Here is a 123,017-nt window from a genome sequence, read left to right as displayed (position 1 = left end):
TTAAAACAGTATTAAACTCCTCAAATTAAGATGTTGATTGACATTGAAGGAAGTCTTTATAAAACTGGGGATGGTATACTAGAGATTCAGCATTGGATTGAGCATACATTTTCTGATCTCTCACGGAACTTGCACACTGGAGATATAATTAATGTATCACATTATAGTGCTACTTAGTTGATGATGTGGGTACCAATATATTGAGTATTTTATACACTTGTGATGCCTTCATTTTATGATGATGTAGATACTGTAACAACACCTTACAACCAATATTAATTAGAGAGCTCTCATGTCTTGGACCTCTCCATTCATTGGATGCTAGGCTATTGGCCATTATTTGAACAATTCTGCTCATCATTTTGATCCCAGTGATTTCATCTCATCAAATCCTTGTAATGTATAAATCAAACCAAGTTTACTTAAACAGCAAAGATTAAGTGGACATGGGAACATCACAGTTTGTTTGGTTTTTGTATCAGTCATGAGGATTTTAAAATTGTTTTGAATCTGCAGCGTTTGAATTTCCAGGCTGCCCAGATGTGTTGTCCAGTGTTTAGATTCTCAAATGGAACAGCAGGTTAGATAACCTACCGTAATGAAATGGTAATTATCTCTCTCCGGGATGCTTCTCTTCCACGAGCAATTACACAAGCAAAATGTGTCAGAAGTGGTGCATCAATTACACGCTTTTCATGACTGATTGGAACTTCTATTATTATCCATTATATTTGTCATTTTGTTGATGTCTCCATGCACTATCCTTGTAAGCTTGAAAAGGGCATAGGAAAAAAATCTTTGCTTTCACAGAACTTTCAGTATGTGATATCCATGAATATTGAGATGGAAGTACGTTCTCACTTATTCCATAATCTAATTTTGTACCTGTTAGACAACTCAACTCCATTTACTAAACAAACTCCATTTACTGAAGGGTCGCAACCCAAAATGTTAACTATCCATGTTCACTAGAGATGCTGCATGTCATGCTGAGTTACTCCAGTACTATTGTTCTTTTGCCCATTTACTCATTTTCATTTAATACTTTCATCTAACAAAATTCTATTAGATTCATCTTGAAAATTTCAGGTGATCCAGTATCAGGCTAGTGCGCCATTACAAGATTCTGAAATGTTAATAATTTGTCGGGGTATAAACCCAATGTTGGGGTTGGTGGCTTGAATGAATTGGTGGTGTTATGAAGTTGTAGGAGAGATAAATTTGGGATTGAGAGAGGAATGCTAGGTTTTATGCCTCATTACTGCTCCATTGGTGGTGGAATTGGGCAGCAAAAACACTTACCCCAGCTATCTTGTGAATGAGGGGATTAAGGCAATAAAATTCTAAATTCTATTCTTATGATTATATCACTATTAAACAAAGGTGCTTAGAACAGCAGACAAGGAAGCCTGTTGCTGGGATCTTGGCAGTGAATCGCTTTCAGTTAAATGAAAACCAAATCTCATGTTGTCAAAGTTTGCTATTTGTTTTGTGGGCTTTTAATATCATATGGGAGTACCCTTTCAAAATAATATCTTGTTTGAGTAATTTCCTCAAAGGTGGGATAAGACTGCATATATTTTTCTGCATGATGAATCCCATCCTTATGCAGAAGAAAGTTGGAGAAAGAAGAATGGCGGAAACATGCGAATCCAGGTTGATGAGGGAACACTATAGAACAGTTGGATACTATTTTGGATACCAAATCACCAAATTGCAAGGGTAAAGGTTAATTGCTCATGCCATTGTGCTTCTACAGTACAAAATACACAGATGTCACTGGAGCCCTTCTAACTCCAGGACAACCTACAAAATAAAGAGGCTTTCTGATAATGTTCATGTGATAGGAGCAGAATTAGGTAATTTAGACCATCAAGTCTACTCCGCCATTCAATCACGGCTGATCTATTTTCCCCTCTTTTTAGGACTCCAAAAATATGTTATTATTTTTGACCTTGTGTACATGGTTTTTTTTTTAATTGATTTGCATAACAAGAAATTTTCTGAACAATTCACCTGAAGGCAAGAGGAAAGGAAACAGCAAAGATAACCCATTTTAAGTAGGAAAATAGTAAATAATATATTTAGTTTCCGATTAGTTGTTCAAGTAACCTCGAGCAAAGATTGAAATATTACCTAAGCTGCACAGAAGCTAGTTCTTAAATAAGATTCCATTGCGATCGGTTATGCAACAGCAGACAGGTAAATGGCTTTGCAGCTTTCTTGTCCTGCTCCATTCTGCCCTCTGCTGACTCCAATCGTAAGCTACAGGCGTTTACAGATGTCCCACTGTTCTATTTCCGTTGCTGGAGAGAATAAGTAAGTAAAGCCAGTTGCACTGATAGTTTTGCTGCTTTCTCAGAAACTATATGCTGTTTTTTGTCACTGATTTACCCAGCTACCATCTTAAGGGTGAATATCTGTGGAATTGAGTCCGTCAGGCAGCCTGTGGCCAAGAATATCAGACTTATGTCTAATGCCTTTGGACGTAGGCTGAACTATTTTTGAGGCCCACTTAGGTCGTGTTAATAATTGATCACAGAACATTACAACACAGAAGACCATTCAACCCATTGTATTAACCTTGCTCTTTTGAAGGCAAATACAATTTGTATTAGACAGGAACTCGCTCAAGTTGATTGGAGAGTCAAGAGTCAAAAGTATTTTATTGTCTGTCCCAAAACGGAACTATGGAATTCTTAATTGCAGCAGCACAAGAGATATGTAAACCTATTACCCTGAAAAACCCATAATAAACAAATAAATGCAATATAAATTAAAAGAAACACAAATAAACAATAGTAGTGCAAAGTCAAAAATATGTTCCCAAGTCTATATAGTTCAGAGCCTATTTGGAGGTTGTAGTGTTAAATAGCATGATGGTTGCAGGGAAGCAGCTGCTCCTGAACCTGGATGTTACAGTTTTCAGGCTCCTATACCTTCTTCCCGATGGCAGGAGTGAAATGAGAGTGTGGCCAGGGTGGGTGTGGGTCTCTGATGATGCTGGCTGCCCTTTGAGGCAGCAATTCGTGGTGGCGCATGATTACTCAAAGTGGAGATGGACAACATGTTTCAAAGTGGAGATGGATAACATGTCTCAACAACATGTTACAAAGCTCTTGATCTCCATCCCTTGTGCCCTCTCGCCGCAGCTCCAGGAACCAAATGGCCTTTTGTTGCTCCAATTGTTTCAGTTGTCTTCAGGTTGTGAAGACGACTAATTATAACAAGTTGGCTGTCGGTGGGTGCCGCCGAGAGAACAAAGAGGGACCCAGCCTGTAGGGGGCCGAGAACAAATGGTGACCATTGGAATTACATTGAACACTTGTAACCTTGTCGCACCCTTTACATGGCAACCTTTTGCATACTTTGTGCATGGCATGTGACATGTCACATGTGATAATAAAGTATCATTCAATCATTTAGTCATTTTAACAATTCCAACAACTTAGTTCATAATAGGTAATACTTACAATAGGTAATTACAATACTGTCCGAGATATATTTTCTCAGGCTGCTAGCTGATGCTGAAAAATTGTTCCGACTTGCGTTCTTGGAAGTTTTTTAAAAAAATCGCGGGACAATTTAATCGCTGGAGTAAAATAAAAAAGCGACTTCTAACGCCATCAACGCCGATAACGGGACGGATCTCACGTAGGGGACAAAAGATAAGGTGAGTCGTTTATTTTACATATAAAACTTGCTTCTTAGGATGACTTTAATCAAAATTTTAATTGTCGATTATGTAAATATACGAAGCGGCAGTGTTTTCCCTGCTGATATGGGGTTCAAATTCACTGCAAACCGCAACATTCCAATCGATCGCATTCCACAAAAACCCACTCGCAAGATGATTAAAATGCCCATTAATTTACTGGAATTAAACATTAAATTCCTTCCATTTGGCCTATAAATTCATGACAAAGATTTAAAAATCATGTTATATTGTGAATTATTGGATGAATGTTATTTGGACACTTAGGCTATTTAAAAATGTTAATCTTTTCTTAAGAAATGGATAGATGTTTAGATCACGTAATTGAATTCTGTAATTAGCTACAATTAGGTAACTAACTAATTATATGCTTTAACTTCAAGTCATTTAAGTAAGATTGTTTCATATTTGTTTCAGAATGCTCCAATCTATAATAACTGAACATTTCTTTCAGTTCTCTTAAATTTTAAGAAAGTTATCGGCTTTTAAATGTTCTCGATCACAGCTTTTGTGTTAAGCCAATGAAAAAGCAATAGGGAACAAGATGCCAATTTCCGAGTATGAAAATGGCCATAACTTTTTTAATACTGAAGATATGAAAGTGAATTAGGTGTCAAATTAAACCTTTTTATGCTTTATCTGATGGGATAAATTAAAGACTTGATTTTTTAAATCTCAAAATTTTGTAACATTGCTACCTTGCCCGAGTCATTTTTCTAGTATTTTCTCTCGCGGGCATGAGGCATTCTACATTTTATTTACCCCTTGACTCCGTTTTTCCATCTCCTTTTAATCCATGACCGGTTCCAATCCGTTGAACCTCTTGTCATTAAATTTCCTTCAACGAGCGCGAGTCCCCCACGCGCCTTGCGTGCGCGCCCCCACCACATGCCGTGCGCGCCCCCACCACACGCCGTGCGCCCCCCCCCCCCCATCGCACGTCTTGCGCGCGCGCGCCCCCACCACACGCCGTGCGCGCCCCCCCCCCCCCCGCCGGCCCACACACACGTCGTGCGTGCGTCCCCGCCCCCAAGTTGCGGGTCGTCCTCCGGAAGCGGAAATGCAAATTTCCGCAAGAGTTCGCGGGCTCGGGAAAAAAATGGCGCTGCCGGAGCGCGAGAACCGTTAGGCGGGGGAGTGATGTCGAGCGTGGATCACAAGTCGCCGAACCTGCTGCTGCAGAGCCTGTGTTGCCGGATCCTTGGCCGCAACGAGGGTGAGTAGTATCGAGGCGTGGAACCGGTTGCTGCGGACACCCACAGACCAGACCGAAACTCTGGCGAAGGGAGGGAGTGGAGGAGACTGAATGAATTGGTGTTGTTTCTGACTCAACATGTTTTGCTTTTAGTTGCATCCAGCACTGGTGATGAAGGGATTGTTTTGCCATGTTATGGTGAAAAAAGCAACAATTGTAGCATATTGTAGGTTCAAATCCATTGAAGAGATTTGTGCTGATGCAAATTATTATCCCTTGAACGCACTACAGGGAGTAAACAGTACTGTCAACGATCTTTCAAGTGAGATGTCAAACTTGCCTGATCTACTTGCTGAGGCCCTAAAGATCCCCATGCTGCTTTGGTAACAACAGAGCAGTTATTCCTGGTGCTTTGAGAAATATCGTACCAGAGGCAACATCATTAAATCATCTGCACTAGTTAATTTACATGTGTTTCTTTTGTAACACACTTTTTTGAACTTTTAATGGCCTAGGTTAACAATCCAGAGATGTGACAATTCCTGTTATGTTAACAGTAGATTTAAAATTAATATAGAAGAAAAGAAAACTCAGTGATGGTTTTCCTGACAGTTCTCAATTATGAAATCTAATTTTGGTCATGATTTGGTCTAATATGTTTCCAGGCTTAATGTGTTGGAGTTTTAACTACCCTTTGAAATGGCCTCTTAGGGTTATCTAAGTACATCAGGATCTATAGCAATAAAGACATTGGAGATTATGAAGAAGGCGATGTGCATTTTTCTTTTCATTTTGTTGGTTACAGGAGTTGAGACATGATATTCCAACAATTCACAACGTTGTGATGCTGTTGTTGTTCTGGCCACCTAGCTATAGGAAGGATGTCATTAAGCTGGAAATGGTGCGGTGACTAGTGGCGTGCCTTAGGGTTCCGGGCTGGGTCCATTATTGTTTGTCATCTTGTCATCATGTTTCACACAGAGAGTGGTGAATCTCTGGAACTCCCTGCCACAGAGGGTAGTCGAGGCCAGTTCATTGGCTATATTTAAGAGGGAGTTAGATGTGGCTAAGGGGATCAGAGGGTATGGAGAGAAGGCAGGTACGGGATACTGAGTTGGATGATCAGCCATGATCATATTGAATGGCGGTGCAGGCTCGAAGGGCCGAATGGCCTACTCCTGCACCTAATTTCTATGTTTCTATGTTTCTATCTTACTACTCAGGAGACACTTGATAGGCTGAGACTTTTCTCCCCCTGGTTGAGAGGTGACCTTATAGATGTTTATAAATTTAAGAGATGCATAAATAAGATAAATAGTCAGTCTTTTTTTCAGGTAGTAGAGTCTAAAACCAGAGGGCTTGGTTTAAGGTGAGAGAGGAAAGTTTTAAAAGGGATCTGATAGGCAACTTTTTAACTCGGGGTGGTGGGTACATAATGAGTTGCTAGAGGAAGCTGTACAGGTGGATATTATTACAGTGTGTAAAATACATTTAGACAAGTATATGGATAGAAAAGGTGTAGAGAGATGCAGGCAAATAAGATGAGCTCAAATAGTGCTCAAGCGATCAGCCTGGACGAATTGGGCTAAAGGCTTATTTCCGTGCTGTATAATTAGTCATGGAGTCATGCAGCATGAAACAGGCCTTTTGGCCCAACTCATCCATGCTGACCAAGATGCCCATCTATGCTAGTCCCATTTGACCATGTTTGACCTATATTTCTCTATACCTTTCCTATTCAAGTACCTGTCCAAGTGCCTTTTAAATATTGTTATTGAGCTTAGCTCGATTACTTCCTCTTGCAGCTCATTCCCCAACCCTGGGGAAAAAGATTGTGTGCATTCTCACAAAGTCCCTCATAACTTTAGACACCCATAAGATCACCCCTCAGTTTCCATGGAATAAAGTCCTCGCATGCCTAATCTCTCCATTTAATCAAGTCCTGATAACAAATTCTATGACTAATTATCATTGAATTGTATCATAACATTTATGTCAAAACAAAATAAAAAAAGACTATAGACAAAATAAATAAGGATGTAAAACAACCTGGACGTCAATTTGGATATGGCAAAGTGCCCTTTGAAGTAATTGTTTCCAGTCTCCTCAGAACATTTGGGGATTAGTGTCAAAGTTAGGAGATCAGTCTCACAGAATAGTAAAAAAAAACTGGCAGTCATCCTTATTGCTATACCATACACACACTGTCAGATCCCTCCATTGTTGTCCTAAGTAAAACTTGGCCCACTGTCTAAGCATACGTTGTACAATACAATACAATACAATACCGTTTATTGTCATTTGAACCTCAAATGAAGTTCAAACAACATTTGATTTCTGCAGTCATACAACAAGAAAAAAAAAACCAAGACACACAATTAACACAATTTACACGAACAGTGAATCTCCTCCTCACTGTGATGGAAGGCATAGTTTGATGGAAGTAGAGATTGCAGTACAATAATATGTAGGTGAGAAGGGTTACACTCAACATTAGTTGTGCTGAGGTTTTATGGTGTTGGGTGTTACATGGGGCATGCAAAAGAATTCTCTTGATGTCAAGCATCAAGAGTGTTTAATTATCATATGTACTGAAACAGAACAATAAAATTCTTACTTGCAACAGCACAATAGACAATAGGTGCAGGAGTAGGCCATTTGGCCCTTCGAGCCAGCACCACCATTCAATGTGATCATGGCTGATCATCCCCAATAAGTACACCATTCCTGCCTTCTCTCCATATCCCCCGGCTGCTATTTTTAAGAGCCCTATCCAGCTCTCTCTTGAAAGCATCCAGAGAACCTGCCTCCACCGCCCTCTGAGGCAGAGAATTCCACCGATTCACCACTCTCTGTGAGAAAAAATGTTTCCTCGTCTCCGTTCTAAATGGCTTACTCCTTATTCTTAAACTGTGGCCCCTGGTTCTGGACTCCCCCAACATCGGGAACATGTTTCCTGCCTCTAGTGTGTCCAAGCCCTTAACAATCTTATATGTTTCAATGAGATGGCCTCTCATCCTTCTAAACTCCAGCGTGTACAAGCCCAGCTGCTCCATTCTCTCAGCATATGACAGTCCCGCCATCCCGGGAATTAACCTACGCTGCACTCCCTCAATAGCAAGAATGTCTTTCCTCAAATTAGGGGACCAAAACTGCACACAATACTCCAGGTGTGGTCTCACTAGGGCTCTGTACAACTGCAGAAGGACCACTGCTCCGATATTCGATTCCTCTTGTTATAAAGACCAACATGCCATTTACTTTCTTCACTGCCTGCTGTACCTGCATGGTTACTTTCATAGACTGATGTACAAGGACCCCCAGATCCTGTTGTACTTCCCCTTTTCCCAACTTGACGCCATTTAGATAGTAATCTGCCTTCCTGTCTTTGCTACCAAAGTGGATAACCTTACATTTATCCGCATTAAACTTCATCTGCCATGCATCTGCCCACTCCCCCAACCTGTCCAAGTCACCCTGCACTCTCATAGCATCCTCCTCACAGTTCACACTGCCACCCAGCTTTGTGTCATCTGCAAATTTGCTAACAGGATTGTAAACACAGTATTCATTTACTGTCAGCTGATAGTTCTATATTCCTCCCTATTGAATAACATTTGGAAGGAAAATTGAGTGCAGGATAAAACTAAAACAGAAAATACTGGATATACTTAACAGGTCAGGCTGCAATTTTGGGAAGAAAAACAATAGTCGACTTTTCAGGTTTGAAATCCATTGCCAGAATTGGAAAGGAGGTAAAATAAGCTTGTGAAGCTGCAGTAAGGATGACGATGCATCCTTGGTAAATGGTAGGGAATTAGGAGAAGAATGTAGGTGAACAGAGGGATCTGGGAATAACTGTGCACAGTTCCCTGAAAGTGGAATCTCATGTAGATAGGGTGGTAAAGAAAGCTTTTGGTGTGCTGGCCTTTATAAATCAGAGCATTGAGTATAGAAGTTGGGATGTAATGTTAAAATTGTACTAGGCATTGGTGAGGCCAATTCTGGAGTATGGTGTACAATTTTGACGCCTAATTATAGGAAGGATGTCAACAAAATAGAGAGAGTACAGAGGAGATTTACTAGAATGTTGCCTGGGTTTCAGCAACTAAGTTACAGAGAAAGGTTGAACAAGTTAGGGCTTTATTCTTTGGAGCGCAGAAGGTTAAGGGGGGACTTGATAGAGGTTTTTAAAATGATGAGAGGGATAGACAGAGTTGACGTGGAAAAGCTTTTCCCACAGAGTAGGGAAGATTCAAACAAGGGGACATGACTTGAGAATTAAGGGACTGAAGTTTAGGGGTAACATGAGGGGGAACTTCTTTACTCAGAGAGTGGTAGCTGTGTGGAATGAGCTTCCAGTGAAGATGGTGGAGGCAGGTTCGTTTTTATCATTTAAAAATAAATTGGATAGTTATATGGATGGGAAAGGAATGGAGGGTTATGGTCTGAGCGCAGGTATATGGGACTAGGGGAGATTATGTGTTCGGCACGGACTAGAAGGGTCGAGATGGCCTGTTTCCGTGCTGTAATTGTTATATGGTTATATGATGGTGGGATGTCCCTGAGAGGGTAATGGGAAAATCAGTAAACAGCAAACCTATCTGGTTAATGAGTGAGAGGGTCAAATAGACGAAAGAACCTAGACTAATGTGGCAGTTGCAAAATTCACAGCAGGAGCACAAGCCTGGCTGATCAGCCTGAACATATCTTCCACCCTGAGAGAGAAATAAAACCTGAGCTGATATTATATGTGGATGACCTAGAATTCAAGTTATTTGAAATCACCATTGAGGCGAAAAGGTGACCTGCCCAGTTGTAAAATGAGGTGCATTTCCTCAAGTTGATTTGGGCATCACTGTGACAGTACGAGAGGCCACAGACTGAGTTAAAATGTATTGCAATTAAGAAAACAAAAGCCTGCTAATATTATAAAAGCCTGTAACAAAATTAAGGTATTTAATTGCAAAAGTATGGGGATAGTATTGAATGGGAGTTATTCCAGTGCCCATGAAAACAATTCATACTTCATTTAAAATCCATAGTTGTTAGCATTGTTCTGTAAATAACTAAGTGGATTAAAAATGAGACATAATCTAATTTTGCAATGATGTAGTTAAGAGCATATATGCAACTCAAAGTAGATCCTAATTGAGCTAGATTATGCAGTGCCCTCCATAATGTTTGGGCCAAAGATCCATCGTTTATTTATTTGCCTCTGTACTCCATAATTTGAGATTTGTAATATAAAAAATCATAAGTGCACATTAAAGTGCACATTGTCAGATTTTAATAAACGCCATTTTTATACAGTTTAGTTTCACCATGTAGAAATTACAACAATGTTTGTACATAGTCCCCCCATTTCAGGGCGCCATAATGTTTGGCACACAGCAATGTCATGTAAATGAAAGTAGTCATGTTTAGTATTTTGTTGCATATCCTTTGTATGCAATTACTGCTTGAAGTCTGCGATTCATGAACATCACCAGTTGCTGGGTGTCTTCTCTGGTGATGCTCTGCCAGGCCTGTATTGCAATCATCTTTAGCTTATGCTTGTTTTGAGGGCTAGTCCCCTTCAGTTTTCTCTTCAGCATATAAAAGGCATGCTCAATTGGGTTCAGATTGACTTGGCCACTCAAGAAGACCACATTTTTGCTTTGAAAAACTCCTTTGTTGCTTAAGCAGTATGTTTGGGATCATTGTCTTGCTGTAGAATGAACCGCCTGCCAATGAGTTTTGAGGTGTTTGTTTGAACTTGAGCAGACACTTTTTCACACAGAGAGTTGTGAGTCTGTGGAATTCTCTGCCTCAGAGGGACGGTGGAGGCAGGTTCTCTGGATACTTTCAAGAGATAGCTAGATAAGGCTCTTAAAGATAGCGGTCAGGAGATACTGGGAGAAGGCAGGAACAGGGTGCTGATTGTGAATGATCAGCCATGATCACATTGAATGGCGGTGCTGGCTCGAAGGGCCGAATGGCCTACTCCTGCACCTATTGCCTATTGTCAGATAGCATGTGTCTAAACACCTCAGAATTCATTATGCTACTACCATCAGCAGTTGTATCATCAATGAAGATAAGTGAGCCAGTACCTTCAGCAATAGAAAATAAACAATAGATTTCAAGCACCGCCATTCAATGTGAACATGGCTGATCATCCACAATCAGTACCCCGTTCCTGCCTTCTCCCAGTATCCCCTGGCCACTATCTTTAAGAGCCCTATCTAACTCTCTTGAAAGTATCCAGAGAACCTGCTTCCATCGTCCCTCTGTGTAGATTAGTGGCTCAGGCTATGAGTCATGCATTTGTAGTTACGCCCACTATCTTGTTAGCGTCGCGGTCTGCTGCATTCTGTTAGTCTTAAAGTGAACTCTCAAGTGAGAAGTTGTATTGCTGGTTCCTAATAAACTCTATATAACCTGACCTGGTGTGAGGCTACTGTTATTATAAGAGCCACAAATCAACATGGTGTCAGAGTTCATCGACACCCTTCAATTGATTATATTGTTTTTATCTTGGTTTTTAAAATTTTTTAATTGCGGTTATGGCTGCTGCTCTCAGGAAGCCGGAGGTCTTTGTGTTTGATGCAGATCTTGCAGAGCGATGGTGTGTATTTGAGGAGGATTTCTCAATCTGCATTGATGCAGCGTATCCAGCTGCTACTCCTGCTCTCGGTGTATCACTCCTCCTTAACTTGGCAGGCACTGAAGCTGCCCGACGTGCCAGAAGATTTCACTATGCATCGGCTGGAGTTGATGCTAATGGTGTACAGACTCCAGCAGAGTCTGACAGTGAGCCTGAATGCCTCCTACGTAAATTCCGACAACTATGTGAGTTACAAATTAATGTGAGCATTGAACGACATAAATTTTTCTCAATGTCAAAAACAAGGAGAACCTGTCAAGCTATATGTCAGTGCACTGAAGCATGTCGCTAGTCGATGCGATTTCAGAACTTAATAAAAGACCGCTTAATACATGGCATATTGAATGATAAACTATGCGATGAATTGTTATGAGAAGTTGGCCTGACCTTAGAAGCTGTCAAAAACTGCTGTCGTATAGCTGAATTAACCAATGCCCACATTAAAACGCTAACATGTTCTGCTGCTCGTGAAGTCAATGCAGCCAGTGTGTCTAATCAAATTACTGCTTGCCTGTTCCAGGGGCCAGATAACAGCCCAAGATGGATTGCTAATTGCTTTAATTGTGGAGGTTCACACACTGCAGTTCGCGACCGGTGCCCTGCATATGGAAAGCTCTGTAGATTTTGCAATAAAATAAATCATTTTGCGAAATGCTGCAGGTCACGAAACAACAGATTTCAATTGAGACAGTCCCAGCTCCGAGTTCACACAAACAGATGGTGACAGCACAGAGATTAATGTGCATGCTTTGTCTGGCTCAGCCTCCAAACTGGATCCCAAGGTTGGATTGCTCATTAACGGCAAAACACTTTATTTTAAGGTAGAAAGCGGCGCTCGTTGCAATGCAATTTTGATGGCTGTCTTCCAACAGCTGCAAAACACAGAAACTCTAACTCAGACGACTGTATCACTTATCTCGTTTAATGGTGCACCACTATTCTCATAGCATCCTCCTCACAGTTCACACTGCCACCCAGCTTTGTGTCATCTGCAAATTTGCTATTGCATATAATGTTATTTTGAATCCCTTCATCCAAATAATTGATGTATATTGTAAATAGCTGCGGTCCCAGCACCAAGCCTTGCGGTACCCCACTCGTCACTGCCTAACATTCTGACTGACAATGGCAGTCAGTTCACCAGCCAACAATTCAGAGAGTTTGCCAGACGCTGGAACTTTCACCACATCACCAGCAGCCCTGAATATCCACAATCTAACGGGCTGGCTGAACGGGCAGTCAGAAGTGCAAAACAACTCATGGAGCGCTCACAGGGCTAAATCTGACATATTCCTGGATTTGCTCAACTTACGCAACATTTCCCGTGATCTTGCCATGGGTTCACCTGCTCAACAATTATTGTCAAGGCAGACCCGTACCTCACTGCCCGTAGCAGAGCAAACGTTAATTCCGCATGTCTTTCCACCTGAGGAAGTTCAATCCAGGTTGCAACAGAAGCTTGACGTTCAGAAGAAATGGTTCGACAAGACGAGTAGGCCTCTGCCGCCATTGACCAAAGGACTGGTGGTTCGCGTACAGACTGACAAAGGCCATGACCGTATTGGGGCGGTTTCTGGTCCCGCCCCGGAGCCAAGCTCGTACATTGTTAGAGCCGATGGCGGCGCCTACCGACGCAACAGGCAACATCTTCTTCCTGTGAAGGAGCCAATCCCTCCTTATTATCCGGATCGTACAAATTCATTTCAATCTGCATCTAGTGACTCTTGCATGCTCTTGCCAGCACAACAATCCATGCCTGCGACAGCTCCTCTGTCTGTTCCACATTCGCCTGCGCCACAGTCTCCTGCTTGGACTCCAGAGGCGTTGGTCCACTCCCCCACGGCGGTGAAGTCGCCTGCTCTTTCCCCGGAGAAAAAGAATGGAGATGGCCTCTATCGTACGCGTGCCGGTCGTGTTTGTAGGCCGGTCGTGAAGTATCCGGACCATGTTTGACTTTCCACCAGTCTGTCATCGGTTGTGATACATTGTTATTGATTCTTTAAGAGGGGGGATATAGATTAGTGGCTCATGCTACGAGTCATGCATTTGTAGTTACTCCTACTAGCTTGTTAGAGTCGCGGTCTGCTGCATTCGATTATTCTTAGAAGTGAACTCTCAAGTGAGAGGTTGTATTGCTGGTTCCTAATAAACTCTATATAACCTGACCTGGTGTGAGGCCACTGTTATTATAAGGGCCACAATTCAACACTCTGAGGCAGAGAATTCCACAGACTCCAGCAGCTCTCAGTGAAAAAGTGTCTGCTCAGGTTCAAACAAATGCCTCAAAAGTCATCTCCCTTGATTCCGCTGTTTCATGTGCAGAAATATTAATGGTTTTGAGATGAAAGCGAGGATGTAAACTGCTTTATTTGAGTGGTTAAACATTGGGAATCTACATCCAAAGTTTTTTTTTCTGTTTTCCCTTTCTAAAATGTTTTTATTATTTGAGAACATTTGCTACATGATAGCATTTTAAAAAAATCCCTCAACTTTGTATTATGATGCTAAAATGTAAAACATAAAGGACAAAGAAATGCATTACAATCTGTGTCATTTGTATCAGGATCTTTCTTTCTTGGATTCATTTGGCCAGGATTTTTCTTATCAGACCTGTGTATCTGAAATTGTCTCTAATTGTGTTTACAGCTGATGTGGCTCAACAGTTTCAGTATGCTGTGCGAGTTATTGGAAGCAATTTTGCTCCCACTGTGGAGCGGGATGAATTTCTTGTGGCTGAAAAAATCAAGAAAGAAAGTAAGTTTGTTCTCTTACCAACTCTGTAACGTAGAAAATATCTGTGTTAAATATAGTAGAAAGAAGAGAAAAAAATGTTCACTTCAACTGAAATCACAATGCTTGTTACTTTCCACCAAATTTCTTCACAAATCTTAGTTTTTGAGTCAGTGAAATGTGGATAACTTCTTGAAAATCCACATCTCTTCACAGAATTGAAGTGGGATACATGGCTTTACTGGTGTACAAACTTGAATGTGAAACTCTTATTGTGTTCATGCTATCTTTTATAATGCTCTCTTTTGCAGTGGTGAGGCAGAGAAGGGAGACAGATGCAGCTTTATTTTCAGAACTTCACCGTAAGCTGCAATCGCAGGTAAGAAAAAATAAAGTTTAATGGAATAAAATTAAAAGTCATAGCTCCTTTTTCTGTGCATGTAAATCTAACTTCCAATGTTGCAACTCTTTTTGAATTTTGAGATTAGGTATGTGGGGAATTATACCTGTAAATATGTACTCTGCCATTTCTACTCATGTTTGACATTAATCAGCAGTAAGGCTAATGGCTAAGAGGGACTCTGGCAAGGGACCCAGATGAGTCAAGGTGCCAGGGAATATGTAAAAGGTGATCCTTTCCTGTCCCACTGTTTCTAATTGATAGGAAAACAAAAAGGAAAAGGATGTCTGTTGGAATATTAAACGGTCTATAATTCCAAGGTTTTTCTTTGAAACCAATCCTTAATGGGCCTGTCCCACTTAAGCGATTTTTCAGCGGACTGCCGGCGACTGTCAAGTTTTCTGTTTTCCCTTTCTAAAATGTTTTTATTATTTGAGAACATTTGCTACATGATAGCATTTAAAAAAAACTCAACTTTGTTTCGCGTGCGCACACACACACAAACCCCCACACACCGCTATTAACAGGAATGTTAAGACGGCTAGCACAGTGTACGGTAAGTACTTTAAAGGAGGGGGAGAAGGAGTGGAGACAACTTTTAATTAGCCAGAGATACACAGCTGTGGAGTTCGGTGGGCTTTTAACATTACCGGTCGGTTATCCTTGGTTCCGAAAACTCGTGCTTACGTTTTTTCCCCCCAATGAGCCAATGAAAATGACCGGTCAGCAAAGGCGATTAACTAAAACTACCTACGTCTACCTATAGCCACATGGCGACCCTACTACAACTGCACCTACTACTACAGGATTATCGATTTTCTCCATGTTGAAAATTTTGCGGCGACCATACTGAGGCCGCGACTAGTTCCCAGAATGCAGGAACGCCTCGCGACCATGAAGGAGACTCACCAGAGACCACCAGCGAACATGTGGTGATCATGTTGCGAGCGCAGAATCTCCTGCCCTCACCTAAAAAGTCACCTAAGTGGGACGGGCCCATAAATAAAAGCATAACATTCGCCAACCTCACCCGTTGCTTGCGATTATGCATATATATCTGACAGGGCTCCTGCAATTTCTTCCCGAGCTCCCAATGGTGTTCTTGGGTATACCTAGTCAACCTTCAGAAGGTAGACAAAAATGCTGGAGAAACTCAATGGGTGAGGCAGCATCTATGGAGCGAAATAATAGGTGATGTTTTCGGGTCGAGACCCTTCTTCAGACTGATGTGGAGGAGGGGGGGGCGGGAAGAAGAAAGGAAGAGGCAGAGACAGTAGGCTGTGGGAGAGCTGGGAAGGGGAGGGGATGGAGGGAGAAAGCAAGGACTACCTGAAATTGGAGGTCAATGTTCAAATCTACCTTCATGTGTTTTTGGACATCAAGCACATTCTTGACTCTATCCTCAGGCCATCCTCGTTAACTTGCCTGAGTTCCCTAGTCTTAATGTCTGTCTTTATTGTCAAAACATAGGAGTGATATTCATTGAAGCCTTCGCCATTTCTTGCAGCTCCAACACAGATGAGGGGTCTTATTCTCTCTGTGGTTATTTTTCCCTTAATGTACATAAAAACTCCTTGGATTTTCCTTAATCATCACTGCTAAGCATGTTCCCTTTTGGCCCTCCCGATTTCCTGAAGTATACTGTGTGCCTTATAATCATGCAGGTATGCACTTGATCCCACCTGCTTGTACCTATACCATATCTCCCTTGTTCTGAGCAGAGTTGTAATATCTTTTGTTATCCCGGGTTTCTTCTACCAGCCCTGACCTTCACTTTAACTGGAACATGCGGACCTAGAACTTTGGCTATTTCACTTTTAAAGGCCTCCCACTGCTGGAGGTCCCTTTGCCCGCATCATTGGATGATCCCTCACTTAATGTCATCTCGGACTACTGAAATTATTTCTTATTTAATCAAAATATGTTAATCTCTCTTTCCTTCACCATTGATCCCTGTAACATCTGTACCCTAAGGCCAGTCCTGTCCCTCCCTTGGCCATGTTTCTGGAAAAGCTATGATACCCCAGTCCCCTTCTCCCATCCATGCCCCGAGTTAATTTGTCTTGCCTGTCGATCATGGATTGGTTCCACAATTTTTCTTCTACTATTAACTGGGTAAGTTAATTCAAAGACCAGATATCAGGTTTCTGTTCCACAAAAGAGTAATGTAATTCTTGCCTATCCTTGTCTTCAATCAATACTGTTTACCCTTGTGTTTATGAATCTTGCAGAGCTACATATTTCCCTCCTCCCTACCATGCTCCACATCCTTAGCTAATTTATCAAACGCAAGCTGCTGGTGTTTTTTTTTTATTCCACTGATCACCCCCATATCCCTTGAATGCGTAAAGAGCAATTGGTACCTTGGGAGAATTAATTGTCATAATGATGCACTTTCAGCATGTAGAAAATCGCCTTTAACTATCTGTGCTTGTCTAAATAATTCTGCTTTTACGATGACATGCTTTGTGTTGTATTATAGTTGTGGAAATATGATTTGAGATCATAACTATGTACTTCTCACATATAGGGTATAATCAAAAACAGATGGGCTGTACTCTATCTCCTGCTCAGCCTCAGTGAGGATCCACGTAAACCCCTGAGCAAGGTATCAAGGAAAGAATTATTGATTGTTTAATTATTCCTGATTGGTTCTGATTATATTGTTTTATGCTCCTCCTACGATACTGGTTTAGCCTAACTGTAATTTAGAAACTGAAACTATTCATCATAATACAGGCTTGATCCAATCTTTTTTTGCATGTTTAAAGAAACACTTTCTTTCTATTTGGTCGTAATTACTAAAAATCAAAGCTGTGATGTGTTTTGTGGCCTTATTGGTTTGCAACGGCATTTTCAATGATTTCTGTCTGTACTCTCTTCATCAACCCAAAGTAGAACACCTGTTTTGTAGGCAGTGGGTACGTCTTTTAAAAAAAAAATGAACTAACATTTGTCAAACATATGCTCTGTGTGTAGTTTTGTTTTGCTGCTCTTGGGTAGGACTTGAAAGCTGTTCCTAAGCCACCTTAATAGAGGATATTGCTAGCTAGTTAATATTGCAGTAAACCCTTATTATAACAGACCATAGTAGGGAGGGAATGGTGTCCGTTAATGCCGGTTGTCCACTATTACAGAGTAAGGTATTATCATTGTATGTAGTTGAAACAAAGAACTGCGGATGATGGTTAATACACAAAAGGGCACAAAGTGCTGGAGTAACCCATTCTCAGGCAACATCTCTAGAGAACATGGATATCTGATATTGGGATCCTTTTTCAGATTGAATCAGCCTGTTGAGTTGCTCCAGCAGTTTGTGTCGTTTCACCTTATAAATTGACACCAATGGTGCTGGTCTGCACCAGTGCCCTTCTTCACCAGTTACCACATGGTCCCATGATGTTGCAGCTCACGATATAGTCCTTGACGGTCAGCCTTTTCATCTGGCCGCCAATATGTGGGGTTCCCTCCCCCTTACCTGCTGCCGCTTCTTCCTGTTGGCCATCTCTTTGTCTGCTCCACTGCCGACATCTTCCAGTGTGGAGTACGTTGGTATCTCTGGGGGTGGGGGGGAGGGGGGCTGGGGGTACGGTGAGTTGGGGGGAGGGGGGCGGGGGAGAGGGGATGGGTTGAGGGGGGGATGGGGTTAGGAATCCGAGTGGACGGTGCGACCAGCGAAGTAGGAGGAGAGCCGACAAAGCAATGATCAAAGTGAAGAAGTGGCAACTGGTGCGAGCGAGGGAGGCCCACTGTGACCAAGTGCGTCCTGGCGGTGGCCTGAAGAAAGCGATGTACCCAGGGGCTACAACATGAGCCACGACAACAGCTGTGTCAAACAGATCATGCACTGAGTGAAGAAGGGCTTGCTGGTGCTCCTTGCGATCTGTGGTCAGCGTCAGAGGCCGGTGCGAGCCGGGGGTAGCGTTGGCAAATTTTGTTGTTATTTTTTTTGTTTTAGAGATACAGCGCGGAAACGGGCCCTTCGGCCCACCGAGTCCGCACCGTTTAATGGTCCCCGCACAATAATACACACTAGGGACAATTTGCACTTATACCAAGCCAATTAACCTACAAACCTGTACGTTTTTGGAATGTGGGAGGAAACCGAACCCGAGCCTCTGGCGCTGCAAGCACTGTAAGGCAGTAACTTTACTGCTATGCTACCGTGCCGCCCTGTCCACTAAAACCAAAATCCCTTATAAAGGGGTCCGTTAAAATGTGGGTTCTACAGCACACAAATATTTATTGTAAGCTTCAAGCACTGGGATGTGTCGTAGCTCTTGTCGTTGGATTTAAATTGGCTTTTTAAAAAATGTTTTATATTCATTATCTAAGCTTCGTTGTTGTGCTTTTCTAGGTTGCTAATTATGCAGCATTATTTGCTCAAGCATTGCCAAGGGATGCACATTCTACTCCTTACTACTACTCCAGACCACAGTCTCTCCCTTTAACTTGTTCTGACAGGGCTCCTTCGTCTCAAAGTGCTGGGAGCATGGGAAGTAGTGGAGTTGGTAGCATTAGTATATATGGGGTAAATGGACCAACTCCAACCCCTCAGTCCTTATTACCAGGGTAAGTAGTCTTCTGTTCTCTAACTTACAGGTAAAATGAATGTAAAATTATTGCATTACTTTGGGATAGTTTCTGATGCGGTGAAGGCAGCTACGTATGACTCGAGTTCTATTTTCTTTGTACAGACGAAACTCTCCAATTTGTTGCTCTTTCAGACTTCACTCTAGTGTTTCTGTAGAGTGAAGGGCATTCCCTGCTGACTCAGAATTCAAAGTTTAAAATTCTTTGTTGGCTGTCCATATGAATACACTAGATGACACTGAAGTGGTTGGTATTGTAGATAGTGAAAAATTACAGCAGGAACTTGATTAGTTTGGGCAAGTGGGCTGAGGAATGGTTAATGGCCTTTGATGTAGATAAGTGCGAGGTGTTGAATTTTGGGAAGTCAACCTAGGGCAGGACCACAGGGAATGGTATGGACCTAGGGGGTGTTATAGTGCAGAGGGACCTAGGAGTGCAGATACATAGTTCCTTGAAAGTGACGACCACATAGGTCGAGAAGGCTTTCGGTACATTGGCCTTCATGGTATTATATTTGAGTTGAGTTGTTATGCTATAGTTGCACAACATGTTGGTGAGGCTGCATTTGGAGCATTGTGTTCATTTTTAGTCACCTTTTTCTCAGAAGGATATCCTAAAGCTGAAAAGAGTGCAGTGAAGACTTCTGAGGATATTGCCAGGACTAGAGAGCCTGAGATATAGGGCTAGGTTGGGCAGGCTAGGACATTATTTATTGGAGCACAGGAGGCAGAGGGGTGATTTTATACATGTGTATAACAGCACGAGGGGAATAGACGGGATGAATGCACAGTCTTTTACCCAGAGTAGAGGAATGAGGAACCAGAGGACATATGTTTAAGGTGAGGGGAAAGATTTAAAAGGGACACCTTTTATGGTGCGTATATGGAACGAGCTGCCAGCAGAGATAGTTGAGGCAGGAACTATAACAACATTCAAAAGACATTTGGACAGGTACATGAATAGGGAAAGTTTAGAGAATAATGGGACAAACACAGGCAGGTGGGATGAGTGTAGATTGGGCATTTGGTCAGTTGGGCTGAAGGGCTTGATTCCGTGCTGCATGACTATGATTCCCTGAATACATTTGTCACGAAAAGACAATTTTTATGAATTTAGAGGTCCTGTTTGGTTCAACTTGTACCCAAAATGTACAGTCAGCTATGGTAACAATTTACTAAGCAGAATAAGGCCATTTTGGTTATTGTGTTTATGGCGGTCAAAAACTCAGGTCTCTGGACGAATTACACTACCAGCTCGTAGTCTATAGTTCTCTTTTGCCATTACAAGTGCTCAGTTAGATATGTTTTAATACGTTGAGGATTTTTGCCACCACTATCTTTTGAGCAGGAAGTTTTAGGCAACACCACTCTGGGTAATTTTTCTTTTCTCTCATAATTCTGTTGAAATCCAGATAATTACCTTACATTTATTTACCTTATGTTTGACCTCCCTGCTGTGGGAATATGTTCTTACTGTTCACTCTGATCAAACTTAACAATTTAATGCTGTTCGACTAAATCTTAACTTAGAGTCGTTTGTTCAAACATCATCGGGTGTAACATCATCCCTGACAGCATCCTTATAAACAAAATGGTAAAAAAAAAACTCAATTTGTAAATCTGAAATACAAACGCAAAATGATGGAAACGCTAAGTGGGTCAGGCAGAATCTGTGAAAAAAGAAAAAGAGTTAAAGTTTCAGATCCAAGATCCTTCTCAGACCTGAAATGTTAACTCTGTTTCTCTTTCCACAGGAGCTGCCTGAATGGCTGAGTTTTTCCAGCATTTTCTAGCCTCAAAGAATTAAAGCAAGCTGCAGACGGCATGATGATCCTAGGTGACACTTTTATTTACTTTTTCATTGTATTTTGGGGAAAATGTCTGGGTGGGAACAGCAGTTTTTGAAAAAGTATTAATTGTTTGTATTGGGCTTTACTGACAAGGCCAGCATTTAATTATTCCCATTACCTTTGAGAAGGTGATGGTAAACTACTGCCTTGAACTGCTGTAGTCCTTCTAGTGAAAGTACTCCAAAATTGCTATTGGGCAAGGAGTTGCAGGATTTAGAACCAGATGCAATGGAAGTTAAGACCATCTGTGATGTAGAGGAGTACCTGCAGGTGGTGTTGTTTCCATGCTTCTCCTTGTCTTGGAGGTGGTCGTAGGACAGAGATGCTGTCAGTTTTGCCTGGATAAATAGCTGGAGTTCATCTTGATAGACATTGCAGCACAGGATACCCACTCAACTCCCAGTTTTTGAAATAGTGTCTGTATAATTCTTGTAATGTGGTCATCCAGTTGTTTTGACCAAGTTTTCTGTGTTGACTTCAGTGCATTCCAATCTACCTATAAATTACTAGAAAATAAATGACATGCTTTAAACAAGTCAAATTATTACAAAATGTAATTTGTCATTTGCTTTCATTGCCAGACAAACATACCAATCTACAGCAACAGCAGATACAATGAGGCAGCAGTTAGGATCACGGCTTGCCTGGGCATTGTCTGCTGCTCAACCTTCATCGTTACCTACCTCAAAAGGCCTTCCTAGCTCTATCTCTCGCAATATGTCGAGACTGAGACGAGAAGGTGATCTTGCCTGTAAGTACTCATTAGGTTCTAACTTTTGTGGTCAGCAAGTTATCATGAGAGAAAGTTTTCCAAAACCCTTTTATAGATTAACTGATCAGCGATTTTGCGGGAAGGCCTTTTGTGCACATTGGATTTAATGTTTTCTCCATACAGCAGTTTAAACAATCCTTCATTGTCTGTAAACTTCTAATAGGGGTACTTGCAAGTGTGGTTTGTCTTTTATGCAGCGATGGACTGTTTGGATGTAACAGGACTGCTGCTATGGGCGAACATAGACTTGGCGGCCTCTTGTGTAAAATGGAAGAACATTTTCCCTTTGACAATAATTCATATATCGTGATTGCTGTTTGATGGCCTAATTTTTATTTGCAGTGTGCTCATAATGTAATACCACTGACTTTTGATTAATTAGATCAGCAGTTGATGATTTATGCAATGTATCAGGAAGGTCCACCCTGTTAAGCTTTGGTTTTATTAAATATTTTGTTTGCAACATTGATAAATTGATTGGCCTGAGCACAAGTCTCTCGATTTAATGATGGACAAGAAATTATTTTCTCACTTAAAGCTCCAATCTCTGAAAACAAAACACATGATTGCCTGGCTTAGTGTGCTATTACTTGTACAGTCTAAAGGCACAATATTACTCACAACTGAGGGAATGCTTCCAATGCCTCAAGGAATCCAAGCAGTGAAAGAGTTTAAGACGTAGCATTGGGAAGGGATAAGAAAGTGCATAAAATTGTCAACAGATTGAATAGCAGAGAGTAAGAGTGATAATTTCGGGTTGATGAACTGCTTTCATCATGCAGGTTATCAACCTGAAATAGAACTCTGTTTCTATCTTTATACAGTGCTCTCCATAATGTTTGGGACAAAGACCCATCATTTAATTATTTGCCTCTGTACTCCACAATTTGAGATTTGTAATAGAAAAAAATCACATGTGGTTAAAGTGCACATTGTCAGATTTTATTAAAGGATCTTTTTATACATTTTGGTTTCACCATGCAGAAATTACAGCTATGTTTATACATAGTACCCCCCATTTCAGGGTGTAGTGGCCATTTGGCCTGTTTTGCATGTCATTGAGGATGACGTGCCTTTAAATTTTAGACTGCCCGTTATTTTAGACCATACCCTTAAGATATCCCTGAAGACAAAAGCAGCACATAATAGACAAATATTTACCTCACTCAGAAATAAAGTCACTAAAGAAATCAGGAATGCTAAGGCAAACTTTTTTATTAATGTAATAAGCAACGCAAGAGGTAATGCTAAGGAGATTTGGACAAACATAAGGAAACTAACTGGAAATAATATCATCAACAAGAACATTAGGGAGTTGCAACTAAATGAAAATCTGACTAATGATCCAAATGAGATTGCAACAGCCCTTAACACGTATTTTATAGATTCAGTGAAGAACTTGATTCGAAGTTCCTGTTCCGCAGTCCTACATGCTATGCCGCTGAACACTGCTTCTCCGGTTCTTATTTTGAATGAAGTGTCTCAGCCATGGGTTAACAGGATTATTTGTGGTCTTAAAAATTCAAAAGCCGAAGATGCTTTTGGTATGGATACAATGTTTCTTAAAGCTCATAAGCAGCCCCTCATTGCTCCAATTACCAGCATCATCAACAAGTCCATAAACGAATGTGTATTCCCAAATTCTTGGAAATCTGCAGTAATAACTCCAATTTTAAAATCAGGAGACCCCACTATAATTAGTAATTATAGACCAATAAGCATTCTTCCGGCAATTTCCAAGATAGCTGAAAAATGGGTTGCAGGACAGATAATTAAACATTTAAACAATAGTCCATATACCCTAAACCCAATGCAGTTTGGCTTCAGAAAATATCATTCCACCGAGACGGCACTTTGCTTCCTTTTGGAAAATATGAAGTCCAAAATTGATGCAGGTGGTGTTATAGGAGCTGTTTTTCTTGATTTACGTAAAGCCTTTGATACTGTGAACCACCAGATCTTGATGACCAAATTGTCCTATTTTAACCTCTCTTTGAGCACGATGAAATGGATTGAGTCATATATGGTACAGAGAAAACAATGTGTTAGAGTGCACAACAGTAAATCTGCAACTTCTAAAAACCCTCTTGGTGTACCTCAAGGTTCAATCTTGGGACCGTTATTATTCAGTCTGTACATTAATGATTTACCAAGTAGCTGTCCATCAAATGTAACTTGCCAGATGTATGCTGACGATGCAGTTGTGTATGTACATGCCAAAAACAAACATCAAGCTGCACAAGACCTATCAGCTGCTATGATTAATGTGTCAAACTGGTTGCAGTTTTCTGATCGACATCTTAATGTGTCAAAGACTGTATGTTTTTCTCCAAAAAGGCAAGCACTGATGGAGATCCTGATGTGTTTGTACATGGAACAAAACTTAAAATTGTACATGAGTTTAAATATTTAGGAATCGTGATCGATTCACAGCTCTGCTTCAAACAACAGGTGAAAAGAACAGTAAATTTAATAAAATTTAATTTGTCCAACTTTAGATATATTAGAAATAATTTAACTATTGATTCAGCCAAACTATACTTTAATGCAATGATTGTGCCATACATGACCTACTGTATAACAACTTGGTCACTGGCATGTAAGTCCACACTAAAGCCTGTTGAAATTGCTTATAAACAAGCCCTAATAACTCTTGACAAAAAGCCCAGAATGTACCATCACTGTAACATCCTGAAGAAATTTGATCTGCTGAGCTGGGAAAACGTAATAAAATATTCTGACTCTATTTTGGTTTACAAAATCTTCCGTGGACTAGCCCCACCTCCGTTAAAGGACTCATAAAGAAAAACACAAATAGGTCGACAAGAGCAGCCTCCAGGGGTGATTGTATAGTCCCGTTTAGGAAAAGTGTCTTTGGGCAGTCAGTATTTTCATATCGAGCGTCGCAGACCTGGAACGCGATACCATGCGTCATACAGGATCTGCCAACCCTTACCTCATTTACCAAACATCTAAAAATATGGTTACTGCAAAATCAAAATTGCAATCATAATCTACATTAAAAATAACCTATGGTACTCTTTAATTGCTATTTTTTTTACTTTATTGTTTGTTTTGTTTTTATTTTTGTCTTTTGTTTTTACCTTGTTTGGAATGTGTTTACCTTGTGTTGGGACAAAAGATGGAAATTAGCTACTGGCTACAATCTTGCATATTACATGCAAATGTTTATTAATATGCACTGTCCCTAATAAAAAATCAATTCAATTCAATTCAATATATTGTGGGTGGGATTTATGACGTGTTTTTGGGCGTGTTTGGAGCTTAGAGGCTTGCGCAGAAGTTTAGTTTTTATATTCGTTTGGAGAGCCATGGGGAAGGTTAACCCTTCTACCATGTAAGATCATGTAAGATCATGTGAGATCATGTGGATCTTGCCAGTGTTACGGAGACACGAGGAGTTTACTAATGTCTAGAGTAATAAGCTGGAGTTCGAAGAAGATTGTAGTAACGAGTCGGAAGAAACTTGGATGTATTTCACTGTTTTCTATCAACAATAAAGCATTTATTCATCAAAAGACTGTTTCGAAGCTGTATCTGAGAATAAGCTCTGAAGGTCTCTGTGAGTGAGCTTGAATGCGTTTAGAAGACACCCCCTTCAACCATGCTCATCCAAATAACGGCTAGGGTGCTAATTACGTGAAAGATATGATAATCTGCCGCTACATAGGGCACAATAATGTTTGGGACATATGGCTTCACAGGTTTTTGTAATTGCTCTAAAATGCCTCCTTAATGCAGGTATAAGAGAGTTCTCAGCACCTAGTCTTTCCATCACCTTTGGAAACTTTTATTGCTATTTATCAACATGAGGACCAAAGTTGTGCCAATGAAAGTCAAATAAGCTATTATGAGACTGAGAAAGACGCATAAAACTGTTAACATCAGCCAAACCTTAGGCTTGCCAAAATCAACTGTTTGGAACATCATTCAGAAGAAAGAGAGCACTGGTGAGCTTACTAATCGCAAAGGGACTGGCAGGCCATGGAAGATGCCCACAGTTGATGACAGAAGAATTCTCTCTATAATAAAGAAAAATCCCCAAATACCTGTCCGACAGTTCAGAAACACTCTTCAGGAGTCGGGTGTGGATTTGTCAATGCCCACTGTCCACAGAAGACTTCATGAACAGAAATACAGAGGCTACATTGCAAGATGCAAACCACTGGTTAGCCGGAAAAATAGGATGGCCAGAATACAGATTGCCAAGAAGTATTTAAAAGAGCAACCAGAGTTCTGGAAAAAGATCTTGTGGACAGATGAGATGAAGATTAACTTATATCAGAGTGAAGGCAAAAGCAAAGTATGGAGGAGAGAAGGAACTGCCCAAGATCCAAAGCATACCACCTCATCTGTGAAACACGGTGGTGGGGGTGTTATGGCCTGGGAATGTCTGGCTGCTGAAGGTACTGGCTCACTTACCTTCATTGACGATACAACTGCTGATGGTAGTAGCATAATGAATTCTGAAGTGTATAGATACATCCTATCTGCTCAAGTTCAAACAAATGCCTCAAAAGTCTTTGGCTGGCGGTTCATTCTACGGTACGACAATGATCCAAACCTGCTAAAGCAACAAAGCTAAAAAATTGTCAATTTTTGAATGGCCAAGTCAATCACCCGATCTGAACCCAATTGAGCATGCCTTATATATGCTGAAGAGAAAGCTGAAGGGGACTATCCTCCAAAACAAGCATAAGCTAAAGTGGCTGCAATACAGGCCTGGCAGAGAAGATACCCAGCAACTGGTAATGTCCATGAATCGCAGACTAAAAGCAGTCATTGCATGCAAAGGAAATGCAACAAAATACTAAACATGACTACTTTCATTTACATGACATTGCTGTGTCCCAAACATTATGGTGCCCTGAAATGGGGGGACTATGTATAAACACTGCTTTAATTTCTACATGGTGAAACCAAAATGTATAAAAATGGCCTTTATTAAAATCTGACAATGTGCATTTTAACCACATCTGATTGTGGAGTACAGAAGCAAATAAATAAATGATGGGTCTTTGTCCCAAACATTATGGAGGGCACTGTAGATGTTGTCTTGGCTGGTGAGTCTTTCCAGCATGTTCTGATCTTATTTCAGATTTAGCGTTTTTCTTTTGCTTTTGGTGCATCGGAAAGAAATCGATTACATCAATATTCTCGAGCAACTACTGGAGTATTTTTGCGGACTATTTATGGCAACATACAAAATCGTGTAAAATGCTGACTGCTGCCTACCATGTCTCCTGGTGTAATAAAGTATTTTTGATAGAATCCACTCTTTTCCAAAGTTAGTGAATTAAGATATGTATGGCAGAAACTTCAAATTGTTGCCTATGATTGTGTGCTGATACTGTGCTCTGTGGTTTTACTGTTAAAAGGCTTGTCCCACTTTCACAACCTAATTCATGACCTTTTTTACTCGTGGACATTTTTCATCATGCTAGAAAAAACGCCCCGACCTACCTGTTGCCACGAGTACCTACGACTAGCGTCACAACCTCCTACGACCTCGTGACGACAATGCTGCGAGTATGAGTCAAGGGCAAACTCGGCAGAGGTCGTGAATTAGGTCGTGAAAGTGGGACAGGCCCTTAAACACAATCTGCTGAAGGAGAAACAGTGAAAGGCAAGGTACTGATCTATTGTTTCATTTTTCAGCATCTGCAGAAGTTACAGAGGTCGCACTGGTCAGAGATATTCTTTATGTCTTCCAGGGAATTGACGGCAAATGTATCAAAATGTGTAATTCTGAAAACTGCTATAAAATTGATTCCAAGGTATTTCGCCTTCAATGACAGTTTGGAATTAAAAATAAATTATTGTGTGAGATTTACGATTTATATATTAGCATAGATGCTTTTATTTTGCTTAAACCACTATTTTAATGAACGGAACCTAGTAAGTAATCAAATACAATGAAAACTTTCACTTAAAAACCATGTGTTTTTACTCTGAGGTTGTTGCCATTATTTCTGTGTGTGATTGTCTATAGGGTGATTTCACGAAAGGTCACTGGAGCGTAGATCCGCACCCACGTGACCGAAAATTTTAACTGGAGTACATGCGTCACTTCCGGTACATGTTAGTGGATGGGAAAACACGCACTTTCACACCCGTTAAAAACATCGAAAACGGCCCGTTTTTGAGCTGTAATTAACTGTACCAGTCGGGGTGACCGTGAGGAACAGCTACCTAAATTTACAGTTCAAAAGAAAGATAGAAACTAAGGTAAATTCAAGAGGGAGCTGAAGGTGTCAAAACGGCGGAAGTTGTTATCGGACATTTGCCGTGGAGATTTAAAGATCCAAAATATCGGGAATTATCGCGTTTGCTCGCTGCATTTCATCAAAAGTAAGGCATTATTGGCTTTTTATCTTTATTCATTTGTTAGATGAAAAGTATTAAAAGTTAAAAATCAGTCAGTAAAATTGAAAAAATTCCCCATGGTTCTCAGGTGGGTTTTAACATGCAAAATGAAAACGCTTCTGAAGCTCCATTTAACATTTAAATAATCGTAAACTATCAATGCATTTTGAAATAAATTGATAAATGGGATAATTGTCAGCTGTTAGTTGGACAAAAGCAGGACATTTTATTATTTGCCAAAATATATTTCTCAATGTTTCTTGTTTAAAGCCTGCACAATCACCCAAACTACTTATTTATTTATTTATCATCTAATAACAGACAAGCCTGCAGCATGGAATGATGTAAACAATCCTGCTTGAGCACCCACTGTGAACAGGATAAACAATGTGCACAAGAACGCCATCAACTTGCAGAGCTATAGATGCTTGAGCTGCAACCAAATCTGCTTTAATACTCTCTTCTTGTTGCACGTGCATGGCGTTCCCATTCCTTAGCTTGCATCTCAGTAAAATTTATTTCAAAACGCATTGATAGTTTACGATTATTTAAATGGTAAATGGAGCTTCAGAAGCATTTTCATTTTGCATGTTAAAACCCACCTGAGAACCATGGGCGATTTTGCAATTTTACTGACGGATTTTTAACTTTTAATACTTTTCATCTAACAAATGAATAAAGATAAAAAGCCAATAATGCCTTACTTTTGATGAAATGCAGCGAGCAAACGCGATAATTCCCGATATTTTGGATCTTTAAATCTCCACGGCAAATGTCCGATAACAACTTCCGCCGTTTTGACACCTTCAGCTTCCTCTTGAATTTACCTTAGTTTCTATCTTTTTTTTGGACTGTAAATTTAGGTAGCTGTTCCTCACGGTCACCCCGACTGGCACAGTAAATTGCAGCTCAAAGACGGGCCGTTTTCAATGTTTTTAATGGGTGTGAAAGTGCGTGTTTTCCCATCCACTAACATGTACCGGAAGTGATGCATGCACTCCAGTTAAAATTTTCGGTCACGTGGGTGCGGATCTACGCTCCAGTGACCTTTCGTGAAATCACCCTATATCCTGAAAATGTTGTGGGCAATTAGATTGCTTGCTCGTGCTACCATGAAACAAATCGCTCAGCTATCCAGAGTAAATTATTGTAGCAAAATACTTTCAAACCAAGACCACAGGAAAATAAGAGCAGGAATAGGCCACAAGATACCTTAAGGCTGACCTGCCAATTAGTATGATAATCGCTGATTTTATGTGCACCAGTCCCTCAAAGCTTGCAATTTCTCGATATTTCAAATATTTATCTATCTCCAATTTAAATATTTCTAATTTGGTCTCCACCATCTATGTGGGCAGAAAATTCCAGAGATTCAATAACCTTTGAGTGAAGAAATCTCTGCATTAGTTTTAAATGAACAACCCCCTTTCCTTGTAACTGTGTTGCTTTGTCGTAACTCTCCCTCTAGTGAAAACATTTCAACATTTATCTTAAATATTCTTCAAAACTCGAAGGAATAAACCCACTGTCAGCTTCTTTTGATAGGACAAACAAGAACATGAGTGGGTTTATTTCACATTTAGTTATTTCAGAATGAGATCTCTTTTAAAATGTATAATTTATGTGCCTATTTTTGATCCATTGCCCAAACCGTCCATTGCAGCTTCCCCCTGACCTGCCTGTAATTGCTGCAAGAGTCTTCTCTGGCAGCTAAATCTTTTTTTTCCAAATGGACACAGACTAAACTTTGCAACAAATGGGTCTCCGTTTGTAAGAAGCCTGGTAAGAAGTATTGAAAGAGTGGTCTAAAAGTGTGCAAGCAATTCATAACTCAATTCAGTCTGATGCTTCCCACCCAGAAAACTGGTGCTTCAAGATTTGGATGATTCAGCATTAAAATTAATTTATTGGAAGATCTGAGTGGATTCTTGGAAGAAATTTGTCAGACCATAGAATTATTTTCATTTTATGTTCCTTTCAGTTGGGAATATCAAAATCTCTGAGAGATATATTGAGTAGATTATCAGAACTTGGATGGCTTCATAATAAAATAAGAAAATATACAGATCAAAGATGCTTAGATCGTGCCTTTGGCCTTGTGGGGCAGGTAAGTTTAATTCATTTTATTGCATCTATATCAGAACTGAAACTTGCCACAAGATGCCCTGTATGAGTAAGATAGCCTGAATAAGATCAAGAAGCGAGTAACCTGTTTTTATTAGTTATCTAACTCTCCTTGCCTATTTTCTATGTTTTTCACTTTCTGGTATCTTGTTCTGTTCTCCTTACCCCAAATTTGACCTGAGCTATTAGATACTCAATGACTGCCTGATAAATTAGTTATCCTTAAAGTAAATCCTGAGATTAGCGTTAAATGTTCCATTTGTTTAATTTCTGTGCCCTGCTTGCTTGATCATGTGTTTTAAATACTTATTTGCTTGCATTGCGAAATTCGGTTGGCATCATTTATTGCTCTTGTGCGAAGCAAATTCGAAAGAAATTAACTTTCTTAGTGAAACATCCTGATTCAAGTTGTGTTTAAGATCATTGAGGGTCATCCTTGTGTACCTAAATGTCCTCTACTGTTAACTTCATTAGAAAAACATATTATGCATTTAAGAAATTGTGAAATCATGGGTTATCTATTTCAGCCTCTTCAAATTTTCTTCCTGCAGAGTTTTTGTGCTTCCTTGCATCAGGAACTAAAAGAATATTACAGGTTACTTTCTGTTTTACATTCCCAGGTAAGACACTTTGCAGTTCTCACATTTACCCAGTTACTGGTTGTTCAAAGCCACTTCTTGTCGCCTCTAAAACTGCACACTTGTGTGTGGATACTATGCGTGGTTACAATTGTAAATTAAATTCTTATTTGCTAATGTGTCTGTAAAAGCTGCAGCAAATAAGAATTTCATTTTTCTATTCCCAGTACATATGACATTTAAGCACAATTGGCTCATGACGTTGAGTCAATTTCAATATTCCTGTCCATTATTCAAATTTCAAGCTGTTTTATTGTTTTCTGTTAGCCTATTAGTTTCTTAGCTTGGTTTTGTAAAATCCATGATTTGACTTGTTTTTTCGGACCATACATTTTATTTCTACTTTGCTTTGATGCTAGTGATAAAGAATTATAACTTGCTGGTGATGAGAGCTTGCTGATGATACAGACTATTTTTAAAGATCTTCAATACTAGGGATGAGGTTTAGGTCAGGTAGAAACATAGTTCTTTGTGGAGGAATACACGTGCACGTGGGTAGATAAGCCTCTTTTGAGCCAGATTAAGCTTTAAACGTACATTCATTGTAACTAGGGCCAGTGATATTAGTGTATAAAGGCGCAACAGGCAGTATGGACATGAAGGGGTCTCATTAATGTACTGTAATGTTGCATCAATTTTTCTCCAATTGTATGCAACCAAAATGCAAAACAGAACGCCACAGGAGATCCTTTTTCCCTGTGGCTATCAAACTGTACAACTCCTGTCGTGGGGTAGACTGACTCCTCTCCACCACCCCCCCCAATCTTTGCACATCCCCAATCCTTTCTATTCGTCACTTTAATTTAATGTATCTTGTGTTTTATGACTGTTGGCAGATCAATTTCCCTCCTGGGATAAATAATGTTCTATCGTATTGTCTCCATCACCCTCTGTGGCAGAGAATTCGTAGACTTCACTACCCTCACAAGAAGTTCCTACACGCAGTTTTAAATAACCAATGCCAAATCTTATAATTGTGTCCCTTTGTTTATGTCCCTGCCACTAGTGAAAATATTTAAAACATGTTAAGTGCCCTAAGTATTTGAAGGTTCAATGTCACCCCACATTCTTCTAAGCTGCAAGGAGAACTGCATGATAGGAAAATCCCATCATCTCATCCCAGTAATTAGCTTGATGAATCTGCTCTGGACTCCGTCCAATGCTACTATATCATTTCATTCATTAAGTGATCAAATCTACACCGACTATTGCAGGTGTGGCTTCACTATCACCTGTATAACTATGTTTAAACTCCAGCCCCTTTGTATTAAAGGATAAAAATTCCCGTGTCGTACTGTTCTGTGTACTTGATCCACTTTTCTTATTCCAAAGTTATTTACTGCTTTTTCATTATCGGATTAAATGCCACCGAAAATCTGGCACTCTCCTTTCGGGAAACTTGGACTAGCTGTTATTGATGCTCAAATGTTCCTTGCAAAATGATCTATTATTCTTTGCTGTTCAGAAGGCCAGCATTTAGACAAGGAATTCAATTTGTAGAATGGAGAATGCGGGATAATGAACCCCACATAACATGATAGCTCTTATCAATATTTAATGCCATACTTGAAGAGAGGGAATGGATTACAATTATAGTCAGTTGCAAATATACTTTAAAGGTTTTGGGCCACGTGCCATGCTTGTTAGAAGGAAATTGTCAGTTTGTGGTTGATAGCTGAGTATTGAACTAGCTAAATTATTATTCCATTATCAGTGTTTAAATAATATCCAAATGAAAATGTATGTGATTAATTCGGCTTGACCTATATTTAACACTGCATACCATCCAAATTAACGTCTTAAATATTGTAATGCAGTCTATCCATGCCCCAAATCTGTTGCCGCAGGAAAAAGATAAAAGTGAAAAATGCATGGATCCAACCTTGTTGGAGTTTTGAGCTCATGTTGTTGAGTTTTCAATCTTTTATTGGTCTGGCTAATCCTACATTATGTCATGATTAAATAGCATACACCCATAGGCCCTTAATCATGCTAAGAGGTTATAGAATTTAGAACATTGGAACATAGGACAGCCCTTATTGACTTGATATTGGCCCCAATATTGACCTGAAGGAAAGCATGCTCACATTTTTGTTTTCGCATAATTGAGAATGAAAGGTGAATGGCTAAGGTCTCATTACATATAACTACCAGGTGTCAAAACATAAGATATATAAAGTTAATGAAATAATAGCACAATTGATAAACGAGTATGACATGGTCATTACACAAATTTGTTGGAAAATGATTAAAAAAAGGTCGGGATATTTAACATTCATAATTTATGGGGAAAATGAAAAAGTGAGTATGAAGAGTACTGATAATGGCTAATGTGGTAAATGTAATAGAGAATGGCTCATGCTCAGAAAATATAAAAAATGATCAGTTTGGTTGGACCCAGGAAACGGTGAGAAGTAAACAATACTGGTTGGAGTTTTGTATAGACCCTGAAACATTAATGGTATTGTAAAGCACAATGTAAATCTCAAAATTAGAGGCAATCTCTGAAGAATGATATAATAATCATGGGGAACATCAATCTACAGATAAGCTGGCCAAACCAAATCAGCAATAGTAACACACATAATAATAGTGTGGAAGGCAAATACACGGATTGTGCAGAATTTTTTTTATTTGAATGAGTGTGCTGAGAAGCAAAGCTATTTAAGATCTAGTGCCGTGCAATGAGAAAAGGTTAATGTTCTGATAATTAGGAAGCCAATGGAAAATTAGACTTTCCCGAAACCAGGGTTTTAGGCCTAAACAAAGTGAGATACAAAGTCATGAGAGATGAGCTGGAAATGGTAGATATGGAATCTACTTTAAAATAATGACAATTGGGTGATAGGTTAGGTGTAATTGAAAGAAAGAAATGTATAATACTAGACTAAGTGGGACCCGTTGGGTCCCATGTTCACACGGGAGGGCTGGTCCCCTAATGCAATGTTCCACCTCTCCACCAATTCCAATATTGGTGGCCAGTGGGTGTGGGGGGGGGGGGGGGGGGGCTTTCTGGAGTATGGGTGTTGTGGGCTGAAGGGACTGGTTTCCAGAGGGCTAGTATGGACATTGTGGGCCAAATGGATTCTTGGGGTGGCAGCTCAGTCACTCAAGCCTGATGTGCTGGCAGCTCACTCACGGCTGGTGGGCTGGCAGTTGACTCACGGCTATTCCTTGAAATTCCATTTCAAGCAGGGTGCAAGGCCACCAAATTCAAATGCAGATTCCTACGATTTCACGCAGGGTGCAAGGCCACCAAATTCAAGTGCAGTTTCATACCACTTCAAGCAGGGTGCAAGGCCACCAAATTCAAGTGCAGTTTCATACCATTTTTAAGCAGGGTGCAAGGCCACCAAATTTAAATGCAGTTTCATACCATTTCATGCAGGGTGCAAGGCCACCACATTCAAATGCAGTTTCATACCATTTCAAGCAGGGTGAAACCACCATAAAACAACACAAAACACCACATAAACACCACACCCACAGTTCAGTAGACATTCAGTGTGTTCAGTTGATTCACAGCTCAAACAGAGCTCCCTCCTCCATCTTGCAGAGACACACCCACACGTCTGGGTTTTATAATCTCTCCCCACTCCCACCGGAAGGGGTGTGGCCTTCATGGCGTGATTGACAGGAGAGAGATTCTCAACATTTTTTAAACACTAATAACACTTTTATTTTTCATTGATGGGAAGAATCCTCTGCACCTGATTAGCAGAGGGGGACTGAGTAAGATGGCCAAAAATCACAGCCGTAAGTGGTAGCGTTGTATCTAAAATTAATATATAGTGCAAACAGGAAGTTGTCAAGTTTAGATTTTTAATCATTTGCCATTTCAAACTAACCACCATAAACCATTTGCTGTGCTTTTATTTCAAACCAACCATATTTTCATTTTCAAACCACATTAAGGGCACTCAAGGTCAGTAAAACCACACTCACAGTTTAGGGGAGGCCATTTAGGACTGAGATGAGGAAAAACCTTTTCACCCAGTGAGTTGTGAATCTGGAATTATCTGCCACAGAAGGCAGTGGAGGCCAATTCGCTGGATGTTTTCAAGAGAGAGTTAGATTTAGCTCTTAGGGCTAAAGGGATCATGGGATATGGGGGATAAAGCAGGAACAGGGTACTGATTTTGCATGATCAGCCATGATCATATTGAATGGCGGTGTTGGCTCGAAGGGCCGAAGGGCCGAATGGCCTACTCCTGCACCTATTTCGTATGTTTCTATAACACAGTATTTATTTCTTTAATTTACAACAAATATATACCCCTTTAAAGGCACAAATTCCAAACAGAAACATGGCAACACAAGAGACGGCAGATGCTGGAATCTTGAGTAAATCCAAAGAAAGACCCTGACTTAAATTGTCACGCGTCCATTTCCCTCCATAGTTGTTGCCCAGCCTGCCGAGTTCCTTCAGCAGTTTTTTTAAGAAAATACTACGCTCTATTATCAACAAAGAATAATGCTAGTGATGTGACAGGGACTGGGATTATGAAACAGCACTTGGAAATAATTACCTGATATTAGTACTTTGTTCTCAGGATGCTTTAGGAAAATGCTATTGGATTTATTAATGTTTGTCAGATAGTGTCAGCTTAAGAATTTGTGATTGTATTGAATTTCCCCCTGGTTAATGCCTCTAGCTACTGCTTTCAATGTGTTGTGCCTCCCTTGTTCTGTGCTTTGTATATTTGTCAATGAAATTAATCTGCATTTGCCTTCAAATTTATACTCACAGATACAAGTGGAAGATGATCCAGGTGTGAATGTTGGACAGGAAAGCAGCCTAACATTGCGACGCCTACTTATCTGGACTTATGATCCCAAGATTAGACTCAAGACACTTGCGGCACTTGTTGATCACTGCCAAGGTAATTGGGATGCTTTCAACATTTTTCATTATTTGAAATTAAAGTAAAATGCTCAAGTTTTTTAATTATTGGAAATGAAAAAACATAGATAAAGGGAGTTTATGACAACGTCTGCCTCATTATACAAGAATTAGATTTTGAAGTTAGGAACAATTGCTAATGTTATTGAAAAGATTTCTCCTCTTGTGAACTTGTGCATTAACAAACATTTTGGACCTTAGTAAGACATTTTTTTTAAAGAGATTGCCAATGATTGTTCGACAAGAAGGGAAGTATTTAAATAGATTTGGGTGGTTTTATTCTTAACTGTCCATTGAGTTCTGTGATGCAGTTATGGTCGAGCTGAATAAAATTGGCAAAGGCAGCATAGGGGCACAGCGGTAGAGTTGCTGCCTTACAGCACCAGAGACCCAGGTTCTATCCTACTATTGGTGCTCTCTATGGAGTTTGTACGTTTTTACTGTGACCAAGTGGGTTTTATCCTGGTGCTTCGGTTTCCTCCCATACCCCAACCACGTACAGGTTTGTAGGTTAATTTGCTGCGGTAAAGATTAATAATAATAATAATGGATGGGATTTATATAGCGCCTTTCTAATGTACGTTGTCCCGAGTGTGTAGGATCGTGCTACTGTACGGCGATCATTGGTCGACACAGACTCGGTGGGCTGAAGGGCCTGTTTCCGCACTGTATCTCTGAACTAAACCTAACCGGAAAATAACATAGATTATTAGCAGATAATTAAGAGCATAAAACGTTCTCTGTCTCAGAGGGTAATGACTGCAATTCTCTCCTGCTGAAGAAGGTGAAGATGGCAACATTCAAAGTATTTAGGGTGGAGGTAGAAAAATATTTTAAAGATCAAAGAACTGAGCATTATGAGAAACTGGTTCAGGAAAGGAGCTGACCACAGTGTAGATTAGCCATGATCCTATTCAATGGTAAGGCAGGTTTGAGGGACCGAGTGGCTTAAGCTTGCTCCTATCTTTTTATATAGTTGTGTTCTTATGTTAGAGTTATTATCTGGCCATGTATCTGTCCAAATGTCTTTCAAACATCATAATTACACCTGTCTCTACCACCTCCTCTGGCAGTTTATTCTATATATCCACCACCTTCTACATTGCTAAACTTGCTCCACAGGTCTCTAAATCTTTCCAATCTTACCTTAAACATATGGTCTTAACTTTGAGATTCTCCTACCCTGGAGAAAAATACAGATCTATCACCTTATCTGTGGTCCTCACGTTTCTATATACAGTAAACCCTTATTATTACGGACCACTTTATAACGGATTTTGGTTATAGCTGGCTGTCTCTAAGAACAGTTACAGTCTCTAGTTACGCTACAGAGCCTATTGAAATTGATAAGCAATTGTTGAGATGGACACTTTATTAAATAATGTAACAAACAGCCTTAAGTATTTTTAGCTTGCAGTAATAAAAATACATTTTAAACTGTTAAGAACTTTGTACACTCAGCAGGCTATGCAGGTCATTGTCTTTGGAATGAGAAATTCAGTTAATGTTTAAGGTCGATGTCCTATCCTGAACTAGGTCGTGGTCACTTGGAACAGGATAGGATTTTCTCACACCATAGTCCCAAACCTCCCATTTCGCTCTCAATTTCTGAATGCGGGAATCAGTAGCAGGGACAGGTAATTATTGCTGTTCACCAGCTGCGCTGGACAAGATGGGGCCAGACGGCCTTCTTGGGCCACTACACCCCATCTGATGGGGGAGGTCCTACTGGGGTCTCGGTGACGGGGCTCCACTATTTTGTTGTCAAACAGTGATGTCAATGGCGGAAAAATCCGTACTCTGTTTTAGCGGACACCTTTCCCCACCCTCCCCATGGTCCGTTATAACAAATGTCTTCTGAACTTTGATAAGGTCACCCAAGGGCACCTCCGCTCCAATCCCTGCCCATCCGGTCTCCTTGTAACGCAAGCCACAGGTCCCAGCAACCTGAAGCACTGGTTACATTTCTGTGTAGTATTTCGAGGACGATTTTCAGACTGGAAGCAGCATATTAAAAAAGCATGCAACTATGTCTGAACTTGAGGCATGTGAGCTGCCCTAGGATTGGTTACTTTAGCAAACAGGGTTAGAAAATAAATTGTCACAGTGCATTTTACATTTCTGAGAGTCAGTGACTAGAACCTGATAATATATTTGAGGTTGTAAATAAGATTTAAAATTACAATTCCAGGTTTGAATGAGCTGGAGGGAGTGAGTTGTGGGTGGTGGGGAATGTGCAACAGAGTGGAGGGAAGCTGGAGAGGCTAAATTGGCCTAATTTAATGGGAAAGTGGATTGTGTGCATAATTGAGTTGGAGCAGAAAATATAGATAACTAGACCAAGTGCAGACCCGTTGGGTCTGTTCCCCCAACGTGCGGTTGTGGGGGGGGAGGCGGCATGCAGCGTCACACACACTAACTATCCCCCCCCGGCACTCACGCTAATTACCCTCCTTGATATGTGTGTGGAGGGGAGGGGGATTTAGGGGAGGGACGGTGGTGGAGGGGATGGAGGGGAGGAGTGGGAGAAAAAGAGGGGAGAAAGAGAGAGGGGGTTGAGGATGGGGGGGGGGAGAGGGAGAGGGGAGAGGGGGGTGTGTGAGAGGGGGGGGACGTTGAGGGGGAGTGAGGGGAGGTGGCGGAGAGGGGGAGCAGGGAGGGGTACGGGGTGTGTGGAGGGAAGGGGGTATGGGGTGTGTGGAGGGGAGGGGTGTTTAGGGAGGGACACGTGGGGGAGGGGAGGAGGGGGAGAAAAAGAGGGGTTGAGGATGGGGGTAGAGGAGAGGGGGGGAAGAGGAGAGGAGAGGGAGAGGAGAGGGGGGGAGAGAGGGGAGTGAGGGGGTGTGCTGAGAGGGGGGTGAGGTGAGGAGAGGTGGGGAGCAGGGGGGGGGGAGAGGAGGGGGGGGGGGAGGAGGAGGGGGGGGGGGGAGGGAGAGGAGACGGGGGGAGAGAGAGTGCCTTTTTATTTCAACCCAAACCCCCCAAACAACCATTTGCAGGCAGTGCTTTTTTACTTTAACCATATTTTCATTTTCAAACCACATTAAGGGCACTTACTCACAGTTGTGTGGACATGTGTTCAGTGTTATTCACAGCTCAGAGAAACGTGACCCTCTGCCTTCCTCCAGCTTGCAGACTAATTGAGGCACACCACTTCCTGGTTTTATAGTCCATTCCCCCTGTCCCCAGTGGGGGCAGCAGAGAGAATGGGGAATTTTGTAAAATCATTAATATCTGTCATTTTTCATCGACTGGAAAAATCCTCGGCACACATGCGGCGGAGGGGGGCTCTGAGCGAGGTGGCCAAAAATGACGGCCGTAGGTGGCGGCGTTCTCTCGGAAATCGCAGCACAGATGGCCAAAACCGGTCAAGAACAGACTTTTAGTAATATAGATTAGAAAGTTGTTGAATGTGGTAAAAGATTGATGATGGTATCAGAACAAAATAAATATAACCATTCAAACTATCTCTACCCTTAAGATCGTGTTGATCTGACCTTGACGTTGCATACACTTTCTTGTCTGTTCCTATAATCCTGATTTCTCTTAATTTAAAAATCCATTTCAGTAGATTAGATTCACTGAGTCAGCCTTCATTGCTCTCTGGAGCAAACAATGTCAAAGATTAATAACCTTCAGATTTTCCAGGTGAGGCAAAGATTCATGTGCACCATCTGCAATCGTGTTTACTACACTTGTTGCTCCTTGTGCCTACTCTGCATCGATGAGACCAAACATAGACGAGGTGACCGTTTTGCCAAACATCTGCACTCCCTTTGCTATGGCCATGTGGAGCTCGTGGTTGCTAACCATTTTAATTTGCCTATCTCACCCATCTTATGGAACTTCATCATGGCTTCCTTGCTCTTGCATTCTGTCCCACCATATTAAACTTAAGTACCCGTTTGGTTTTTTACTTAAATACTGTACATACAATAGGGTCAAATATTACTGTAAAATGTAATTTCCCTTTCATTAAAATAATGTTGACTGTTTAATATTACAATTTTCTACAATGCTTGACTATTTTTTAAATCATCTTCTACTAGAAACATAGAAAATAGGTGCAGGAGGAGGCCATTCGGTTCTTCGAGCCAGCACCGCCATTCATTGTGATCATGGCTGATTGTCCCCTATCAATAACCCGTGCCTGCCTTCTCCCCATATCCCTTCACTCCACTAGCCCCTAGAGCTCTATCTAACTCTCTTAAATCCATCCAGTGATTTGGCCTCCACTGCCCTCTGTGGCAGGGAATTCCATAAATTCCCAACTCTCTGGGTGAAAAAGTTTTTTCTCACCTCAGTCTTAAATGACCTCCCCTTTATTCTAAGACTGTGGCCTTACTACTTCCTTTACAACGAATTTCAGTATTTTCTCCATTAAATATATTATGCTAACTTGGTCCATGATATAGGTTCACCACTGATTTTCCAGCACCCTTGATTCCAGAGCCTTGCCAGATTATTCATTTTTCCGGACCAGCAGTGGCCACGGCCTCCGAGAGGAGTCGAGCGGTCCACCTAGGCCGCCAGGAGGGTCTGAGATAGTGGCCCGCAAAGTTGTCTTTGGAAGTCGACTATAATAATAATAATAATAAATTTTATTTATGGGCGCCTTTCAAGAGTCTCAAGGACACCTTATAAAAATTTAGCAAGTAGAGGAAAAACATGTAAAGGGAATGAAATAAATAGTAGAGACATGACTAGTACACAAATTAAAGACAGAATTCAATTCAAAACACAATATGAGGCAATTCAAGCACAGATGAAAAGGGAGGGGGACGTGGGGCTAAGGATAGGTAGAGGTGAAGAGATGGGTCTTGAGGCAGGACTGGAAGATGGTGAGGGACACGGAATTGCGGATCAGTTGGGGGAGGGAGTTCCAGAGCCTGGGAGCTGCCCTGGAGAAGGCTCTGTCCCCAAAACTGCGGAGGTTGGACTTGTGGATGGAGAGGAGACCGGCTGAAGTGGATCTGAGGGACCGTGAGGGTTGGTAGGGGGAGAGGAGGTCAGTGAGATAGGGGGGGGGCAGATGGTGGAGGGCTTTGTAGGTGAGGACTATGGGAACGGATTCGTTGGGCCGGAGTTCTAAAGGGCAATTTTGACCCCCCGATTGGAAGTCTGGCTGCAATAGTCGGTTCTGGGAACGGATCCTCCGGCTCCAGCCAGGCCTGAGTTCCAGACCCCAGCCACAGGGGGCAAATTCGAATTGCTGATCATAAGTCCAGCTGCAGAAGTCCCAATGAGGTTGAGAGTGGCCGCCTCACCTGGCTTAGATGCCACATTTTCAGATTGGACTTCCAGGGGGGGGAATTTCAACTGCGCTCTCCTAATTTTGTCCGGATTAAAGGAGGTGCCAGACCATCAGTTGCCAGAAAATCAGTGGTGGCCCTGTACTTTCTGTAAGAATATTACGTATTATGTGGTTTTCCAGTCCAAATTTCAACAATGTTGCAAAGTCCAGCAGCACAGAAACAGGTGCTTTGATCCTCCATGCCAACCATTTATTACTCACTTGCACATATATTTCCATCAACTTCCCCAGATTCTGCCACTCAGCTTAACACCAAGACAATTTATACTGGTCAATTAACCTCGCAACCCATATATCTTGAGGATGTCGGAGGAAACTGAGAATCCAGATGGATCTATGCAGTCACAAAGAGAATGTGTAAACTCCATGCAGACAACATTGGAAGCTAGGATTGGACCCAGGTCACTGGACTGTGATGCAGTAGCTCTACAAGTTGCATCACTGCATAGCCTCATCAACAAAAATATGGAAGATTACACCCAATTGATGTAGTACATAGTTCTGCTACCTCATCATGCAAGTGACGTAGCTTTGTTCCTGAACTCCGGTACAGCTTAGTTTTAGTTTAGTGTAGTTTATTGTCACGTGTCCCAAGGTACAGTGAAAAGCTTTCAGGTTTCCTTTAGATGCTCTGGATTCCCTTTGTGATTGGTAGGAAGTCAATGTGAAAATGATGGGCATGTGAGAAACAATATTCTGCAAGGAAATAAATGGGAGAATAGGATTGCTTTGAAAGCTGGCACTGACGATGGGCTGAATAGCCTCTGCATTGCCAGAGTAAATATGGAAGCCTCCCTGTTAGATGTAAGCTGTCATATTTAAGGAACTGTCAGCCTTTAGTGCCATTAGTTTGACTGGTATCTTTCCTTTAGTGAATGTTTTCCCTTCTATTGCTTGCTTTTCTCTTTTCAGTTCTTTTGCTGCCTTCTACCATGAACTGAGGTCCCAAATATTTGTCCAAAGCAACTCTCAGTTTCCATATTTCCCATTATTAATTTAGGACCTATTGTAGTGGTAGATTTTTATATTGTTCAAGAGATTACTCCCTCTAGCCACTAAGTGGACTACATGATTAAGGAGAATGTCGTAATATGCATGTGAGCTCTCCGCCAGAGACCTTCAGAGCTTCTTCACAGATAAATCTTCATAACACAGTCTTTTGATTAATAGATTCTTTATTGTTGATGAAAAACAATAAGGTATATCCAACCTTACACTCCGACTCATACACTTTAATCTTCATCAAACTCCAGCATATCGCTTTAAAGGTTAGAAAACTACTTCTGTCTCCATTACACTTCGCATGGTCAAAGGGTATACCTTCCTCATGCAAGTCCAAAACGAAACTACAAACTAAGCTTCTGCGCAAGAAACCTAGCTCCAAAGACGCCCTAGAATACGTCATAAATCCCACCCACATAATAACGGGCAGTCTAAAATTTAAAGACACATGCCATAATTAATGACACACAAAATAAGCCAAATGGCCACTACACCTATGTTTGGCTACTTATTTCACAAAGCTGGTACAGTATCTTTTGTTTCTGAATCAAGGTAATCTCTACAAATTAATTTACTTGACCTGTATTGACGTATTTACAGTGCCATCAAACCATTTTTTGGTTGCCTTTTTGAAGGTATATCCCTGTGAATATTCATTTTCCAGACTGGGTAATCTCGCAAACTATTAAATGATGATTAATTGGGTCATATCCATTTATTTGTGGTCACAAATTTGTTCATTTTGTTATTAATGCAATTATCACACAGATAAAGACTGTTTGGTTCTATTTCTTTGTCAATTTTTGTCCTTTTTTTAATCTAATTTACAGGTGCGGTGTCATAGCTCAATATTCTGTTCATTCTGGTCACATTCTGGTTATCGTTACCTAGATTACAATTCTACATTGCCACCTTTTCCTTCATCTTAAACTTAATAAATTTGTGCATCCCTAATTCCTGTTCCCATCTCCACAGAACTAGAGATTCAGCATGAAAACACATCCTTCGGCACACCAAATCCACGTCGACCATGGATCACCTGTTCACACTAATTCTATATATCCCACTTTCTCATGCACACTAGGGACAATTTACAGAGGCCAAGTAGTCTACAACCCAGCACAGGCACGACTTTGGGATGTGGGAGGAAACCGGAGCACCTGGAGAAACCCACATGATCTCAGGGTGAACGCGTACCTCCACACAGACAGCACCAGACGTCAGGGTCTACACTGGATCTCTGGCGCTGTGAGGCCACAGCTCCACCAGCTGCGCCCTATTTAGTTTAAAGTCCCAACTGCAATCCAAGTTATTTGATTTGCAAGGCCATTCATTGCAGCTTGACATATGTGAAAGCTATTCTATTGAATGGTTCAGCCTTTCCCCAGTACTGGTGGCACCTACAGTGCCCTCCATAATGTTCGGGACAAAGACCCATAATTTATTTATTTGCCTCTGTACTCCACAATTTGAGATTTGTAATAGAACAAATCACATGTGTTTTAAAGTTCACATTGTCAGATTTTAATAAAGGCCATTTTTATACATTTTTGGTTTCACCATGTAGAAATTACTGATCATCATCCATTTCTTCCATACACATCATTGAGCCACAAGTTCAATTCTCTGATCTCTACATCAATTTTCATATGCTTAGAGTAGTAATCCTATGGTTCTAGATTCTAATTTAAACCCAGACTGTCCATACTCCCTCTGAATCATTTTCCTACTTCAACCTCTGACTTTGGTACCTTCATGGACCATGACAACTGGATCATTCCCTTTGGGAATTATGTTGTTGGCTGTACATTGTCTCCTTTTGCTACTGCATTGTTTCGAACTCTTTCTACCACTTCACCCCCAAAACCCAAATATGAATGGGTCCCTGCATCATGTGCTATGGTCAGTTTCGTTATCTGTCTTGCAGTCCTTCACCACATGTTAGTTTTTGGATCTGGTGAAATGGAGTACAACCTTTCAATTCTGAGTTCTGATGTGGAATAATATGATCAGAATTAATGTACATCCTCAAAACATTTTTCCAATCTTAATATAGTGAAGGGATTTAGAATAAATATTTACTCTTTTGAAAATGGTTTAGAAAGAATGTGGAAACGTAGTGCTTTAACAATTTTCAATGTGATTTGTTCAGGGAGGAAAGGTGGAGAATTGGCATCTGCTGTCCATGCTTATACTAAAACTGGAGACCCATACATGAGATCATTGGTGCAGCATATTTTAAGTTTGGTTTCACATCCTATACTTAATTTCCTCTACCGCTGGATTTATGACGGCGAGCTTGAAGACACGTACCATGAGGTAAAAAAATATTTTTGTTTCTGTCCTGGTGTTGATCTGAATGGAAGGATTTGGTTTATGGCCTATAAAAGTCATACTATATTAGCAATTAGACCCTGCTCGTAGATCCCAGAAGGCCATCAATTCAAAATATTGTTTGTTCCACTTCCAGTATGGATGAAAGGTCATCAACTTGAAGTGTAAATCATTTTTTTTGTGACCTGCTGAGTTTCTCCAACATTATCTGTTGCAAGGCTGATTTTAGAATGAAATTAAGGTAAAGCACAGACCTGTCAGAACATAACGAGTAGAAGTAGGCCACGCATTATTTTGGACATACTTCATTATTCAATAAAATCATGACTGTTCTGATTGTACCCTTGGGTTCATTTTCTGCCTGATTTCTTCATAATCATTAATTTCCCTGGAGCCCAAAAAATCTATCTCTGCTTGGATAGACCTGTGGATGACAGCATCTAGAGCTCATTCTGTGGAGAATTGGAAATATTCTGTTATTCCATTATTTATAGTCCATGGTATAAACCAGCATCTGCAGTTCCTATTTATTACATAAATTGAGGTGAGGATATCCAGTGGACTGGATTCTTCCTCTATTCTCTGTGACTGTGTCTAAAGACTCTAATATTGTTCTTAATTATCTTGGAAATTGTTTCATGGGTGTCTCTCATCTTTGGCTTCATGCCACCAAACCATTGTATTATTTTTTGATTTAATTGAGTTCTGTTCCTGTGCTTTCTGAAAGTCACTAATGTAAAATTGAAGATTTGTTTCATTCAAATGTCATTTGATGTGGAAGAGTAATGTTGAAAGGAAATAATTGTACTTTATAAATAATGTATAGATATTTTCCAGCTCAGTTATAATGATAATGAATAAAAAGTAAGAGTAAATTCTATTTATATACTGCTTTTATACCATATTTTATAGCAAATCTTTACCAGATTCTTCACGAGGGTGTTATCGATCAAGTCATAAGATGAGATGGTGCCAAGCCATAAGATGAGATGGTGCCTAGCCATAAGATGAGATGGGTACAGATGTTGATATTGAGTTGGTTTTAAAAAGTGTCAATAAGTTGGAAACGAGTTGAGAGTTTTGGGGAGAAAGTTGTAGAACATGCACTGGGATCTGAACATGGGGAATGCCAAAGATCACAGGGAAAATCAGAATAATCATCGCAGGAAGGGAGGCTGTGGAATTTTCATCGGATTTATTTAAGAACAATCCAACTGGTCCCACTTTCTACCCCTCTTTTGGCCCTGCATTGTTTTTTTATCTTTTCAGAGACTTGTCTAGCTCATTTTAAAGGCTCATTTGAATCTGCTGTCTCTGTGACCCTCTGGTGGTTCATTCTGGACCATAGCCGTTTGCTATGTCAAATCGAATTAAAAATGTTCATGTCACTTCCTATGATATATAATTCTTGACCTTCACGCTCCAGCTAATGGGAATGTTTCTTCTCAATCAACCTTTCAGAAATTCTTCAGGATTTTCAATGACTCCATCAGCTTCTCTTGCAGTCTCCATTTCCATTTGTATAGCAGATATTGTTCCTGCCTCATGGTTCCAGCAGCTTAGATTAAATCCGAACTTTTGATGCTGTTTGTGTGGAGTTCGCACATTCGGGTTGCTCCTGTTGCCTTCCACGTCCCAAAGACATGCAAGTTAAATGGCTATGGTAAATTATCTTGTGATCTCCTGTAGGTAATAGGAAAGTCACTATACATTGATGAAGAATGAGAGTGAATAGGTTATGGGGAAATAACAGGAAGAATAGATTTGATGGGATTGGTCTGAGGGCCAGTATGTCATAATGTTCAGAATGGCTTTGGCCTATGATGTTAAATTGGGGAACAACCCTTGCTTCTCCAGTGAACACACAAAGCTACAGTTCCTTTGACCCTGCGTCATTCTGGTACATTTCTTTTCCACACTTCCAATGTCTTCATATATTTCCCAAAGAAATGGACATGGTATATCAGTTGAGGCCAACCAACCCTGTGTTTTATAAATATCCATCATAACCTCCTTGCTTTTGTATTCTATGCAACTGTTTATGAAGCCAGAGCCACGTGCCTTTTCAGCTATTTTTCTTGGCTTGTTCTGCCACTTTTGATGAATTTTGTATGTATTCTTCCAGAACTCTATAGAATTATGCTCTTAGCCCTTCTGATCTAGAGATTAGATTTAGAAAAGGTCATGAAGCCATTGGACTGGGGTAAATGTGCATTAGGCCACCATGTGTAAAGTTTTGGATGATCTCAAGTTTATGGAGAATAGAATGACGGATGGCCATTAAACAAGTGCAGAGACAGAGAAAGCAACAGAGATCTGAGGCAAGGTAAAGAAGTAAAGATAAAAAATCCACCACTTGATAGCCATAAGTTTGTGCTGCTTCCATCACAGTCGATATGGTTTCTCTAACAGGCTAAGCAATTTAGTGGCTTTAAAAGCTCCTTTTGTTGATGGAAAACATTGCCAACCATCTTGATCAAGATGAAGTTAACAGAAATGCTTAAATTTTAATCTTGGTAAATTGCTGACCTGTGAAATTTTATAAGGTTAATCGAATATAAAACAAATGCATGCTGAGCTTAAGTATCAGGAATAAAAGTTGCATTGCTCTACATATGTGGAAATACTTTCATTGCTAATTTGGCAGACATTTTCTTTCTTTTGTTTGAAGTTTTTTGTAGCTTCTGATCCAACAGTGAAGGCTGACAGATTATGGCATGACAAGTACACTCTGAGAAAGTCGATGATCCCATCCTTCATCACAATGGATAAGGCCAGAAAGGTGATTATTTGGGAGCTGTTCTAAAATGTGAAAGTGATAAGAAAATCACTATGCGTTGATCGGGTGTGAGGGTGAACAGGTTATAGGGAAATAACTGGGAGAATGCATTTGATGGGATTGTTCTTAGAGCCAGAATGGCTTTGTCTTATGTTGTTAAATAGGAGACAACCCTAGCTTTTCCAGTGAACCCACATGCTCATTTATCTATACATGCTCATTTAAACATTCTTGCAATTTCTGTATTTTGAAAAGATTCCTTCAAAGCAGAACGTTTGGATCAGACTGGAGACAGCGCAGGCACTTCAAATGCTATTGCCCTTCCACTGTAGACAATATTCATTACTATCCTAAATTATCTGTTCAAATAGATGTAAATAATTCAACTATACCATATTAACAAAAAGCAAGATGTTTCATGTGTACCAATTATTTTATTTATCTAACTCTCCACCACCACCCTACCTTCAGCCAATTGTGTGCACATTTAGTTAGCCCGCCCTGGATCCTGTGTGATCTAGCCTTCTGGGACTGCCTATCATATGGTACCTTGTCAAAGGCCTTTCTAAAGTCCATGCAGACACTGCTCCCAACTTTTTTACTTGTGCTTTTTCTTTTTGACTAAATTTGCAACATTTCTTGGCATTCTTGGTTCTTGAACTTTGCCATACTTATTTTTTGGGGATCTTATGGACATGCTGGATTGTAAAACACTCTCACATTCCACAAATGACCTGAACAAAATATTCTATTCAATTTGGAGCACATTTTAGCTTTGGTCTGTTAATGCCTTGCTCCAGTACACCCAGTCTGTTGGTACTGAGAATATTGTATTGTCAGTGCTATTGTCTTCTGCGTGAGGGCAGATTATACGTGGAACTGGCATTTCCAGTTATAAGTAACTAATGTACTAACTAGTACTGTTTCTATCATTAATTCTGCAGTGTTTTTTTAAAGCAGTTGGTGACTTTGTACTTTTTATCTATTTAAGAATTTTATTTTCTGTCTCAGGTGCTTTTGATTGGGAAATCCATAAATTTCTTGCATCAAGTATGTCATGATCAAACTCCAACTGCAAAGATGATGGCTGTGGCAAAATCGTCCGTTTCACCAAAAGATGGTACTGTGAATTTGTTACTTGTCCCCTAAATCTGGAGATGTTCAAGTATTTTGCCATTTTGTAGGCTATATTACAGTGAACTTAAAAATATTTTTTCATCGTTCATTTTTTAGCCCTCACAATACAATTAATTAGATTAGGGATGGAATGGGAGAATGGTATTAGCAAGGGATTGATGTGGAGAAATATACTTGTGTGCAGTCAATGTTTTGCAGTGGAAGATTTTCTGATCTAGTCTTGGAGTTGGAAGATTTTCTATCTCTAGTCTCAATTTAGAACATTCTAACGTTAACTGATGTGCAAGCTGCTATAAATAATCTTGTCACTGACCATTTAAAAAATGAGATGAAGTTATTCAATGATTTCAAGTTATATCAGGTCATTTCTTTATAACACTGGATTATGTGTTTAATGTATGAGATAATTTGTTGGAGAGCCTTCAACCCAATCTTGATTTGGCTTGCAGGCTGCTTGTAGATTGTTATGTTAGGAATATTTGTATTGTTAATGAAGTGTAACATTTGAGTAAATGATGGCAAAGTATCAGAAACACAATTTTATTTTAAATTCTATTTTAGCTGCTGAGCTGTTCACTGACTTGGAAGGTGCTTTTCAAGAAAAAATCGATGCTGCGTATCATGAGACCAGCAAATACTTGCTTGATGTTCTCAACCAGAATTATAATTTACTGGAGCACATTAAGGCTGTGCGGCGTTACTTGCTCCTGGGTCAAGGGGATTTTGTTCGTCATCTCATGGACTTGTTGAAGTGAGTACTACTTGAAAGTATTAAGAGAATTGCGAATGAAAATGTGACAAGGCATTAGATGCCAACATATCAAGGTTGTCTGTTAATTTGCTAATTGTAGTCATTCTATCAGCACTTAGCAAATCCACTAAGCAGGTTACAGGCATGCTATTGATAAATCCACTGTGTGGATGGGTTTCGAAGACATCTGCCACTGTATTCACTAGAGTAGAAGGGAGCTTCTGCTGAGGGTACAGGAGGTAGAGAAAACTTTGGTGGGACGTGTGTATCAGATTTCTGCTGGTATTGGAAGGGGAGATGTTTTGGTTTCAGTGGTAGGTGGGTGTAGTGTTGGTTGTGGTGGGAAGGGTCAAGGTTAAGGGCAATGTATTACTTCAACATCCCAAAACAAGGAGCCACTACTGGTCAATTCTTGCCTTCCCTCCCCGGACACTTTCCCCAGCAACCGCAAGAGATGCTACACTTGTCGCTTTACCTCCCCTCTCGACTCCATTCAAGGACCCAAGCAGTCGTTCCAGGTGCGACAGAGGTTCACCTGCATCTCCTCTAACCTCATCTATTGCATCCGCTGCTCTAGATGTCAGCTGATCTACATCGATAAGACCAAGCGTAGGCTTGGCGATTGTTTCGCCGAACACCTCCGCTCAGTCTGCATTAACCAACCTGATCTTCCTGTGGCTCAGCACTTCAACTCCCCCTCCCATTCCATAGAAACATAGAAAATAGGTGCAGGAGGAGGCCATTCGGCCCTTCGAGCCCGCACTGCCATTCATTGTGATCATGGTTGATCGCCCCCTGCCAATAACCCGTGCCTGCCTTCTCCCCATATCCCTTGACTCCACTAGCCCCTGGCGCTCTATCTAACTCTCTCTTAAATCCATCCAGTGACTTGGCCTCCACTGCCCTCTGTGGCAGGGAATTCCATAAATTCACAACTCTCTGGGTGAAAAGGTTTTTTCTCACCTCAGTCTTAAATAACCTCCCCTTTATTCTAAGACTGTGGCCCCTGGTTCTGGACTCGCCCAACATTCCGCATCCGACCTTTCTGTCCTGGGCCTTCTCCATGGCCAGAGTGAGCACCACCGGAAATTGGAGGAGCAGCACCTCATACTCAGCTTGGGCAGTTTGCACCCTAGCGGCATAAACATTGACTTCTCCAATTTCCGGTAACCCTTGCTGTCTCCTCCCCTTTTCAGCTCTCCCTCAGCCCTCCGGCTCCTCCTCTTCCTTTCTCCTTTCTTCTCCCCCCCATCAGTCTGAAGAAGGGTTTCGGCCCGAAATGCTGCCTATTTCCTTCGCTCCATAGATGCTGCTGCACCCGCTGAGTTTCTCCAGCACTTTTGTCTACCCAGGAGCCACTACTGAATGCGTGGTAGAATCCCTGCTACACCCAATTGCAGAAACATCCTTTGATGAATCCATGATTCAACCCCTCTCCAACAACCTGGAAAGTGTTTGACATGATACCACATAAAGGTTATTTCACAAGAAAGGTGATCTGGAGTTCACAAATCTGCTTAATGCAAAAGTGGCCTCAAAATTGCAATCAAATTACTTTAGCCTGAAACCAGGAGAGTGGAAAAATATTCGACAATGGAGCAGAATCTGTTATAGTTCCCTGCTTCAATCCATCTAATGATAGCTGGACCTGCCTGAGGTGACATTATCTTATCTGAGTCGTATGTATATCAATCATATTTGAGTTGTGAGTAGGGTAATGTCTTTTGATTTAAGTCATGCATATTATGATGGTGTGAGTTGACACAAGTCGTGTGTATGGTTATATGTGAAACTTTTAGAAACATAGAAAGTAGGTGCAGGAGTAGTCCATTTGGCCCTTCGAGCCAGCAAAACCGTTCAATATGATCATGGCTGATCATCCAGAATCAGTTCCTGCTTTTTCCTCATATCCCTTAATTTCTTTACATGGGATTTAATCTTGGGAATACAATATGCTGTCACTGAGCACTTGCTTTCGCTAACTTGATGAAACACAAGAATAAGTGCATGAATTAAAATGTTAGCATCATAGCTTTAACACGAATTATTTATAATTGTTACGTAATAGGCCCGAATTGGCGAGATCAGCCTCAACGTTGTATCAACATAATCTGACTGGAATCCTTGAAACAGCAGTCAGAGCCACTAATGCACAGTTCGATAATCCTGAGATCCTCAAACGTTTGGATGTTAGACTCTTGGAGGTAATTAATAATACAGATTTACATGATGGTTTTGTGTACATGCCAGGCGATGAGTGACTTCTCATTCTTGCAGGTTTTTCTATCCCACTTCTCAGTCATCATCATCATGGTCCTCCCTTAATATTCTTTCCCAGTAACCACAACCTCGCTTATGGATACCTCATGACTACTCGGTTCACCTCAAACATTGATAGTGTCATTTTTTTATCACTTCCTCGGATTATGCTCCCCTTTAATCCGCCCTACCTCTTTGTTTCCACCCATGTCGAAAAGTCTCTCCTAATTCACTTACATTGTCACTTTCTATGTTTCAACTAATTAATCTTTGACCCCCTGTTTGCCACACTTTTTCTGTAATTGCAAACTTACTCAGTCCAAATGGTCACATCCATTATTGATGCTCTAGTCCCCATTAAGCTACTACCTTCTCTTGGACCTCCCATGGAAAAGACTTAAGCACTTAACTTTCATCTTATTTTCTCCTGTGTAAATTGTCTTAAATCCCACATCTTGCTACACTTACCATTGCCTCCATCAGCAAATGCCTAGTCACAAAGATGGAGATCATCTGATCATTTGCCTTTACCATCCCCCAAAATAGCCCAAAATACCAAATTCTCTTTCTGTTTTAGCCCTGACCTATTATCTTTTTCATATTGTATTTTGTCTTTCATATCTGCTTGTTCACCATGTTGATGAGATGCGTTTCTTCCTGCATTAAACCTCTGTTCTTCTAAATCTTTGACACACCATAATCTGTCCTAGCCCTCATTTGAATTGATATTACACAATTGATATTACTGATTAGCTGGAATAAGAACTACAACAATGAAATTCCTACGTTGCTGAAAATACAATAGCTCCTTTTGGCTTGGATACCTATCCCTGATAGCAGAGCCCTTTTTAGTTAATTTTGTATTTCCATCTTTTCTAGATATCGGCTGGAGATACAGGCTGGGATGTCTTTAGTTTGGATTATCATGTTGATGGCCCAATTGCAACAGTAAGTACAGTTATAAGCAGTCATGCAAGTCCGTGAAATGGATCTAAACTGGACTTGAACAACCTGTTTTAAAGCTTTGTTTATATTCTTTGACAAGTGTCTTGACTGGTCGGCAGTCAGCCTCAAGTTAAATTAAGTTATTAAATTATGCCAGTTAAAATGTCATTTAAAAAAAACAATAAAAGCACAGCTCTAGTTTTCTGCAATGATTTTACAATAGCTGTTTTAAATCTGTAGCTAAACTTATTATGACTTTTCAGCAATATATCAGGAAAGTCAAATAAATACTAAGTTCTGTGTTAAGGTATGTTGATCTGTTAAAGACCCAAATAACAAAAGTTGTAATTGCATATAATGAGCTCCCTGTGAGTTGAAAAGTATTCGCAAGTTGCAAAATGAAATCCTACATCCCTTACTCCATGTTGTGACTTATCATTATGTCTCTGAGGAAAAAAACATGGATCAGTATGTCGGGAACCACCAGGCTTCAGCACTGATTACTGTTTTAATTGATGCCATTGTGTTTTAGGTGTTCACTCGCGAATGTATGAATCATTATTTAAGGGTATTCAACTTTCTCTGGAGAGCTAAACGAATGGAGTATGTTCTCACCGATATCTGGAAAGGACAAATGTGTAATGCCAAATTGCTTAAAAAAATACCAGGTAGGCAATCAACCACAACCTTTCTTCTCCATTTGGACACCCTGTACCCCGATTCATATGCTGTTTCGGGTGATCTTCACATACAAAATATTTTTTCTTCAAATTCCATCAGCTAGACCTCTTTCTGTGTCATTAATCTTCAAAGCAATATTCATTTGATGGATGTTGCTGAGATTTTAAAAGCAGTTATAATAGTAAAATTAAACGAGAACTTACCAGCTTGAAGTTTGATCTTTATTTTATGAGGAGTTACGATGAGGGATTACGTGAAGACCCACGCCAGCGCGAAATTCTTCAAAGCAGCGGTGTGGAATCACAGAAATAGTAATTGAAGTAAACATAGTAAAGACAAGGAGAACTAAGATACCAGTTGACCTTTATAATTGAGGGCGGGAGCGGAGGGCACGTAATCCCTCATCGTAACTCCTCATAAAATAAAGATCAAACTTAAAACTGGTAAGTTCTCGTTTAATCTTACTTCGGAGTCACGTGAGTGACTACGTGAAGATTTTAAAGCTCTGTGATTTCAAGCCGTGGAACAGTCCTTGCTTCACTCACTGCCAAAGTCATTCAAGGGAGGATATTTATGATATTTATTTTGACAAAATAATCCTCCCTAGGGCTAAATATATTGCAGAATTCAAACTTGATTCTGCAATACCGCACGTTTGGTTATTGGCTTATTATAAAGAATTGGAAGGTCTTTCTCTAGACCATCGTGCTGTTGCCAGGATATGGTCCATAGGCACTTCCTTGTCTCTAGCTGCCGGTGTTGCTGTTGCCCTTGTGGATTGAAACTTAAGATGTCAGTATCCACCCCAGCAGCTCCCAAGCCTGTCTGAGTCATCTAGCGATGGTTAGTGCTGATACCCAGCCATTAGGCTGTTTGTGGCTGCCCATAGTGCTAATTTGCTTCCTCTTAAGTTTTAGTAGTTTTAAGGTATAATAGAAGGTGTGTCATTACACATGGTCGGGTGTCAGTTGGGTATATCTGGAATTCCAAATTTTGTCCTGATGTTCATGGTCTATCTTGTTTAACAAGCTCTAATATGCAAAGTTATCTTTTCTGGAGATGCCATCATTTATCCCAGTCTCAGTTTATGTAGAAACTGGACCCCTAGAGCTGAGACCAGTACTATCAGCATACTGTTTTTAAAATGTCAGTCCCCCCCCCCCCCCCCCCCCCCCCCCCAGGGACAGGGATATTGCTGGTGCCCCTAGCAATGTTAGTACAACACTGACGTCCCAGATCTGGGAGTACTTCCCTCTAGGCGGGTTGGTGTTAAGAATAATCCTCATACGTTTGACAACTAGAGGGTGAGATCCCATGGAGAGTTGTCGTGGCACCTGCCACCAGCAAGCTGACAGGGCACTCCTGCATTATTATAGTACTGCAGCTCAGTCCTTCATCTATATGAAGGCTGGATAGGAATACTCAGGACGTTGGTGGTTGTAGCTGTATTATATGCTACACCAGTCCTTGTTGATTTTTGATAGGCTGCCGTGATCATGCTCATGGTCCTGTCCGCCAGCCCGGATCTAGCATGGTGGACTATGGTTCAGAGACTATGTCCGAGACCACAGGGATCCATGGCTGTGTAGGCCATTCAGGAACTTTCAAGACACTTGATGTTGAGTCCATATGTTTTCGCTTGGGATCCGACTGATGAGGCAGGAGGGAAAAACATTGTTTTTATTATTCCCCATTCAGTGAGTAACGTCCATTGCTGCTGCCCCAAGTGTGGTTCACAAGCGGCATATGTTGGTAACTGGTGATTGGGTCTAGATGCAAATGGATCGATATCTGGTGTCCCTCTTTTGGTAATATCAGCAACTTTTTTGTGGTCCACCAGTCATTCGGTGCTGTCATTGAATTTTAATGACCTGGTGTGTGCCTCAGTATTGATCTTACCTGGTAGGTAAGTTTGCTGATAGTCAAATATGTATGTACATACCATAGCCAAATATATTGGCCAGATTGACACATGATATCGATCTTTTCTCCCATATGATTAATATATGCCACCACTGTGATATTATCAATTCGTAGGCGGACATGCAGATGGTGCATTGTTAGCAGTAGGCTTTTAGCCCTAAAACGCACCCAACACCAGTGTTTTTAGTAATTAATTTTGTTGTAGGCTTCCACCAAGTCTGCTTTACTCTTTGGCAATGTTACAGACATATGGATAACGTTAATTGTAAATCCCAGAAAGTCCAGTTGTGGATGTCGTCAACTTAGATTTATCTGGATGGAGATGACCCCTGAGTTTCACCCAATGTTTGGTAGCTAAAACTGCTGATTTAGCTAGATCCAGGGTATTTTTCCTCCACAATTGATATATCATCAAGATATGCCATGACAATATGTTTTTGTTTCTAATATTGCCAAGGCCCCTTTTAATATCTAGGTGAAAGTCTTGGGGCTGAAGTTAGACCATTAGGCAACGCTATACCCTGCCATAGTTGCCCCATCCAGTGAAGTTTTTGGTATCGACAATGATCCCTCCATGTTTCCCAAAAACAAGTGTAATATTCCCCGTTAGTACAGGTCGTACAACGTTGTGTTCTGGAAGGAACCAGATCCACCTACTTACCTGGTTTCCGGTGGTATGTCCCTTTCTTCAATTTCTGCCCCTTCTGCGGAAGAGGCGCCGGAGTGCGGGGTTGGCACGTTTTCCATGAGGTTCGCTCTGGGCCTTGGCCTAAAAAGGACCTTCGTGGTGCTGCGCGACCCTCGAGCTTTCACCAGCGTCCTGATGTTGATACCTGCTGGTGGATGCATAGGGGTGCTGTCGACACTTGTCATCTCTGTACCATCGTCTGGGCGAGCAACCAATGATATGCCCGCTGTCAGAAGTTTTGAAATCTTCTGTAGTTTGACCTCCTGGGTTTTTGTGCCAGTCCCATTGTACCCCCAGATCGCATTGTTTGCTGCAGGCATTTTTAATGAAGTAAAGTTCACAGGAGGCCTATACTTCTGCGTAATTTTGTTGCCTGTTCCTGCAGAAGATGGAAGTACAGGTAGTCGATGCTGGCCGCCAGCCTGGTCTGTAATGGTACTTTTCGTTGATCCGTAATTTTGGTGATCACTCCCAGTAGCTCCTTAGGATTCTGCACCCCCTGCACCTGCCGTTTTCTTCAGCCACGTCCCCTTCTTCCGGACCAGCCCAGCTCTGGTCCACAACGCATTCCTCTATCGAGGGAGATGCATTGTTTTACAGCCCTCGATAAGGTGCTGTTGTGGGAGTGCGAAGACTCCCATAGTGAGCTTGCTCCATCTCCCGGAGCAAGTCACGGGCGGACCTCTGCTGCACTCGGGGAACGCGCCCCTTCGGCCGGACTCAGATGAGTATGATCAGCTGGGCTGAATCTACCTGGGCTTTGCCTCTAGCCTGCTGCGCTGCTTTGAGCATGGCGCTGGTTCAGCTTGGAGTCGGTAAGTGGACCTTAGTAACCACGCCAACGGTCACTTTCACTGCCCTTGGGCAGTGCGTCCTCCTGGCCGGACTCCCTTAGTCTATCGGCCGTTCCGACTCCTGCCTGCCTGCAGCCCGCTGTGTTGTTTCCAGGTATACAGCTCGCGCTGCTGGGCTCAGCCTGCGCCGGTCGTACCCGGCTGTCGGCTGCCGGAACCTTCCTAGTTCCTCACAGCCTGCGGTCCTGGAACCGCTGGTTGCCCATGGCTTGTTGGCTGCCGGAACCTTCCTGGTTCCCCCCAGCCTGCGGTCCTGGAGCCGCGGGACGTCCGTGGTGTCGGCTGTCGGGACCTACCTTGTTCCCCGCAGCCTTCGGTCCTGGAGCCGCTGGACGTCCGTGTTTGTTGGCTGCCGGGACCTAGCTGGTTCCCCGCAGCCTGCGGTCCAGGACCCGCCAGTAGCCCGTGGCTGCCGGCTGCCGGGAACTACCTGGTTCCCCGTGGCAGCCTGCGGTCCTGGAGCCGCTGGTAGCTCGTGGCTGACGGCTGCCGGGAACTTCCTGGTTCCCCGTGGCAGCCTGCAGTCCTAGTGCCGCTGGTAGCTCGTTGCTGTTGGCTGCCGGGAACTTCCTGGTTCCCCGTGGCAGCCTGCGATCCAGGTCTGTTTTTTCTTCCCCTTGTCCAACGTGCTGTAACATAAAGCACAGCAAGGGGAAGAAATACAACTTCAATTTTTCCTTACCTGTGTAAGTCCATTTGAATTTTTCCCGCGGGAGCACTCCACCCCCGCCCGTCGCTGTTGCACTGCGTGAGACGCAATGTCGCGCACGCGTGCTGGCGGGGTCTTCACGTAGTCACTCACGTGACTCCGAAGTAAAATAGCCTGTCTGTAGCCTGCACTGAAATTCCCAGGTTGACCGAAGGCATGGTGTTCTTTACCAATATCTTCTGTATTCTTGCTCATTGTCTGGATAAATACAGACAGAACTTCTGTGCCTCTATCTCCTTTCTTGGCAACATCCAGGCTCAAATGTGCATCGACATGCATATCATGGATGATTTGAGCGAATTGATGAATTAATGTTACTTGAATTGTTAACCATCGTTAATGTGGTGCAATGTTCAGTCCATCTTTTCTACGTGTTTATTCTTATTGATGTGATTGAGAAATGGCCAGATTCCATGCTGTATGATTTATGTTACTTGAAAGCAAATTAAAGTTCTTTGTTCTTGCACTGCTTTAAAGCTTCTTCCTTTTTGCATCTCCCTCAGAGTTATCAGGAGTGCTTCACCAGTGTCACATTCTGGCATCAGAAATGGTGCACTTTGTACATCAAATGCAGTACTACATCACTTTTGAGGTAGGTCCAGTGAGCAGCAATACTTGTAGATTCGTTATTTTGTCAATTTATATTCAAAATATATTATTTCTACTAGACTAAGTGGGACCCGTTGGGACCCATGTTCACACAGGAGGGCTGGTCCCCCAACGCAATATTCCACCTCTCCACCAATTCCAATATTGGTGGCCAGTGGGGGGGGCTTTCTGGAGTGCTGGTATGGGTTCTTGAGGTGGCAGCTCAGTCCCTCAAGCCTGATCTGCTGGCAGCTCACTCACGGCTGGTGGGCTGGCAGTTGACTCATGACTATTCCTTGAAATTCCATTTCAAGCAGGGTGCAAGGCCATCAAATTCAAATCCATGTTCCTACCATTTCAAGCAGGGTGCAAGACCACCGAATTCAAGTGCAGTTTCCAACCACTTCAAGCAGGGTGCAAGGCCACCGAATTCAAGTGCAGTTTCATACCACTTCAAGCCGGATCCAAGGCCACCAAATTCAAGTGCAGTTTCATACCACTTTCAGCAGGGTGCAAGGCCACCAAATTCAGTGCAGTTTCATACCACTTCAAGCAGGATGCAAGGCCGCCAAATTCAAGTGCAGTTTCATTCCATTTCAAGCAGGGTCCAAGGCCACCAAATTCAAATGCAGCTTCATACCATTTCATGCAGGGTGAAACCACCATAAAACCACACAAAACACCAAACTCACAGTTCAGTAGACATTCAGTGTGTTCAGTTGATTCACAGCTCAGACAGAGTCATGACCTCTCCCTCCCCCATCATGCAGAGACTGAGCCACACCCACACTTCCGGGTTTCATAACCCCTCCCCCTCCCACCGGAAAAGGTGTGGCTTTCAGGGCGTGATTGACAGGAGAGAGATTCTCAATATTTTTTAAACACTAATAACACTTTTATTTTTCATTGATGGGAAGAATTCTCTGCACCTGCTCAGCGGAGTGGGGACTGAGTAAGATGGCCATAAATCACAGCCGTAAGTGGTAGCATTTTATCTAAAATCAATATACAGTGTAAACAGGAAGTAAGTGCATTTGCAGTAGTGCCTTTTAACTTCAAGCCAAATCACCAAGCCGCCATTTGCAGTAAGTAGTGCCTTTCAACTTCATGCCACCATTTGCAGTAAGTAGTGCCTTTCAACTTCAAGCCAATGCACCCACGCCACCATTTGCAGTAAGTAGTGCTTTTCAACTTCAAGCCAAAGCACCCAAGCCACCATTTGCAGTAAGTAGTGCCATTCAAGCCAAAGCACCCAAGCCACCATTTGCAGTAAGTAGTGCCTTTCAACTTCAAGCCAAAGCACCCAAGCCACCATTTGCAGTAAGTAGTGCCTTTCAATTTCAAGCCAAAGCACCCAAACAACCATTTGCAGGCAGTGCCTTTTTACTTCAAACAAACCATATTTTCATTTTCAAACCACATTAAGGTTACTCGCAGTTGTGTAGACATTTGTTCAGTGTTATTCGGAGCTCAGAGTAACGTGACCCTTGGCTTCATCCACCTTGCAGAGACTGTGAGGCACACCACTTCCTGGTTTTATAGTCCCTCCCCCTCCTTCCAGCAGGTGCAGCAGAGAGAATGGTGGGTTTTTTTAAACTTCAAGCCAAAGCTCCCAAGCCACCATTTGCAGTAAGTAGTGCCTTTCAACTTTAAACAAAAGCTCCCAAGCCACCATTTGCAGTAAGAAGTGCCTTTCAACTTCCAGCCAAATCACCCAAGCCATCATTTGCAGCAAGTAGTGCAATTCCACTTCAAGGCAAAGCACCCAAGCCACCATTTGCAGTAAGAAGTGCCTTTCAACTTCAAGCCAAAGCACCCAAACAACCATTTGCAGGCTGTGCCTTTTTACTTCAAACAAACCATATTTTCATTTTCAAACCACATTAAGGGTACTCACAGTTGTGTAGACATTTGTTCAGTGTTATTCAGAGCTCATAGAGACGTGACCCTTGGCTTCATCCACCTTGCAGAGCTCAGAGACGTGACCCTTGGCTTCATCCACCTTGCACACCACTTCCTGTTTTATAGTCCCTCCCCCTCCAGCAGGTGCAGCAGAGAGAATGGTGATTTTTCTAAACTTCAAGCCAAAGCTCCCAAGCCACCATTTGCAGTAAATAGTGCCTTTCAACTTCAAGCCAAAGCACCCAAGCCATCAATTGCAGTAAGTAGTGCCTTTCAACTTCAAGCAAAGCACCCAAGCCACCATTTGCAGTAAGTAGTGCCTTTCAACTTCATGCCACCATTTGCAGTAAGTAGTGCCTTTCAACTTCAAGCCAAAGCACCCAAGCCACCATGTGCAGTAATTAGCGCTTTTCAACTTCAAGCAAATCACCTGCCACCATTTGCAGTAAGTAGTGCCTTTCAACTTCAAGCCAAAGCTCCCAAGCCACCATTTGCAGTATGTAGTGCCTTTCAACTTCAAGCCAAAACACCCAAACCACCATTTGCAGTAAGAAGTGCCTTTCAACTTCAAACCAAAGCACCCAAACAACCATTTGCAGGCTGTGCCTTTTTACTTCAAACAACCCATATGTTCATGTTCAAACCACATTAAGGATACTCACAGTTGTGTAGACATTTGTTCAGCGTTATTCAGAGCTCATAGAGACGTGACCCTTGGCTTCATTCACCTTGCAGAGACTGTGAGGCACACCACTTCCTGGTTTTATAGTCCCTCCCCCTCCCTCCAGCAGGTGCAGCAGAGAGAATGGTGATTTTTTTAAAACTTCAAGCCAAATCACCCAAGCCATCATTTGCAGTAAGTAGTGCCTTTCAACTTCAAGCCAAAGCACCCAAGCCACCATGTGCAGTAATTAGTGCCTTTCAACTTCAAGCAAATCACCTGCCACCATTTGCAGTAAGTAGTGCCTTTCAACTTCATGCCACCATTTGCAGTAAGTAGTGCCTTTCAACTTCAAGCCAAAGCTCCCAAGCCACCATTTGCAGTAAGTAGTGCCTTTCAACTTCAAGCCAAAGCTCCCAAGCCACCATTTGCAGTAAGAAGTGCCGTTCCACTTCAAGCCAAAACACCCAAGCCACCATTTGCAGTAAGTAGTGCCTTTCAACTTCAAGCCAAAGCTCCCAAGCCACCATTTGCTGTAAGTAGTGCCTTTCAACTTCAAGCCAAAGCACCCAAACAACCATTTGCAGGCTGTGCCTTATTACTTCAAACAAACCATATTTTAATTTTCAAACCACATTAAAGGTACTCACAGTTGTGTAGAGGGGCAGCAGAGAGAATGGTGAATTAAAAAAAACCATTAATATCTCTCCGATTTGTCATCAATGGGAAAAATCCTCCGCACCCGTAAGGCGGAGGGGGGCTCTGAGCGAGGTGGCCAAAAATGACAGCCGTAGGTGGCGGCGTTCTGTCGGAAATCGCAGCACAGTGGGCCAAAAGCGGCCAAGATCAGAGATTTAGTAATATAGATTCTCTATAATTCTTGCTAATTGCATCTAGCAATTTTACAGGTCAAATTGTTGGTTTAAATTTAAGTCAAAGGTGTATGTTAAGACATGGGCTTTTGACCGTTAACAAAATAAGTGTGTATTAATTAGTAAATTTGAGTCATAACCATCCAGTTCTTGCAGACAGTAATGAAGAATGAAGTTGAATTGCTGGAACCTTAGATTGGAGATTGTTCATGGCAAACTTGATGCTAAGAGGATACATTTACTTTCCCTCAATAATTCCAACAGAAATGAGGGTCACTGACAAACAGTCCAAGCTGGCTCTCAGAGCAATTAGATCAAACCTATTCTCCAACTTATTTCCCCATAACTTATAGGTGGACAAAAATGCTGGAGAAACTCAGCGGGTGAGGCAGCATATATGAAGCGAAGGAATAGGTGACGTTTCGGGTCGAGTCTCTTCTTCAGAACCCTTGCGTAACAGGCTATTATAACTGCTTTTAAAATCTCAGCAACATCCACCCAAAGTAATGACCCTTTTCCCCATAACTTAAAGGCTTTTGTGGATCCCAAAATCCTGGGGCGCCCCGCGCAGCATTGCTCACGCCTCCACGCCTCACCACACGCCATGCGTGCATCACGTGAGCGTCACGACACATGCGTCGTGTGTCGTGACGCATAAATGATGATGCGCAAATGAAGCCCAGGTGGGACAGGCCCTTTATTCTCTCTTGCATGCTCAAAACTTCCCTGCTTATTCTTCTACAGCCCACCTATAATAGAAGTAATTTAACCTATCAACTTGCACATCATTAGGATGTGGGAGAAAAGTGGAGTTAAATGAATATTTCTCATCTTAATTTGCCATTAAATTACAGGATCCCTGGCAGAGATACACATAACATCGAGAATTAAGTATTCAAAAGACTGGAGGGTGGCTAATATTGTGCCACTGTTTATAAAAGACTATAAGAATGAGACTGAGAATGTTAAACCAGTAAGCTGGGAAAGTTATTGGAGGGGATTCTTAGAGGTGTGCATTTGGAAAGGCAAGGACTGACATGGTACAGTCAACATGACTTCATGAATGAGAAATTGTGTCTTCCCAATTTGATGAGTTTTCTGAAGAGATAACCAAGAAGATTGATGTGTGGCTTCCCTAAACTAATCTTTACCAGTCCTCTCTCTTTGAAGATTGTCTGTAAAATCTACTTCTGATTATCCAGTTTTATATCTTTTGTGGCTCAGACATTTTGTTATATATTCATATGCATGAACAACTGCATTGAATGAGCTAAATCAATTAAGTATTTTGTTATGAATAGAAGATAGACACAAAATTCTGCAGTAACTCAGCATCTGAGGCGGCATCTCTGGAGAGACGGAATGGGAGATGTTTCGGGTCGAGACCATTCTTCAGACTGATGTCCTTGGAGTGTGCAGTACAGAGATAAAATGCAGTCGGAGACAATAAGACTGGTCGGAGAACTGGGAAAGGGGATGGGATGGAGAGAGAGAGAGAGAGAGAAAGCATGGGGTGACTTGAAGTTAGAGAAGTCAATGTTTATACTGCTGGGGTGTAAGCTACCCAAGTGAAATATGTGCTGTTCCTCCAATTTGAGCTGACTCTGACATTGGAAGAGACCCAGGACAGAAAGGTCAGTGTGGGAATGGGAGGGGGAGTTAAAGTGTTGAGCAACCAAGATATCTGGTAGGGTTAGACCAACTGAGCGGAGGTGTTCAGCAAAACGGTCGTCAATGCTGCATTTGATCTCGCCGATATACAGGAATCCACACCTGGAACAGCGGATACAGTAGGTGAGGATGGAGGAGGTGCAAGTGGACTTCTGCCTCACCTGGCAGGGTCCTTGAACTGAGTCAAGGGGGGAGGTCTAGGACATGTGTTGCATCTTCTGCAGTTGCAGGGGAAAGTACCTGGGGAGGGAGTGGTTTGGGTGGTATGGGATAAGTTGACCAGGGAGTTGCGTAGTATTTTATTGCACCTAAGGTTAAATGTATCCTGCAGGTGTTAGAATGTTCCTGGGATGAGCTGTGGAATAAGATGCAGCAAGCACAGGATCTTGATCACATCACTGCTGCTCATGAAGCTTTCCTTGACACGATAGTATCCCAATGTCTGTTGGACAGCAAATCTGAAGTAAGTGATGTCTGCTTAATATGCTTTGATTCTAACTTTTTTTTACTGCTTCGGATTTGCAAAGAGGAAACCATGTCAATTTTGGGAAGGGTCTAATCCTATCTTTATTTTTCAAATGTATTTATAGGATGCACAGTTCACTGGCAAAACTAACTGATTGCTCACCTCTTATTACCCTTGAGAAGCTGTAAGGAGATATTGCCATGAACCACTGCATATGTTCTGATGAGGAACTTCATTCGGTAATGTTGGGAAACTAGTTCCAAGATTTAGGCCCATTGCAATGATGGAAAGACAACATCTTATTGTCCGAATAGAATGTAACTTTTAGGAAATATTACAAGAGAAGGTGTTCTTGTGGCCTTTGTCTACTACATATAGAGTTTGTTAGTTACAAGAAACTACAGATGCGGATGCGGAGCAAAAGAAGAACTACGGGGCACAGAGGAGACGTGGATGAGTTATTCATCTATGACAGCAGGAAGGGGCGGGGAGGGCACCATTTTAACTAAAGAAAGAGATCATCTTGGATATCCTAAGAATGGAAAGCCTCATTTTGGGTGCAGATGCAGCAAAGACAGAGAAATTGAGACTAGGGAGGTGGAGTCTGCAAAAGGCAGGGTGGGAGGTCCTGATAACTGGGAGTCAGTGGGTTCATAATAAAGTTTATCGTAGGGTTTACCGTTGTTGCCGAGATTGGAATGTGCTGCTGAAAAAGTCTTGGTGAGGTGCCGTGGAACATTCTGTAGATGGCGAGTGCAGTATGTGCAGTGCTGGGGAGAGAAAATAGTCAGTTCAGTTTAATTTATTGTCACACGTATCGAGGTACAGTGAAAAGCATTTTGTTGCGTGCTAACCAGGCAGCAGAAAAGCAATACATGATTATAATTAATCCATTTACAGTGTATAGACACATGATAAGGGAATAACTTTTAGTGCAAGGTAACGCCAGCAAAGTCCGGTCAAGGATAGTCCGAGGAACATCAAAGAGGTAGATAGTAGTTCAGCACTGCTCTCTGGTTGTGGTTGGATGATTTAGTTGCCTGATAACAGCCGGAAAGAAACTGTCCCTGAATCTGATGGTGTGCGTCACACTTCTAAACCTTTTGCCTGATGGGAGAGGGGAGAAGAGGGAGAAGCCAGGGTACAACTTGTCTTTGATTATGCTGCTGGTCTTGCCGAGGCAGCGTGAGGTATAAATGGAATCGATAGGTTGGTTTGTGTGATGGCCTGGGCCTCATTAACTGGGCTAATGGAAAATACTTCTTCACACTATTGACATATGGTGTCATAGAGTCATGCAACACGGAAACAGGTCCTACCTCCCAACCCGTTCATGCAGCCCACAATGCCCATCTAGCTACTCTAATTTGTCTGCATTTGACCCATATCTCCCTACACCATTCCTGCCATGTACCCCTGTCCAAGCGTCTTTTAAATGTTGTAATTGAAACTGCCTCAACCGCTTCCTCTGGCATCTCATCCCATACGTGCACCAGCCTCTCTGTAAAGGTTGCTTGTGAAAGACCCTAAGTGGACATTTCCAGGTTTTAATCTCCCAAGTGTTTGTGGCTAGCAACAAAATTACCTACCTGTCAATGGAAATAAATGCAAGTTTCTTCTGATTGTTCGTTTCTATTTAAGGAGCTCTTAACTCAGCTTCGTGCATTGTTTGATCGAATCCTGGAGTTCCAGAGTGCACAAGAGTCCATGTATCACTCGGCCCTTGAGGAGTTGCATCATCGGCTGAAATACGCAGAGCTAAAGAAGGAAAGACAGGCAGAGGTATGAAAGATATGTTGCTGAAGACATTGCATCATGTCAGAATTTACAAACAACAGGAAGTAAATCGTTAACAATGACAAACATCTAGACTGGATCTATAACCAGCACCATTTATGTAAGAAAGATAAACACAAAATGCTGGAGTAACTCTGGGACAGGCCGCATCTCTGGAGAAATTGGATGTGACGTTTTTGGGACAAGACCCTTCTTCAGACACGTCTAAAGAACCTGTCCATAGCAATGTTACAAAATTTTGGAATTTTTAAAAATAAAGTCTGCAATTTATCCCATCAGATAAAGCATAAAAAGAACTTTAATTTGACACCTAATTCGCTTTCATATCTTCAGTATTAAAAACGTTATGGCCATTTTCATACTCTGAAATTAGCATCTTGGTCCCTATTGCTTTTCCATTGACTTAACACAAAAGCTGTGATCAAGGACAGTCAAAAGCCCATAACTTTCTTAAAATTTAAGAGAAATTGAATGAAATTTTCAGTTATTATAGATTGAAGCATTCTGAAACAAATATGAAACAATCTTACTTGGATGACCTGAAATTAAAGCATATAATTAGTTAGTTACCCAATTGTAGCTAATTACAAAATTCAATTACTAGATCGACACATCTATCCATTTCTTAAGAAAAAGTTAACATTTTTAAATAGCCTAAGTGTTCAAATAACATTCACACCATAATTCACAATATAACATGATTTTTAAATATCATGGTCATGAATTTATAAGCCAAATGGAAGGAATTTAGTGTTTAATTCCCGTAAATTAATGGGCATTTAAATCATCTTGCGAGTGGGTTTTTGTGGAACGCGCTGGTTTGGAACGTTGCGATTGCGGTGAATTTAAACCTCATATCGGCAGGAAAAATACTGCCGGTTCGTATATTTACATAATTACATTTTTGCAACGTGAAATTTTGATTAAAGGCATCCTTAGAAGCAAGTTTATATATAAAATAAACGGCGTTCCTTTACCTGTCCCGTACATGAAATCCGTCCCCGTTGTCGGCGTTGACGGCTTTAGAAGATTATTTTTAATTTACTCCTGTTCGTAAAATATTCAGTGCAGTTTAAAAGAAACTTAATAAAACGGCAGTCGAAGCGATTATTCTTTAGCAGCTAAACAGCCTGACAGAAATCGATTTGATTAGGCTAGAGAAACAAGGCATTTTAAACCGCCCCCCTCTCAAAGGCGGCAAAGTCGCGCACACGGGCAGCGACATCTGCAGCGCTGCTGAAGGTAAGTTTTGTAACATACCTATTATCCATTTTCTCCAGAGATGCTGCCTGACCCGCTGAGTTACTCCAGCATTTTGTGTCTAGCTTTGGTATAAACCAGCATTTGCTGGTTTTTAATTTTTATCACCATTTATATATGCCTTTTTTCACATCAGTGTATCCCAACATTTTTTTCCAATTTGTTTCCCGAATTTTCACATAATTGGCAAAGATGGCATTTTATGTTCATTCTGGATGAACCCTCAGGATGGAAATTGACGAGTAGAAACCGAGCATGGGAACTGGGGTTCGAGCAAGTCGGAAGGGTGTGTAGCAAACATTACCTGGAGTTTGCTGCACAGGGATCTCCGAATGGTCTGATAGCAGGTTATAGGAGTTTTACTGTATTTGGTCAATTAAAATCTCCCACCATTACTTCCCTAGACGAGATATTTAGAAGTCAAGTTGCTCACAATAGAATGCCCATTCTCTGCAGTTATGGCTCCAGTATTATGTAGCTGATGTTTTATTGTTAATGGGGGATGATGGCACTGCTTTTGATAATAATGAGAAGATGATTGGAGTCTCCCTTTGGGATGGCTATTGACAGACCTCGTTTTAGACAAGCTGAATTTTGTCAAGATCGTTGCTGCATGCAGGCACATACTCCATTATGTAAAATGTTTGGATTAGAACTGTATACAATGCAACTATCAGTATGGATTCCATTTTCTGAATTTATGATAAAAAGAAAGTCATTGCTGTATCAGCTGCTGATGATAAATCTTAACGTCGAGGTGGGTGATTCTTGCTTCTGGACTGTAACTCCACAGTACTGTCGTTCTGGCAGCATGATGTACACTCAATTATGCTCTTCTGACAGTGCAGCATTTCCTTTATGCTGAAAAGTTCCATCTTAGATTTTGTACTTAACTCTCTGGAGTGTAATAACCCATGACGTCCTGCTTCAGTGGACCAGGGTTAGAATTAACAATTGTTCAAGTTCACATTTATTGTCACATGCGCCAATTGGTACAGTGAAATTTGAGTTACCATGCAGCCATACGAATAAAAAGAACACAATGCACAATTGAATTTAACATAAACATCCACCACAGGTTAACCACTGGAATCAGCGTTTCTCACTGTGATGGAAGGCAATAAGGTTCAGACATCTTCCTCTTTTTTTCACCCATGGTCGGGGTCTAAAACCCTCTGCAGTCGCTGCTACAGATGGCCCGATGTACAGGTCCTCTCGCCGAGAAACTCCGGCATCGGAACACACTCTGCGGCTTGGAGTTTCCGAATCGGCGGCTTCTTACCGGAGATCGTGGCTTCCAAAGTCCACAGGCAGAGCTGGGCGGAGCTCCACCACTGGCGATCCTCAGCAAAAGATCCCAGGCCTCCGCGATGTTAAAGTCAATGCTGCGCCCGCGGCTAGAAGCTCCACAGAACACAGATGTTAAAGTCAGCACTGGCGATCCTCGACAGGATCCCAGGCTGCGCGATGGTAATTCAGTGTTGCTGTGGCTCTGGGCCAGTCTCCGGTTGGTAGGCCTGGGGGGGGGGGTGGGGGTGGGTGACAGGTAGAAAAGATGCATCCCCGTCCAGGTAAGAAAAACGGTTTCCCTCTATGTAGATCAGTGTCACACATGTTGTCACTGTGTTTGTCTTGTTCAAACAAAACATTCTGTCAATTCACTCGACCATGAGAACCTGCTCTTGGAACACTCTCAACCAGTTCCCACGGATTTGCAAGCTGCTAGATTTTGATTTGGATGTTCACTCCCTATCTGATCTACCACATAACATCAAGATCCCAGGGTCGCTTCGCTCGTTAATTGCAATAATTTTTTCCTGAAAGTTGATACCGGCGGCAGGTGCAACGTTATGTATTTATCTGAACTGAAAAAGATACAAAAAACAGAGACTATCACTCCTACGGCTGCCTCCCTTCTCCCATTTGCAGGAGGTCTAGTGCACCCTATCGGTCAAGTTGAGTTATGCTGCTGTTTTAACACACGTGTCCACAACCTGAATTTCTATGTTGTTCGTGAGAATGAGCCATCCCTGCTTGGTGTTAAGTCCTATCACGACCTGGGACTGGTCTCTTTCAGCCCTTCTGTTTGTCATCTGACTACAACCTGTGACTTTACTCAACAAATCCTGACACAATACAAACCTATATTTGACGACAAGCTGGGCAGGTTGCCTGTTAAATACACAATTACGATTAACCCTGAGTTACTTCCAGTTGCCCGTCCAGTAGACAGGATTCCCCATGTTATGCGGGACCATGTACAAAGTGAACTCAACAGAACGGTGTCTCTGGGTGTATTTTCCCCCATCGCAGACCCCTCTGGGTCTCGATCATGGTTGTGGCGACAAAAAGGTAAGCGCCAGCTTACCCACAAAGACACTGTTTGGACCTGGCATGAACAACAGCAGAGGGCGTTCGACACTCTTAAGCAGCAGATGTCTTGTGCTCCTACTCTCGCTTATTTTGATCCTAAACGACTGGTCACACTGACGTGACGCTTCACAACACGGACTTGGCGCTGCATGTCTTCAAAATGACGGTAGCGGCAACAAGTCTGTCGCCTAAGCCTCGTGCACCATGACTGACACAGAACAACGCTACGCCCAAATTGAAAAGGAGCTGCTAGCGGTCGTGTTCGCCTGCAAGCAATTTATCTTCGGATATACAATCACGATTGAAACTGGCCACCAACCTCTGGTTAGCGACTTTAGCAAACCGATTCATGCCTCTCCAGGACGCTTGCAGCGGAGTGCAACTTCAAAAATATGACATTGTTCTTACCTACAAACGTGGTAAGGATATGCACCTGGCTGGCACTCTCTCGCATGCACCCCGAAAAACATGCGAGGATCCGCCCTCACCAGATGACAACTTTATCATAATGACTGTGTCTTTTATTCCCTCGTCTTGTGTGGAGGACCTGGTTGCCCACACTGCTGCTGACAGTACCTTACGGTCGCTTGCCTCCGTCATTCAGCGCGGCTGGCCGGACAAGCACTACAATGTACCGCTGCCATTTCGGCTCTTTGCCATCCGCGATGAGCTAGTACTGCAGGATGGCATTATCGTAAAAGGCCACATTCCTGCTTCGCTGCACAGCAAGTATTTTAACGCTGTTCATGCAGGGCACCCAGGCGCTGAAGCCACTGTCCTACGAGCAAAAAACATATTTTACTGGCCTGGTATGGCTGAATACATCCTTGAGAATGTGGCATCCTGTGCAGTGTGTAGCAGCTTGGCACCTCATCAACAAAAGCAACCACTTCTCTCACACCCGGCTCCTGCCCTCCCGTGGTCTACAGTGGCAACTGACTTATTTGAGTGACATGGCAAGCAGTACCTGGTACTTGTTGATTCGTATTCCGGCTGGTTTGACATCGATTTTCTTAGCAGCCCCACTTCTCACGGGGTAGTTTTAGAACTCGCTCACCGTTTTGCAGACCACGGAACTCCTTGCATACTGCTATCTGATAACGGCAGACAATTTACCAGCCAACACTTCAAAGAGTTTGCTGCACGCTGGGGTTTTCGCCACATCACCAGCAGCCCTGAATATCCACAGTCGAATGGGCTGGCTGAACAGGCTGTCAAGAGTGCCAAGCTCATGGAACGATCCCACAGAGCTAATTCTGACCTGCTCAACCTACGCAACATCTCTCGCGACCCCATCTTGGGTTCACCTGCTCAACGTTTATTGTCAAGACAGACCCGAGCCACGGTGCCTGTGGAAGATCAGGCATTGATCCCGCAGGTGGTCCCACCTTCGGAAGTCCAGTCCAGACTGCAACAAAAGCGTGACATTCAAAAACAGTGGTATGACAAAACCAGCAGGCCGCTGCCACCATTAACCAATGGGCAGGTGGTTCGTTTGCAAACTGACAAAGGACATGACCGTATCGGGGTAATTTCTGGAACTGCCTCTGAGCCACACTCATATTTGGTCAGTGTTGATGGCGGCACCTACAGACGTAACAGACAACATATCCTGCCTGTGAATGAGCAGGCTCCACCTCTGTATTATCCAGACCATACAAGTGTACTTCCGTCCACGTCCAGCGGCACCGGTCCGCATGTACCAGCACAACAACCCACTTCTGAAACGGCTGCTCTGCCGATGGCGACGCCGCCTCTGCCTGTGCCAAAGTCCCCTGTTTCATCACCGGGAATGCTGTTTCAATCTCTGCCACCACTTATGCCATCAACTCTGTCCCTGGCGGCGAAGAACGGAGAAGGTTTATATCAAAGATCCTATAGCGGAGCAAGATAGGCCACTCCTGCAAAATGCAATGGACTGACGTGTAGTACGCTATGGAGGGGATCATGGGCATTTTTCCACGCCCATTTTAGTAACCTGAGCCTACCTGACCCGACCCGACTCGCAGTGTAATCAATGTTGCGGGGCAACAGTTTGTGTGGGTTAGATTCATAAATCTGTCAGTTCATACTTCTTGTCAACAATAAAATTTGATTCTGGTAATTGTCTTTTTTAATGTTTTTTAAATCATTTATTTTTAAATGGTTCACAAGCAGTGTTTGAGTTGATTTTGTAGTAACCGGAACCGACCCGACTCGCAGGGTGATTGACATTGCGGGGGAAGTTTTTGTGCGTGATATAGGGTTAGATTCATAATTCTGTTAGTTCATAATTCTGTTCATTCTTGTTAAAGAATAAAATGTTTATAAACACACATACATGAAAATTATATAAATGTATATAATCATATAACACACATAATTATATTTCTTCTGATCCAATAATGACCTTTATTTCAGACTAGACAAGGGACATTAAATAAGAAACAGTGTAAATAAGAAACATTGTAAACCTCCCCGCAACTTCACACACACTAGGCCCCGGGCCCCACACTCCCTCTCCCGCTGCCCCGGGCCCCACACTCCCTCTCCCGCTGCCCCGGGCCCCACACTCCCTCTCCCGCTGCCCCGGGCCCCACACTCCCTCTCCTGCTGCCCCGGACCCCACACTCCCTCTCCCGCTGCCCTGGACCCCACACTCCCTCTCCCGCTGCCCCGGACCCCACACTCCCTCTCCCCGCTGCCCCGGGCCCCGCACTCCCTCTCCCGCTGCCCCGGGCCCCACACTCCCTCTCCCGCTGCGGATCCAATCTTTGGCCGGAAGCAAGAGGGCGGAGCAAAATGGCGGAACAAGATGGCGGCGGCAGGTTGCTAAAATGGGTCATAAAATCGCCCATGAATCCGCCCATGAGCGTACTACACGTTTGCGTGAGAGTAACCCATCTTGCTCCCATATAGGATCTTTGGTTTATATCGCAGACGTGCTGGTCGTGTTTGCAAGCCCACCGTGAAGTACCCGGGCTATGTTTGACTTTCCTCCAGCTTATTATCAATTGCTATGCATGCCTTATTTAGTCAATGGTTTTGTACTGACATTTAATTCTTTAAGAGGGAGGAATTAGTTCAGTGTCACTCATGTTATGAGTCATACTGTAGCTCCGCCCACAGGTTTAATAGAAAGCCATTTTCCCCTTCTCCAGTCTTGACTCGTGTGTTAAGATGAAGTTACCTATACTGTTTTGCTAATAAAAGTCTTTGGAGCTTACTGTTCATGAGTTAAGTTATTAGAACAACAGGTTCCAACAACACCCCATTCCCCCACCACCACCTCCCACAAAAAAGACATGCTGAAAAATATTAAAACATACATTTAGACGCACTAAAAAATAACTAAAAGCCAAAAGGAATGACGAGCTGCTGCCGAGGCAGCCACTCCGGTGGCGCCACCTGATGCACATGTAGCCTCCATTTTAAATGCTGTATTTTCTCCTCACATCTCCTACCAAGTTCAAGTTGGTCAAGTTCAGCAATGAGTCTTAAGTACCAATAGTTTACTTTGGGATATACAGGTGCACAACCTTTTATCCGAAGATCCAAATAACGAAAACCTCCGAATAGCGGCCATTTTTTTCGGTCCTTGAAGAAAGGTCCTTGAAAACGTTCACCGAGGGCGGCCCGCAGAGGTGACAGCGGAACCTCCGGTCGGTCCTCGAAGAAAGGGGAACTAAATCCCCATTCATAAAAGAGAAGGTGAGGGTATATTGCGCGGGAGGGTTAATAATTGACAATATGCTGCTGCCTGCCCGCTGAGTTAAAAAGTTCCCACGGTAGACTCACGATACAGTGTTTCGTGAGTCTTGCGTGGGAACTTTTTAACTCAGCGGGGCAGGCAGCAGCAGATTGTCGCTCGCTTCAGTTTCACCCCACCTACACCCCTCTGCTTCCCGGCCATGTGTGTGACCCCTTCCCTCCCCTCTCCAGCTCCCCGCCCATTGCACCGGCGCGGGGGCTTTGCACTGTCTTCAAGTCGGCGATTGCAGCAGGACCGTGCCAGTCACCGGAGACGTCAGGGCCAACGGGACACCGACCCCCAGGCCCACTGCAAGCACGGAGATCCCAGAGACCCACAGCCAGCAGCAGCCCAGCCCCGTTCCAACTCCAGAGGAAAACTGCAAACTGGCCGGAGACGTCAGGACCACCAGAAGCCGTTCCCCGAGCTGCGCCCCCTCATCGGGACACCGACCCCCAGGCCCACTGCAAGCATGGAGATCCCAGAGACCCACACCCAACAGCAGCCCAGCCCAGCCCCGTTCCAACTACAGAGGAACCTGGGTTGCGGATGACGGGGCGCAGCTCGGGGCGTCGTAGGGGCCCATCGGAGAGCGGGTTCCTGTTGGTCCTGACGTCTCCGGCCACCTGCCATCTTCCGGGAACCGTACCGCCCTTGCAGGAGAGTGGGGTTGTTTGCAGTTGCAGAGGGAGGGGGCAAGGGCGGTACAGTTCCCAGTCTTAGCTCCAGTCCAGGGGGGTGGCCGGAGACGTCAGGAGCAACGGGACACCGACCCCCAGGCCCACTGCAAGCACGGAGATCCCAGAGACCCACAGCCAGCAGCAACTCCAGCCCAGCCCCGCTCCAACTCCAGAGGAACACGTAGGGGCAGAAGCTGATGGTGTGCAAGGTACGTCTTGTTCTTGGGGTGTCGGATGAGGGGGCGCAGCTCGGGCTGTGGGCAAACTGCCACTTGTCGCCGTAGCGGCCCATCGGGGAGCGGATTCCTCTGGAGTTGGAGGGGGAGGGGGGTATTGTGCTGTTTGATCGCCCCCCTGCTATCCCAGGGACAGGGAGACACAGCGGCTTTTTAGACTGGTGGGCAATCACTTCCAAAGTTCTGCCCACACAGTCAGTACACCTCTCCTACACTGCATTTCATACAAACATTTATTCTGCAAGAAAAAACTACATTGAAGACTCAAACTCGCGACCGAGTTTATTGCCGGGATCAAGGCGCAAACTCGCGACCTTGCGGATATGAGCCGAGCACTCTACCACTGAGCCAGCCATTAAAATCTACGCTAAAAAAATTCCATTCCGAAGACCGACAAATTCTGAATTACGAAAAGTGTCTGGTCCCAAGGCTTTCGGATAAAAGGTTGTGCACCTGTAGTTCCATTTTTCTTTCCTAAATCGGAGCATGAGAATAAGATTCCAATTGAACAAAGCTGATGCAAGGGATTTGTCGCAGATTGAGGATTGTTATTGCTTTTATCTGTTTCCAAGACTTCATCAATAGCAGCCCTTTCTGCCAACTCTTCCAAAATTGCCATTGATTATATCATTCCATTAAGACCTATAGTATATTGATGTGTGCAAAATGGATGTTGTAATTGTAGAAATGAAATGAGCTTTTCATTGAATGCATAGCTCTTTGGCTCTATTCATTACAAATTCAATTATTTTAATAAATTAACTCTTGCAAAAACACTTTCTGGTGCAAGCTGCCATACCCTTAGTGTGTCAGAAGACAATATTTGGAGGATTATACTGCTTGTTCTGCCACTGCAGATATGGTAAAATGTGTTGAACATTGGAACAATGGTATGAACATTGAATTCTCCAATTTTATATAAGCTCTCACAATCATAAACTGCCCCTCTCCCCAGACTCCTACCTATTTCACCCCTCCACTTCGGCCCACCAAATCTACGCCGACCAGTGATCCCCGCACGCTAACACTATCCTACACACGCTAGGGACATTTTACAATTATAGCAAGCCAATTAACCTATAAACCTGGAGTGCGGGAGGAAAAAGGAGAAAATGCACGCAGATCATGATGAAAACGTACAAACTCCGTAGTCAGCATCGAAACCGGGTTTCTGATGCTGTAAGGCAGCTACTCTACGCCGCTGTGTCACTGCTGTTCACCGTGCCTTTTGTATATTAACCAGCTTCTGCAGTTCTGTTTTTCCCTCCCCTGATTCTACCAGATGCGTATTTCCAGCATTTTCTGTATTTACAAGGAAGAGGCTGCAATGTTCTAGTTTGGAGAGATGCTGTCAGCTGAGACATTAAACAAAACTCTTTTCTTCTGAGGAAACGGGGCTAATATTTCTGGTTGGAGGCCCTTCGACTTGAAACGTTAGCTATTTGTCCTCTCACTGTTCCAGCCTGACCTGTTGAGTATTTACAGCATTTTCTATTTTCATTTCAGTGTTAACATGGTATTGATTGGGGGAGAAAATTCACAGAGGGTTTGGATTGGAAATTAAGTTGAAGATTGGGAGTGGTGGAGTAGTGGGCGATTAAGTGTGGGAAAGGTTGCGCTGAGAAATAATTGACCTGCTGTTTCGAAGAACCACCAGGTGACACACAGAGGGAAAGTAGCTTTTTTTTTCTCAATGCAATACATTTGTACTCTTGATAGAATATAAATAAAAAGATTTATTCCCTGAAACATTTTATAGCATATCAATATCTTGAAAAGTATTTTGAATTATTTGTGTCTCCATTAATTTTATTTTTATTCTTCCATTTAGGGCACATGGGGAACAACAACAGCTGATGAAGATGCGGAAAATAAGAGAATTCATGAATTCCAGCAGCTAATTCCGAAGATGTGTTCCCAAATACGTGTGTGCTCGCATTTTTACCAGGTACATGATTCCATTCTGCATCATAGAATGTATTGGAAGTACACTGAATAAAGCACTACAATCTCTAAGTTCAAATCTGAAGAATAGATGACTACACTTATTAATGGAAATATCATGAAAATTATTTATAATTTATTCTCCAATCATTCAACATTTTATTGAACATTTGCACGTGTCATCCTGATTAACTATTTGTGCAAGGCATTTTCATATTTTCCCTGCTTAAGTTCTAACTGGATTATATCCCAATTTATAAATTTTGGTAATTTAGTGGAGAAATAAATACATTCGGAAGCATCTATGGGAGGAAATATGTTTCGGCAACTGAACTATCATCAAGCTGTAATTGTTTTGCCAAATGGTTATTTATAACTGTCTCCATTATATTCCATAGACTATTTGCGCAGCATTAATAGATCAATGGCACTGAGTAGTGGCTTGCCGATCTTTACAAAATAGCAACTCTAAGGCTATTGCATAGGTCAAGGCTCATCACCAGACAGATTACAGAACAGAGGCCCACTATATTACGAAGATAGACACAAAAAGTTGGAGTACCTCAGTTGGAGTACCTCATTCCTGGAGAGAAGGACTGGGTGACGTTTTGTGCTTGACCCTTCTTCACCACAGGTCTCCAATTTTCCAATACAAAGTGTACCTTTGTGAAGGCCACAGTTCACCAGCTCACCGGTTAAAGGAGGTTGGTTGCTCTCTCTCTCTCATTTCCAGAGCTGCCGCCTCCTCCTCCTGCACTCCAAGGGCGACTACAGGCTTCACAATATGTCATGTCCCTCCTGACTGCACAGAAACACAGGCGTGAGACTCCGCCGCCGCCAACGATGTCATTGCCATACCTAACGTGCCCAAGAACTATTTATTTCAAAATTCTCTCTTTTTTAAAAATTCTCGTATTTACAATTCTCAGCTTCAAAAAGCAACTCGGGTGTCGGGTTCTCGTTCACGCCGCTCGCGTTGCCTCTCCGTCCCTTTAAGACTTGGGCGGAATTACATGAAATATTCCAGACTCGAAAAGGCCCCAACACAATCATCTCCAGAACTTTGGCCAAATCGAACTAAACGCCACTCTGCGAGCGGGCAGGGTAAAACTACACATTGCATGTAAACACATTGAACGGAACTGTCTCTTGTGTTTAATGTTGACAATAATATGCCAAGAAAAACAATGCAAAAATAAGTATATGAGATAAATTGTTTAAGAAGGAACTGCAGATGCTGGAACAATCGAAGGTGGACAAAAATGCTGGAGAAACTCAGCCGGTGAGGCAGCATCAATGGAGCGAAGAAATGGGTGACGTTTCGGGTCGAGACCCTTCTTCAGACTATAAGATACATTGATGGGGTAGTAGACAATCAACCCCTTTTTTCCCGGGGTGGAAATGTTAAAGACTAGAGGACAGACACAGCATGCTGGAGTAACTCAGCGGGTCGGGCAGCATCTCTGGAGAGAAGAAATGGGTGACGTTTCGAGTCAGTCTGAAGAAGGGTCTCGTCCCGAAACGTCACCCATTTCTTATCTCCAGAGATGCTGCCTGTGCCGCTGAGTTACTCCAGCTTTTTGTGTCTACCTTCGATTTAAACCAGCATCTGCAGTTCCTTCCCACACATTAAAGACGGGTTTAAGGTGAAAGGAGACAAGTTTAAAGGTGTTGTGCGAGGTAAGAGGGTGTTGGGTGCCTGGAAGGTGGTGTGGATGGTGGTGGAAGTAGATGCGAAAGTGGAAGTGGTGTTTATATGGTATGGGATAAAAACAGAAAGTTCTGTGGTGATAGGTCATGGATCTGAAACATTACTATCATTAAAACTGGACGAATGACAAAAGAAGTATGTTCTACTCTCACATTTAGCATTCTCAATAAACTTTTTTTTCTGCCGCTCTACTTTGCTCTTCCATTTCTACAAACTTCTCTCTTTGGCACTTTTGATGCCACAGTAGGAGATGCAATGCCTTCCCTTCACCTTTTCTACCACTCGGTGACCTAAACAATCCTTTGAGGTGAAGCAGCAATTTAATTACACTAATTCCAAATTTATACATTGCATTTAATAATCACAATGTTGTCCTCCCTAATTTAGAAGAATCAAAGACAGATTAGGCGCCTGATTTGCGTTCACCTACATTGTCAGTAAGAGTAGCCCTCTGACTGTCATTTTAATTCTCCACTCCATACCAATTCTGACTTTTTGTGTTTGGCCTCCTGTGTTGTACCAAAATACCCAGTAGATGCTTGAGGAAAGGATCCTTTCCAAGCCTATTGCAGCCCATGAAACTCATTGTGTTCAACAATTTAAGCCTACCAGCTTTTCTGGTTGGTTCAGAACTGCCTAGTTCTGTTGTTATCCTTGTGTGATTTGAACTGTTGTTCTCTCACTCCAGGTACATGAATATGAAAGGTTTCGAGGGATTTGAGATGGACAGTGGGAAGAGTTTGGTTGGACAAGTTTAGTGGCTGGAGGAATTAGGCCACATGGTGTGTTTCTGTGCTGAATAGCACTATGACACAGAGGGGGGTGAATATCTGGATTGAGCTGCCAGAGGTGAAGAGGCAGACATAATGACAACTTTAATAGACTTTTGGATAGGTGCTGCAATAGGAAAGGTTTGGCGTATACAGGCCTAATGCAGGAGAATAGGATTAGCATAGATAGCTGCCTTTGACGGTTGGCCAAAAAAGCCAAGTTTTGCACTATTCATCTCAGCATTCCTGATTTTTTATATTGCTGTCATTCACTTTCCGCTATTTACACTTCCCGCCTTCAATTGTGCCAAAGGCTGTTGTATCAGTTGGACAGAATCCATCCCACAATGGCAATTCCTATTCCTTTTCATCCCTCCCTCTTTTTGTATCTTAAAATATACTTGTTTTTATACTTTTTCTATTCTGATAAAAGTCATTGATACAAAATAGCGCTTCTCTTTTTTTATTTCAAATTTCTGGCATTTGCTTTTTTTTCTTCTTTATCTTCCTATGGGATCCAATTTGAATGAAAGGGTGGTATTTTCATTCTGGGTAGTTTTAAAAGGTATTTTCACTTCAGCTGCAGAGTTAAAATGCATAGGAGTCATGAGGCAGATGCAGCAGCAGTTGACTAATCTTTTATATTCGCCTGTTACATAAGCTATCTCCAATCCACTCCAGTAAATACATGATAAGGTTTAGAGCACAGGAGGCTGAGGGGTGACCTTATTGAGGTGCACAAGATCATGAGTTGCAAGTTTAAAGTAAATACTCAGTCTTTTTCCCCAGGATAGAGGATTCTAAAATTAAAGATCATAGGCTTAAAGTAAGAGGGGAGAGATTTAAGAGGGACTTGGCAGCGTTTTCTCTGAGGGTAGTATGTATCTGGAATGAGCTGCTAGAAGAAGCTATCGATCCTGATACAATTATGACTTTCAAAGGACTTTTAAAGGGCGCTCCTTTAGAAAGGAGGTGAGAAGGAGCTTCTTTAGTCAGAGGGTAGTTAATCTGTGGAACTCATTGCCACACAGGGCTGTGGAGGCCAAGTCAGTGGATAGTTTAATGGCAGAGAGACAAATTCTTGATTAGAACGTGTGTCAAGGGTTTTGGGGAAAAGGCAGGAAAATGGGATTAGGAGGCAGAGATCAGCCATGATTGAATGGCGTAGTGGACTCGATGGGCCGAATGGCCTAATTCTACTCCTTGAACGTGACATTTGGACAGATATATGGATAGGAAAGATTCATAGGGCTATGGCCCAATTGCAGGCAAATGGGAATAGCCCAGTATGCTAACTTGGACAAGCTGGGCTGAAAGGCATGTTTCTATGCTGTACATTTCAATAGCTACGAGAAAGTCTACATTTGGTCTTCTCAGCATCTTCCCATTTTTTTGGCTGTCTCTTTAATTAATTAAAAGATATAGGAATCTGAGGGGTGACTTTTTCACACAAAGGGTGGTGGGAGTATGAAACAAGCTGCCAGAGGAGGTAGTTGTGGCTGGGACTATCCCAACGTTTAAGAAACAGTTAGACAGGTACATGAATAGGAATAGGTTTGGAGGGATATGGACCAAGCGCAGGCAGGTGGGACTAGTATAGCTGGGACATGTTGGCCGGTGTGGGCAAGTTACAAATTGCTTAAAGATAATTATGTTACACCAGTTTAGAATGCCTTATGATGTAAGATGTAAATTAATCTTAATTTCCCCTCTTTAGGATATTGTTCGACAATTCCTGGTACTATTGACAAAAAGTCCCGACGAAAGTCTCCGTTTCCTTAACTTCAGACTGGACTTCAATGAGCATTATAAAGCAAGGGATCCACGGCTGCGCACTTCACTGGGCGGCACCAGGGGCAAACGCAACTCAGCAATGTAAACTATTGTCCAGAGATGTTTCTATGAGGGCTAGTTACATTTGCCTTGGGTTTCTGCTCGTCCTGCTGCCCTGGTAATTCTAATGTGCGTGTTGGTTGCCAGTGATATGTTGCATCACTGGAAGGTGAGACAAGTAATCATCGGTTACTGATAAATGTTTAATCTCAAAGAGAATTGTATTCCACATCACAATGTAATTTATTTATAATCCGTGAATGTTCTGTTTGTGAATTAAACTGGCTTGTTGCAATTATCGTTTTTTTAGCTTTAATTGCAGCTTTGTTGGAACTATGCCGTCAATTCAAAACTCACATTTTATTTTACTGATGTCAAAATGTTTTAAACTGCTTTTTAAAAAAATGTTCAAGAACAAACTTTTTTAATAGAGAATCACTCATTTTCATGTTGCAGCATTGGCGCAGTTGAAATCATTTTAAGAACGACATAACATTAAACATTTTTTAGCATTATGTCGATGGCTTCAATTTTTTTTATTTGTGTAAAATAAATCTAATGGACCAACAAATTAGAGAAATATCTACAAACAGTTTTACTGGTTTATATTTGTGAAAAGAGTTAAATTTGTTTTAATATTATTAAACCACACTATAGTTTTGTAATGGGTCTGATGAGGCCCAGTCTGATGATGCTTACGAAGACAAGACAACAACTGTGCTACTTGAAGAAGTATCTCTTTCAGGCCATGTACACTGCGTTAAAAAATTACCGATGAGTCTCCAGACTAATTTTACTTCGGTCATGTGAGTGATTCCATGAAGAACCCCGCCAGTCCGCATGCTTGTCATTACAACTGACGCATGGCTCAGCGCTGGGTGAAGAGTTGGCCGCAAGTATAAACTACCTTGCTTCCCATCAGCTTCAAGAGCTTACGATGGATGAAACGGCCAAAAAGTATGAGACCCCGGCTAACTGTGTCCTGCTTAAAGTGCCTCTGTGAACCACGCCATCTGGGGTCATATGGGCGTAGGCATCAGAGCTCAGGAAATGAGGCTCCAGAGGGTACTGAAGCTGCTCGCCTCAGGCATTACAGCGTTCGCCAGGTCGGTGGATGGAGAGCACCTGACTGATGTACAGCAGGATGCTCTGGCTCTCATGTGCAATGCACACTTTGAAATTAATTGTCTGAGGAAAAGTGCCATCCGCCCTACCATCAACTCTAAGTTTGCGGAGCTGTGTAAACCCAGCAATCTCCAGCCACCAAATCTACTGTTCGGGGAAGACCCCGCTAAAAGAGTCAAGGAGCTGGACGACGAGGCAAGAACGGTTGGGCTCATCAAAACGCCGATGACCAGCAGAACGCTTCAGCGGCAGTACCCCTACAAACGGTTTACTGAGACCGGGTCCGGTCAAGGACCAAGCCGGCCATTCACAAATGCGCGCAGCTGGCGCACTCCAACAGGGGCACGGGTGAACATGTCCTTCCCCACCAGAAACCGGGGGCAGAAAATTCCACCAGTAACCATGGAGGTAGGTGGGTCGGAACATATTGAATGGAAACCACCTACAGGCTGGGGGGAGATTACACTTCTTTCTGACGGAATGGTATGGGATAACATCAGATTTGTTTATACTGCGCAGTATACAAGGGTTTCGAATTGAATTCCTTCCCAATTTGGGTCCACCCACACAGCACACACCAAGCCGGGCACTCATTTTCTCACAAAAAGAGAATTTGGAGGTACAAGCTGAAATTGAAAAATTATACAAAAAAGGGGTAATCGAGAAGGTCTTCCACCAACCTCACCAATTCGTGTCTAATATTTTTCCTAGGTCAAAGAAGGATGGGGGATGTCGTATCATCCTTGACTTGACAAGCCTTAACCCCTTCGTGCAGTATAAACATTTCAAAATGGAAACTTTTGATACTGCTAAACAACTGATTTCCAGAGGATGTTATATGGCATGTATAGATCTTGAATATGCATATTACTCAGTGCCTGTTCATAGGGATCATCGGAGATATTTGAAATTTAGCTGGATGAGGCAATTATGGCAATTTAAAGCACTGCCGAATGGGTTAGCCCCGGCCCCTGGATTATTTACAAAACTGTTAAAACCAGTACTGGGGCTACTCCGGGTTCAGGGTCATATTGCAATGGCTTATTTTGGATGATATCTTAATCATAGGGAAGACTCGGGAAGCAGCTGAATTATCAGTTTCAGTTGTTAAACTCAGGTTTGAGAGATTGGGGTTTCTCATTCATCCAGTTAAATCCAAATTGACACCAGTTAGAGTTATTGATTACTTGGGATTCACTATTAACTCAACTCACATGTTAGTGACTCTGCCCAGGGGCAAGAGATTAGACTTAATTGAAAACTGTAACAAGCTCATGGTGGAGCAACAGCCTTCAATTAGACATGTTGCCAGCTTGGTTGGCAAATTAGTGGCTGCCTTTCCAGCTGCACAGTTTGGACCTTTGCATAACCAAAATTTACAATGTGCAAAGGAGCAGGCACTCAGGATACATGCATGTCATTTTGACAGGCCCATGCAATTACCAGCTGAAGTGCAGTGGTGGATAATGAACATCTCGAGTTGCTCCAGCAAAGTTCTGATTGAGGAACCTTCACTAACCTGATGTTAGTGCCTTAGGTTGGGGTGCTCCTGATACCATCTCTAGCTGTGGAGGCAGATGGACTATGCATGAGGCATTTATTCTTCAATCACATGGGATTAACTATATAGAGCTATTGGGAGCATTTTATGGGCTGAAGGCTTATTGTACTACTTGCCTGTTCAGCTTCAGATTGACAACACTACGGCAGTGGCGTATGTTAATCACATGGGTAGAATCAAGTCTGAATCTTGTGATAGATTGGCTAATCTTATTTGGCACTGGTGTATTACAAGAAACGTTTGGGTTTCAGCTATCTACCTACCAGGTAGATTTAATATGGTGGCAGACACCAGGTCACGAAAATTCAATGACAACACAGAATGGATGTTGAATCATGATATATTTAATGATATTGTTGTTCGGTATGGGATGCCAGATATCGATTTGTTTGCATCCAGACTCAATCACCAGTTACCTAAGTATGTTTCATGGGAACCAGGGGCAGTAGTGGTAGATGCATTCTCGCTTCACTGGGGTGGAATGTTTTTATATGCATTTCCTCCATTTTGCCTCATCAGTCGGTGCTTACTGAAGATCAAGCAGGACTCCGCCTCAGGAGTTTTGGTGGTACCCGACTAGCCTACACAGCCATGGTTCCCACTCGTTTTGAAGATAATAACACAGCCTCTTATGGCTGTCCCGAAACGTAGTGACCTACTGGTGCACCCTGTAACTGGGGATCAACATCCATTACATGACCGTATTGATCCGTTAATTTGCAGATTCTGAGGAGGCCATACCTGGGACTTGGACTATCCGATCGAACCGTGGATGTGATCACTGGCCTGGAGGGATAGTACCAAAAAACAGTACATCTCTCATGTCAGGAAATGGGAGGTGTTCTGCTTGCGGGGGAACATTAGATATCATACGGCGTGCATCGCAGATGAGTTACGATGAGCGTTTACGTGCCCACCGCTCCCAACCCTCATATCACAAAGGTCATCTGGTAGTTCTAGGTTTCTAATCTTACTATGTTACTTCAATTACTGTTATCTGTGATTTCACACCGCTGCTTTGAAGATTGACACGCATGCGGATCATAAAGATCAAACTTCAAACTGGTAAGTTCTCGTTTAATCTTACTATTTTTAATGGTTCTTTCTACCATGATGTTTGGAAAGTTAATTTGAGGGTTGCACGCTCATCGTGCCTATGATAATTTCTATTGTTGAAGTCTCAAATTGGTTCAGAATTGACTCGAGAGACTATTAAAGGGCCTGTCCCACTTTCCCGAATTATTCACGAATTTTCCTGAGTTATTCATGAATTCCCCCGAGTTTTCAAACTCGCAGAATATCCGTAGGAGTCCGTGGATATATCGTAGCGGCTCGTTATGCCAGCCGTAAGTATTCGGGGCTATTTTTTCACTCGTGGACATTTTTCATAAGGCTGGGGAAAAAACGTCCCAACTTACCTGATGCCCCGAGAAAACTCGGGAGAATTTGTGAATAACTCAGGAGAATTCGCGAATAATTCGGGAAAGTGGGACAGGCCCTTAAAGCTTTTCTTTCTTAATAACTACCCCATTGTCCATTCTAAAAAAATGAAAACTAATGCAGATAGAGGGTTAAGATGTAGACAAAGCCTAATCTTAGGTGTCCTTGAGACTTGAAAGGCGCCAATAAATAAAATGTATTATTAGTATTATTATTAATCTTCTGTGATTCATTTAGATTAGGGCTTGTTTCCAATCTGTATCCATTTTCTATTAATTCTCAATCATAGATTTTTGAGGGGAGAATTCTAGATTTCCGGAATACTTTGTGTGAACGTGCTTTTCCGCATCATCTCCAGGAATGCCTGCCTTCAATTTTAATGTTATATATCCCTTTGGATGACTTACAGAAAATAGTTTCCCTCTGACTACACTATCAAATATTTTCGTCAATTTAAACAACTCAATCGAGTTTCCATTTTAATGTTATACATTTGAAGTTATTGTGATTGAACCTTAAGCCATAGTGTTGCTTGGGTAATTCTCACTTCAAATCAAATGGATGCTTTTGAATACTAATTCCAATGTGATTCACTGGTAGGTTCATTCTGCTTACATGTGGATATATTTCTAAATGTGCCCCAGTTTATTTTTCTCTGTGGCTGGTTGTCTAATGTTAGGTCTCATTACTTCAAATGCTCATCAGTCTCTGAGAATTGTGGAAGGAAAACATTTCAAGACCAAGTTACATTACTTTAATAAAATAAAGCGGTGGTATCAGTAGTGACTTTCAATATAATGTTGTAACTGTCTGGCCACACATTCCTGGATGTAGAAAGATGGTTATAAAGTCTTGTATTTCCAACTGAAGATCATGTCTGGCTTGGAGCGGAGCCATCAATTGGTGTTCCCACCCAGCTGATGATCTCCCCATTGGCAGTGTTCATGGTTTTGAGAGCTGCTGTTTGAACTGGTTAACCTCATCTGCAGTATGTATATGTGCACCACCACCCCAGCCCCTAAATCCATTGATTTTCTAACAATATTATAAATCGTCTTTGTGTAACATGATGGTCATAGATGGATCACTTTTTCCACTGAGTTTTCCTTTCTCCATGAAAGGTTTAATCGATCTGGCTCCCTTATACAAAGGCAACCACGTGTAATAAATCCAAGTTTGATGGTGATGCAACCAGCTTCTATTCAGCTTTAGGAGGATGCAGAAAACTTCAATGAAATGTGAATGGGTGATGACTTTGTTGCTGAATGGGATGTGAAAAATGGGATTTGATGCACTTTGGAAGGCAGAAATAGAAAAGCTAAATATTTTTGCATTGAGAGGTTAAAAGGTGTTCAGTGGAATTTGGTTGTCTTTTTCCTTGCGTTACTAAAATATTACAAATGATGTGGAAGGCAAACAGTTAAATAATGTTGGTTTTAATTGCAAGATTTGGGTACATAACCTAAGATATGTTATTGAAATAATGAATTGGGTCCTGATGTGGTGATTTCATCTCTCCACCTGAGGAAGGACACATTTGTGATTGTGGAAATACGATGAAGTGCCATCAGATTAATTACCAGGAAGGGCTAAATGGCCTATGAGGAGAGATTATACAAACTGGACCAGTTTACCGGTATTATTTTAACTTGGGTAATCTAATTGAAAATTATAAAATTATTTTGTGGTTTGACAGGTTTAACTAGTTGAGTTGTTTAGAACCAAGAGTTTCAAATAAGTTGGGCTTTTAGCACTGAGATCATAAATTTATTCATTTGAAGGGTAGCAAATCTTTGGAAATCCTTACCCAAGAGAGCTGGGAAACTGCAGTATATTTTGAGGTGGAGATCTATTAATTTTGAGACATTAAGAGCATTACAGTATATGATTTTTGTACAGGAAAGTGACGCTGAGGTAAAAGAAAGAGGTATCTGGTTGAAATGGGGCATTTGGATTGCAGTAAAAGGATTAGTCCAAGTAAGCTTGGATTTATGAAAGGAAAATCATGCTTGACTAATCTTCTGGAATATTTTGAGGATGTGACATGTAAAATGGATGAAGGAGAGACAATGGATGTAGTGCATCTATACTTTCAAAAAGCCTTTGATAAGGTCCCGCACGGGAGACTGGTGACTAAAATTAGAGCACATGGCATTGGAGGTAGGGTGTTGACGTGGATAGAAAATTTGTTGGCTGACAGGAAGCAAAGAGTGGGAGTGACGGGTCCTTTTCAGAATGGCAGGCAGTGGCGAGTGGAGTGCCGCAAGGCTCGGTGTTGGGGCCGCAACTGTTTACCATATATATTAATGATTTGGAAGAGGGAATTAGGAGCAACACTAGCAAGTTTGCGGATGACACAAAGCTGGGTGGCAGTGTGAACTGTTAGGAGGTTGCAGGGTGCCCTGGAGAGGTTGAGTGAGTTATGGCATGGCAGATGCAGTATAATATAGTTAAATGTGAGGTTATCCACTTTGGCGGCAAAAACAAGGGGGCAGATTATTATCTCAATGGAGTTAGGTTTGATAAGGGGGAGGTACAGCACAGGCATGTGCCGTGAGTAATTACTCGGGGTAGGCAGTCAGCCGCCTTTTAAAAAAAAATTAAAAAAAAAAAAAAAAAACTTAAACCGCGCATGCGCAGATTGTTCTCTCCATTAAAATAAAAAATAAAAATAAAGACAGTAATAATTCAATTTGCCCAAGGCTTCCAAGCCTCCTTTATTCTGAATTACTGAATGGGTGGGGGGGGTGAAGGGTGACGGCATGCGGAGAGATGGTGGGAAAAACGGGAACACAGGGAAAAGTTGAATCAGTTGTCATCTTATTGAATGACAACACTTGTTCAAGGGACCAATTGGGGGGACAGTACCTTTCACAGCGTGTGGAAAGTATGTGCCAGGGGTAAAGTTGCGGGGAGGGCAGGAGTGTTGAGAAGGAGGGGGTCGGGGATAATGCCAGTAACTCACTCACCGCTGCTGCGGCGCTCCGACACGGAGCCACCACATTGTAGCCGGGGATAGAAGCAGCTCGAGTAGCTGCGAGCACCCGCCGGGACCCGACAGCAGAACTGGCCGCCACTTCAGCACCTTCTTCCAGCCTGCTCACCTCTGGCAGTGCTCTCCGTCTGAACACCTCTCACCTGCCACTCGCCGGCTTCGTTCATGTCAGCCGCTTCCCGCAAATCCTTAAATTCCCACAGCCGAGTAAACTCAATCGCGCTGTCGGAATTTAAGGATTTGCGGGAAGCGGCTGACATGAGCGAGGTATTTATACGGTGAGCTGCCAGAGGTGAGCAGGGGCCGGCAGAAGGAGGTGAGGTGGCGGCTGGTTCCGCTGTCCGGCCCAGCGGCCGCTCACAGCCACCCGAGCTTCTTCTCCCCACCCCCCCCCCCTGGCCTCAATACGGTGGCATTGCACGCATCCGTGCAAGGAGCGTCGCAAGTGGCATGATTCCGGCCCCCTCCTTCACAATACTCCTGCCCTCCCCGCAACTTTACCCCGGACCAGACTCCCCAAATGCTGTGAAAGGAACTCTTCCGCGCCCCCCCCCCCCCCCACACGCCAGGAAATTGAATTGAATTGAATTGAATCCTTTATTTGTCATTCAGACCTTTCGGTCTGAACGAAATGTCGTTGCCTGCAGCCATACATATAATAATAAACAACACACAATAAACAGAAATTAACATCCACCACAGTGAGTTCACCAAGCACCTCCTCACTGTGATGGAGGCAAAAGTCTTATGGTTGCTGTCTCTACCCTCCTCTTCTCCCTCTGCACTGAGGCGATACCCCACCGGGCGATGGTAAGTCAGTCCCGCGGTTCAAGCTCCGCGGCCCGGGGGTGGCCGAAGCTGCCGCCCTCCAGTCCAGCGGACGCAGTTGTTGCCACGGGAGCTCCGGAAAACAGGCATCAACCTGTGACCCGCGAGCTCCCGACAATGTCATCCGCTGGCCCGCGGCCGAGCCCCGGATTCAGGTCGCCAATGCCGCCTCAGCCACCGGAGCACCGTCTCCACTACGCACCGGGCCGCCCACACAGGAGCGCCTTCCAGCCGGGAGCCGGGCCGCCCACACGGGAGCGCCTTCCAGCTGGGAGCCGGGCCGCCCACACGGGAGCACCTTCCAGCCCCGCACCGGGCCACCCACACGGGAGCGCCTTCCAGCCGGGAGCCGGGCCGCCCACACGGGAGCGCCTTCCAGCCCCGCACCGGGCCGCCCCCACGGGAGCGTCTCAGCCCCGCATCGGACCGCCCCCATGGGAGCGCCTTCCAGCCGGGAGCCGGGCCGCCCTCACAGGAGTGTCTCAGCCCCGCGCCGTCCACCCTCACTGGAACGCCGAGTCGTGCCACTGCCAGAACGCCGCCGCAACTCGAAGACGGCCAACCTCGCGTTGGCAAGTCCTGGCTGGCTCTACCTCCGGATCCTCGAGGTCGGTCGCAGGTTGTAGGCCGCCAGCTCCGCCATTAGGCCTCAGCTCAGACAGGGGAAGAGAAGGGGGATACAACAAGAAAGTCGCATTCCCCCCGAAGGGAGAGACAGAAAGCCCTGCTTCCCCCCCCCCCACCCCACACATAACACAACCTAATAACCAAAAGTTTAACTAAACAAGACAAAAAAAAACAACACAAAAAAGTAAAAACAGACAGACTGCAGGCGAGCCGCAGCCATTTCACAGCGCTGCCACTTCAGATACCATATTTAAAAACATATAGCACTAAGAAATGTACTTACCACATTATTGGTACACGGACTCCATTCTTCTCTTTGTTTCCTAAGATGCTCTTCAGATAATGGCAATCCATATTTTAAAAACCCGCCAAGAAACTAGCGCTGCGCAGGCGCAGTAGGCTGCTGCGCCTGCGCAGTACAGCAAAGGCAGAATTTCTGCTGCCTTTAGCTCCCCTTGAAATTGACGGCTTGAAGCAGCGTTGACGGAACGTGGGCTGCACAGACCTCCACGTTTTGCTGCGGATGAAAGGCACGGAGAATTATGCCTACCTAAGAGACCGATCTCTTAGATAGGCATAATTTCCTATGCCTTTACTATTTATATTTAGTAATTACCATTTTATTATTTTAGTCAGGGTAGGTAGTGCCTACCTTGCCTACCCTGATGGCCACGTGCCGGGTGCAGCGAGACCTGGGTGTCCTTGTACACCGGTCAATGAAAGTTGGCATACAGGTACAGCAGGCAGTGAAGAAAGTTAATGGAATGTTGACCTTCATAACCAGAGGATTTCTGTATAGGAGTAAAGAGGTTCTTCTGCAGTTGTATAGGGCTCTGGTGAGATCACATCTGGCGTATTGTGTACAGTTTTGGTCTACTAATTTGAGGAAGAACATTCTAGTGATTGAGGCTGTGCGGCGTAGGTTCACGAGATTGATCCCTGGGATGGCGGGACTGTCATATGAGGAAAGATTGAAAAGACTAGGCTTGTATTCACTGGAGTTTAGAAGGATGAGGAGTATCTTATAGAAACATAAAATTATAAAAGGACTGGACAGTCTTAGAATAAAGGGGAGGCCATTTAAGACTGAGGTGAGAAAAAAACGTTTTCTCCCAGAGAGTTGTGAATTTGTTGAATTCCCCGTCACAGGGCAGTGGAGGCCAAATCACTTGATGGGTTTAAGAGAGAGTTAGATAGAGCTCTCGGGGCTCAGGAAGGGCTAAATGGCCTATGAGGAGAGATTATACAAACTGGACCAGTTTACCGGTATTATTTTAACTTGGGTAATCTAATTGAAAATTATAAAATTATTTTGTGGTTTGACAGGTTTAACTAGTTGAGTTGTTTAGAACCAAGAGTTTCAAATAAGTTGGGCTTTTAGCACTGAGATCATAAATGTATTCATTTGAAGGGTAGCAAATCTTTGGAAATCCTTACCCAAGAGAGCTGGGAAACTGCAGTATATTTTGAGGTGGAGATCTATTAATTTTAAGACATTAAGAGCATTACAGTATATGATTTTTGTACAGGAAAGTGACGCTGAGGTAAAAGAAAGAGGTATCTCGTTGAAATGGGGCATTTGGATTGCAGTAAAAGGATTAGTCCAAGTAAGCATGGATTTATGAAAGGAAAATCATGCTTGACTAATCTTCTGGAATATTTTGAGGATGTGACATGTAAAATGGATGAAGGAGAGACAATGGATGTAGTGTATCTATACTTTCAAAAAGCCTTTGATAAGGTCCCGCACGGGAGACTGGTGACTAAAATTAGAGCACATGGCATTGGAGGTAGGGTGTTACCCCCGGCCGCCCTCACAGGAGTGTCTCAGCCCCGCGCCGTCCACCCTCACCGGAACGCTGAGTCGTGCCGCTGCCAGAACGCCGCCGCAGCTCGAAGACGGCCAGCCTCGCGTTGGCAAGTCCTGGCTGGCTCTACCTCCGGATCCTCGAGGTCGGTCGCAGGTTGTAGGCCGCCAGCTCCGCCATTAGGCCTCAGCTCAGACAGGTGAAGAGAAGGGGGATACAACAAGAAAGTCGCATTCCCCCCGAAGGGAGAGACAGAAAGCCCTGTTTCCCCCCCCCCCACCCCACACATAACACAACCTAATAACCAAAAGTTTAACTAAACAAGACAAAAAAAAACAACACAAAAAAGTAAAAACAGACAGACTGCAGGCGAGCCGCAGCCGTTTCACAGCGCCGCCACTTCAGATACCATATTTAAAAACATATAGCACTAAGAAATGTACTTACCACATTATTGGTACACGAACTCCATACTTCTCTTTGTTTCCTAAGATGCTCTTCAGATAATGGCAATCCATATTTTAAAAACCCGCCAAGAAACTAGCGCTGCGCAGGCGCAGTAGGCTGCTGCGCCGGCGCAGTACAGCAAAGGCAGAATTTCTGCTGCCTTTAGCTCCCCTTGAAATTGACGGCTTGAAGCAGCATTGACGGAACGTGGGCTGCACAGACCTCCACGTTTTGCAATTGCTGCGGATGAAAGGCACGGAGAATTATGCCTACCTAAGAGATCGATCTCTTAGATAGGCATAATTCACCCATGCCTTTACTATTTATATTTAGTAATTACCATTTTATTATTTTAGTCAGGGTAGGTAGTGCCTACCTTGCCTACCCTGATGGCCACGTGCCGGGTGCAGCGAGACCTGGGTGTCCTTGTACACCGGTCAATGAAAGTTGGCATGCAGGTACAGCAGGCAGTGAAGAAAGTTAATGGAATGTTGACCTTCATAACCAGAGGATTTCTGTTTAGGAGTAAAGAGGTTCTTCTGCAGTTGTATAGGGCTCTGGTGAGATCACATCTGGCATATTGTGTACAGTTTTGGTCTACTAATTTGAGGAAGAACATTCTAGTGATTGAGGCTGTGCGGCGTAGGTTCACGAGATTGATCCCTGGGATGGCGGGACTGTCATATGAGGAAAGATTGAAAAGACTAGGCTTGTATTCACTGGAGTTTAGAAGGATGAGGGGGATCTTATAGAAACATAACATTATAAAAGGACTGGACAGTCTTAGAATAAAGGGGAGGCCATTTAAGACTGAGGTGAGAAAAAAACGTTTTCTCCGAGAGAGTTGTGAATTTGTTGAATTCCCCGTCACAGGGCAGTGGAGGCCAAATCACTTGATGGGTTTAAGAGAGAGTTAGATAGAGCTCTCGGGGCTAGTGGAATCAAGGGATATGGGGAGAAGCCAGGCACGGGTTATTGATTGGGGACGATCAGCCATGATCCCAATGAATTGCGGTGCTGGATCGAAGGGCCGAATGGCCTCCTCCTGCACCTATTTTCTATGTTGAAACCAAGTGAGCATTTGGTGTGGTAGACCAAATTCCAATTTTTATTAATATCATGTGGGTCATAACAGACTAACAGTCAACTGTTTTGATAGCAATTTATTAGCATCAGATTTTCTTTGTCACTGTTTATCTTTTCAAACACCCCGACGCAAGCAAAACTCACCAAGAAATTGTAATAATCCAGTTTTTTCTAAAACGATTTACAGTGGAAGTTCGCAAATTCTTTTTTTAACACAAATAAGAGATGTGAGCTGTAGATTACATTTCAATTTAATCTTTTGAAACGATGATCTGCCGATGCAATGGATGCTTGTTTGTTTCTATGCTGCACCAAATCCATCCTGACCAAAATCGTCAACTTTGTTCTCGGAATGGTCATGTTGGAGCATTTTACTAACTTTTCACGACAACGAAATAACTGACATCATTAAATTATAAAGCTACATTTATTTCAAAAACTTACAATAAACAATGCATATAACATGAATATTTTCTGATGGGTATATTTGAAAAATTGCAGGCATTTTAAATTATTGCAAAAACCAACGCAAGATGCTATTATGGTGAACTGGTGGAGATCCTCAGCTAAAGATTCGATAGAGGTTCAGGCTGATGTGCTCTTCGATAGTGCAGATCAGTTAGGAAGGAGCTGAAAAGTTATCATCGTCATAATCATCATATAATGTACTAAGTGAGAATCCGGATATATAAGAAGAAGCAGCATCATCACTCCTAGGAGATAGTGTCCGAATCATGGAGCTTGTTGCATTCGACTGATATTCACAGCTCACAGTAGGTATTGAATGGTTGGAGAAACTCCAAGTGTCAGAAGAATCATCTGGACTAGTGGATGAAGGAAATACCGAAGAACTAGGCACAGGTGATAAAAAATCAGAAGCCACATTTGCAGAATACTTGCACCGAGAAGATGACTTTGAAAAACGTGCAGTTTGAGGCATAATTTTAGCAGTGTAGTTGGATTGAGACTGTTTGTAAGATTTATATTTATCTTGCCTATTATGAAAGTGGGTCCTTTTTGGTTCGGTATAAGAACATTGCACTCCTTTATCAAGATGGGAAAAATATGGTGGGCTTTGTTCACTATTGTCAATATGACTACTCATTGATGAGCCTGGTACATTTCTTGCACCATGAGTAGATAAACTTGATGCATCTTGTTGATCTTCAATATAATTAGACGACCTGTCCAAATCCTTGGATTCAGCTAGTGCATTATCACTGACCGGGCTTATTAATGATTGAGCAGAAATTCTTGATGAAGGTTTTACTTGATAAAAAGCATGGGGAGATTGTGAACACTGGGCAGGTCTGAATGCACAATTTTTTTCAGATCTATCATCAGAGTGAGTGGATGAACAAGGAGTTTGTGACTTATTGCTAACAGATTGATGAACAGAGTTTGTGTAGGAAAATGAAACATCTTGTGGTCTGTTACTTCCTGGAGTACTGCGGGATGAAGCTGATAATGCAGAATCATCTGGTTGGTTATTACTAACCAGATAAAACCAAGGTTGGGTAGATCTCTCTGAACAATTTTGTAGATTATTATCGGTAAAATTAAACTCGCCCTGAGTAGATGATTCAGAACCACCTTGTAGATTATTACTACCTTGACTAGATTTTTTCGGTGACTTGGAACCGCTATATGACTCATTGCTTCCTGGACTAAACTGGATATGTGTGTCATAATCACCATGGAAATTTCTAAGAGCAGCATCGGAGTGAATGGGTGAGTAGGAGGCATTTAGTAGCTTATTACTAACAGGACTTGTTCTGGACCGGCTGGATGATCTCTCTCCTTTTGTGTTCTCAGTATGGTTATACAGTATTTGTTGAGGAGAAAGACTTTGTGAATTATCATCCCCATAAAATAATGATGGAGGATAATGTGATTCATCTTGTGCACACGTGTCGCTATGAGTTGAACTTGATTGAGAAGAGTAACGTAATGAAATTTGGTCGTCATTATCCTTGGGTGGCAATAATTCAGTGTCTATTACATTCATATTGATATATTGTGGTGACTGACCATGAGTTCTGAAAACCTGTTTATCATTAATGGTGGGACGTGAATGAAAGACTCCTTGCACATTTTTACTGACAGGATTGGATGAAGTAGAAGCTTGTTGATGATCTGCTACAAAGGGAGGAGTAAAGTGTGAGTGATTGGATGAACCTGATAAAACTTCCTTAACATCTTCAGTTTCAGACAATGAAGGAACATAACTGCTTGCAAGCCTTTCACTATAATTAGGAGAAACACGGTTTAAGCTGATGGAAGAACTGGACCCAATTTTCTCTCTCTTTTCAGCGTTAGACCTTATTGAATGGATAGAAGAACTAGATGACCGTCCTGTTCTGGAAGAAGCATCAGCAGTTGGTGCTAGATTAGAAAGTCTAGATTTGTATAATAAATCTTGTCTGTTGTCATTGTCAGTGGCATGAACAAGATCGAGTTGTGATTTGGTAGCAGGTTGAGCGCCTTGCTCACAATTTTCTTGGATGAATTGACTGGAAGATGCAACTACATGATTGTTGTCATCCACATGTCTGCCAAATGCCTGGTCATATGAGTAAGAGAAAAACTGCAAGTTATTGTCAAATAGAGAGGACATGGATGGAGTCGAAGAATTTGATCCAGGGTTAGTGTTCAGTGATTGTAAAGACATTTTGGATATAACTGGCATATTATGATGGTCTGAGGATGTTGATGATTGGGAGGAGGAAGAAGTAGAAGAAGAATTTTGTTTATGGTTAATTCTGTTTGTGTATTTTGACTGTGTGGGCATATCTGTAAACGTCTCTTGACCATTTTTAAAATCGATTAATGATTCTGGGGAAGATGATTTACTCTTTTTGGAAGAACCTAATTGTGAGCGGGTAGAACTTGCACTGTGAGAATTTGGTGAACCACCAGATCTGACTTCATGCAATATACGCCCTCTATTACCAAGGTTATCGTGAAACATTTGATTTGAAGGATGAGAGATTCCTTTTGTATTGCTATTCTGGGTGGTGTGTGATGTGGGCGAACTAAGATCTTTTACATGCTTGTCATCTATGTAAACCTGAGTGGAAGGAGGAGAGTTACTAACATGTGGGGACTGTGAATGGCCAGGAGGCGTCAGTATAGCTTTTCCATTATCATGAGTGGGAACCAGTGGTAATCTGGTGGAAGAACTTGTAGAGTGTGCATTATCTAGCACAAGGTCAAATGGTGTTGGTGTTTTGGGTGTTGAAATTTCATCAGTGTAAGTCTTTAATGATTCGGTGGAAGATTTGAATGCATCTAACATGTTATCCTTGACCTGGGCAGATTGTGAATGGATGGAAGAATTAGAATTTTTTTCTGATTTGGATGGAGAATGTGAATGCATTGATGAAATGGGTGATTTAGATGTTTGTGATGTCATTTGTCTACTTTCAGCAACATCAGTGGACCTTAATTGGGAGAAGGCATGAGAAACTCCTTCCACGGTATCCTCAGCAACGGCGAATTGTGCCTTTGAAGCTGATGCATTTGATGCAACAATATTAACCTCACCGGATGGTGAAGTGATGGGAGGCCTGAATTTACTTTCCATACTGTCATCCATGTAAGGAAATAATGGATAACGGGAAAAATCAGATTGACTATCTTGATCATCAGTACCTTTGGAATCCAACAAATGGAGGCCCTTATTAGATGTACTTTGTTTATTTCTATCAAATTGGGAAGTTGATGAATTGTTGAACTGTCCGCTTCTACTTTGTTCAGCAGCAATATAGGATTGGATAGAAGGGTGGGGGGATGCATTTCGTGCCTCATTAAATTGGGAAGTTGAATTGTTGAACTGTCCACCTCTGCTTTGTTTATCGGCAGCAATATAGGATTGGATAGAAGGGTGGGGGGATGCATTTTGTGCCTCATTAAATTGGGAAGTTGAATTGTTGAACTGTCCACTTCTACTTTGTTCATCAGCAGCAAGATAGGATTGGATAGAAGGGTGGGATGCATTTCGTGCCTCGTCAAATTGGGAAGTTGATGAATTGTTGAACTGTCCACTTCTACTTTGTTCAGCAGCAGCGAGATAGGATTGGATAGAAGGGTGGGGGGATGCATTTTGTGCCTCATCAAATTGCGAAGTTGATGAATTGTTGAACTGTCCACTTCTCTGTTTATTGGCAGCAATATAGGATTGGATGGAAGGGTGGGATGCATTTCGTGCCTCATTAAATTGGGAAATTGAATTGTTGAACTGTCCGCTTCTACTTTGTTCATCAGCAGCAAGATAAGATTGGATAGAAGGGTGGGATGCATTTTGTGCCTCATCACCACCATATAAAGGCAGTGATTGGGTGGACAAATTGGAGTTGTTTAACATATTTTCATCATGAGTGGACTCTGATTGCATAAGTGAATTGTCTATAACTGATTCATGAACAACAGGGCTAAATGGTGTATTGGAAGAAACAGATTGAAGTTCATCGACATCATTGAGCAGTAAATTGCTGGAAGAGTTGGATGCAGTTTGTTTGTCAGATTCACCATGATCAGATAAATACCTAGTTGTATTCCATTCAAAACTACTAAAATGGATAGAGGTTGGTTCAGCATGTTGTATATTGTCATTTGTATGATCAAATTCGGATTGATTGTCTTTGAAATTAGTAGACAATGCCAGAAAGGGAACATAGGGTATGTACAGTTCATCGTCGGTGGTCAGTGATTCGTTGGACATGGAGTGTAAAAGTTGTGCGTAATCGTCAACAGTGGGAAAACCTGATTTGATGTTATAATTTGATGTATTTTGTGTGTATTTGTGAAAACCAAGGGATTGTGTGGCATAATAAGGTACCTTAATTTCACTATTGGTTTGAGGGGATAATTGCTGTCCAGGAGAATGAGCTGGTCTCTCTCTGATGTCACTGGATGTGGACAATGATTTAATAGAAGCATTATTTATGCCAGTAGATAGCAAGTGATTTGGTGACTGACTCTTTATATCAGCTTCCATATGGGGTAGTGGCGAATAGCGAGGGAATTCCAATGTATGTCTTACACTATCATTAGGTTGGAGAGTTTGATGAGAGTGTCTGATAGCTGTGGACATGTTTTGTGCACGACTATCAATGTAGGCAGGTGGTGGGAGAAAACTTGAGTGTTCTAATGTATCCCGTCTCGTATCATCAGCATCATAGTGCACTGATCCAGTGAGTGAATTAAATGCACCTTCAGCATTTTGTTTGTCTTTGAAAGAAGAATTAGCAATACTTTGTGCATTGCTTATGTCAGTACGTAGTGGTTGGGCAGAAGAGTTGGATGGATGATGTGTATTATCAGCAACATAGCCATATGATAAATTGTTGTCGTATGATGATGCTTCATCGTAACCGTAAGGATATATAAAATTTGTATTTTGCCTTGCTCCTTGGGAATAATGCGATTTATGTGGGCTAATGGATCTTGATCTAGCTCTGGATTCTATGTCTGCACCCTGGTTAACTGACGGTGGATCAGAATAAGAGTGGGATCTCTTGTGAGGGACCTGGACAATCCTTGTTATTGGCATTTCTGTTGGTTTTGGTTGTTGAGTATCATTTTGTCCAGATAAAGTATTATCTTGTCTTTTGAAATTTTGATTTATAGATTGGACATTAGGATATAACTGAGCTTGTCTATCATCATTCATTGAGGTATCTGGTGATCTGGGGGTATGCCTTGATGTACCTTTTACATTACTAGGAACACGTGAAGATGATGGTTGTATGAATGGACCCATTTCAACGCTGCCCTGTGTAAATGATTCATTATAACTATTAGGGTATTGAGCAGATTCTTTGAGCCGTGATCCAGGTGAATGGGGACCTGACTTTTGTTCCTTAATGAAACTCTTTTCTCCTTCTCTCTCGGATTGATCTGCTCTGTGTTTCACTGACACTGTCGATTTAAAGGAAGGGGGTCGTTTATGGATGGTTTGAGTTGTGGACATTTTTGGTGGGTTTTGCCAATTACTCAAGTTGTGTTGCCTTGTGTCTTGCGTATTTTCAGCAGCATGAAGAGGTAACGATTGAGTGAAATGCTCAGGTATGTGTGATACGTTGCCATCAATACGAGATGGTTGTGCCCGGAATGGAGATCTAAACGTACCTGACATATTTCCAGGAAAATTGATCACTGACCGGCTGGAGTAATTATGTACATCTTGTTCATTGCTGCCAACTTGCATGGTTGGGGATTGAATGAGAGATCTGGCTGCACCTGCTCTTCTGTCATCAGTACCCGGATAGATTGTATGAGCTGGTGACGTGGGGACCAGATTTGCATCACGAACAGGATGCCAGTGTGGTGATAAGAGGGATCTAGGTGCGTAGCCATCAGTCCGATCAGCTGTCAATCCAATGGATGAATTGGGTATATTGTGTCGATTATCAGCTTGGCTGGATTGTAATTGGCCATGAGGAGGATTGATTTGAATCAGTATGGGAGAAGATGTATCTGCAGAAACGCCTTGTGTTGATCTTTGGCTTGTGTGTCTACTTGGATACAAGCTGCCAAGCTGTTCAGTGTATTCCTTCATTGTATCTCTTTTTGAAGCCATCAATCTTGAATTATCAGAACCTGGTGAAAAATTGTACATGGGTAGAGATTGTACCCCACCTTGTGAATAGTTCCAAAATGATCCTTCTGGGAGCGGGGGAGCAATAGGTAAATCATCATAAGAAATGCTTCTGCCCTTCCAGCCTTCAGTAAGAAGGTGCTCATTGATCCTATGATGTTTGGTTCTTTTATGTTTTTTGCGTTGTGGACATTTCATAAAAGTCACTCTGTGATTCTTTTTTATTTTCTTATGATATCCATCAATTGCAGTTTTCTTTTGTTCGCTGAGAATGCTCTGATATCCATCAGCAAGTGGCCTGTAAAATGAGGAAAATGCAACACGTTGATAATACAACATTGAAGGGCATAGGTAAGAATGATTCCTGCACTGGGAAATTTGAGCAGAAATGATCCCTGGTATATAAATACTATAGTTATTTATTTCACTTCACTGTGTATTAGCTGAAAATTCCAGTTTGGACATTCCAGATCTGTTACAGAATAAGACTTACTCACTTGATATGCTCAATTGTGGTGAACATATAAATAACTCCTTCGTCTCCGAAGGTAATTGTATTAGTTTCACATTGGCGTGTGGATACCAAACATTTTCTTTGTATACTATGCATGAGTAATATCAAGCTACATACACAAGTAGGCGAGTATAGCTTTATATTAATGTCCTTGCTTTTAATAGCTCATAAGGTCTTAAGGAATAGGAGTAGAATTAGGCCACTCGGCCCATCACGTTTACTCCGCCATTCAATCATGGCTAATCTATCTCTCCCTCCTAACCCCATTCTCCTGCTTTCTCCCCATAACCTCTGACACCTGGACATTTGCTGTAAATACGCTGGGGAGAAGGGACTTGAAACCGCATTGTTTTGGTCTCACCTGCTGGTGTACCAGTATTGTGTACAGTTCTGGTCATAGCAAGGATGTCATTAAACTGGAAAGGTTGTAATAAAGATTTTTGAAGATGTTTGATTCACTCCGTTTTGAATGGCAGATCATTTTTCTGAGATTGACCCCCTTGTACTAGATACATAAGCTGATAGAAACATAAACTTATCCAGATCCCACTGAATAGCATATTGTTGTCTCTCACTATTTACAAAATACTCAATATTTTGTTTCTATTTTCTACTTTTGGGACCATGTTCTGAAAATTAGAAGAATGGGAGGTGAACTTATTGAGAAGTTTGACATTCTGCGAGGATGTTTTCTCTTGTGGACAAACGAGAAACATAGAAAATAGGTGCAGGAGTAGGCCATTCGGCCCTTCGAGAGATAGTGAGTATAGACTCAGGACGATGAATTGTCCACTTCAGACTGACATAATAGGCTCAGGCTGTCAAGATGGATTAATGAAAGGAAAATCAGGTTTGCCAAATCTGTTAGTTCTTTGAGATTGGGAGCAAAAACAAACCACTGGAGGAACTCAGTGGGTCAGGTAGTATCTGTGGACAGACATTTGTTGGCAGTGCATGGTATGGCGGACTAAAGTGCACTAAACTTCCAGAGGGCAGTAGACAGGCTAATGAACAAAGTTACAGTAGGTAGAATATAATGTGGAAAAATGTGAGGTCATCAACTATGAGAGGGTAAAAAAATGAAAGGTAAGTAGATTTTCTGTTGTGAAGTATTATGAGGTCTTGGTGTTCAAAGGGATCTGTGAGTCCTTGCAGATGAACCACTGAAAGTTAACATACAGGTGTTGCAAGAAGGATAAAAGGCAATCAGTAGGTTGGCCTTTATTTCAAAAAGATTTGCGTATAGGAGCAAAGATGGCCTGCCGCAACTATATAGGGCTTTGATGAGGTCGCACATGACAAGATTTGTACAGGTATGGTCTCCCTACTTAAGGAAGGATATAACTGCTGGAGGGATCGCTACAGGTGTCAACCAAATTGAATCCTGGCACAGGAGGTGTTGTCCTGTCAGTAAGCAAATTGAGTTGGCCTAACTTAAAAAAATGAAGTGATTTCATTGAATTGTTCAAATCGTTTTCATAGAATGACAGGGTATATGCAGAAATTATGTTTTCACTGGGAAGGCTTGAACCAGGGTCAAGGTCTCAAAACAAGGAGTGTGATGAGAAGAAATGTAATCATCTGTGTGTAGGTGGATAAAAATGTGGGAGAAACTCAGCGGGTGAGGCAGCATCCATGGAGCAAAGGAAAAGGGTTTCAGGTTGAGACCCTTCAGACTGATGTGGGGGTGGTGGGGGCGGGAAGAAGAAAGGAAGAGGCGGAGACAGTGGGCTGTGGGAGAGCTGGGAGGGGGAAGAGGGAGAAAGCAAGGACTACCTGAAATTGGAGAAGTCAATGTTCATACCGCTGGGGGTGTAAACTACCCAAGCGAAATATGGGGTGCTGCTCCTCCAATTTACGGTGGGACTCACTCTGGCCATGGAGGAGGCCCAGAACAGAAAGGTCGGATTCGGAATGGGAGGGGGAGTTGAAGTGTTGAGCCACCGGGAGGTCAGGTTGGTCATTGCAAACTGAGCGAAGGTGCTGGGAGAAGCGATCGCACCTTCGCAGCTGACACCTAGAGCAGTGAATGCAATAGATGAGGTTGGAGAAGGTGCAGGTGAACCTTTGCCGCACCTGGAAAGACTGCTTTGGTCCTTGGATGGAGTCAAGGGGGGAGGTAAAGCGACAAGTGTAGCATTTCCTGCGGTTGCAAGGGAAAGTACCAGGGGAGGGGGTGGTTTGTATGGAAAGGGACGAATTGACCAGGGAGTTCCGGAGGGAGCAGTCTCTGCGGAAAGCCGAAAGGGGAGGAGATGGGAAGATGTGGCCAGTGGTGGGATCCCTTTGGAGATGGCGAAAGTGTCGGAGGATTATCTGTTGTATGTGACGGCTGGTAGGTGGAAGGTGAGGACAAAGGGGGACTCTGCCCTTGTTACGAGTGCGGGGGGGATCTGAAGTGAGAGCGGAGCTATGGGATAAAGAGGAGACTCTCGTGAGAGCCTCATCTATAGTCGAAGAGGGGAACCCCCGTTCCCTAAAGAATTAGGACATCTCCGATGCCCTGATTTGGAGCACCTCGTCGTGGGTGCAGATGCAGCGTAGACGGAGGATTTGGGAGTAGGAGATAGAGTCCTTACAGGATGGGAAGAAGTGTAGCCCAGATAGCCATGGGAGTCGGTGAGTTTATAGTAGATGTCGGTCAGTAGTCTGTTACCTGCGATGGAGATAGTGAGGTCTAGAAACACTAGGGAAATATCTAAAATGGTCCAGGTGAATTTGAGCGCCGGATGGAAGTTAGTGGTGAAAGGGATGAAGTCAGTGAGTTCTGTATGGGTGCAGGAGGTAGCACCAATTCAGTTGTCGATGTAGCGGAGGAAGAGTTCGGGGATAGGGCCACGGTACACCTCAAACAAGGATTGTTTGATGTACCCTGCAAAGAGGCGGGCATAGCTGGGGCCCATGCGCGTGCCCATAGCTACGCCTTGGATTTGTAGGTAATGGGAGGAGTCTTGTTGAGGGTAAGGACCAGCTTCGCTAGGCGGAGCAGAGTGTCGGTAGACGGGGATTGGTTGGTTCTGCAGTCGAGGAAGAAACTGAGGGCTTTAAGATCCTCCTGGTGGGGGATGGAGGTGTAGAGTGACTTGACATCCATGGTGAAGATGAGGGAGTGGGGGCCTAGAAAACGGAAGTCATGGAGGAGACGAAGAGCATGTGAGGTGTCTTGGCCATGGGTAGGGAGGGATTTAGCCAGGGGGGGATAGGATGGAGTCGAGGTATGTGGAAATAAGTTTGGTGGGACATAAACAAGCAGAAACAATGGGTCTGCCAGGACAGTCAGGTTTGTGAACTTTGGGGAGAAGGTAAAATCGGGCCATGCGGGACTGGGGAACGATGAGGTTGGAGGCTTGGGAGGGCAGGGAGGCAGAAGTGATGAAGCCAGTGATAGTGTTTGAGATAATGGCCTGGTGCTTGTCTGTGGGTCATGGTCCAAGGATAAGTAGGAAGAGGTGTCTGAGAGTTGGCGCCTGGCCTCAGACCTGTGAGTAGGAATCTTTTTGCCTAACAAGTTACAATTCAAGGCTTAGATTAGTCATTGATTTTGCAGAGATTGATAATATTAACAAATTAAGGGAGCTACAATTTGCGAAGAAAAATCTGTTGAAGATGAAAGATCAGCCATAATCTTTTAAAAGCCAGACCAGAGATTGGTGGCCAAATGGTCTATTCCTACTTCTATTTCTTGGGTTCTTGCATACCCAGGGAGAGAGGGAGATAACAAAATTAGGCAATGCATCAGAGGTCAGGGTGAAGATTCAGTCAGTCTTGTAACCTGCTGCTCGTATTGAGTTGGAGGAATGCACTTAGTCATATACTCACTTGTAGCTAAAATTCCGCTCCATATACTGCAATAGCCCCCTTCTTTGACTAGGCCCAGATTCCTCACCATCATAATTTAAAACGGAACGTTCAAACTTATTGTTCTTCGTGAATTTTCTGAAATCGTATACAAATAAAGATGTATTATCTGCCATATATAAGAATTCTTCACCACTTAAACTATCCACTTTTATGTCACAGAAATTGATCTAATTATGTTGGCATTAAGATTTTGCACAATTACAGTACTGTTGTGGGCAGAGCTGGATATTGAATGTTAATGTTTATTTCCTTAGAACTCTGGAGTCTGAGCCATGGGGAGAAACTAGGGGTGGATGATTGCAACCTTCACGTGGTCCGCCCTGTTTCAACGAATGCAATCAACCTGGCGTGCACAATCAAATAGAACAAGTTGTCCTACAACTCTAGGCTGTGCACAAGAAGAAGAAGAAGAAGAAGAAGGAGGGAGAAACTAGTTTACGTTTTAGAGAATCATATGGCATGGAAACAGATCATTTGGCTCACAGTGTCCAAGAGTCATCGTGATGTATATCACAGAAACGGGCCTTCTGCCCACCACGTCCATGCCACCTTTTTACCCACCAACACTAAACCCACTTGCCCACAGTGTCTGTCTGAATATTTCTGAAACGTAGTTATTGTATCTGATTCCACCACCTCTGGCACCAAGTTCCAGGTATCAACTACTGTCTATACTCTTTAAAACTCGTTCTTCTCGCCTTAAACCTTTTTAATTTTTGACGTCCAAACTATTGGAAAGAATCTATCAACCCTCTCTCTGCCTTTCATAATTTATATAACTCGTTCGGGTTCCTACTCCGATTCCTTCACTTCAGAGAAACCGTCATGTATTCATACTAATCCTACACTAAATCCCATTTTATCCTGTCACTCCCATCAATGAATTGAATTTCCTTTATTGTCATTCAGTCTGAACGAAATTTCGTGCCTGCAGTCATACATACAATAATAGACAACAGAACAGACAGTAAACACAAATTAACATCCACCACAGTGAGTCCACCAAGCACCTCCTCACTGTGATGGAGGCAAAAATCTTAGGGCTGCAGTCTCTTCCCTCCTCTTCTCCCTCTGCGCTGAGGCGATACCCCACCGGGCGATGGTAGATCTGTCCCGCGGCTCACCGAGCTCCGCGAACGGGCCGGTTCAACCACCACGGCCCGGGGTGGTCGAAGCAGCCGCCCTCCAGTCCAGCGGACACAGCTGTTGACGACGTCGTCCACTGGCCAGCGGCCGAACTCCGGACTCGGGCCGCCGCCGCCAGAACGCCGTCTCAGGCACCGGAGCACCGTTCCAGCCCCGAGCCGGGTCACCCTCACGTGAGCGTCTCAGCTCCGCGCCGGGTGGCCCCCACGGTAGCGCCGTTACCCTCGAGCTGGGCCGCCCCGATGGGAGCGCCGTTCCACCCTCGAGCTGAGTCGCCCTCACGGGAGCGCCGTTTCCCTCGGGCTGGGCCGCCCCGACGGGAACGCTGTTTCCTTCGGGCTGGGCCGCCCCCACGGGAGCGTCTCAGCCCCTCGCCAGGCCGCCCTCACGGGAGCGCCACAGCCCCTCACGGGAGCGCCATTCCAGCCCCGAGCTGGGCCGTCCTCACGGGAGCAAGCCCAGAGCGAGTCCTGACAGGCTGCCTCCGGAGCCTCGAGGTCGCCAGCTCCGCCATTAGGCCTCAGCTCATCTCCCCCCATCTACTCGCCTACACATCAGCTAATTAAATTATCATTCTACACATATTTGCGTAGTAAATGTTGAGCACCCAAATGAAACCCACCAATCAACAAGGAAAATGTGCAAGCTCCACACAGACAGCAACAGAGATGACCTATAAACCCAGGTTGCTGGAACTATAAATCAGCAACTCCAATAGTTGTGCTATCCATACTACACTGCTGTAGTGTTCAGAACTTGATCTATCATACACACATGCAGAAAATGAAGAATCTCTCATCTTGTCAGCATGACACCCACACAAAATTAAAGCTTCAGGGCAGTGGTGAAGTGGTGGTACCCTCACAAAAGAGAGAATTGCAGTATGGCATTAATATGGACAGCTTTCACTATAAGCTTGAAGTTGAGAATGATTAATTCAATATAGTGGCAGGAATTGTTTGTAGTTGCCAGACAAAAAGACGATTTGAAAAACTAAAAGTAATACAGGTTGATGGATGTCAGTAAACGTTTGAATTAGTTTTGTTTATTATCTACCAAGGTACAGTTAAAAGTTTTTTTATTCTATGCTATCCAGTCAGCGTAAAGACTAGATATGATTACAATTGTCCCATAAACAGTGTACAGATACAGGATAAAGGGAATAATGGTTAGTACAAGATAAAGTTGAGTAAAGTCTGATTAAAGATAGTCTGAGGGTCTCCAATGAGTAGATGGTAGGTCAGGACCACTCTCTAGTTTGTGATAGGATGATTCAGTTGACTGATAACAGCTGGGAAGCATCTGTCCTTGAATCTAGAGGTGTGCATTTCCACACTTCTATACCTCTCTCCTGATGCGATGGGGGACAAGAGGGAGTTTTCAGGGTGAGGCTCTTCCTTGATTATGCTGGTGGCCTTGCTGAGGCAGCGTGAAGTGCCAATGAAGTCAATGGAAGGGAGGTTGGTTTGTGTAATGGCTTGGGCTATGTCAACAATTCTCTGCAAATTCTTGCGGTCTAGGATGGAGCTGTTCCTAAACTATGCTGTGATGTAGCTCGATAAAATGTTTTCTATGACACATCTGTGGAATTTTAAAATTATATCCTCTGGTCTTCAACGTTTCCACCCTGGGAAAAAGGTTCTGACTGTCTGAGCTATCTGTGCATCTCATAAATGTATCTACTTCCATTAAGTCTCCCCTCAGCCTCTATTGCTCTAGATAAAATGATCCAAGATTTTCCAACCTGTCATAACTAATACCATCTAATTCAGGCAACATTCTGGTAAACCTCTTCTGCATCCTCCCCATCGCCTCCATGTCCTTCCTGTAACAAGAGTTTTTATAAAGCTGCAACGTGACTTCCGGACTCTTATACTCAATGTCCTGACCAATGAAGGCAAGCAGACCATACACTTTCATGATCACTCTTTCTACTTGTGTTGCCAATTTCAGGCAGCTATGGTCTAGTTGTTAATGGTTTTGTCATTAGCTGTATATACTTTCCCTTGCATTCGACCTCCCAAAGTGAAACACCTCATATTTGTTTGGATTAAACTCCATATGACATTTCCGCCCATATTTGCAATTGATCTATACCCCGCTGTAACCTTTGACAGCCTTCCTCTCTGTCCACAACTTCACCAATTTTGATGTTGGCTGCAAACCTAATAACCAACCCATCCACAGTTACGACTGCATTTACATATATATAAATAACAGAGGTCCCAGCACAGATCCCTCCAATATGACCTCCCTCAGTGTTGCTCTGATGTTTACCCTAATTAATAAAGCAACTCCTCTTTTTCCTCACTCTCCATCACATCTGAAATATTGGAACCCTGGAACATTGAGCTGACAGTCACTATCACTCTATAATGGTCACGGCATCATAGTTCCATGCACCCAAAATACTTCTCATACTGAAATAAAACTCACTTCAGCCCATCAATTGCACCATGTTAATTAATCTCTTCCTGCTTGTTCTTCCTTTGAAATTTACTGTTCATAACTTCTCAGTAGTCCTTCCATTTGCTGATCTGCTGGATCCCACCCTCCTGCCACTCTAGTTTAAACCCTCCTGAGCAGCACTAGCAACCCTGCCCGAAAGGATGTTGGTTCTTTGTAAATTATGCTAGATTTCATTTCAAAAACTAAAAGGGAATAAAATAGAAGGTGATATTTATAAATGGAAAGACATGCATATGAAACTATAAGAATTGATGAACATAGTTCTGGTGATCTGACCTTGTGTGTTGATTAACGTGAGTGATTCCTTGGCTGGAACAGGACTGTTAATATCAATGTGTAAATTGAATAATGAGGATATGAATGCTGTGCCATTTTTTAACACAAACGTATTGTTTGCTGTCCCTGTGGACATCAAATCTCAAAAGGACATTCAGAAGAGTCAACAATTATGAGGTTTATAGATTACAGGGTTCCCACAAGTTGGTGACACCACTAAAGATGCACATCTCATCTATCACACATCACTAGGCCTTCTAGTTATTATTGTGCAGTTGGTCTCTGATCAGGTGAATGATGGCTAGGGCTGTGTGAGGCGTGTGGAAGTGATTGTGATGCATGGGGGAAAGACAATGTAAACAAATAAATAAAGCAGAAGATATTCCTGAACTCACTGTCGGTCATCCATGATAATCCAAGTTGTTGGGAGGGCCGCGACTAAAACCACTGAAAGCACAAGAAATATGATTGCAAAGCCAAGGACCAGAAGCTGCTTCAAGGTATACGTCTTTTTTGGTTGCTTTCCATCATTGGTCCCTATTTTACATAAAGAAAATCTAAATAATAGATTTCAAATTAAGGTCAAAATTTGTTCCCATAAAATTTTAATTTGTTTTTGAAATCATTAAACTTTTTATAAAGAAATCATTAACACAATTGATATTTAATTATTTTTATTATACCTTTCTCTTCTAACAGCCTGCTTTGTGCTTCCCACTTCTGTTTTGGCTCATGTTGAGTGGTAGTGCTTTGTTCGGTATTTTCTTGAAACAACCATAAAGAGATGTTAATGATGCAGTTATCAATTAATTGCAGAAAATGTTTTGCTGCATCCACTCCATATTTCTGTCTAATTCATGCATCCTTCTATTCCTTTAATTTTTAAAAATACTCTCCGACTTGCGCAATAGTTCCACTTACATAAACTTGCACTTACCTAAACAATTCTGTACTCGGTCCTAAGACATTGTGATTTCCACAGCACTACGATCACTCAAGTTTACCAGGGCTGCCAACATTGGGTGAGAGTGAGAAATAGTGCGGGAGCGAAGTGACCTAGGCCGAGGAAGCGTAGCGGGGGAGGGTGTGGGAGGGGAAGCTTTTGCATTTTTCAGCTTGAAATTGTGCAATCTGGTGCATAGTGTCGAGGGTCTTTTAACTTATACTTGAATGCAACATTTATGCTTTAAATTCGATTAGACATGAATAAGGTTAGGATAAATTACATTCCTAATTACATTCCACAGTAGAGCCAGGCTCTGATCAACAGGTGCAGCACATGAATGACCTTAGTATATTCATGTATGGAAATCAGATTATGTCATGCTGTTATGCATATATATAGCAAAAAAAACATAGAAACAAGGCAAGAGGAGTGGGATTTCCATCACTCTTCTGCACAAATAAATGAATCAACCTTACCCTTTGACTATAGAAACAAGACAAAAATAATGCCACATATTCAACTGTACATGGTTCAATTAAATTAAGATATATCTGTAAAACATATATGGAAACAGGCCCTTCAGCAGCATGGTGCGCTGACAACAACCTGGCCCTTAACTCCAAGAAGACCAAGGAGCTCATTGTGGACTACAGAAGGTCTGGGGTGGCACACACCCCCCCATCCATATTAACGGGATGGAGGTGGAACGTGCGTCTCTTCTTCCTGAGGAGACTAAAGAAGGTCCATCTGTCTCCTCAGATTCTGGTGAACTTCTACCGCTGCACCATCGAGAGCATCCTTACCAACTGTATCACAGTATGGTATGGCAACTGTTCTGTCTCCGACCGGAAAGCACTGCAGAGGGTGGTGAAAACTGCCCAACGCATCACCGGTTCCTCAGTCCCCTCCATTGAGTCTGTTCAGAGCAAGCGATGTCTGCGAAGGGCGTGCAGCATCGTCAAGGACTGCTCTCACCCCAACCACAGACTATTTACCCTTCTCCCATCCGGGAGGCGTTACAGGTCTTATCGTTGCCGCACCAGCAGGTTCAGGAACAGCTTTTTCCCTGCGGCTGTTACACAACTTAACTCTGCACCATGGATTGCCAGTCAACACCCCCCCCCCCCCCCCCCAGACACTCCTTCCCCCAGAAAAAAATTGCAGTACTGCTACTGTATGTACATATATATTTTACTGTTCCATTATTCTATGTTCGCTCTTCTGGGTGAGATGCTAACTGCATTTCGTTGTCTCTGTACTGTACACTACACAATGGCAATAAGGATTAAATCTGAATCTGACCAAGTCCACATCGACCAGCAATCTACCATACATCAGTTCTATCCTACACGCCAGGGATATTTAACAGATCCCAATTAACCTACAAACCTGCACTTCTTTCGGATGTGGGAGAAACCGGAATATCTGGAGAAAACCCATGTGGTCATAGGGAGAATGTACAAATTCTATACAGACAGCACCCGTAGTCAGTATCAATTCTGGGTCTGTGGTGCTGTAAGGCAGCAACTCTACCACCCCATTAAATCATTTTTTTCTGTAATATTTATTATGGTGTCATGTCAATAAAGATGAACACATTATTCTGATTTCTGCCCTTAATTGGATAACACACATCTTCAGTTATTATATTTTACATCTATATGGCTGGTATTCAACCTCTTCAGTCAGACCCGAAACATCACCCATTCTTTCTCTCTAGAGACGCTGCCTGTCCCGCTGACTTATTCCAGCTTTTTGTGTCTATCTTCAGTATTAACCAGCACCTGCAGCTCCTTCCTACACTCTTTGTTAAGCAAAACGGGTCCTATTCTCATAATATTATTCACCTCAACTAAATATTCTTCACCTTCGTTGCTGCAGAGAACACAATCCCAGTTATCAAATCTTTCTTCAAAGTGAAAAAAAATTCCTCTCCAGAGCAATTGCACCCTGTCTACAATGTGTCATCGTCTTACAGCATGGAAACAGGCCCTTCATCCCAGCTTGTCCATGCAGATCAAGATGCCCCATCTAAACTGGGGTCCCATTTATCCACATTTGGCCCATATCTCTTTAAACCTTGTGTGTGTTAGGTATGTGGTAATTAGCATATGTAATTGGTATATGTGATGTCTGGTGCAAGTACGCATGTGCGGGGGAGACACAAGGTGGCGTCCTGGAATAAAGAAGCTTGTTAGATTACTCCCGTGTCCAAGCCTTATTTAAGTCCGTTCCAAGCATCCAAATACACAACAATTGGCGACGAGGATAGAAGAACGAAGAAAATCGAAAACAAGTTAAAAATAGAGGTTGTATTTTGGAAAAAAAGTGGAACAGCATCAAGCAAAAGATTTGGCGCCAAATGGTTTTGGATTGGCGCCAAATAGAAAAAAAAGTCGGAACGGGCAGGAAAGACAAGCAGGGCAGTAAGGGTCACTGAGCACGGTGTCCACTTACCTGGAACATTTTCCAGGGCTGTGCAGCCCACATCCAGGCCCAAGCAGCAGCCGCAGACGTCGGGTGAGGGTCTAGTACCGTGAAGGCCACGGATAGGTCCAGAGAAGCCACCGACAGAAGCTGAGTCTTCAGCCCGGCCGGGAGCAGTCAGCCCGGTGGGGGGAGAAGCCCGACCGGGAGCCAGCCCGACCGTGAGCAGAAAAGCGGACCAGGCCCGTGAGAGAAGCGGAGAGAAGCCGAGAAAGCCCGGTCGCAAGGGACGGCCGAGAGCAGTTTTAAGCCCGGACGTGAAAGGAAATCCGGCCCCGAGCGAAGAGTGGGTCCGCGCGAGAGAAGCGGGACACAGCACTCAAGCACTTCAGCCCGGTCGGGAGCAGAGTCAGCCCGGTCGGGGAAGAAAGCTGAGAAAGCCCGGTCGCGGGAGACGGCCGAGAGTGGAGAAAGGTCCACGCGAGAGGAGCACAGTCCGGCGCTTGGAGCAGCGGCGACCAGCAGCAGAAAGGAAGCGACTTACCTTCCGCATGGCGTCCAAGGGAGACAGCAGGCAAATCAGCGGAGCAGCGGTAGTGGACTTGGTAGCGAGCCAGCGGAGGCATCCAGCCCCGGCCGCGAGCACAGTCAGCCCTCGCCAGCGCCAGCCCCCAGCCGTGAAGCTGGCAAGCAAGCCAGCAAAGCAGCAACAGCCAGCCCGTAAAGCCAGCAACAGCCAGTCCATAAAGACAGTGAAAGCCAGCCTGTGAAGCCAACGAAAGCCAGCCTGTGAAGCCAACGAAGCCAGTCCGTGAGGACAGCCCGAGAGGTCGTTGAGGCTCCGGAGTCCCGGACTGTATGAATTTAATGTATTGGTCACTGTTATCAATGATTTAAGTAAATATGTGTGCATAGCAGGTATATGGCTTAAAATGTTCTAGTTTGCCTATTAACAGGAAATGTTGGTTAATAGTATAAATCTATTATTATAAGATTAAGTAATAGACAGTGACCTGAATAATCTCTTAGAATGTAAAAGGATTAAGTTCAGGGCAGAAAGAGAACAGAATATAGGGCAACTGGATAGCAACAGGGAGCATGGCTATTCCCCAGTTAGATTCTGGGTGCAATTTTGAGAAGTGGACTGAAGTCTTGGAGGCTTCGTTCATTTCCAATGATATCACTGCAGAGGAGAAGAAGAGAGCATGGTTCATATGCGGCTTAGGAAGAGAGGATTATCACACCTTACATACGTTACTGCGGCCAGCAAAGCCCACGGAGAAAACGTATAAGGAGGCATTAACGGCTCATTTCTCGCCAAAACCTCCAAGGGCATCCAAGGAGCCTGAACTAAAGAGGGCAGGGAGTCCCTCAAAGGACAAAGGTCAGGTGCAAAAGGACAAAAGTCAAATGCAAAGTGACAGAAGGCAAAGGGAAATTGCCATCCAAAGGGCAACCCTAACAATTCAAGCTGCATTCAGGGGAATGAAGGTACGGAGAGAGAACCGGAACAAACAGAAGGCAGCAACGGTAATACAAGCAGCATTTAGAATGCACAGAGTATACCGTCCATACAAGGCAATGAGATTTGCAGCTATAATGGTACAAAACCAATATAGAGCACACCATCAAATGGAAAGTGATCGCAAAACTTACATGAAGGTACGCAGCAGCGTTGTGCTGCTTCAGGCTGCCTACCGTGGAATGCTTGTTTGAAAGCAATTGCGGTGCATGCACAAATCTGCCAAGGTCATACAGACGTATTATTAGATGCATAAACAGCGTCAGTATTTCAAGAAACTATGCTGGTCTGCCATTGTGGTACAGCAACGATACAGAGCATGCCAGATAAGAAATGTCCAAGTGAGACAGTATAATAGTTTGAGAAAAGCAGTGGTGTGTATTCAGGCCTTGTATCGCGGGATCAAAGCCAGAGTATTGGTTGAGAAAATCAAGGCAGCACGCCATATTAAGTCATTCATAAGGATGTGCGTTACAAGAAAGCATTTCTTGATGCAAAAGGCAGCTGTAGTCACTCTGCAAGCTGCATACCGTGGTTACCAATTAAGGGTACGCTACAGAGCTATGCGACAAGCAGTCATTTTGATCCAGAGATGGTACAAAGCATGCAAAATAGGGCATTCCCTGTTTGTGCAATATCAGTCAATGAGGGATGCAACTATTACCATTCAGGCTGCCTACAAGAGTATGGTGGTTAGGCAGTGGGTTAAGCAAAAGAGAGCTACTGTAAAAGTTCAGTCAGTACTCCGTATGAGTTTGTATAGGAAAGACTTAAGAAGACAAATAGAGGCACAACAGAAAAGGCTGAAACGATACAAAAGGCTTAAACGATATAGAAAATACTTCCTCAAACTGAGCAATCATAGTGCAGTTTTACTACCGTGCTTATAAAGCGAGAAAACTAAACAGAGCACAAATCAAAGTGTTGTATTGCAAAGACAGTATAGATCCTACTTCTTGATAAAGAACCAGAAAGGTGACTTAAGAAGACAAATAGATGAACAACAAAAAGGGCTTAAACGATACAAAGAAAGGTTAAATAAGTGTGTGGCAATGAGTAGAAAGCTGCTAATAGAAAAGTCTAAAGAAGAGAGGCTTGTCGGTCAAGACAAAAGTATGCAGAACCGATTGCGATTAGGACACTTCAGTATAGTCTAGCATGGAGTCTCCTTCACTGAGCAATGGACAAATGGTTATGCATTGCAGAATCTCATGAAACAACAAGAGCAGATAGATAAACAGAGGATGGAAATTGAACAGCAGAGGAAGCTGCTAGAAAACGAAAACCTGCAGCCATGGGTCAGATCCCACCTACAAAGAGGAAAACAAAACAAATACATGAACCAGAAAATGATAACTCATAAAGCAAGGGGTAATGTATTTGGTTTAAGTATAATACCATTATGCAGCAGTGTATTATTCAATGATATGTAGGAAAAGAGCATATACCGTACAGGTGAAATTGACTTAAAAGGGGAGGAGTGCGGTGCATGTAATAGAAATGGTGTTACCTGCCTCCAAGTTAAAGGGAGAGCAGTGTTAGGTATGTGATAATTAGCATATGTAATTAGTATATGTGATGTCTGGTGCAAGTACACATGTGCGGGGGAGACTCAAGGTGGCGTCCTGGAAAAAAGAAGCTTGTTGGATTACTCCCGTGTCCGAGCCTTATTTACGTCTGTTCCAAGCATCCAAATACACAACAGTGTGAGGGTGCATGTGAGGGTTGTGTGTGCAATTGAGGGTGTAAGGGTGTGTGTCAGTGTGTGTTAGATTGTGAGAGAATGAGATTGTGTGTGAGAATGTTTGTGAGGTTGTGTGCCTTAGTGGAGTGGAGTGGGGGGGGGGGGGGGGGGGGGGGTGCCAGTGTGTGTGTAAGGTTGTGTGTCAGTGTGATAGGTTGTGTGAGAGTGTGTGTCAGTGAAGCGCCGACAACACCCGGAGTGAGTGGAAATTCGGAAACTTGGCGATGTCCGTGGAGCCTTTCCCAGAAAACTATTCTCATTGATGAGTGTGGAGGAGATCTGGAAGCCTCAGGCGACTTGAATTGTCCGTGACTCCATTTATTTATTTATTTAAAATTGAGCATGAGAAATTCTGCGATCAGTGTGAGAATTTCATGAAATGCGCGAGTCTCACGCTCAATGCGTGAGAGTTGGAAGCCCTGAGTTTACATCAAAAACAAGTGGGCAATGGCGGCAGTATTTACCCAGAAGGCCGCATGCCTCAGAAAGCGTCGCAAGATAAGAAATACATCTATTGACGCTCCTGAACACATCATCAGTGATGTAACCTGGGGTCATTGGGTGTTTCGCGTCGTTCAACATCAGATACCCTCACCCAGGCGATCCAGCCGTGGTTGATCAGACCACGACTTGTGTTCAGGTGGCATTCGCTCCTCCCCATGGACCTCTCCTGATCCAGAGCCATCTCGAGGCCTTCTCCACTGCCTCTGTGGTGTTCTTGATGGCTCTTCTCCTCTCCACTCCGTTGATGCCCAGCGCACTCAAGGCTTTATAGAGTGATTGCCCTGCAAAACCTCTACAGCCAACCTCGATGGCATACACCTTGCCTTCCAGCCCTGCTTATGGCAGTCTATAACCAGCTCTTCGTACTTGGTCATCTTCCTCTCGTGGGCTTCCACCAGACGGTCCTGCCACGGCACTGTCAGTTCCAACAAGACGATATTTTTGGTCGCCTCTGAGACCAGGAGGATGGCTGGCCTCAGGGTGGTCGTGGCAATGTGCTGTGGGAACTTCAGCTGTTTCACCAGGTCTACAGAAAGCTGCCAGTCCTGTGCAGTCGCCAGGATTCCTGACTGATTCCTGGCTGCTTTGGTTCTTGGCAGCTGCACTCCGGCCTTGACGAAGCGGATCATCTGGGTGGTGGGCCATGCTCGTCTACAGCTGCTGATTCCCATGCTGACGGCTTCTGCAATGGGTTTAAGAACCTGGTCATGACGCCAGGTGTACCGGCCCTGCCCAAGAGCCTTTGGGCAACAGCTCAGGATGTGCTCCAACATCCCCTTGCCTGAGCATTGCGGGCAATCTGGAGATTCCGCTTTGCCCCAGATGAAGAGGTTCGATGGGTGGGCAGGACATCGTACCCTGCCTGGACCAGGAACTTGACACACTGTGGTTCAGCCTGCCAGAGCTCAATCCATGTTACTTTTCGATCCATGGCCTACTCCCACCTTGTCCAGGCTCCCTGCTGCCTCAAGCCAACCGCTCTGGTAGACCTCTCCTCCACCGCTGCCCTCACTTCCTCCTGGACCAGCCTGGGCCTCTCCTTCCCCTTGGCCTTGTCAAACTGAAGAGTTCCCAGACCAGCTCTTCTCCGAGTCACTGCTCCCACCAGGACTCTGTGGTATATCCGAGACTCCGCTTGCAGCACGGCTTCCCCGACTCTCCATTCTAAGTTTTCACCTCCACCCCTGCCTGAACCACCTTGGGATCACTGGTGTCCCTGTACAACATCACCTCTCTGGTCCGATTCATCTTAAACTCCTCCTCCAGGGACGTCAGGGGCAGCTGGAGATTGGTGTTATTTCCGTAAAAGGGCGATGCTGCTAAGGCTCCTGGGCAGTCCCAGCCACCTTCTGAGAAAGCTGCTGACTTTCATCTCCAATCTCTCTACGATGGAGATTGGGACTTTGTAGACAAGCAGTGGCCAGAGTATCCTTGGCTGGATACCATGCTGGTAAATCCATGCCTTGAACTTGCTGGGAAGCCCCGACCGGTCCACTGCTCTCAACCAGCTCTCCAGCTCCTGACAGGTTGCCTGGACAGATGCTGTATCCCTCAGGCTGCTGTTAAACACCTTGCCAAGACTCTTCACTGGCCTTTCGGAGACAGTTGAGATTGGTGTCCCTTCGATGCTGAAGCGGAACCTGTCCATGACTTTGCCCTTCAGCACCAGTGACCTTGATTTTCCTGGCTTAAACCTCATCCTTGCCCATCCAATCAGTTTCTCCAACTCCTGCAGGATCCACCTACCTCCTGGCACTGACTCAGTGGTGACAGTCAGGTCGTCCTTGAAGGCTCTGATTGGTGGTTGGCGCATTCCTGACTTAGTCCGAGGGCCCCGGCACTCTGGCTCAGCAGACTTGACGATCATGTTCATCGCCAAGGCAAAAAGGATCACAGAGATGGTACAGCCTGTGATGATCCCAACCTCCAGTCTGTGCCACTCTGATGTTACTGACCCTGATGAGACTCTCATGCTGAACTGGTTGTAATAGTCCAGAATCTGATCTGCCACTTGGCCCGGCACATGATGCTTGGCCATGATTATCTGGATCAGCTTGTGCGGGATGGAGACATAGGCGTTGGCCAGGTCAAGCCAGAGCACTGCCAGGTCTCCCATGTTCTCCCTGGCTTCTCTGATGAGCTGGGTCATCACTCCCATGTGCTCTAGACACCCCGGCACTCCAGATAAGCCTCCCTTTTGCACTGAGCTGTCGATGTAGCCATTGCTGGAGAGGAAGTTGGTCAGCCACCTCGCCACTATGCTGAAGAAGATCTTTACTTCAACGCTTAACAATGAGATGATCCTGAACTAATCAATCTTCTTGGAATCTTCTTCCTTTGGGAAACAGCGAGTCCTTCAGCGAATCGCCACTGCAGCCCCACTTTCCCTCTCCTCCAGATGACTTTCAGGAACTTCACAGCCGTTTCAGTAACAAGGGGCAGTTCTTGTAGACGCTGTAGGGGACTCTGCTCGGGCCAGGGGCTGAGCTACATCTTGCTCTTTTCACAATGTCCTGGATCTCTTTCAGGAGTGGTTCTCTACTATCAAACACCTTGATGGGTGGAGATGGTTTCATCAGGATGTTGCACTGGCCCAGCTCCTGCTGCCTGACAGGGTTGCTGTAGGTCGTCTGGATGTGCCGGTCGATCTCCTCCTTAGAGCAAGCCAAACTCCCACTGCGCTTCTTCCCTCGCAGTTGTTTTGTGAAGCCGAAGGTGTTGGCTATGAAGGATGCTCGCTTCCTGGCTCTTTCCTTCCGGCGTCGTTGGTGCCACTCAGCTCTACGGAGGGTCATCATCTTCTTCCTCAGGATGGTTCGCAGTTCAGCCAAGGGGGGACGTTTCTCTTCGCTGGCCTCTTTATACCGCTTCTTGAGGGACTTCAGCTGCTCTACTGCTCCAAACCTTTCCACAGCTGGGCTGATGATGATTGTCGTCATTGTCCGCAGTCTTCGGTCCACGTCTCCCTTCGCAATTGCTTCTAGCACCTTGTCGACGTCCTCGTCGAACTGATGCCAGACTGCCGTCTTGTAGGCCTGTGGCCATTTGACTCGAACGTTCTCGGGAGATCTGTTCTGAGGGACGAGTTGCACCGCTTGGAGGCTTCGGGTTCTATGGGGTGCTTCCGGGCCCAGCTCCTCCTGCGTCTCACCAGGTAAAACACCTGTGCGATGTGACACTCCCACTCCCTCCAAACACTTCATCCGGGCCTGGTGAATCTTCAGGCCTCGACCGTTCTTGCAGACCTTTCCACATCTGCATTTGATACAGTTGGAACTTAAGCTGGTAATGGTGGCAACAGACGGCTGCGCATCACAGAAAGGGCCCTGAATGCTGTTGCGACGGTTAATACCAAAGATCATAGAGCAGAGCAAGATGGTCCACTCCTGCAAAATCCAATGACTAATGTGTAGTACGGAACGGGGCGGGATGTCCGCCATTTTAGCAAACCCGACCCGACTTCCGTGGAATGTGTCATCAGCAAAGATCATAAAGCGGAGTCGGGTTTGGTTGGTTTCTTTATTTGAAAATAGAAATGAGGAAAACTATCAACATAGAAACATAGGTGCAGGAGTAGGCCACCGGCCCTTCGAGTCTGCACCGCCATTCAATATGATCATGGCTGATCATCTAACTCAATATCCTGTACCTGCTTTCTCTCCATACCCCCTGATCCCTTTAGCCACAAGGGCCACATCTAACTCCCTCTTAAATATAGCCAATGAACTGGCCTCAACTACATTCTGTGGCAGAGAATTCCAGAGATTCACCACTCTCTGTGTAAAAAATGTTTTTCTCAGCTCAGTCCTAAAAGATATCCCCTTTATCCTTAAACTGTGACCCCTTGTTCTGGACCCCTTTCCCGTGACCTTTAGTCTGAAGGAGGGTCTCGACCCGAAACGTCACCCATTCCTTCTCTCCAGAGATGCCGCCTGTCCCGCTGAGTTACTCCAGCATTTTGTGTCTATCTTCGGTTTAAACCAGCATCTGCAATGCCTTCCTATACACACATCAGTCTGTCCAGTCGAGGGTACAATTGGCAATCGAAATACAACAGCGAGTGTTCAAAGATAATTAATGCACCTGGCTCCAGTTTATGTACTTAACTTCATCCCGCGTTGAAACCGCGTAAATGATAAATTGCAGAAACAACGTGTTTTTAAAAGAGTTTACTTCAGTTGTGATTAGTTAACAGTGTAAACCATTTGAAATAAACCAATTATATTTTCCCAAAACAAAAATCGAGGAAAAATGTCCTGAGTGCATAAATTCCTAATTCACAATCAAGAAACTGCATCAAGGAGCATCGGATAATAATTTGATTTTAGACTCCCAATATGATCCATTAGGAACCGCGACCGTTCTGCGTGCTGCACGCACTTGGGCAAATGAAATGCATCGGTCTTTAGCGATTCAGAACTGTGTTCTGCATTGCAACAATGTCATACATATTGAGCTCGGAACTGAAGCTAGTGTCTGCAGTTTTAGAGCACGGCACAATTATAGGTAATCAAAAGAAAAATAATTAACTTTATCTAACACCTTGGTGAGAAGGGCATCGACCCGAAACGTCACCCATTTATTCTCTCCAGAGATGCTGCCTGGCCTGAACCGCTGTGTTACTCCAGCTTTTTGTGTCTATCTTCAGTGTAAACCAAAGATCATACTGCGGAGCAAGAAAGTCCACTCCAAAGATCATAGAGCGGACGCCATGACCAAAGATCATAGATTGGAGCGGAAACGGAAGCCGATTAAGGAAATGGCGCTGAGGATTACCCATGACCTACTTTGGCTTTTTCGATGAGTGGACTATCTTGCTCCGCTCTATGATCTTTGGTTAATACTCTCGGTGATTCCGACTTACGTAAAATAGAAATAGAAGCAGGAGTACACTATGCAGCCCAATATGCCTGTTCACCATTTAATAGAGAGCTGATCTTTTATTTCAGTGGCATTTTCCTGTACAAGTCCCTCATCCCATGATTTCCTTAGTATCCACAAATCAATCTGTCTTCAACTTGAATGCATTCTGTGACAGTCTCTATAGCACTATCAGATAGAGATTTCCAAAAATTAAACATCACCTGTGAGAAGAATTTTCTCCTCTTCTGCCCTGAAATCTGATCCCTTATCTTGATACTGCATTTCTATTCTATGTACCCCAGCCAGGCAAAACATTGTCTGCATCTACCTTGTTCATAACAAGAGGATTTCAATATAGGAGTAAAGAGGTTCTTCTGCAGTTCTAAAGGGCTCTGGTGAGACCACATCTGGAGTATTGTGTACAGTTTTGGTCTCCTATTTTGAGGACGGACATCTTTGTGATTGAAGCAGTGCAGCGTAGGTTCACAAGATTGATCCCAGGGATGGCGGGACTGTCATATGAGGAAAGATTGAAAAGACTAGGCTTGTATTCACTGGAGTTTAGAAGGATGAGGGGGATTCAGGCTAAGTCACTGGATGGATTTAAGAGAGAGTTAGATAGAGCTCTAGGGGCTAGTGGAGTCAAGGGATATGGGGAGAAGGCAGGCATGGGTTATTGATAGGCGATGATCATATTGAATGGCGGTGCAGGCTCGAAGGGCCGAATGGCCTACTCCTGCACCTAATTTCTATGTTTCTATGATCAGCCATGATCACAATGAATGGCGGTGCTGGCTCGAAGGGCCGAATGGCCTCCTCCTGCACCTATTTTCTATGTTTGTTGCTGATGATTACACAATGTATTTAATTATTTTCATACCTCCTCAGCAAACGACACAACCAATGCTGAAATACAGCACAACCAAGAGAGTGCCAGGCAATGACCGATAGTCTCAAATAAGAGAGTCCAACAGTGTCCTCTTATCGGTCAATGGCATTAGCATTGGCAGGTCCTGTGGGAGTGAGGGGCCACCATTGCCCAGGTGAAGAGGGTTTTCCTCATATGTGTCCAAGATCGCTTACCCTTTATTCATAAACTGTCCCCTGGTTTTAGACTAAACATGTTCCCTGCATTTAGAGATTAAGTGCTTTAAGAATTTCAAAGATTCAAAGGTCAGTTTCTTGTCATGTGTACCAATTAAGGTACAGTGAAACTCGAATTACCATACAGCCATACTAAAAAAAAAGCAACAAGACACAACTACATAAGAGTTATCATATAAATCCACTGCAGCAGTTTCCCCACATTCCTCACTGTGTTGGAAGGCAATAAAGTCTCATCTTCCTTCTTATTCTCCCGCAGTTGGGGCAGTCGATTGATCTGCAGTCGGGGTGATCAAATCTCTCCCAGCCGGCGATTGAAGTTCCCGTGTAGGGGCGGTCGAAGCTCCTGTAGCCTGGAGCTCCCGAAGTCGGTCTCTAACCATGGACCGCAAGCTCCACAATGTTAAAGTCCGCCGGCTCCCGTGGTTGGAGCTCCAAGGTCGATCTCTGACAGGGATCCCAGCTCCATGATGTTAAGTCCGCAGGCTCCCGCGGTTGGAGATCCTGAAGTCGGTCTCCAGCAGAGACCGCCAGCTCCTCGATGTTCGGCCGCAGTGCGGACGGAGATACGATAAGGAAAAAATCGCTTCTCCGTTGAGGTAAGAGATTTAAAAAAGTTTCCGCCAACCATCCACCCCCACATATAACAAGCTTGAGAACACTTAAAAAAACATTTAACACATTTAAATATATTATATATAATATAATATAATATATTAATATAATATATAATAACATTAAAAATACATTTAACAAACAACAAAGAAGGAAGGGATGAGACAGACTATTGTTTAATGTTTCGATGAGACTTCTGGTAAATTCTAGAGAACACAGTCCTCTCTGCTCATTCTCTTGAAGTCCATCGGTGTCTTCCTCATTTACTGCATTTCTAATTTGGTGGCATTCTTGGATTTTGAAATGGTGCTTTATGCATTGTTGTCCATATTAAGAAAATTCATGAAGAAGTATTGTGGAACTAGTGGTGCCCATTGGGCACATCGTACTGCTTACTCACTTACAGCTTGCAAAACAACTATAACTTTTTTTTCTGTCTCTAAGTCCGTTTTTTTCCGAAGCTGCCACTACCTGTTCAGTTTCATGGGCGTTGTGCAAAGACAGAAATCTGCTTTAATCACATGCTGTCAGAATATGTAAATTATGTACAACTCTGTTATTTTATTTCACCATCTGCTGCATGGAAGAACAATAACCTAGAACAATAGTTTCTGCTTGTTAAACATTCAAGCCCCTAATGAATCAATTCAGCATATCAATGAAGAAAACTGAACTGGTAAGAACACTGCAATCAGCAATCCTCCAAACATTTGTGTCATAAGTATTGCAGGCCTGATGTTCAGAATATCATTTGTTTCGCAATCAAACAAAGGAGACAGTTTGTGCACCACAAAGTCTTACAAACAGGAATGAGATAATTGAGGTAATCTAATTTTACAAATGTTTTTGAGGGGAAAATATTGACCTCAGAAAGATATTACCCTGCTCTTTGAATACAGTCATAGAGTCATACAGCGCAGAAACATATTGCCATAAGACCCTTGTACTGCCACACAATGCTTGGAGGTGTCCTTTGTACAATGTTTCAATGCTGTCTCCACTTTTAGCACTGCTATCAAGAATATGTTCATTTGCTGCAGGTAGAATTGTTCTATAGCTCTATTCCTCGCCCTCACTTCGTTAAATCCGACCATATTGCTGTGCTGCTGCTTCCTGCCTACAGGCAGCAATTGAAGAACGCACCTCCAGAGGTGAGGACTGTACAGAGCTGGTCAGCGTGGGGTGGCAGAGGAACAACTCCAGGACTGTTTGGAGTCTGTAGACTGGGCAATGTTCAGGGACTCGGCAACGGACCTGAATGAATATGCCACAGACTTCATAAAGAATGTGTGGAGGACTGCATCCCAACAAAAACCTTCCGAGTGTTTCCTAACCAGAAGCCTTGAATGAACCATGAGATCCGCACTCTTCTGAAGTTCAGATCCCGGGCATTCAGGTCTGGAGATACAGAGGTCTACAAGAAATCCAGATACGACCTTGATAAGGCCATCAAAAAGGCCGAAAGAGACTTCTGCTCCAAGCTGGAGGATGAGACGGATGTTCGGCAACTGTGGCAGGGCTTGAATGCCATCACCTCCTACAAGGCAAAATCAGGAGGCAGCTCAATTGTCAGCGAAGCATCACTCCCTGACGAGCTCAATGCATTTTACGCACACTTTGTTAGGAAGAATACTGATGTGCCTTCCCGAGCCCCTATTCGCCGTGATGGTATTTCAGTCACAGTCACAGAGGCCGACGTCAGAAGATCCTTTGGGGGGGTGAACCCTCGGAATGCACCTGGACCTAATTGTATACCTGGCCGTGTTCTAAAAACCTGTGTGGACCAACTGGCTGGAGTTTTTACGGACATTTTCAACCTCTCACGTCTGAGGTCTGAGGTTCCCATCTGCTTTAAAAGGGCACCAATAATACCGGTGCCCAAGAAGAGCAAGGTGACGTGCCTCAATGACTATCGACCAGTGGCACTAACTTCTGTGGTGATGAAGTGCTTTGAGAGGTTGATTTTGGCGCATATCATCTATCTCGACAAGAACCTCGACCCACTGCAGTTCGCTTACCACCACAACAGATCAACGGTGGATGCACTCTCACTGGCTCTCCACTCCGCTCTGGACCACTTGGACAACAAAAACTCATATGTCAGGCTGTTATTCATTGACTACAGCTCGGCGTTTAACATAATCATCCCCTCCAAGCTGGTTACCAAGCTCTCAGATCTGGGTCTCTGCGCAACCCTCTGCAATTGGACCCTCGAGTTTCTCATCCACAGAACACAGACTGTCCGCATTGGTGGAAATGTGTCATCCTCGATAACAATCAGCACAGGAGCACCTCAAGGCTGCGCGCTCAGCCCCCTGCTGTACTCACTCTATATTCATGACTGTGTAGCCAGACATAGTGCAAACTCCATCATCAAGTTCGCCGACGACACCATTGTTGTGGGACGACTCACTGATGGTGACGAGTCAGAGTATAGAAGAGAGATCGACCAACTGACCAAATGGTGCCAGCACAATAACCTGGCTCTCAACACCAGCAAAACCAAGGAACTGATTGTGGACTTTGGAAAGGGTAGGATAGGGACCCACAATCCCGGTTTATATCAACGGGACGATGGTGGAAAGGGTCAAGAACTTCAAATTCCTGGGCGTGCATATTTCCGAAGATCTTTCCTGGTCCCAGCACACTGATGCAATTATAAAGAAAGCACATCAGCGCCTCT

At 43.1% G+C, this 123,017-nt stretch overlaps 1 protein-coding gene across 2 annotated transcripts; it reads left to right on the top strand.

The window, feature by feature from the left end:
* Positions 1 to 4,762: 4,762 nt before the first annotated feature.
* On the top strand, positions 4,763 to 80,342 carry tubgcp3 (tubulin gamma complex associated protein 3). 2 transcript variants are annotated; one of them, XM_033023157.1, is made up of 23 exons: positions 4,823 to 4,931; positions 5,202 to 5,293; positions 14,206 to 14,313; positions 14,601 to 14,668; positions 17,220 to 17,297; positions 19,047 to 19,261; positions 21,713 to 21,882; positions 27,583 to 27,701; positions 30,272 to 30,397; positions 30,966 to 31,034; positions 35,803 to 35,935; positions 44,424 to 44,590; positions 47,277 to 47,387; positions 48,396 to 48,504; positions 49,083 to 49,272; positions 51,341 to 51,476; positions 52,411 to 52,479; positions 53,009 to 53,144; positions 57,835 to 57,923; positions 63,357 to 63,488; positions 65,133 to 65,273; positions 75,399 to 75,515; positions 79,710 to 80,342. In XM_033023157.1, coding segments are annotated over exons 3-23 (2,538 nt in total). In that variant the 5' UTR covers positions 4,823 to 4,931; positions 5,202 to 5,293; positions 14,206 to 14,312; the 3' UTR covers positions 79,872 to 80,342. The 2 variants fall into 2 exon arrangements, with proteins under 2 accessions (XP_032879047.1, XP_032879048.1); XM_033023156.1 differs by lacking the exon at positions 5,202 to 5,293 and having other exon boundaries at positions 4,763 to 4,931.
* The last annotated feature ends 42,675 nt before the right edge of the window (positions 80,343 to 123,017 follow it).

The sequence above is a fragment of the Amblyraja radiata genome, chromosome 6, assembly GCF_010909765.2.
Source record: "Amblyraja radiata isolate CabotCenter1 chromosome 6, sAmbRad1.1.pri, whole genome shotgun sequence".
Lineage (NCBI taxonomy): Eukaryota > Metazoa > Chordata > Chondrichthyes > Rajiformes > Rajidae > Amblyraja > Amblyraja radiata.
This window is presented reverse-complemented; position numbering and strand designations above follow the sequence as displayed.

Excerpts from the sequence above, each read along its gene's own strand:
- tubgcp3 (XM_033023156.1), top strand. The coding sequence starts at position 4,856 with ATGTCGAGCGTGGATCACAAGTCGCCGAACCTGCTGCTGCAGAGCCTG. Across the intron at positions 27,702-30,271 it reads GCTATAAAATTGATTCCAAG|TTGGGAATATCAAAATCTCT; the intron begins GTATTTCGCCTT and ends TGTTCCTTTCAG. Across the intron at positions 49,273-51,340 it reads CATCTCATGGACTTGTTGAA|GCCCGAATTGGCGAGATCAG; the intron begins GTGAGTACTACT and ends GTTACGTAATAG.